We start from the raw sequence: 144,179 nt of genomic DNA, 5'->3' as shown, positions 1-144,179 counted from the left end.
GGTTTTCAGAATGCAGAGAAGCGGGATGGTGATGCTAATTATGGCATCATTGCTGCTAACCATCTTGGTGGACTCCTCAAAGTTTTGGAGGATGTTACATATGTCTGACATCCATGTCCACTCCTGAGGTCTTATGTGTGGAGTCAAACCTGAATAACGATGGTCTTGTTGATGCTGGTATTCAACAACTGCCCTCTTCTGCTCACAGATCCTTTCCAACATATGCAGTGTAGAGTTCCAATGCATGGGGACATCACACACCGGTCGGTGAGCCGGAATCTGCAATTGCTGCTGAAGCATGGCAAGGGTGGCTGAAGCTGTAGCACACAGGCGGCGTACTTTCACAAGCAGATCCGGCAGCTCAGGGTAGCTTTTTTGAAAATGTTGAACAAGGTTTAGTACATGGGCCAGGCATGGTACGTGAGTCAGTTCGACTCGCCTCAGAGTCGCCACCAGGCTCCTGCCGTTGTCACACACAACCATGCCTGGCTGGAGATTCAGCGGTGTCAGCAACACATCTGCCTGCGCTTTCAGAGCTGTCAACAACTCTTCAGCATTTTGCGGTTTGTCACCTAAGCAAATTAGCTTCAACACAGCCTGTAGCCATTTGGCTTTGGTAGTGCTGCAGTGCTTCCAGCTTGTAACTGATGTGCTCATTTCAGAGATGGGGCTGAAGAGGAGGAGGAGGTGGTGGTGTAGGAGCTGTACACTGTGAGGGCAACCCTGACTGACATAGGGCCCGCAATCCTTGGCGTCGGGAGGACGTGTTCCATCCCAAGGTCTGAATGGGTCCTGGCTTCCATTATGTTAACCCAGTGTGCTGTCAGTGAGTTGCACCATCCCTGGCCACAAGCACTTGTTCAAGTATCCGTAGTTAGGTGTACTTTCCCAGTAACTGCATTGTTGAGGGTATGGGTAATGTTGTAGGACACGTGCTTGTGTGATGCCGGGACGGCACAGTGGGAGAAATAGTGGCGTCTGGGGACCGAGTACCTTTTTATATCTTGCAAGTGCACTTGCTAATGCTCTGAGTCACGCCGACACCTGTGTGCGGCGTCTCCCAGGCATTTCTAATCTAAGTGAAAGCAAAACTGCAGGGATCAGACTGGGCATGTGCTGAATGCAGTTCACCCTGTCTAGAGATGGCGCTGATGTGCTCCACTGACAGGAAACATCAAACTCCTAAGATCAGACTGCGCATATACCAGATGCAATTCACTTCATCAAGGAGTAGCGCTGATGCGCCCCACTGGGAGAAAGTAGTAGTTATATAATGCACTCCACACATAACAGAAAACAGCCGTCTCGCTGTCTGGGATATCAGTCCTACTATATGTAAGGGGAATATGTGCATATATGAGGAAGGAGGTAGTAGATGATTAGTACATTTCACACTTATCAAAAATAAACCATTATATGAGTCTAAGATATCAATGCACCAATGTGCAAACTAGGTTCCACCCCTAGCTCCTCATTTCTCTACAAGTTCTTCTTACAGTTGTTATATCACCAATATGCTGCAAATCACTCACAGACACAGATGAAACTGCAATGGGGAGAAAAAAAAAGCGGTTTATTTAGTCTAGAAATAGCACTAACGCACTCCACTACGAGGAGATGATAGTTGTAAAATATATTCTATAATGCACATATATCAAAGAATAAGCTGACGTTAGCCTATGGTGTCAATAACCCTTGGCACAAAGATATTAAATAGAGCCTTATTAAGATCCACCCTTTACTGCCCATTTTTGTACAAACTTCATGCGATAATTATAACACCAATATGTTACCGATCGCTTCCAAACTAAAGATAAAAAATTGACATATTCCTACGGACTATGTCTGCAAGGCTATATAGTGCCATATGTATTTGGTGCAATCTAACTTATTTTTTCACTCCTTTGATAACAAGGCATAATAACACTAGCGGGTAATATACTCACAAATGGTAAGCATTAATTATTGAACAGTGACTAACATTTGCTATCCTTGTTCACAAATGTGTTATATACAAAATCTAGATAAAAATAATAATAAAACCACAAATGCCAATTATTCCAGAGAAATGGTGATAACACCAGTCACAAAAGGATACACAGCCATTTTATATTTATTTGTTAATTTTTTTCCTTTGTCTAATATATATGCACACCATGGATGAATTAATATGCCCGCCGTAATAGTGCATACACATAATACTTCCATTTCTATAGACCATAAGGAGATCTCTCTTTCCCCTACACTTATATACCCCTGAACCAAAGAGACCCCTGGACTTCCCACCTAACCCATTAGGAACCCCGTGAAGCAAAGCTCTTCATTCATGCCATTGGGTCTGACTGAATTAAGCTTATAAATCCATCTCGATTCTAGCCTTAGCAATTCGCCTAGCCGATCTGTTTTCCTGATATTTGTCTTGACTTTTTGTAGGCCATGATTTATGTGTCAGTTGCTTACTGATTCTTTATCCTTTACTATACCCTGATTAAATATTGCTTTACCAGTCTACCTTGTCAGGTTTGAATTGTCCATGCTTTTTGTGATTTTTTTATGGTGTTTTTAACTTGTATTTTCTGTCTGTCAGGCATTGGTGTCTAATAAAGCCTTTTTATATACATATTTCAGCTGTGTGTGCACTGTTTCTTGTGGTTCTGTTCTCGTCTCCTTTTTCATAGTATTTAGACGCATAGTAGCACCCGACTAATTTATAGTCATATATTAAGTGTGGTGCCCACCTTTCATTCTATTTCACTCGTTTTTTTCACACAGTCCTTGGGTTTTCTGGGTGGTGGCACACAGGAGGCTATATTAAGAGCATGCTATATTGGATATCAATTTATTTGGTATTTATTCTTTTATTTCTTTTTTGATTATTTGCATGTTCAATTTCTTATAATCACATATATTTTGTTCAGAGTATAGTGATTTTCAACGGCTTTTGACCTCAATGCCAGAGAGGCGGCCTGGAACAGTCAAAGTGGCCAGTTCCTATTTGATACGTCTGGCACCTTCCCTTCTGCTTTCAAGCATGCCACAATCATGCCTATCCTTAAAAAGCCAACCCTCGACCCAACCGCTATGTCCAGCTATCGCCCAATATCATTGCTTCCATTCGCTTCCAAACTCCTGGAATAGCACGTCCACGCTGAACTTTCCTCCCACCTATCATCTAACTTGCTCTTTGACAATCTACAATCTGGTTTCTGTCCCATCACTCCACTGAGACAGCCCTGACCAAATTACTAACGACCTATTTACAGCCAAATCAAATGGACAATACTCTATACTCCTGCTTCTAGACCTGTCCTCTGCATTTGACACAGTTGACCACTGCCTCCTACTACAGATCCTCTCCTCCTTCAGCATCAAAGGCCATGCCCTATCCTGGATCTCCTCATACCTTTCCAACCGCACATTCAGCATCTCCCACTCCCACACCACCTCCTCATCCCACCCTCTCTCTGTTGGAGTCCCCCAAGGCTCTATTTTAGGACCCCTACTCTTCTCAATCTATACACTTGGTCTGGGGCAACTCATAAAGTCCCATGGATTCCACTACCACCTTTATGCTGATGACACTCAGATCTACCTCTCTGGCCCAGACATCACTTCTCTGCTGTCCAGAATCCCAGAGTGTCTATCAGCCATATCCTCCTTCTTCTCCACTCGCTTCCTCAAACTCAATGTGGACAAATCTGAACTCATCATCTTTCCTCATCTCACAGATCTTCCTTACCCGGACCTAGCTATAACAATTAATGACATCACACTTTCCCCAGTACCAGAAGTCCGCTGCCTCAGAGTAACCTTTGACTCTGCCCTGTCCTTCAAACCGCACATCCAAGCTCTTTCTACCTCCTGTCGCCTCCAGCTCAAAAATATTTCCAGAATCCGTCCTTTCCTCAACCCTCAATCTACTAAAATGCTTGTGCATGCCCTCATCATCTTCCATCTCGACTACTGCAGCATCCTTTTCTGTGGTCTCCCTGTGAACACCCTCGCACCTCTCCAGTCCATCCTTAACTCAGCCGCCCAACTAATTCATCTCTCTCCTCGCTACTCCTCCGCTTCTCCCCTCTGCAAATCTCTTCACTGGCTCCCATTCCCTCAGCGTATCCAGTTCAAATTACTAATACTGACCTACAAGGCCATCTATAACCTGTCTCCCCCATATGTCTCAGAACTAATCTCCCGATACCTTTCCTCATGTAATCTCCGGTCCTCCCAAGACCTCCTTCTCTCCTCCACACTTATTCGCTCCCCACCCAACCGCCTCCAAAACTTCTCCCGAATAGCCCCTATTCTCTGGAATTCTTTTCCCCAACAAGTCCGACTATCAACCACATTTGGATCCTTCAGACAGAACCTGAAAACCCACCTCTTCAAGAAAGCCTACAGCCTGCAATGACCCCGCTACCTCCTTCTCTCTCGCCACTACCGGTGATATCACCTCAACCAACACCGGAACTGCTGCAACCCACCAACCTACTGTCTCCTTCCCCACCATCCTGTAGCATGTAAGCCCGAAAGGGCAGGGTCCTCTCTCCCCTCTGTATCAGTCTGTCATTGTTAGTTTGTTTACTGTAAGTGAGGCCGGTTTCACACTTGCACTTTATAGCGCAGCGACGGCCTGCGCACGGCCGCCGATAAGCCCCGCCCCCTCCTGGCTCCCTGTAAAAATGTACAAAAATACTTGCCACTCAAAAATGAAGAAGCAGTGTATTCTTTATTTAGCATCCAGACAAAAATAGAGGACCTCACACAGCGGCACCCTGGATTTCTCCTGCAGGCACTAAGCGCTGTATCTGTTTGCAGAGCCTGCACTCCTAGCGCTGTTAACCCATTCCTGTAGCCCTGCTTTATCCAGTCACATTTATCTAATTCCAACCAGTTTGACTCTTGTTCCAGCCTCTATATAATACCAGCAGCATAGACTTTGCTACCACCTAAGGATATCTATTACCCTATCGGTATCTTTTGCAGTTTTCTACCAAAAGAAACCAAAAAACCGTTCTGATGAAGGTCCGTTGTTGGACCGAAAACGTTCATACGATATGAGTCTATTTTTGTCTGGATGCTAAATAAAAAATACACTGCTTCTTCATTTTTGAGTGCCAAGTATTTTTGTACATATTTACGGGTTGGAAACCATACTTGAGCACCGAACAACCTTCCTTTTTTTCTCTGGAGTGCCGCGTTTTTTTGCCCTCGTGGCTCCCTGCCCACCCCATCCAGTCATCGCCGCCTACTAGCGCACATGGACGCTTGCGATCTGCGCACCCTATCTTTAGCATAGGGTGCGCAGATCGTGCGCGTTGTCCGTGCGCTAGCAGGATTTTGCCGTGCGCTGCGCACTTTTGAAGGTGTGCCCGTGTGTGCCGAACGCAGCATGTTGCATTTCGGCACGCACGGCGCACCTTGAAAAGTGCGCAGCGCACAGCAAAATCCTGCTAGCGCACGACCAGCGCACGATCTGCGCACCCTATGCTAAAGATAGGGTGCGCAGATCACAAGAGTCCATGTGCGCTAGTAGGCGGCGATGACCGGATGGGGCTGGCAGGGAGCCGGGAGGGGGCAGGGCTTAGCGGCGGCGTCGCTGCGCTATAAAGCGCAAATGTGAAACCGGCCTGATATCTGTAATTTGTATGTAACCCTTTCTCATGTACAGCACCATGGAATCAATGCTGCTGTATAAATAAATAATAATAGTAATAATAATTTGATACAGTGGAAACGGAAAATTCAGATTTTAATAAACTAAGCAGGGAATTAATAGAAAAGCACAAATTCATCACACGGGTCTGGTGGAATATTCGTTCCCTTGAAGAATATTTTAAGCTTGGTATTTTTCCTCGAGGTCTGCGGGTTCAAATATTTCCTGCATGGGAAGTTTCTTCACAATTTAGGACGACTTGGGAAACAGGCCTGGCACAATGTTCAAAAATCCTCATTAATTTACTTATTCAACATGATAAAGATCTGATAAATTCATTGAAATTAAAAATTAAAAGCTTGGAGACACAATTACAAAGCTTTGATTTGGTGTCTCAAGTTCAACCATTCCACATCAAATTAAAGGATATTATAACTAAATTTGAGAAAGAAATTAATGAGGGTAAGAGACATAAGCTGACACGAGATAAACAAGATTACGCTAACCAGTCAGCATACAGGTGGAAACAAACAGGAAATAAAAGACATAACCCATTTGGAGCCCAGGAATCGAACCTAGCCCAGTCAGATCAGAGTCTAAGTGATTTTTTAGCCTCAGACAACAGCGACCTAGACGGAAGGTCTGTAGGGGGAGAAGGAAGAAGAAACACCAGACAGCGGAACTTCCCTCAGGTACAACTGAAGAAATACAAGCGATAGAGCCAGAAAATCCAGAACTGCAGATTATTAATCTGTCTACAGTACATACAAAGTGACAGCAACCGAGAGGTCAGTCTTACAGAGGGGTCTTACCTTCTCACCCATGCATCAAACTGACAAGTTCACTTTGATTAAAGATCCCTTTTTATTTTGCAGAAAAATTGTTTTACAGGCACTTCATTCTAAACCGGATTTACTACCTGAGTCCTCAACTGAACTTGACAGAAGGGTCTTTTTGGATTTATTAGACCTACTTAATGAAAATGAGACGTTTACAGGTACTGTAGGAGACGCTTTACTGGGAGACTTCCATCAGTAACCTCATCCCCACTATCATTGATACATCTGTAAAAATATTCTTTGATGTTATGAAGAAGGAAATACAGTGCCTTCCTTCTAATACTTTTCAAGGACAAAATCTGTCTGTTGCGGACAGAAGGGCAGTTGTGAGTTTAAAGAATAATACCTCATTTGTTATTAAAATGGCTGACAAAGGGGGTAACATAGTGCTGTGGCCTACAGATTTATATGTCAAAGAGGCTAATAGACAGCTAAACAATCTGAAAAACTATGTCAGACTACCCTCTGACCCAATGTAGATATTTAATGGTAAGTTGGAACGGCTACTATTGGGTGCCCTTGCTGAGGGCATCATTAGTAAACAAGAAAAAGAATACATCTTTGTGAAAAAAACGGTAATCCCTACTTTTTATTTGACACCAAAAGTCCACAAAGATATGACATGTCCGCCTGGGAGACCAATTGTGGCGGGTATTGGTGGCCTTGGAGAAAGAGCCTGCATGTATTTGGACTTTTTTTTTTTACAGCCGTTGGTGCTTACACTACCATCTTTTTTAAGAGACTCTTTAGATCTTATTCACAAATTGGAAACCATGCAGATACCTGAGAAGGCTCTGCTAGTTGTAACCGATGTTGAGTCACTGTATAAAAGTATAGCACACCAACATGATCTAGCGGCGGTACAATATTTTTTGGACCGTCAGCCAAATTGTGATCAACGACATAATCAGTTTCTTCTCGGTTTACTTAATTTTGTGTTGACACATAATTATTTTATTTTTGATTTAACGTTTTTTTGCCAAACATCAGGCACAGCTATGGGTGCACGGTGTGCTCCGTCTTTTGCCATTCTGTTTTTGGGTTGGTGGGAAGCGGAGCACGTGTACCCATCTCAGGAATTTTAGGATTTTGTTTTTGCATGGTTTCATTTCATAGATGACGTCCTTTTTGCTTTTTATTTGGACGGGGACAGAGGAGAGAGGTAAGGAATTCATTCTAGGGTTAAATAAGAATGTTTTCAATATTCATTTGACTCATTCTATTTCCTCCTCTGTCGCAGAATTTTTGGATTCGAGGCTCTCTCTTGAAGGTGTCCAGTTATGTACAGAATTGTTTCGAAAGAAGACAGCCACCAATGGATTATTAAACTACCAGAGTTTTCACCCAGATCATTTAAAACGGGGGTTGCCATATGGACAGTTTGCCTGACTGCTTCGGAACTGTACTAAAGTACAAGACTTTCAGAACCAAACCAGAGAATTAACAAAATGATTGAGAAACAGAGGGTATCCTAAATCAGTCATTTCTAAGGCATTTTTGAAGACAATGTCAACAACACGTGAAGAGCTTCTTAAACCTAGCCTGCATATTACAGATATGGGGATTAGATTCATTACCACGTACCACAATCAGTGGGAGAGGGTACGGGGTCTGTTCCTACATACAACATTACATTGTACATGTACATTCATACAACACTGCCCTTCACCTCTCCAAACAAGCCTATTTCAACACCCTCATCACCTCACTGTCCAATAACCCAAAACGTCTCTTTGACACTTTTCATTCTCTACTTAATCCAAGAGTACAGGCCCCAACCACGGAGCTCCGAGCTGACGATCTGGCCAATTACTTCAAAGAAAAAATTGACCAGATTCGACAGGAAATTATCTCCCAATCACCTCATACCATGCGCTGTCCTCCCTCCCCCACTGCATCTAGCTCACTCTCTGATTTTGAACCAGTCACAGAAGAAGTAAGCAGGCTCCTTGCATCTTCTCGCCCAACTACTTGCACCAGTGACCCATTTCCGTCAAATCTCCTCCAGTCCCTTTCCCCTGCTGTCACCCCTCACCTAACTAAAATATTTAACCTCTCTCTCTCTTCTGGTATTTTTCCCTCCTGATTTAAGCATGCCATCATACATACACTACTTAAAAAACCATCCCTCGACCGAAACTGTGCCGCTAACTATAGACCTGTCTCTAATCTTCCCTTCATCTCTAAACTCCTGGAACGCCTGGTCCACTCCCGTCTTATCCGCTATCTCTCAGAAAACTCTGTTCTCGACCCTCTCCAATCCGGTTTCCGCTCTTTACACTCCACTGAAACTGCCCTCACTAAAGTCTCTAATGATCTGCTAACAGCTAAATCAAATGGTCATTACTCCATGCTAATTCTCTTGGATCTCTCTGCAGCATTCGACACTGTGGATCATCAGCTCCTCCTCACTATGCTCTGTTCCATTGGCCTCAAGGACACCGTTCTCTCCTGGTTCTCCTCCTATCTCTCTGACCGCTCCTTTACTGTATCTTTTGCCGGTTCCTCCTCCTCTCACCTTCCCCTTACTGTTGGTGTCCCCCAAGGATCGGTTCTAGGCCCCCTCCTCTTCTCCTTGTACACTGCCCCTATTGGTCAAACAATCAGTAGATTTGGTTTCCAGTACCATCTCTATGCTGATGACACCCAATTATACGCTTCTTCTCCTGACATCACGGCAGCCTTTCTAGAAAACACCGGCGATTGTCTAAACGCTGTGTCTAATATCATGTCCTCACTATATCTGAAACTGAACTTGTCAAAGACTGAGCTCCTGGTGTTTCCTCCCTCTACTAATGTACCTATACCCGACATTGCTATTTCTGTGTGTGGTTCCACTATTACTCCCCAGCAACAGGCCCTCTGTCTTGGGGTCATACTTGATTCCGAGCTTTCCTTTGCCCCCCACATTCGATCACTGGCTCGCTCTTGTCATCTGCACCTCAAAAACATTTCTAGAATTCGACCTTTTCTTACTTTTGACTCTGCAAAAACTCTTACTGTTTCTCTTATTCATTCTCGTCTCGACTATTGTAACTCTCTTCTAATCGGTCTCCCTCTTACCAAAACTCTCCCCTCTCCAATCTGTCTTGAACGCTGCAGCCAGGATCATATTCCTCACCAATCGTTACACCGATGCCTCTACCTTGTGCCAGTCATTACACTGGCTACCCATCCACTCCAGAATTCAGTATAAACTTATTACCCTCACCCACAAAGCCCTCCATGGCTCAGCACCACCCTACATCTCCTCCCTTGTTTCAGTATACCACCCTACCCGCGCCCTCCGTTCTGCTGATGACCTGAGGTTAGCATCCTCAATAGTCAGAACCTCCCACTCCCGTCTCCAAGACTTTACACGTGCCGCGCCAATTCTTTGGAATACACTTCCCAGGTCAATACGATTAGTCCCCAATCCCCACAATTTTAAGCGTGCCCTGAAAACGCATTTATTCAGACTGGCCTATTGCCTCAACACATTAACCTAATCTATCCCTATGTGGCACAGCCAAAAGTTTTACCATAACCAGATTTCCCGCATCATGTTCCCACATGCTTTATGCATCCATTAGCCCTCTGTGTCTGTACTGTTACACAATTAACATTATGCCTGGTCCATACAATCAGGGCAACTGTTACCACCCACCTTTCGTGTCTACCTCTTTCCTCATAGACTGTAAGCTTGCAAGCAGGGCCCTCTTTCCTCTTGGTATTTGTTATAATCTACTGTATGTGATTATTGTTATGCTGTAATGTCTATTGTCTGTACAAATCCCCTCTGAAATGTAAAGTGCTGCGGAATATGTCGGCGCTATAAAAATAAAATTTATTATTATTATTATTATTATTCCTAAAACATTGGCAAATCTTGAAAACAGATGTGAGGATTACAGAGTTTTTATCAGAAAGGCCAATGCTTACGGCACGTAGAGCACCTAATCTGGGTGACTCTTTGATGAATAGCCATTTTGTTCGACCGACAGTGAGGACTCAGGGGGGAATCCGGCTACGGGGTTCATATCCCTGTGGGGAATGTAATATCTGTGTGCTAATGAATCGGACAGATTCATTCACCAGTCCACAAGATCGCCAGCTTTATAAGCTGAGCGATTATATCAATTGTAAAACGCAAAATGTTGTGTATGCTCTGATTTGTTCTTATCCTTTGGTGTATATAGGACAGACCTCACAAGAGTTAAGGAAGCGTATATAAAAACATACGTCTAATATAAATCTGGCTAAGATGGATTTGGCAAAGGGGAAGACTTTGTCATCTGTGGCACAGCACTTCTTGGACTGCCATAATGGCAAGATCCATGGGCTACATATAGTGGGCCTACAAAAAGTCAAGACAAATATCAGGAAAACAGATCGGCTAGGCGAATTGCTAAGGCTAGAATAGAGATGGATTTATAAGCTTAATTCAGTCAGACCCAGTGGCATGAATGAAGAGCTTTGCTTCACGGGGTTCCTAATGGGTTATGTGAGAAGTTCAGGGGTCTCTTTGGTTCAGGGGTATATAAGTGTAGGGGAAAGGGAGATCTCCTTATGGTCTATAGAAATGGAAGTATGATGTGTATGCACTATTACGGCGGACATATTAATTAACTAATTCATCCATGGTGTGCATATATATTGGACAAAGGAAAAAAATAAATAAATAAATATAAAATGGCTATGTATCCTTTTGTGACTGGTGTTATTGCTATTTCACTGGAATAATTGGCATTTGTGGTTTTATTATTATTTTTATCTAGATTTTGTATATAACACATTTGAGAACAAGGATAGCAAATGTTAGTCACTGTTCAATAATTAATGCTTACCATTTGTGAGTATATTACCCGCTAGTGTTATTATGCCTTGTTATCAAAGGAGTGAAAAAATAAGTTAGATTGCACCAAATACATATGGCACTATATAGCCTTGCAGACATAGTCCGTAGGAATATGCCAATTTTTTATCTTTAGTTTGGAAGCGATCGGTAACATATTGGTGTTATAATTATCGCATGAAGTTTGTACAAAAATGGGCAGTAAAGGGTGGATCTTAATAAGGCTCTATTTAATATCTTTGTGCCAAGGGTTATTGACACCATAGGCTAACGTCAGCTTATTCTTTGATATATGTGCATTATAGAATATATTTTACAACTATCATCTCCTCGTAGTGGAGTGCGTTAGTGCTATTTCTAGACTAAATAAACCGCTTTTTTTTTCTCCCCATTGCAGTTTCATCTGTGTCTGTGAGTGATTTGCAGCATATTGGTGATATAACAACTGTAAGAAGAACTTGTAGAGAAATGAGGAGCTAGGGGTGGAACCTAGTTTGCACATTGGTGCATTGATATCTTAGACTCATATAATGGTTTATTTTTGATAAGTGTGAAATGTACTAATCATCTACTACCTCCTTCCTCATATATGCACATATTCCCCTTACATATAGTAGGACTGATATCCCAGACAGCGAGACGGCTGTTTTCTGTTATGTGTGGAGTGCATTATATAACTACTACTTTCTCCCAGTGGGGCGCATCAGCGCTACTCCTTGATGAAGTGAATTGCATCTGGTATATGCGCAGTCTGATCTTAGGAGTTTGATGTTTCCTGTCAGTGGAGCACATCAGCGCCATCTCTAGACAGGGTGAACTGCATTCAGCACATGCCCAGTCTGATCCCTGCAGTTTCGCTTTCACTTTGATTAGAAATGCCTGGGAGACGCCGCACACAGGTGTCGGCGTGACTCAGAGCATTAGCAAGTGCACTTGCAAGGTATAAAAAGGGACTGAGCACACTTAAGGGCCTCTTTCACACTTCCGTTTTTTACAATCAGTCACAATCCGCCAGGTTTTGAAAAAAACGGATCCTCAATTTTCTTTTGAGGATCCGTTTTTTTCCCCATTGACTTCCATTATTGGCGGATTGTGACGGATTGCTGTCCGTTGCATCCGTTTTTTTTGCGAATCCGCCAAAAGTTCCTGTCCGTCACCATCCTCAAAGATTTCAAAACGGAGCTTGCAACGTTTTTTTCTGTGGCGGATCCTCCAGACACTCATTTAACCCGAAATTCTTTCTGGGTGCCGGACAAAAAAAAAAATATATCTCTCTCTCTCTCTCTCTCTCTCCTGCGATTCCTTTAAAATTCTTCATTTGTCGGATCCGTCAAAAAACGGACGGGTGCCATCCGTTGTCATCAGTACTAAAACGGATCCGCCATCCGTCCCTTTGGCGGATCTTGACTGATGCAAAAAACTGAAGTGTGAAAGAGGCCTATGCGATATCGCTAGCAATATCGCTGTGTCTGATACTTACCTCCGACCGCTCCCCCGCTGGTTATCGCTGATTGCGCGAGAACGTCCTGAGCCGTTTCTCATCGTCAGCTTCCTGCGGTGCTTCCTGCTATGACGACGAGCGACGTGTGGACGCGGGCAGGAGGACATCAGGATCGCCTCGTCTGACAGGTAAGTAGCGACCCCCGACCCCTGCCACACCCCTGTGGGGCAGCTCACTAGCGACCACTTAACGATGTACCAGCGATCCTGACCGCGTCATATCGCTGGTCGGGATCGCTGGTACGTCGCTAAGTGTGACAGTGCCTTTAGAGACTACTACCCTGACGAAGCTGTCGTGGGGACAGTGACACGCGTAGGACTGGACAAACCTGACGGTATGACTGGGGTGATGGGTTATATTGCTGCATTAGTATGCATTCATTTGTATCTGCTATTGAATATGCTTGTCAATTAACACAGGGCCATTGCTGAGGACATCTATGGACATAATTAAACTATTGAGCTGGACTTAGTTCCAGATAATGTTATTTATAAACTATTGATATTAGATTTCTGTGGTACAGATGTATCTATAAAACACTGGTAGTATATACAAATTATTTTTCATAAGCTGCCCTAGCTATGAGCCATGTGTTTTTCATGTTTTAGCATCTATTCACTATTGTTCATGGTGTGTTTATTTGTAAATCTATGATGCATGCATATGCCATTGAAGACAGAATCGCTGCTGAGGGCGCTGCTTTCTGGGCTTAGAATTTCAATTATATTGGAGAGATCCTCCAGGAGAAATAGATTAAGGCTAGTTTCACACTTGCTTTTTTTTGCAGCGCGTTTTTCCCGCAAAAAAACGCATTAAAAAAACGCATACAAATGCATACAAACGCTGCGTTTTTTTCCAGCATTTTAATGCGCATGCAGGAAAAAAACGCAGCGTTTTTGCGCGTTTGTATGCGTTTTTTGTGCGTTTGCGTTTTTTTACAGATTTTGGAAAAACCCCACAAAAAAGAAAAAACAACCATTCAACAACACACAAGACCAATGGGACTTCATTGTGGGTGTGGTATGTTAATATATATACACCCTGTCTACAGTATTCTTCACATTTGCTTGATTCTTCTCGTGACCATGGATCTGCGCTGGAAGAGTTTTCACTTCAACTTGGATTTGGACATCGCGATGGCTCAGGCGTATGCAGTTGCTTGCCATGAACAAAGGAAGAGAGAGAGGCAGCGAAGACGGCGGCGTTTGTGGATACATCCGATTGTTGAACTCCGGGAGAGCCGTGGGGCATACCACACCCTCTACAGCGAGCTACGTGCAAACCCGGAGAAATTTACTGATTATATCCGGATGTCCCACGAAAGTTTCATGGATTTGCTTGCTCGTGTCCAACAATCCATCCGGAGACAGGACACACAGCTCCGTCGTGCGATTCCTCCTGAGGAACGGCTACTGGTGACATTACGGTATGTTTTAAAAACAAAGGGGTGTGGTCTGATGTTTTTTTTTGTAAATTTAGTATTCAAAACCTTGGGTAATTAGTTTTCGTGAATGTACTAATATTTTTTTTATAGTTTTTAAAAATAATATACATAAATATTAATTTTACTTCTTTGTCTGTTCACAGATTCCTGGCGACTGGAGAAACCCTATCCTCACTACACTTCCAGTACCGTATTGGAATCTCTACCTTGTCTGGAATTGTTGCTGACACCTGCCGGGCTCTCTGGAATGTTCTTTGCCCAGAATTTATGCCCCTGCCCACCGCTGAAAAGTGGATGGAAATTGCTGACAAATTCTGGACAGTATGCAATTTTCCCAACTGTTTGGGAGCTGTTGATGGGAAACACATACGGATCATCAAACCCCAAAGAACGGGATCTGAGTACTATAATTACAAAAAGTACTTTTCAATAGTACTCATTGCAATTGCGGATGCCGGATGTATGTTTGTAGCAGTGGACATTGGAGCATTTGGCCGTGGTAATGACTCGCAGGCTTTTAAAAACTCAGACATGGGCCGGAGGTTGTATGGCAACCAATTTAATTTCCCTATGCCACGGCCTCTTCCTCACACCGAAGCTCCGCCACTGCCCTTTGTAATGGTTGGCGATGAGGCTTTTCAAATGTGCGGAAACTTACTGAAACCCTACTCCAGCCGGGACTTGGACCACACCAAAAAAATTTTTAATTACAGGCTGACCAGGGCCAGAAGAACTGTCGAGTGTGCTTTTGGGATTCTTGTTTCCAGATGGCGAATTCTGGGCACGGCCATTAATCTTAAACTTGAAACAGTCGATGAGGTGGTGAAGGCCTGTGTGGTTCTACATAACTTTGTGATGGCTAAAGAGCACCCGACCTTTGAACTGGACGATGATGCTCCTAACCCATTGCCTGAATTCACTCAGCACACTCTCAGGTCATCCGTTGAAGTTGGCCAAATGAGGGACAAATTTGCGGCCTACTTTATTTCTGATGTAGGACGGGTGCACTGGCAAGATGAAATGGTGTAATGTTGTTGTTTATGGTAATAAAAATCCTTATTTGATACCATTACTGAGTGCACTATATTTTTTAAACTCCGATTAATTAAAAAACTTCCCATGTATAACTGAATTTTGTTATGTTCACACACCTGGGCAGGTAAATACACATACGAGTTAAAATGCAGCATTGCTAGTCTGCGTTAAATATATTGGAATGAGCAAAGCTGCAGGCCATGAATCAGGAAACCATTTTTTTTCAAGATAAAATTGTGCAAATAGTTTAAAACAAAGTATGTGATTTTCTCAAAACACAACACTCAAAACCCAACCCCAATGAAAGTCCATGGGGAATACAAGTCAGCATTGAGTGGATGAATGTAATCTGCTCCATTAAAAGTTATTACACTAGGCCTTTGAATGACTATACTAGGCCGTGGTATTTCAAATATGAGTATACTAGGCCTTGGGGCTAGTAGTATAGTAATATGTGAAATACCACGGCCTAGTATAGTCATACCAAGGCCTACTGTAATAACTCGATTTTTAACAACTAGCATCTTGTTTCACCAAAAACAAACTGGTGAAACTAGAAAGAAACTTATTTTTTAGACAAGTTTCAACAGTTTGTTTTTCATGAAACCAGATTCTATTTTGTAAAACTAGAGTTATTACACTAGGCCTTGGAATGACTATACTAGGCCGTGGTATTTCAAATATGAGTATACTAGGCCTTGGGGCTAGTAGTATATGTGAAATACCACGGCCTAGTATAGTCATACCAAGGCCTACTGTAATAACTCGATTTTTAACAACTAGCATTTTAAACAACTAGCATCTTGTTTCACCAAAAACAAAGTGGTGAAACTAGAAAGAAACTTTATTTTTTAGACAAGTTTCAACAATTTGTTTTTCATGAAACCAGATTCTATTTGGTAAAACTAGAGTTATTACACTAGGCCTTTGAATGACTATACTAGTCCATGTTATTTCACATATGACTATACTAGCCCTTGGGTTGGTTTTTAACATGTATTTACCCATCAGTGTGTGTGAGCGGCGCAAACAACATTAATGAAACTCATTAATGGTGAACCACAAATGTAAATTTATTTTTTATCACAAAAAAAAAATTTAAAAATTATTTTTTACGGCGTTTGGGGGCAGATGGTTTCAATTTGGGGGTGTGCAGGGAATATGCAACACTTGCAGTTGAAGACGGTGTTTGAGGGGAAGGGGCAACAAAACTTGTGGGGGAAGGTAGTCCAGTTAAGGGAATTAAACTTGGAACACTTGTAGGAGAGGAAATCTGTTCAGTTACATTAGTTGTAATGGCATGTCGCCGTAGGCTTGTGTGCCTGGACCGACTTTGGCCCAATGCCCGCCTTGATTGATTTCGCCTTGAAGTAGGGGCAAATATGGAATGTAGGTCCCCCGTCTGCTGGTATGGCTGCTGCTGCTGAGGTGGCGGCTGCTGCTGCAGAGGTTGCGGCTGCTGCTGAGGTGGCGGCTGCTGCTGAGGTGGCGGCTGCTGCTGAGGTGGCAGCTGCTGCTGAGGTGGTTGCTGCTGCTGAGGTGGTTGCTGCTGCTGAGGTGGCGGCTGCTGCTGAGGTGGTTGCTGCTGCTGCTGAGGTGGCGGCTGCTGCTGAGGTGGCTGCTGCTGCTGAGGTGGCGGCTGCTGAGTTGGCTGCTGCTGCTGAGGTGGCTGATGCTGCTCTTCTTGGTCAGTGCTCGTCCTTGCAGGAGGACTGGTGGCGGCAGTGATGGCCCAGGTTTGCAGAGTGGTGGTGGCTGGGCTACTACATGTTGTTGTAGCGGCAGGGCTGTTCCATGTTTGCCTAGTGGTGGCTGAGCTCCACGCATGCATGGGATTGGCGGTGGTGCTCCAGACAGGAGCAGCGCTTGCCATGGTGGTGTCGGTGAAGTGACCAGCTGCACTCAGACTTGTGGTGGTGTAACGGTGGGTGTCCAGCCTTTGAAGAGAGGTGTCCGTGCAGTGGTATGCAGCACAAGTCGGTAGTGAGGTGAAGCGAGTCAATGGTGGCACAGGTGGAAAGGACACCACTGACTGCTGACCGTACCGATTATGCTGCATAGCCTGCAAGAAAGCATTGTTGCAGGCCTGCAGCACATTCAGCTGTTGATCAGGACTAAGGTGTTCCGCCATGCCCTTTTCAATCTTACTAAAAAAATGGTGTGCTGGTCTGTTGAGGTCGGCCTCCAGACGGTCAAGGCGCTGTTCTACAGAATTGAAGCGGTGTTCAAAGTGGTTAAAACCACGTTCCATCAGTGCAAAACCGCTTTCAACTCTGTCGGACAGTGACTTGAGGCTGGAATTAAATGTCTCGCTCAAATGCATAAACTCGGGCAAGACATTCCTGTCCAAGGCCCTCTGCCGCTGGCGGGTAGTGCCCGCATAACCAGTGGCAGAGACCTGGGACAGGGGAACACCTGATGGCCCAGCTTCCTGGTCACCAGCTGTGTGTGTGTGGGACCTGCAAGGTGCTTCCTGGCTGTCGGATGGCTGGGACGGGTCAGAGGACGTCCGACGAAGGACCGCTCCAGGGCCAGGTTGCAGGGTGCTGCTCCAGGTGCTGTGGAAGAAAGGAAAATCATTACTACCATGCCTTTACAAGAAGCATCAGCTGTGGATTAGAAAAACACAGATTAATAAAAATAAAAACCCAAAATGTATAATACTTACGATCTTGTGGCAAGGACCGGTCTTAGGAACTGCAACGCGTGATAGTGACGGTATCTAGTTCTGGTCCTTGACGCAGATCCACTGCGAACCTGGCCCTCAGCACGAACATCACTGTTGAAGCGGTCCTTGATCGAACGCCAACGTGTTCGGACTTTGTCCACTGTTGATAAAAAAAAACAGTGCCGTCAAGTACAACAGTCACTGCTTCACAATTTAGCAATACAATACTCAAAGCAGTCACTGTACACCCCGATGACACTGTTGGGTTTCCTGCTAGAATACACCTAGCACGAAACCCAACAGTGCCGTCAAGGACAACAGTCACTGCGGCACAATGTAGCAATACAATACTCAAAGCAGTCACTGTAGACCACGATGACACTGTTGGGTTTCCTGCTAGAATACGCCTAGCACGAAACCCAACAGTGCCGTCAAGGACAACAGTCACTGCGGCACAATGTAGCAATACAATACTCAAAGCAGTCACTGTAGACCACGATGACACTGTTGGGTTTCCTGCTAGAATACGCCTAGCACGAAACCCAACAGTGCCGTCAAGGACAACAGTCACTGCGGCACAATGTAGCAATACAATACTCAAAGCAGTCACTGTAGACCACGATGACACTGTTGGGTTTCCTGCTAGAATACGCCTAGCACGAAACCCAACAGTGCCGTCAAGGACAACAGTCACTGCGGCACAATGTAGCAATACAATACTCAAAGCAGTCACTGTAGACCCCGATGACACTGTTGGGTTTCCTGCTAGAATACGCCTAGCACGAAACCCAACAGTGCCGTCAAGGACAACAGTCACTGCGGCACAATGTAGCAATACAATACTCAAAGCAGTCACTGTAGACCACGATGACACTGTTGGGTTTCCTGCTAGAATACGCCTAGCACGAAACCCAACAGTGCCGTCAAGGACAACAGTCACTGCGGCACAATACAGAGCAGGGAAATACTCACTAAACGCCTTTTTGGCGGATGCTGTGGCGCTGTCCCAGCCATCCATCAACGCTGCGGCCACCTCATTCCATAGCCGCCGTGTCACCACATTGTCCTTGTACAGCCGGTCACGGCTGTCCCACAACGGCGAACGCTCCTGGACCAGGCTGATGAGCTGCTCATTATCCAGGTAGACGTCTTCATCCCGTTGTGGAACCTAGACAAAACACATTCATTAGAATAATCAAATTTAAATTGACTAAAAAGTTACAAAAAAAGAAAAAAAAAAAAGAGTAAAAATAGAAGATAAAAAAAAAAAAAAAACATTACAAATCATTTGATACTTACATTACGTATCACCACCGGGACTTGGCTTCGCTGCTCCTGCTGTTCGCCCTCACTATTCCCGTCCGCAGATGATGATGACGATGTCTGAAAGTTGAAAAAAACGTAAGAGATTTGGAGAAGCAGCAGATATACTTACCAGATGCACGAAAATAATCACCTCACGGTCTGCTTGCGCCAATTCCTGCCGCGATGGGGAATACTCCGATTCTGAAGACATACTGCATGTAAAAATAATAAAAATCATTAGTACATACATAATTTAAAAGGACAGGCATATAATGTAATATACTCACATTCTTCGCTGATATAATGGGTTCTTGGTTGAATGTCTGCTCTTCAATCTGTCTAGTGTAGTAGTGGCAGAGTTTTGGCAGGCACCTCCTTTATATAGCCTTTTTTTTTGGACTTTAGAAGATTCTAACTAGGATAAAAAGTGGACACCACCCAAAAAACGCTGCGCTAAAAAAGCGCATACCTGCGCATGCCAGTGCGCACGTATGCGCATCCATAGGCTATAATGGCCATTTTTAGCGCAAAACGTGCGCATACGTGCGCATGCGATTTTTTCAAGGGCCAAAAAATGCAACATGCAGCGTCTGGAAAATACCAACGCACACCCCAAAAAAACGCAGCGCATGAAAATCGCATACATGCGCTTACAAGTGCGCAGGTATGCGCACCCATGTTAAATATAGGGGAAAAATCGCATGCGCACGTATGCGTTTTTTTCCAGCGCTAAAAAACGCAAATGTGAAACCAGCCTAAATCCTATTTTTTTTTTTGAGATTTATAAGGGGAATGTGAATGCTGTCATTAGCTTCACCATGCTATAGCTTGGATCTACATGATTATAAGTCCTGCATATAAAACTAAACATTCATGCTACCTCAGCCATGATTTATGTGTCAGTTGCTTACTGATTCTTTATCCTTTACTATACCCTGATTAAATATTGCTTTACCAGTCTACCTTGTCAGGTTTCAATTGTCCATGCTTTCTGTAATTTTTTATGGTGTTTTTAACTTGTATTTTCTGTCTGTCAGGCATTGGTGTCTAATAAAGCCTTTTTATATACATATTTCAGCTGTGTGTGCACTGTTTCTTGCGTTTCTGTCCTCGTCTCCTTTTTATTTATGATGGTGAAAACAGGCTTGGGGGGGGTGAAGGGTTTGGAAGAGGCCAGGACTGTAGTCGTGACCAGAGACACTGAAGCATCTGTGTCCCAACCTTCCCTCCCAGAATACTGCATTTCTCTTCTCAGTGTACCTGCATCTCCAGGTTCTGGTCTCCCCAGGCACTTCTCAGGTGGTAATGGTCCCTCTTCCAGGCAACCTCCAGTAAAGGAGACACAGTCCAGGATAACTTGAACATTCTCTTTACTCAATACTTCACATGTTACATCCACAGTTGGCACATCATGATATTCACTTGTTTTCTCATATTTTCCTGCTTTGCTGTCGCTTCTGTGCAGCACACGTCTGGATTGGACTGTCTCAGACTGCTCCCCAGTTCCATCCTGGCCTAACCTCGCCATGATGACAATTCCTTCTGCCTGTTTCGCCCCAGACCCAAAATCATTAGCCACCGGTTTGGTTGCCTCTGGTAAAGCATCTGGCCTGTCTGTACCGATCTCGTCGAAGCTCCAACTTCCTCCGACTCCACAGTCCAACTGACTCCTGCCCTAAAGGCGTCTGCCCAGGCGATGAGTCGCCACATCTTTCCTTTCCTGTTCTGGCCCTCTGCTATCATGCACAGTGGCTGTGGATAACGTGGGCTGCAGCGATTTAATGTTACATGGCTGCCAATCTGTCCGGGCCTATAGCCCATGTGGACACTTTGGGCACCCTGGCACCATCTGAACTAACTTCCTACAAAACTCCTGTCTTTCTACCCAGCAGCCCCTCCTACACTTAACCCTCTACAACCATACTATGAACTATGCTTACAGTACACACTAGTATGCCCCCATCTAGTGGTTCCTGCAAGCACTACAGTTACCCTTAGTAATAAAGAACTGCAAACACTATAATGCCCCCCTCTATTGTCCGAAGGGTACACTTCACTTTCCCTAAACTGTACATGAGTGTTAGTAAACATTATTACATTATATTAAATACAATATTACACTATAGGAACACAACAAAATATAGTTCTACAAAGAATGGTAACACATGTATAAATGTGGCAGTACCACAAATGTGAGCGGTAATACATATTACCATGTAGCAGTACCTCAAATATTACCATAGACATTACCAACATTAGCATCTATAATATAACGCTGGGGGCATTACTCTGTGCGAAGCCTATATAGACTGCGTAAGCGCGACGCACCTGCACAGTCTGGCTCCAGACAGAATGAGGCATCCAGCGTTACAGGTAATAGGTATGGCGCCAGAGATGGCGGTACGCGTAGATACTGCATACCGTGATATCCGGCGCCATACTTACATACTTACCTCACTGGGAGGAGCGCTACCGCGGCGCTTCTCTTCTTCCAGAAACCGGGGCAGGAGTGCACGTGAGAATCGCGCATGCACATAGCTCTATTCGGTGCCATTTTACAGAAGACACATTTGCAGTGTGTCTTCAGCAATATGGCCCCAGACAGCACGGTATGGGCATGCGCGTACTCCGGCGCCACACTCCTCCCCCAGCCTCCGACAGAATGGGACAGCGCTGGAACACAGGAAAGAAGGGTGAGTATAAATGTTTTTTTTTATATGTGTGCAGTTTAATAGGTGTAAGGGGGACCATGCATACCAGGATAAGGGGGTGAGAGGTAGCATGCATACGAGGAAAGGGGGGTGAAGGGACCATGCATACCAGGAAAATGGGGTGAGGGGGACCATGCATTCCAGGATTTGGGGGTGAAAGGACCATGCATACCAGGAAAGGGGGATGAGAGGACCATGCAAACCAGGATAGGGGGTGAGAGGACCATATATACCATGATTGGGGAGTGAGAGGACCATGCATACCAGGATTGGGGGTGAAGGGTAGCATGCATACCAGGATTAGGGGTGAGAGGACCATGCATACCAGGATTGGGGGGTGAGAGGACCATGCATACCAGGATTGGGGGTGAATGGTAGCATGCATACCAGGATTAGGGGTGAGAGGACCATGCATACCAGGATAGGGGGGTGAGAGGACCATGCATACCAGGATAGGGGGGTGAGAGGACCATGCATACCTGGATTGAGGGGTGAGAGAACCATGCATACCAGGATTGGGGGGGTGAGAGGACCAAGCATACCAGGATTGGGGGGTAAGGGGTAGCATGCATACCAGGATTAGATGTGAGAGGACCATGCATACCAGGATTGGGGGGTGAGAGGACCATGCATGCCAGGATTGGGGGGTAAAGGGTAGCATGCATACCAGGATTGGGGGGTAAGGGGTAGCATGCATTCCAGGACTGGGAGCTGAGAGAACCATGCATACCAGGATTGGGGGTGAGAGGACCATGCATACCAGGATTGGGGGGTGAGAGAACCATGCATACCAGGATTGGGGGAGTGAGAGGACCAAGCATACCAGGATTGGGGGGTAAGGGGTAGCATGCATACCAGGATTAGATGTGAGAGGACCATGCATACCAGGATTGGGGGATAAAGGGTAGCATGCATTCCAGGATTGGGGGGTAAGGGGTAGCATGCATTCCAGGATTGGGAGCTGAGAGAACCATGCATACCAGAATTGGGGGGTGAGAGGACCATGCATACCAGGATTGGGGGGTGAGAGGACCATGCATACCAGAATTGGGGGGTGGGGGCGACCATGCATTCCAGGATTGGGAGGGTGAGAGGACCATGCATACCAGGAAAGGGGGATGAGAGGACCATGCATACCAGGATAGGGGGTGAGAGGACCATGTATACCACTTTTGGGGCATGAGGGAACCATGCATACCAGGATTGGGGGGTGAGAGGACCATGCTTACCAGGATTGGGGGGTGAGAGGACCATGCTTACCAGAATAGGGGGGTGAGGGGACCATGCATACCAGAATTGGGGGGTGAGGGGACCATGCATACCAGAATTAGGGGGTGAGGGGACCATGCATACCAGGATTGGGGGATGAGGAGACCATGCATACCAGGATTGGGGGGTAAGGGGTAACATGCATACCAGGATTGGGTGGTAAGGGGTAGCATGCATACCAGGATTGGGAGCTGAGAGGATCATGCATACCAGGATTGGGGGTGAGAGGACCATGCTTACCAGAATTGGGGGGTGAGGGGACCATGCATTCCAAGATTGGGGGATGAGGGGACCATGCATAGCAGGATTGGGGGGTGAGAGGACCATGCATACCAGAATTGGGGGGTGAGGGGACCATGCATACAAGAACTGGGGGGTGAGGGGACCATGCATACCAGGATTGGGGAATGAGGAGACCATGCATACCAGGATTGGGGGGTAAGGGGTAACATGCATACCAGGATTGGGGGGTAAGGGGTAGCATGCATACCAGGATTGGGAGCTGAGAGGATCATGCATACCAGGATTGGGGGTGAGAGGACCATGCTTACCAGAATTGGGGGGTGAGGGGACCATGCATTCCAAGATTGGGGGATGAGGGGACCATGCATAGCAGGATTGGGGGGTGAGAGGACCATGCATACCAGGATAAGGGGGTGAGAGGACCATGCATATCATCATAGGGGGGTGAGAAATCCATGCATACCAGGATTGGGGGTGAGAGGACCATGCATACCAGGATTGGGGGTGAGGGGTAGCATGCATACCAGGATTAGGGGTGAGAGGACCATGCATACCAGGATTGGGGGGTGAGAGGACCATGCTTACCAGAATTGGGGGGTGAGGGGACCATGCATTCCAAGATTGGGGGATGAGGGGACCATGCATAGCAGGATTGGGGGGTGAGAGGACCATGCATACCAGAATTGGGGGGTGAGGGGACCATGCATACAAGAACTGGGGGGTGAGGGGACCATGCATACCAGGATTGGGGGATGAGGAGACCATGCATACCAGGATTGGGGGGTAAGGGGTAACATGCATACCAGGATTGGGGGGTAAGGGGTAGCATGCATACCAGGATTGGGAGCTGAGAGGATCATGCATACCAGGATTGGGGGTGAGAGGACCATGCTTACCAGAATTGGGGGGTGAGGGGACCATGCATTCCAAGATTGGGGGATGAGGGGACCATGCATAGCAGGATTGGGGGGTGAGAGGACCATGCATACCAGGATAAGGGGGTGAGAGGACCATGCATATCATCATAGGGGGGTGAGAAATCCATGCATACCAGGATTGGGGGTGAGAGGACCATGCATACCAGGATTGGGGGTGAGGGGTAGCATGCATACCAGGATTAGGGGTGAGAGGACCATGCATACCAGGATTGGGGGGTGAGAGGACCATGCTTACCAGAATTGGGGGGTGAGGGGACCATGCATTCCAAGATTGGGGGATGAGGGGACCATGCATAGCAGGATTGGGGGGTGAGAGGACCATGCATACCAGAATTGGGGGGTGAGGGGACCATGCATACAAGAACTGGGGGGTGAGGGGACCATGCATACCAGGATTGGGGGATGAGGAGACCATGCATACCAGGATTGGGGGGTAAGGGGTAACATGCATACCAGGATTGGGGGGTAAGGGGTAGCATGCATACCAGGATTGGGAGCTGAGAGGATCATGCATACCAGGATTGGGGGTTAGAGGACCATGCTTACCAGAATTGGGGGGTGAGGGGACCATGCATTCCAAGATTGGGGGATGAGGGGACCATGCATAGCAGGATTGGGGGGTGAGAGGACCATGCATACCAGGATAAGGGGGTGAGAGGACCATGCATATCATCATAGGGGGGTGAGAAATCCATGCATACCAGGATTGGGGGTGAGAGGACCATGCATACCAGGATTGGGGGTGAGGGGTAGCATGCATACCAGGATTAGGGGTGAGAGGACCATGCATACCAGGATTGGGGGGTGAGAGGACCATGCATACCAGGATTGGGGGGTAAGGGGTAGCATGCATACCAGGATTGGGGGTAAGGGGTAGCATGCATACCAGGATTGGGAGCTGAGAGAACCATGCATACCAGAATTGGGGGTGAGAGGACCATGCATACCAGGATTGAGGGGTGAGAGGACTATGCTTACCTGAATTGGGGGGTGAGGGGACCTGCATACCAGGATTGAGGGATGAGGGGACCATGCTTACCAGGATTGGGGGGTTGAGAGGACCATGCATACCAGGATTGAGGGGTAAGGGGTAGCATGCATACCAGGATTGGGGGGTAAGGGGTAGCATGCATACCAGGATTGGGAGCTGAGAGGATCATGCATACCAGGATTGGGGGATGAGGGGACCATGCATACCAGGATTGGTGGGTGAGAGGACCATGCATACCAGGATAAGGGGGTGAGAGGACAATGCATATCAGGATAGGGGGCGAGAAAACCATGCACACCAGGATTGGGGGTGAGAGGACCATGCATACCAGGATTGGGGTGAGGGGTAGCATGCATTCCAGGATTGGGAGCTGAGCGAACCATGCATACCAGGATTGGGGGGTGAGATGACCATGCTTACCAGAATTGGGGGGTGAGGGGACCATGCATACCAGGATTGGGGGATGAGGGGACCATCCATACCAGGATTGGGGTGAGGGGAATATGTATACCAGGATTGGGGGTGAGAGGACCATGCATACCAGAATTGGGGGGTGAGAGCGACCATGCATTCCACGATTGGGAGGGTGAGAGGACCATGCATACCAGGAAAGGGGGATGAGAGGACCATGCATACCAGGATAGGGGGTGAGAGGACCATGCATACCACTTTTGGGGCGTGAGGGAACCATGCATACCAGGATTGGGAGATGAGAGGACCATGCATACCAGGATTGGGGGGTGAGAGAACCATGCATACCAGGATTGGGGGGTGAGGGGTAGCATGCATACCAGGATTGGGGGGGAGAGGGGTAGCATGCATACCAAGATTGGGGGTTGAGAGGACCATGCATACCAGGATTGGCGGGTGAGAGGACCATGCATACCAGTATTGGGGGGTAAGGGGTAGCATGCATACCAGGATTGGGGGTAAGGGGTAGCATGCATACCAGGATTGGGAGCTGAGAGAACTATGCATACCAGGATTGGGGGGTGAGAGGGCCATGCATACCAGGATTGGGGGATGAGGAGACCATGCATACCAGGATTGGGGGGTAAGGGGTAGCATGCATACCAGGATTGGGGGGTAAGGGGTAGCATGCATACCAGGATTGGGAGCTGAGAGGATCATGCATACCAGGATAGGGGGTGAGGGGACCATGCTTACTAGAATTGGGGGGTGAGGGGACCATGCATTCCAGGATTGGGGGATGAGGGGACCATGCATACCAGGATAAGGGGGTGAGAGGACCATGCATATCATCATAGGGGGGTGAGAAATCCATGCATACCAGGATTGGGGGGTGAGAGGACCATGCATACCAGGATTGGGGGTGAGGGGTAGCATGCATACCAGGATTAGGGGTGAGAGGACCATGCATACCAGGATTGGGGGGTGAGAGGACCATGCATACCAGGAAAGGGGGTGAGAGGACCATGAATACCAGGATTGGGGGGTGAGAGGACCATGCATACCAGAATTGGGGGGTGAGGGGACCATGCATACCAGAATTAGGGGGTGAGGGGACCATGCATACCAGGATTGGGGGATGAGGAGACCATGCATACCAGGATTGGGGGTAAGGGGTAGCATGCATACCAGGATTGGGGGGTAAGGGGTAGCATGCATACCAGGATTGGGAGCTGAGAGGATCATGCATACCAGGATTGGGGGATGAGGGGACCATGCATAGCAGGATTGGGGGGTGAGAGGACCATGCATACCAGGATAAGGGGGTGAGAGGACCATGCATATCATCATAGGTGTGAGAAATCCATGCATACCAGGATTGGGGGGTGAGAGGACCATGCATACCAGGATTGGGGGTGAGGGGTAGCATGCATACCAGGATTAGGGGTGAGAGGACCATGCATACCAGGATTGGGGGGTGAGAGGACCATGCATACCAGGAAAGGGGGTGAGAGGACCATGCATACCAGGATTGGGGGGTGAGAGGACCATGCATACCAGGATTGGGGGTAAGGGGCAGCATGCATACCAGGATTAGGGGTGAGAGGACCATGCATACCAGGATTGGGGGGTGAGAGGACCATGCATACCAGGAAAGGGGGTGAGAGGACCATGCATACCAGGATTGGGGGGTGAGAGGACCATGCATACCAGGATTGGGGGGTAAGGGGTAGCATGCATACCAGGATTGGGGGTAAGGGGTAGCATGCATACCAGGATTGGGAGCTGAGAGAACCATGCATACCAGAATTGGGGGTGAGAGGACCATGCATACCAGGATTGGGTGGTGAGAGGACTATGCTTACCTGAATTGGGGGGTGAGGGGACCTGCATACCAGGATTGAGGGATGAGGGGACCATGCTTACCAGGATTGGGGGGGTGAAAGGACCATGCATACCAGGATTTCGGGGAGAGAGGACCATGCATACCAGGATTGAGGGGTAAGGGGTAGCATGCATACCAGGATTGGGGGGTAAGGGGTAGCATGCATACCAGGATTGGGAGCTGAGAGGATCATGCATACCAGGATTGGGAGGTGAGAGGACCATGCTTACCAGAATTGGGGGGTGAGGGGACCATGCATGCCAGGATTGGGGGATGGGGGGACCATGCATACCAGGATTGGGGGGTTAGAGGACCATGCTTTCCAGGATAAGGGGGTAAGAGGACCATGCATATCAGGATAGGGGGGTGAGAAAACCATGCACACCAGAATTGGGGGGTGAGAGGACCATGCATACCAGGATTGGGGGTGGGGGTAGCATGCATACCAGGATTAGGGGTGAGAGGACCATGCATACCAGGATTGGGGGGGTGAGAGGACCATGCATACCAGCATTGGGGGTGAGAGGACCATGCATACCAGGATTGGGGGGGTAAGGGGTAGCATGCATACCAGGATTGGGAGCTGAGAGAACCATGCATACCAGGATTGGGGGTGAGAGGACCATGCATACCAGGATTGAGGGGTGAGAGGACCGTGCTTATGAGAATTGGAGGGTGAGGGGACCAAGCATACCAGGATTGGGGGATGAGGGGACCATGCATGCTAGGATTGGGGGGTGAGAGGACCATGCATACCAGGAAAGGGGGTGAGAGGACCATGCATATCAGGATAGCGGGGTGAGGGGCCATGCATACCAGGATTGGTGGGTGAGGGGACCAAGCATACCAGGATTGGGAGTGAGGGGTAGCATGCATACCAGGATAGGGGTGTGAGAGGGCCATGCATACCAGGATTGGGGGTGAGGGAACCATGCACATCAGGATAGGGCGGTGAGCGGTAGCATGCATACCAGGATAGGGGTGTGGGGACCATGCATACCAGGAAAGGAGGGTGAGAGGACCATGCATACCAGGATAGGGTGAGAGGACCATGCATACCAGGATAGAAGGGTGAGGGGACCATGCATACCAGGATAGGGGGGTGAGGGGACCATGCATTCCAGGATTGGGGGGTGAGGGTGCCATGCATACCAGGATTGGGAGATGAGGGATACTATGCATACCAGGACAGGGGGGTAAGGGGTACCATGCATACCAAGATTGGGGGTGAGGGGGTGCCATGTATATCAGGATTAGGGATGAGGGGACCATGCATACCAGGATTGGGGGTGAGGGAGTGAGGGAGTGCCATACATCCTACGATAGGGATGAGGGGATACCATGCATACCAGGATTGGGGGGTGAGGGGACCATGCATACCAGGATTTGGGTTTGAAGGGACCATGCATACCAGGATTGGGGGTGAGGGGACCATGCATAACTGGATTGGGGGATGAGGAGATCATTATACCAGGATTGGGAGGTGATGCAACCATGCATACCAGGATTGGGGGGTGAGGGGACCATACATACCAGCACAGGGATGAGGGGGTACCATGCATACCAGGATAGCGATAAGGGGGTACCATGCATACCAGGATTGGGGGGTGAGGGGACCTTGTATACCAGGATGTGGAATGATGTGCCATGCATATCAGGATTTGGGGGGGTGAGGGGACCATACATACCGGAATAGGGATGAGAGGGCCATGCATACCATTATAGGGATGACGGGGCCATGCATAGCAAGATAGGGATGAGGGGACCATGCATACCAGTATAGGGATGAGGGGTGCCATGTATACCAGGATAGGGATGACGGGTGCCATGCATACCAGTATAGGAGACCATATACCAGTAAAAATGCTCGCCACTCGGGCGTAGAACCAGTTCATAGCTAGTATATATATATATATATATTTATATATATCTACACACTGAGAACAATTAGAGGAAGGGAAGCAAGGAGGTAATTCTATCTCACCCCCTTACAGGTTTAATCTTCTTAAACTTGACAAACTCTTTAAAAGTAAGTTCAGTATTAACTAGTGTTTCTCAAAATCCAAGAATTTGAGTAGATTTCTTTGTACTACAATCCATGTGCTCATCTTTGAAGACAATGATTGACAGTGTACCCTCTCTAGCTAATATTTTCATCTTATAGATGATGACACAGTCCCTGGCAAATCTACGCTGTTTACTTACATGCTGCCAAGTGACAATTCCGGAACAAACTTTATGATCTACGTGTGTTCCATCATAAGGTCAGTGCAAACGAATATAAACTGAGATCCTTTTTCCTTCAAGTCTTTAAGGACTGAACAGATTTAGGATCCAGTCATGATGAAGGTCGCTGTTGCGTTTTTAGTGCTGGCTGTCAGCAGCTGCAGTGATGCTCTTGGTGTAGTTGGAGTAGGTGGTAATCTCAGAGACCTTGGAGAAATCGGTGGTAATTACACTAAACTAAAATCCTTTAAAAATGTATTGCAAAAATGAAGTTCAGTTTTATTATATGATATAACGTTACAGATTATTGTTCAGCTGTGTCCTTCCTTGTGTCTTCATATTTCCTCTGCTTTTCACTGCAGATCTCCCAAATATTGCAGATCTATTGAATACCTGTCTAATCGAGGCTCTGACGGTTCAGTATCATTTTGGTTTTATATGAAATATGTTACATATTTGTGCTCAATCAGCTACTATGTTTATCTGTCATATTAGTAGCATAAGTAACTGAAACTACGATAAAACCTATGCAAACACTGACTATAGTATTGTAATATATTATATACTAGCTGAAGAGCCGGGCGCTACCCGGGCATAGTAAGTAACTACTGTTAGTTATAACAAATTATAATGATTATATATATAGATATATATATATATATATATATATATAAAGGTGAGTCTATAGCCCCGCCAACTCCACATAGCCACATTCACTATAATATCCCACATCATGCCGTCAGCCAGAGCCACCGGACTACTACCCCTAATATCCCACAACATCCCGTCAGCCAGAGCTACCGGACTACTACCCCTAATATCCACATCGTCCTGTCAGCCAGAGCCACCGGACAACTACCCCTAATATCCCACATCATCCCATCAAAGCCAGTAAAAGTAGAATAGTGAAATTGCACAGAAACATGGTTCACTAAGATCCCAGGTTTTCTACTGATCAGGCTGATTTTCTCACTTATCTGCCACCATAAATATCACAGTCATGCTTTTCACCAATGGACAGGCACAAACCTTATACATTAGTACACTAGAGAAACCTTCACACACATTTTCATGCACCGTCAACTTGTAATTTGTCCGGCTGAGTTGCTCATGGATGTACAGCATCTGTATGCAGTATAGTATCATATTTAATGAATTGTTATGGGAAAAGCATTACGTGATATATGGGTATATTCAGGTGAATTATGGGGAAAGTAGCACTTTAAAAAAAACTCACAGCATCAGAGCACAGTAACACATCAATAATGCATAAAAGTATCTGTGAGAAAATATTAAATCCACATGACATTTAATATGTGCACTTTCCTACATTCATGTGTGTCACTTAATGATACCACATGGGAGGGGGGGATTCATTTCTGTTATGTGCTCTGTGCTCCTTTCTGGGGGCAGACGATGGCTGGGAGCGTATGTTCTTGGGGATGCTAGATTTCTCCCACCATGTCAGTGTCTGCTGAGGTGTCCTCGAGTGGGAAAACTTGCTCATAGCAACCAATCACAGCTCAGCTACTTTTAACCAGCTCTGGTGAAATGAGAGATGCTTAGTGATTGGTTGCAAGGAAAACTGTTGATCATAGCAACCAATCACAGCTGAGCTTCTTTTGAACAGCTCTGGTGAAATGAAAGATGCTTTGTGATTGGTTGGTGAAACACACATACATACATACATTCATTTTTATATATAGAGATTAGTGAAAGAACATGTGCTTTATGAATGCTAGAGGTAGGCACTATGGAGAGAAAATACAGAAATGTCAAATTTAATGTCATTTATATTTCTCTGGTAATTTCTATAACATGTATCCCACTGACATGAACCTTTTATTTTAAAGCTAGTTTCACACTAGCATATGGAGGAGCTGCGGACGGCTGTGGACTTCCTCCGTGAAGCTCCGCCCACTTCTGCGCCTCCTCCGGTCAGCTCCGCCTCCGTCAGCATGCGGCCTGCGTACCCTATATTTAGCATTGGGTATGCAGGCCATGCCGATGTATGCGGATGCCTCCACATGCATCTTTTTGAGGGTGCGGCGACCGCAACAAAATGCAACACGTTGCGTTCGGCGCAGATCACTGCACCATCAAAAAGACACAGGCGGAGGCATCCACATACATCGACACGGCCTGCATAACCAATGCTAAAGATAGGGTACGCAGGCGGAGCTGACCGGAGGAGGTGGGCCATGGGCGGAGCTTCACTGAGGAAGTCCGCAGCCCTCCGCAGCTCCTCCATACGCTATTGTGAAACTAGCTTAAGGGTTCGGTCACATGGCCAACAATTCTCTCATGCGAGAGAGTTGGGGCCAGTTATGCAAATGACACTGAAGTTTCAGTGCATTGTAATCCCATTCTATGGCATGAATAAGCAATTTTTCCATCTTCTCCATTGCCGGTGTCTGTGGCAACCAGACTGCACTCAGATGACATTCGAATGCAGTCCAGTGTTTCACACGCATCCATAGACTTGTATGGGTGCATCCGATTCGATTCTCGGATGCACTCGCAGCATGCTGCATTTGTTTTCTTATGCCAAATTGGCATTAGAAAATATTCGTAGATCTGCACTGCCCCATAGTATAACATTGGGCCGAGAGCAAGCAGATAAAACAATACATAGCAATGTAAGAGAGCCGTAAATGTAATTATAATATAATTTCTACTTTTGGTGGATTCTACTTTTTTTTGTAGGTTACTTTACACTAATAGACTGTTTAATAGTAACAATGCAAAGGCTGCATTTGATTACTAATTTATTTTATTTTTATTTTTAAATAGAAGTCCCAGTTACTTCTTTTAAGATTGGCTATGATAATCTGCAAGCATGATATTCTACTGGCAAGTATATGCTTTCAATATATACATATATATGAGTCACAGAGACAAGGTTCTAACAGTATAATTTTTGCATTTATATAATTTTAAGGAAAAAAAACGTTCTCAGATCCCAACGGAAAGAGTAAAAGAATACTGTCATTTTTTTTGCATTTGTGGGGATACATTTCTGACTTTCTGCAGAAATATTGTCAGCAGCTACTTTGCAGTATTTGCAGTATTATCCTCCCTGCTTTGCAATAATACAGTAGTAATGGTTTCCCTCTTTGACAGCAAAAGTCAGTACTGCGATCTCATAAGAATTTGTTGTGCTGCCATAAAAAGTCTGTGCATGAGGTTTTGCAGCCATAGACTTCATGTCATTAACTAAATAAAGGAATTGTCCAAGATTTTCAAAAAGTTTCCTAACATCAGAAAAAGGGACGCCTTAAAAGGAATCTGTCAGCAGGATTTCACACCCCAAATTATTTGTATAAACATGTCTTTCAAAGACAAGTCCAGCAATACCTTTACATGGTCAGCCCGTTCCTCTGTTACTGAGAAATAGGCATTTATATGAATATGCAAATGAGACAGAAGAGCTATGGTAGATCTGAAGCCTTTGCCACTCCTGCTCTACTTCCCGCGCAGCGCCACCACCTTCTGCTTGACTGAAAACTCCATTGCCTGAAGTCACATCACACCATGTCTGTCAGGCAGAAGGAGGCAGCGCAGGAAGGGGAAAGGAACCAAAGTGACAGAGACTTCAAATATTTTATGTCTCTTCAGCAGCATTTGCATATATGTTCAAATGCTGATTTATCAGGAATGTAAAGGTATTGCTGGACTTGTCTGTGAAATAATTTTTTTCCCCAATGTGGAGCTTACTGTTTGCCACATGGGGTTTTTTTGCCTTCCTCTGGATCAACATGTTAGGGCAAGTTAGGGCAGGATATGGGTTGAACTAGATGGACTTAAAGTCTCCCTTCAACCTTAATAACTATGTTACAATGTTACATGTTTGGGGGCTAGTATGAAATCCTGCTGACAGATTCCTTTTAAAAGAAAGCATACAAAAGAGAAGAAATCATGTCTCTTACCATTCTTCCTAATTTCAAACAAAAAGAGATCTATATGTGAAAAAAATCTTTAAAGAAGTCTCTTGAACAAAGTACATTGTAATAAATAGATCTTGGAATACAAATAAGTTCCACAATGTGAAGTAAAACAATTCCCTGTCTGTTAAAAACAATGTTTTACCTCACACAAAAAAGTCTTACCTCACAGAAAGAATCAGCTGTGATCCTGTGCTGTAATATCTGTGTACTATTTCACTTCCCTCCTGCCCAGGAGATGTGGCATCATCAGACCATGTTCTTGTATGGTCAGACACAGCCATTACACAGTAAACAGCAGGGGCACATGTATAAGATTATCTCAGCACAGGAACAATATTAAACACATCCAATTGTGTAAATTATTATTATTCCATGATCTATTAAAATGTAGTTTGTTTGTGGGGAAAACCCTTTAAACTTAAATATAATAACCAGGAGCATAACTACCACGGTTGCAGGAGTCGCCACTGTGACCAGGCCTGGGGGGATCAGGGGCCCAGGAGGCATATCTCCCAATCGTCCCAATTCTCGTGGGACAGTCTCATTTTTGACCCCCTCACCCACGTCCCACACTGCACTGAGCCATCATGCCCCCCCATGCACCCCATCCTCGCCCTCCCGCAGAGACCCACAGCACTGACAGCAGTCCATCGCTAGGCTGTTTTCTCCAATGTGCACATAGGACCTGTGATGAGGTCACAGGAGGGGAGGAGTCAGGGGTCACATGATCAGGGGCCTCCATGTCTGCAGGACTCTGCTGTGCTGGTTGTCATGGTGCTGGATGAAGTAAAGTTTATGTGTGGGGTTAGGAGGAGTTTACAGTGTGGATATAGCAGAGATGTGTGTGTACAATTTTGGACAGAGCGGAGCTGTGTGTGTAGGAGGTGTACGGAGTGGAGCCGTATGTGTACGATGTGTATGGAGCGGAGCTGCCGTGTGTCACGGGGCAGTAGTGGAAAACAGGGGACGGGGAACCAGGGCCCCTGAACTGCTCCTCAGGCTAAAGGGGGTGCCCTGACTTTTCTTAACTTGGGGGTACACTTAATGGTAGTGAGGCCCAAGTCTCCGACATGTCCCTATCTCCTGTTTAGCCCTGAGCTAAACCCCCCACCCCCTCCCCAGAAGGTGAGACAGGGAAAAAGTGTATTGCATCAATAACACACAAGGAAAGATACGAGTGACACCTAAGGGTTAAATAAACTAAAGAGCAAACTTAGCTTTCTCTGCTCCGAGCAGCAGAGTAAGGTATCAGATGGAGGTTATAGCTGAAGTTCACCGCACACAGCCAGCTCCTGACTCCAGCTTGGTTGGTCTCCAAAGAGGAAAGACCCTCATCAACAGAGAACTGCAGCACCAGGTGGCCTTTTAAAGGGAGGTGGGAGTGGCACCTGTTATGAATGGGTCACCGAGGAGGAAAAAACCTAAACATTTTAAGCCCAGAAAAATAGTTGGTAACTATGCAGATTCCAGATCCCTGATCCTACCACACAACTAGCAGCAGCCGTGGAGCGTGCCTACAATGAACCTAGACGCCTCATCATGGCTGGAGGACTAAATAAGCCTAAAGCAAGAAAAGGGAGAACTAACTGCCCCAGAGCAGACCCCAAAGGAATAGACAGCCCCCACACATGTATTGACAGTGAAACAAGATGAAAACACAAACACAGGTAGGAAAATAGGCTGAGCAAACGATGGGGCCCAAACTAACTAGAAAGGAGAGGAAAGGACAGACACTGTCTGCAATCTGCCCAAAACCCTACAAAATAATGTCCAACACTTCTGATAACAAAATTAACCCTGAAGTCACTAGACTTCTCCCACTAAATCAGCACTCTGAAATATTCTGAGACAGAGCAAAAAGAGGCCAATCTAATAAGGGTAAAAAAGCAAATTGGCAAACAGATAAATAAGAGTGGAAATTCAGCACAGCCCAAGCTGGTGCTGGCTGACCACACAAAAAACTGAATAGAACAACAAAATCAAGTGTGAACATTAACAGAGAAACTTAGCTTGAGCTGACTGGAACAGAGCTGAGAACCAAGACCTGACAAGCAGAAGGAATCACCAGCAACTGAATAGGGCGTCGGCTGTCTTAAATCCAATCTGAGACTCCTGAGATCCAATCGTCATCCTCATTCTCAGGAGGCAGATCTCCACCGATCAAATCAGCCTCACTACCTCCCGTTACCACCAGAGGGAGTCTGGAAGGAGAACTCACAACTGGTGAACCAGAGAATGAACTCACAACAGTACCCCCCCCTTGAGGAGGGGTCACTGAACCCTCATCCATGCTACTAGGCCAATCAGGATGGGCCCGGTAAAAAGCACAAACCAATCTATTGGCATGAATATCGGAGGCAGAGACCCAAGAATTATCCTCCTGACCATAACCCTTCCATTTGACCAAATACTGGAGTCTCCGTCTAACCAAACGAGAATCTAATATTTTCTCTACCTCATATTCCACATTGCCTTCAACCAACACAGGGTCAGGAGGTGCTGCCATAGGAACCACTGGCTCAGCAAACCTCTTCAACAGAGATTTGTGAAATACGTTATGGATCTTGAACGTAACTGGAAGAGTCAATCGAAACAAAACAGGATTAAGAATTTCCAAAATCTTATAAGGACCAATAAATCTCGGCTTAAATTTAGGAGATACAACCATCATAGGAATATTCTTAGTCGACAATCAAACCATATCACCCACTTTAAACCGGGGACCAATGGTCCTGTGCCGGTTGGAAAATCGCTGGGCCTTTTCCTGAGAGAGTGACAACTTATCCACTACTTAGTCCCATATCTGCTGCCTTCTCTTAACCACAGTGTCCACACCTGGGCAGGACGAAGATTCCACTTGCCTTGAAGAGAATCGAGGATGAAACCCAAAATTACAGAAAAAGGGTGACATCAAAATGGCAAAACTAGCTCTATTGTTCAGTGCAAATTCGGCCAAGGGCAAAAATGAGACCCAATCATCCTGATCAGCAGATATAAAACATCTCAAATAAGACTCCAAGGTCTGGTTTGTTCTCTCAGTCTATCCATTGGTCTGGGGATGAAACGCGGAGGAGAAGGATAACTGAATTCCCAGATTGGAACAAAAGGCTCTCCAGAATCTGGAAACAAACTGGACTCCTCTGTCGGACACAATGTTTTCAGGAATCCCATGTAACCGAACCACCTGTTGTAAAAACAAGGGCACTAACTCAGCGGAAGATGGCAACATTGGGAGTGGTACAAGATGGACCATCTTCAAAAATCTATCACAAATCACCCAGATAACAGTCATTTTCTGAGAGACAGGAAGATCAGAAATAAAACCCATCGAGATATGGGTCCATGGCCTCTTGGGCACCGGCAGGGGCATCAGCAACCCACTAGAACGAGAACAGGGTTTAGACCGAGAACAAGTCCCACAGGACTGTACAAAATTCCTGACGTCACGAGATAAGGCAGGCCACCAAAAGGACCGACTCACCAAATCTCTGGTACCAAAAATACCTGGATGACCAGCCAATGTGGAGCAATGAATTTCAGACATCACTCTCTTTCTCCATTGGTCAGGAACATACAATTTTCCCATAGGGCAACGCTCAGGTTTATCCTCCTGAAATTCCTACAGGGCACGTCTCAAATCGGGCGAAATGGCAGAAAGAACTACCCCCTCACCTAGGATGGTAGTAGGCTCGGTCACACTAAGAGAATCGGCAAAGAAACTCCTAGAAAGGGCGTCTGCCTTAACATTCTTAGTGCCCGGAAGAAAAGAGACCACAAAATTAAAATGCGTGAAAAACAAGGCCCATCTAGCCTGTCTAGGATTCAAGCGTTTGGCTGACTCCAGATAAATCAAATTCTTGTGATCGGTGAGGACCACAACTTGACGTCTAGCTTCCTCCAACCAATGTCTCCACTCCTCAAATGCCCACTTCATGGCCAACAATTCCCGATTCCCCACGTCATAGTTGCGTTCAGAAGGGGAGAAATTGCGAGAAAAGAAGGCACAGGGATTCATCTTAGAAGTCAAAGGGTCTTTTTGGGACAAAACAGCTCCTGCACCAATCTCAGAAGCATCTACCTCCACCTGAAATGGAAGGGAGACATCAGGTTGCCGTAAAACTGGAGCTGAAGTAAATCTCTGCTTAAGCTCCTGAAATGCTGAGATAGCCTCAGGAGACCAATTCAGCACATCAGCGCCCTTCTTGGTCAGATCAGTCAGTGGTTTGACAATACCAGAAAAATTACCTATAAATTTACGATAAAAATTAGCAAAACCCAAAAACTTCTGGAGGGCCGTCAAAGAAGTAGGCTGAACCCAATCATAAATGGCTTTTACCTTGGCCGGGTCCATTTCAATAGTCGATGGAGATAAGATAAATCCCAAAAATGAATTCCTCTGTACACCAAAGAGGCATTTCGATCCCTTAACAAACAGGGAATTCTCCCTCAAAATCCGGAACACAGTCCGGACATGTTCCACATGAGAATCCCAATCATTAGAAAAGATCAAAATATCATCCAGATAGATGATCAAAAACTTATCCACAAGGTCGTGGAAAATATCATTCATAATGGACTGGAAGACAGAAGGGGCATTAGTGAGCCCAAAAGGCATCACCAGGTACTCGAAATGTCCCTCTGGAGTATTAAACGCCGTCTTCCATTCATCCCCGTGCTTGATGAGAATAAGATTATACGCCCCCTGAGGTCAAGCTTAGTAAACCAGCAGGCACTCTTAACTCTGGAGAATAAATCAGACATCAGAGGTAATGGGTACTGATATTTAACCGTCATCTTGTTAAGGGAACGATAATCAATACACGGTCTTAATGAACCATCTTTCTTGGCCACAAAAAAAACCCCAGCACCTAAAGGTGACGAGGATGGTCTAATATGACCCTTCTCCAATGACTCCTTAATCTAGGATCGCATAGCATCATGTTCGGGTACTGATAAGTTGAAAAGCCGACCCTTGGGAAATTTACACCCAGGCATCAACTCAATTGCACAGTCATAACTCCTATGAGGAGGCAAAGACGCAGACTTGCTCTCACTAAATACATCAGAAAAATAGGCTAGATAATCAGGAATATCATGAGACTGAGGAGAGGTGGAGAAAACAGGAGCGTCCCTAAGAACACACTGACAACCCCAACTCACCACAGACCCAGATTTCCAATCCAAAACTGGATTATGAGTTTGCAACCAAGGAAAACCCAGAACAATAGTATCATGCAAATTATGCAGCACCAAAAATTTACAATTTTCTTGGTGGTCTGGGGCAACTCGCATTGTCACCTGGGTCCAAAACTGAGGTTTATTCTCCGCCAAAGGAGTAGCATCAATACCCCTCAAAGGAATAGGCGTCCGCAGAGGTGTCATGAAAAAACCACAACGTTTAGCAAAGTCCAAATCCATCAGATTTAACGCTGCTCCTGAATCCACAAAAGCCTTAGTGGAAAACGTGGATAAGGAGCAGATCAGAGTAATTGCCAAAAGGAACTTAGGTTGTACGCTGCCCACAGCAAATGTGTGTGCAAAATGTATCTCTCGTTTAGGGCAGACAGAAATAGTATGAGAGGCATCTCCACAGAAACAACACAGCTTATTACGCCTTCTAAACTCCCATCACATTGCATAGGTTCAGACGCTTGTTCAAAAGGTGGCAGCGCCTCCCGTGTAGTTTTGCGTTCACATAAACACCGATCAACTTGAATGGCTAATGACATAGAATCATCCAGACCAGAGGGAACAGGAAATCCCACCATAACATCTTTTACGGTCTCTGATAAACCCTTCCGAAAGAGAGCTGCCAATGCACTATCATTCCATGTAGTAAGGACCGCCCACTTTCGGAATTTTTGACAGTATATCTCTGCAGAATCCTGACCCTGGTTTAATGCCAACAGGGTTCTCTCAGCTTGATCAACAGCATTAGGTTCATCATACAACAACCCCAAGGCTTGAAAAAATGCATCCACATTAGTCAGAATAGGATTTTCACGTGTCAGAGAAAAAGTCCAATCCTGGGGATCACCACGCAGCAAGGAGATGACAATTTTAACCTGCTGCACAGAGCTCCCTGATGAGTTAGGTTTCAAGGCCAGAAATAATTTACAATTATTCTTAAAATTGAGAAATTTAGACCGATCCCCAGAAAACACATCAGGAGTTGGGATCTTAGGTTCAGCAGCATGTGACTGAATGAGGTAGGTGGAAATTCCCTGCGTTCAGCAGCCAGCTGCTCCACACGATCAGACAATTGCTTAATCTCCATTAGGAAAATGAAAAAAAAATCCTCCTACATCCTCAGAGAAAAAAAGAGGAAAAAATATATATATATATAAAAAAAATTCTGACACTTTTTTTAACAACTTTTTCCTGCTTTTGAGTACCCTAGAATCTGCGGTATGGCTGGTGATTCTGTTATGAATGGGTCACCAAGGAGGAAAAAACCTAAACATGCTAAGCCCAGAAAAACCAGGGAGGTTGGTAACTATGCAGATTGAAGATCCCTGATCCTACCACACAACTAGCAGCAGCCGTGGAGCGTGCCTACGATGAACCTAGACGCCTCATCATGGCCGGAGGACTAAATAAGCCTAAAGCAAGAAAAGGGAAAACTAACTGCCCCAGAGCAGACCCCAAAGGAATAGACAGCCCCCACACATGTATTGACAGTGAAACAAGATGAAAACACAAACACAGGTAGGAAAATAGGCTGAGCAAACGATGGGGCCCAAACTAACTAGAAAGGAGAGGAAAGGACAGACACTGTCTGCAATCTGCCCAAAACCCTACAAAATAATGTCCAACACTTCTGATAACAAAATTAACCCTGAAGTCACTAGACTTCTCCCACTATATCGGCACTCTGAAATATTCTGAGACAGAGCAAAAAGAGGCCAATCTAATAAGGGACAAAAAGCAAATTGGCAAACACAGATAAATAAGAGTGGAAATTCAGCACAGCCCAAGCCGGGGCTGGCTGACCACACAAAAAACTGAATAGAACAACAAAATCAAGTGTGAACATTAACAGAGAAACTTAGCTTGAGCTGACTGGAACAGAGCTGAGAACCAAGACCTGACAAGCAGAAGGAATCACCAGCAACTGAATAGGGTGTCGGCTGTCTTAAATCCAATCTGAGACTCCTGAGATCCAATCGTCATCCTCATTCTCAGGTGGCAGATCTCCACCAATCAAATCAGCCTCACTACCTCCCGTTACCACCAGAGGGAGTCTGGAAGGAGAACTCAAAACTGGTGAACCAGAGAATGAACTCACAACAGGCACCCACCTGCATAGATAATTAATCATAATGCAGTAACACCAGCGGCCACCGGGGGCAAAAACTGATATTAACCCCCAAAGGCCTGAAAGGAAAAAAGTTTATATCAGAGCAGCCCAAACTGACACAGATCCAAAAATGGATCGTGACAGCGTGTGTGCGAGGTGTACGGAGCGGAGCCGCGTGTACGAGGTGTACAGAGCAGAGCCGTGTGTGTACCAGGTGTACAGAGTGGAGCCGTGTGTGTACGAGGTGAACGGAGAGGAGCGTGTGTGTACGAGGTGAACGGAGAGGAGCCGTGTGTGTACAAGGTGTACGGAGCGGAAGCATGTGTGTATGAGGCGTACGGAGCGGAGCCGTGTGTGTAAGAGGTGTATGGAGCAGAGCTGTGTGTGTACAAGGTGTACGAAGTGGAGCTGTGTGTGTACAAGGTGTACGGAGCGGAGCCGCATGTGTACGAGGTGTGCGAAGTGGAGCCATGTGTGTACGAGGTGTACAGAGCTGAGCCGTGTGTGTAAGAGGTGTACGGAGTGGAGATGTGTGTGTATTTTGGCGTGGGGGGGCCATTTGAAAGTTTGCACCGGGGCCCATAACTTTGTAGTTACGCCACTGATAACAAAAATTCTCGTCATCAATGCCCAAAACAACCAACCTCAGTCTTCAGAGAGTAAAGACTATTCCAATGTATAACTTTTAGAGCATTATTACAGAATTGTATTCATAGTCCAGGTACTACAAACAGAAATAATATTTCTTGCAATCTTTATCTTGTGTTCCAGCAAGAACTGAATAATGATCAGATTGATAACCTGAATGATGAAAATTGGAAAGCTCTTTATCAGGAATTAAAAGAAGTTTTGGTAAATTATTCAACAGTAAAAAAAATGTGATATACTATATATTCACAACTTTTCAAAACTTTTTTTTATATTTCCTAGACCAATTTTTGTAATGCAATGCATTGTTTTTGTATAACTTCCTTACACTATAAACATATTTTTTTTTATGAACACTTTACAGGAAAAAATTACTTGTGCAGCGTCTAATATCCTGGACATTGATGCCTTGGTAAATATGTCTCTATTAGTCAAATATTTGCTAGTTAAGTAGTCAGCAAAATAAAGATTGTATTTTCATCATTTGAAGTTGAAATTGATGGAAGAGATGTACATGATTCAATAACTGCATTTATGAATGAGAGGGACAATTCCTTCTTAAATGCAAAATTTCCCATCCTCAAATAATAAAAAAAAACTATTCCTCCAAAGTCAGCCCTGTGTCTCGAAGCCCCTTTAAGGATATGGAATATGCTGGGTTCCATGATCTTTCCACCAATGTTGATAAAAAGCCAGCTGGGGTAAGATGCTGATACATGGCCAAAAAATCAAATCTAGAGATTTACATAACTGTCACAAACTTTACCACGAGATTGTGACCAAAGTAAAAAAAGAATTACATTAAGTTCAAGAATAAAAATATTTTATTAATAATAATGTTAAAAATGTATTTTCATAACAGAACACAATAACAAAGAAAGGTGCAGGGCTAAAAAAGAGGGACTCTATTCACAGTATCTCATGGGGATCAAACATACAGTAAATAAATTCTGCAAATCATGAATTGGCTGTAAAACAAAATTACATGAAAAAGTGAATAACATTATTTTGAAAGTATGTCACAAGACCGCAACAGCATGCCAGGTTAGAAAAGGATCTGGTCCAAAAACTACAATTGATGCCAAAAAATAAATAAGAAGGCGAGAATGGAGTCACTTTGTAAGGTGCAAATACTTTTTGTAAACTCCTATATGTCTCCAGTCAAAAATTAGGAATCAGTGTAAGCATACTACTAGGAGGATCAGTGCATCAGCCTATGGGCAGGGACTCACTGGCGTATTTCTCCTGCGATAATTGCATCGCACTGCACGGACTGGCCGGCACCTCTCCTGACCTGAGCATGACAGCATGATGGATTACTATGCAGCTGTCAAGCTCAGGTCAGGAGAGCCAACGGCCAGTGCGAGTTTTACAGTGCGATTCTCGGACAAAAAATACCGCAGTGTGTCTCTGTCCTATTAGTACGATCAGGATTGAGCTCCTGTCAGACACAACCATGGGTGCAATACCCCGGTCAAACAAGGAAAAGGTATAATAACGCTAAAATTAAACTATACTTGTATTGCACATGCCTGGTGAATGAAGTGAGGTCCCTCTGCCCCAACGTGCGTTTTGCTCTTCTTCGGGAGGTGTCAAACTTATGCCAATTTCTGGTGTAAATTATAGTAAATCTGTTGGAAAGGGTATGACGACTCCTTTTAGAAAAATACTATGAGTGACGAATAAATTCTAAATTATTGTACACTGGAGTGGCACAATCGGAGGAAAAGTATAATAGAAACACGTCACCTCTTCTGGAGTTATCACCCACTCCTGGTTTTGGCTTACAAATACTGATGTAAAATACTGAATGTGTGAACGTGGCCTGACAAGCATAATACAGATGTTTTTTATGGTCTAGAGTACCGGTTTCAGTTTTGCTGTGTATGTAAATGAGTGTCCATTAATTGACTCGCTGCAAACTAACATATTGGAAATGTGTAGGAACTAACATTATAGAAATCTATTTCATTTAGGAAAAGTCATATTTTTTTTTTATGTATGCAGTAAGTATTTAACTAAAACCAGAAAATCCCTTTAAAAAAAGTGATAATTTTTTGGCAAAAATTAAAAATTAAAAAAAGCAATACCCACCTCTACTGATCCCTTGACACAAAATGTGAATGAAATAGACCTTATTCTTATAATTTTCTGCAAATCAAACAAAGCTATTAATAATGTGGTTTTAGGAAAATCTTGCAGAGCCTGTTGCAATTACAGTTTCCAATCTTCTTGAGACCTTACGTCTTATCTTGGTAAGTCATTACATGATATATAAATTATGTGCACACATACATTTGTAACACTGCTCTGACCATCACTAGTATTTGTTGTAGTTTTTAGGATTAAAGAAAAAACAATTTATTTGCCAGTAAAATCTTGAAATAAGCTACATGAAGATGACCTTTACAATCTGCCGGGCACTAAGCCGTGCAGAAGGCTAGTTGGACAGGTGGGCAGCTTCTCCCCGCCCGCTGCCCCAGAGTGATAGGTCTCCTACATGCATGTACAGGTGGAAACCTGTTAATCCAAGGTAGTGAGTGTAGAGAGAATGCCGGGGACCCGTCTGTTTGACAAGTTTCCAAAACAGCTGGGTCCACAGCGATTTTTGAAGTACATTTCCTATGAAATGCTGCAACGTTACAGTCATACAGCAAGAGCCTGATACATGCTGCACACAGATCAGGCAGCATTTATCAGCTATCAGGTTCTCTTTAAGTAATGCACCATATTTTATATCTTTCTTTCTGCCAGTGTGTGCACTTCAACAGTAATTACTGGCACAAAAAATTGCTTTCAAGAGCTTCTTTACATGAAAAACATCAAAATATTGCAATATAAAGACACAATATAGGCAAACTCCATCACCAACCTGACTGAAGTGAAGTCAGTCCATAAAGATGAGGTGTTCACTTTCGTCAGAGAAATAGGTGACCAGTCAAAGACTTTCTATTAGGCCTCACTCACATCTGTGTATAAAAAAAGATGTTCATCCTGAAAAGTTGGATGAGTGTTATGTGAGTGTCCTGCGTATGCCACTCTCTATGTCATGCGAGTGTGTGATTTTTTTTTGTCAACTAGCTTGCATATGATATCTGTCTGGGTTGCTCACCCCCTATTTTTGATAACCAGAAAAGGTAAAGGAGACAGCTGTGAACTTATACTATCAGGCTGGGAAGGTCCCTGGTTTTTGGGCTCTTCCCAGTCTAAAAATACAAGCCCGCAGCTGCCCACATTAGAGGCGCCAATTCTGGCACTTTTCCCAGTTCTTCCAGATTGCCTTGGTGGAGAGCAATATGGGTAATGGTAGTTGCAGTTGATGTCATCTGTGATTAATCAAAAATCAAAGCTGCCATCAAGCACTGAGGTTAGTACTGGAGAGGTGTCCATCAGACAACCTCATTACTAACTTAGTAATCAAAAATAAAAACACGCACAAAAAATACTTTATTTGAAAAAACATGCCCCAACACTTTCCCTAGAACAAAGCTCCATAGGCTCTATCAGCAGCTACTCTGGGTCCTGCTGTGCTGCACGAGGCCTGGCGGCTCTGAACAACAGTTATGTCATACCAATACAACACAGGGCGAACATACAAACTCCTTGCAGATGTTGTCTTTGGTGGGACTTAGGGTACCATAACACTTAGCGACGCTCCAGCAATCCCGACAGCGATACGACCTGGTAAGGATCGCTGGTGCGTCGCTACATGGTTGCTAGTAAGCCATCAAACAGACAGATCTCTTCAACGACGCAGCAACGATCCGGCGATCCGTATAACGACCTCGGCGGTTGTTGGGACCTTGTCACACAGCAGCTATTCTGACGACTCACGCATGCGTCCATGAGTTCTGCGTCGCCAATGAGGTCGCTCATCGGCATCAAACACAGCGATGGATGCTGGCCAGCGGGACACCAGCGAACAAAAAATGGCCTAGGACATTCAAGCACGATCAGCGATATCCAGCGGGGGGGCGGTCGCCGCTATGTGTCACACGAGATTGCTGGTGAGGTCGCTGTTGCGTCACAAAATCGGTGATGTTTCAGCGATCTCGCTAACGATCTTGTTATGTGAGACGAGGCCTTTACATTGGCGAGTCTCATCCGATTACAGCTGAGGAAAAACTCGCAGATAAACACTGACTCATTTAATAACATCGGTAAAAGTGCAATGCGATTTTTTTATCACATTTTACTTGCCGATTTTATACACAAGTAAAAGAGAGGCCTTAACCTGTATTAAGCCAACTCTTCTCTCTGTGTAAAGTTGGACAATCCTATTAGAAATGAAGGACCACAGCATCCAGCTAAGTGCTTTGATTGTTTTATCAATTGTTGGTGATTACATAGTCCACCTTCGATCAAAACTCCTGTCATATAGTTATATGAAGTTTTGATATTTTGTTAGTTAATCCCTTCACAACCTTAATGTATATGTACATCCAAGATCGTGTCCTTCATTTGATACAGGCTCCGATGCTGAGCTTGCATCTTTCCTTGTACATGACAACTGATCTTATAAGCTGTCATGTACCTCTAACAGCCACGGGTGGATCTTGGCTGTTAACTTAAATGCTGCTATGAATCTATGACAGTGGCTTTTAACATGCGCCAGGCAGAAGCCCATTGGCTCCCATGTCATGTGATCATGGGGCACCGATGTGTTATTATGACAGCTGGAGGGCTACGAAAGACCCCTGTGCCTGCCATTGTAAATTTCCTGTGGTTGGCGTTCATAGGAGATCATGATTTATACTACACATAAGAGGGATTCAGTTCAAGGGGAGGGACTATTGAAGCCAGTAAAAAGTTGAAAAGAGTTTTAAAAAATATTTAAAAAATTAAAAAACACAAAAGTTCAAAACACCTTTTTGCCCTATTCAAAATAAAACAATTTAAAAAAAATTAAAAATACACATATTTGTATCTGTTATAATAATTGTAATAAAGTTCTTTCTTTTATGTGCATGTGTATATGTATATATATATATGTATGTATCTATATATCTATATACATATGTGTATGTGTGTGTATATACACAGTATATACCGTACATGATTCTGCCATTATTATCCCTAGTCACTCTTTTCAGCTGATGTAATACATGGGTGTAGTGCTTAGGTTGCAAAACTTATCTAACGTACAAAATAAAAGTCAAACCTTTGCTTCTCTGGTAACAGAGATAAGGATAGCCCAATGCTAAGCAAATTGTATTTACTATTCTGCAAACGCAATATGTTTCAACACCCTTTGGGTTTTGCTATTTAAACTCTTAAGAATATGTATTGAGTTAGACAGAGGACGGCCCACACTTGGTGTGACTGTCACTCTCTCTCCATGCCGGCATGTCCAATAAAGAAGCATCTTAGTTATTCAGGTCTGGACGATTTCTAATTGGAAGACTGAAACTCCCTTGACAGTATCGCCATGTTCAGACATGTCCTATATATCAAAATATAAAGTAAATTACTTCCAGCGTTAAATGACATAGCGAGAAAAAAATTGAAAAGCCAGAATTAACGTTTTTTTGGCCACCATAACATTGCAATAAAAAGTACGGTAATAACAGACGATCAAGACTACCCCAAAATTGTGTCAATAAAATTTCAGCTAAGAGTGCAAAAAATATGCCATCCCCTAGCCCAAGATCCCCAAAAATGAAAATGCATCCTTTAATTGAAATAAACACTCCCCAACCCTCTTTTACCCATTTCAGATTAAAGTAATATCCACTTTTCTGTTCCATTAATGCCCATCTCCCATGATGATCCAAATTCTTTGGTGAGCGGTGAAGTCAGTGATGTGAAAGCTCATCAAGCCAGCCGGAACAAACAAAGCTGAGCGTGAGAATGCAGCTACCAGGGACTGGTGATGACTTGCTAACTGAAAGAAATGTTTTGTGTTTATCAATTATAAGAGTTTCTGATTATTGTGTGGCATAATTTCGTATCTTTGTAACTTTTTCTTTTAACATGTAGGAGAAGTCTGGATTCGATGAACCTGCTCTCAAAGCACTATGTGCATTGGTATGAAATTACATTAATTTCTCCATATTATTTTACTTTTTCAATAGTGTCCACAACATCTAAATGGTTACACAAAGAGGGGTGGCTCCTTTACATTCCATCGGTCCACTTGCAGTGTGATTACAGAGAGGCGATGGATTGTCATAGCAGCCAGGGTTACTCACATGCAAGGCTTTTTACAAGAGCAAAGGATAAAACACTGAAATATAAAAGTATAGTATTGTCATAAATATAAAATGCTACAAAGTAATATATTTTAAATAAATAAGTAATGAAAAAAAGCAAAATAAAATTACAATAGGGGCGCAGTCAGACGGCTGAATAAATCGGATCGAGATCAGAACATAATGCATGGACTGTCCGGCGGCTTTCCTGACCTGAGCATGATAGTTGCATATAAATACACTCTGTTTCACTCGGGTCGGGAGAGCCGCCAGCCAGTCCATGCATTGGGTTCCAATCTTTGTTCGATTTAAATGGCCATCTGACTGCATCCTAATTGGTATTGCCATGTCTGTAAAAGTCCAAACTAGTTAAATATAGTTTTTTGTGATCTGCCCAAAAAATGAAATAAAAACCTATAAAAAAATTGCATTTATCAAAGCGGTATCAATAAAACCTGCACCTCACCTCTTAAAGAGAAAAAGACACTGTCATGCACCCTGCACAGCACTTACAGACTGGTCCGTGCGGATGTCCTGAGCTGGGGTGACAGAACACAAGGCCAAGCAATCAGGAATCCCGGAGGAGTGGTGAGGTTGTGGCAAAGAGAACTATTCAAACATACAGGACCTTAAACATGTGACTCCCGGGGAGTGTCAGGGGCGGAGCCAAACCCCAGAGCCCCAGAGAGTTATGCACTGCTGGGAGAAGCAGGAGATGAGATAGACAAAGGAGAGTCAGAGAGAATGCTCTGGTCAAGGGACAATGAAAGATTCAAAAACCAAGCAAGATAGTACACGGTACCAAGACAGCAGACAAACTCACAATGAAGAGACGGACCGGGTCAAAACCAAACAAGCAACAAGATATCAGGCAAAAGGCACAGGCACACAAGGGGTCAACTAACTCAGCTGAGGGCAGGAGTATAACTGACACCAGAGCTAGGTGGATTGGCAACTAAATAACCGCCCTCTGCCAGAGAGAGGCAGAAGCAATTAACCCCTGTCTGATCAGGATGAGACAAAGACAAAACCCCATCCTGGATCATGACAGACGCAAGCAATTGCATAGATCAATCAACATTTAGCTCAGGCACTAGGGCATTTACCCTCATTCACAATCGGCATATTTTTGGAGCTTTTCTCACACATGCGGTTTAAAGAGCTGAATTTATTTTTTCTGATTTGGGTATTGAAATAATTTTTATTCTATTTTTTCCATGATATGGGGGAAGTCTAATTTCTGATCTTCTCATTCTCTTTTTTATTTTGTGACATAACCCGGCAAATATCAGTGGGAAAGTAAAGGAATACGTGTCTGTTTTTCACATTACTTCACATCTTTCGTTTTTCTTTTGCCACAAAGGACCACTAAAATAAAAGTTAAAATTTTTGTCCCTTTCTGTAACATTTATTTTAACATATCTGCATGTTTTTCTTTGAGGATGGGGCTAGTAACAACAATTTGTATTGACAGTGACTTTTCTTTGTATTAATTTGTTTTGTTCCTGCATTTTATTTATTAACTTTTCATTCATTTCATATTTCATGCCCCCATAAAGTTACCTGATTTTTCCTGTAACTAGGGTTGGCACATTTACCCCATTTACAGTGGAAATAAATTCAGTTTCCTGGCTCTATAGCAGAACGGAATAATTTCCAAGGACCCAGCAGCTCATGCTTCCTTTCTTCATCCAGCAAACAAATGGCATAGTGAACCATCTCTGCCTTCTCTAGGGGTAGTCCGTCTGTGATTGACAGCTGGCTCTTGTAGCTGCATGACATAATGTAGTTGTTCTACTATGCCATTTAGGAATGGAACAGAATGTGGACCGCCTGGATTTCCATCGTCTGCGCCTCTGCAGGCGGTTCAGAAGTAGATATAAAAATGTAAATGGCAACAAGAAATAGTGGCAGATTTTCTTTTTTTTTTTTTTTTAGCTCAACCCGAAATATTTTTTTTTCAATAAATTATATGATAAAGTGTGACACAAGATTGTTGCACATCCTAAGGCTGAGATCACACGTGGCATTTTTTCGCGTTTCCGCGGCGGTTTTAACCGCGCGATTTTGCCGCGAAAACGCGAAAAATAAGCATCCCATACATTCCTATGGGATTCCGCAATGCTGTGCTAATGCTGCGGTTTTTACCGCGGCGGAATCGCTTTGCGGTAAAAAACGCAGCATGCTCATTAATTTTGCGGAATCGCAGCGATCCTGCACCCATAGGAATGCATTGTTCTGCTTACTTTCCGCATGTGGGTGTGCACACCATGCGGAAAGTAAGCAGAACATTGGCGGATGGTACCCACGGTCCGGAGGAGAGGAGACTGTCCTCCGGGCTTTGGGTACCATATCCCTGTAAAAAATAGAATTAAAATAAAAAATATTGTTATTCTCACCTTCCGGCGTCCCGCGCAGCCTTCCCGCCTCTCTCCACGCTCTCGTTCCCATTAATCCTTTGCGAAAATGCCCGCGATGGCTTCCGTTCTCGCGGGATCGCGAAGTCTCGCGGTCATTCGCGCGACGTCATCGCGAATGACCGCGAGACGTCGCGGTCCCGCGAGAACGTACGTCATCGTGGGCATTTTCACAAAGGATTACTGGGAACGGCTGCGCGGGACATCGGAAGGTAAGAATAACACCATTTTTTATTTTTTTTTACATTTTATTTTCACTACTGAGGCAGCATAGGCGGCCTCAGTAGTAAAAAGTTGGTCACACTTGTCAAACACTGTTTGACGAGTGTGACCAACCTGTCAATCAGTTCTCCAAGCGATGCTACAGATCGCTTGGAAAACGCTACCATTTTGCAAGCTAATTACGCTTGCAAAATGCTAGTTTTTCCGCGGGAAAATCGCGGGAATTTAAAATGCGATTTTCCCGCAGAATGGAATGCCGGAACTCTCGCGGTAATTTCCGCGAGAGTTCCGCTACGTGTGAACTCAGCCTAAAGGGCAACACTGTGTATAGCTATTAAGCAAGACCAAGCCAGTTTTGATTTCACAAGAAGTTTTCTGGCTCTGCTAACTTTTGCATGTTTATCTTGAAAGAAGGATCGTGGGGTAGAAAATGCAAAAGCGAATATTATATGCAGCCACAAAGGTTAAATAGATTTTTTTCATTATTTCATTTAAAGACCATATAATATTTCTATTTTCTAGTGATAGAGTCATGTTGGGCTAGTTTTTACTAGTATCATTTTCAGGTACATAGGACGTTTTATTCTTACTTTTTTTTTTTTAGTCTGGACAATCAAAAACAGCCATGCTGACGTTTTTTTTTACACGTTCATTATGTGAGTTAAATAAATAGCGCAATAATTTTAAAGGTTGGGTGGTTACAGACAATACCAATGATCCAAGTTTTTCTTTTTATATTTTAATACAATAAAACATTTTTATAAGGGGAAATAGATTTGCACATTTTTTTGAAATATATTTTAAAACACATATTTTTTTTTAAATTATGAACATTAGTTTCTGATAGGTGTACTAGGATGGCAGCCATGAAGGCAATTACTAGTCCCCCAGGTGGCAATAGTGGAGCGCCCCACAGGGCCTTAGGATACTTGGTACCGGGCCGGTCTGGTTCTTTAAAAGGGGATGTCACTGTGGCAGTGACCCGGTCCGTGGCCCTGGGAGTCCAGTAAGAAAATATAGAGGAAAGTTATGTGGTGTTTAATTGTGACGCCACCTGTGGTGTTCGGCAAGGGGTGGCCTACGCTGCGGTTTTGGTCCACTGGGGCTGATGGTGACGCAGCAAAGATGGTTCAGCTCCCCATGGGTAGAGCAGGGCCCCAGGGCAAATATGTTTGAGTGTTCAGATAGTGGTCAACTTTGGGGTGCAGATGAAAAGTGAAGAACACAGAGAGGTGCAGTTTTCTTTACCTTTTATTTGAACAGAAATGCAATCTGGGGTACCACATACATATGATGGATTGAATCCAGCTTGCCTGGAGGCATTCAGAGGATCCATCCTGCCAGGTGTGGTTGAGGACCTTCCTTCTGCGCTCTGTTTTCGGGTCCCTACCGCTTGTAGCTAAGCTGCGGCCCTCTCCTGCGTGATGATCGCTAACCTGTATGGCAGACAGTGTGAGCTTATATCACGGGCACTGTCCTTTTCACTGTCAGCCCCGGGCTCTTAATCTGCTGTCGTGCCTTCAGGTGTTCAGTGTGGCCAAGGAACTTACAGTCCCCTGCACTCCAGATTCGGCTGTCAGGGCGTAAGCTCCTGCCCAGCCAAGGACTCTGGCGTCCTGTTTTATCAGCGTTTCGCTCTGGGGTCCGCTTTATGCAATTTTAGTTCCCCAGAGCCCCTTGTCTCTGCTCCTCTCCCTTCCCTCTCCACAGACTAACTTCAACTGTCTTGTCATGAGCTTCAACTGCTCCCGTTTCCATGATAACTCTCTCAGCTGTCTTCTTACTGACTCACTAACCCCACCTGCTGGCCAGAATTTATAAGGATGCTCCCCTTTCTGGCCGGCAGCAGGAATTGTCATGTACACTGTTACCAGGCATGGGGACCCCCCTGCCTCCAGGCATGACATCACCCCTTAGAGGGAGGCAATGTCACTGTGGTAACCTGACACTGGGGTACCACAATAGCAATCCATCAGTATCTCACAAAAGTGTTGCAAAGGGGCCTATGGTGAGAGGATACCCAATCCTGTCAAACAACTTAGATGACATTGTGAGTAGTCAAAGGCTTGAACTGACAGGATCAATTTACCAGCATATCTTTTGTGCATTAACCAGAGATTTAATATGATCAAGAGGCATGGATGCCAAGTATTGGTGACACTGAAATCATGCCCTGATTAATGAGGCCCTAGTTGTAAAAGTTGGCAAAGCTCTGTATTTTAAAATCTAGTCATGACGCATATATCTACAACCGTTGATAAAATGTAAAGACAATCCACATGTAATGTAAGAGGGAAATATTGGTAACCCTTTTTTATTTTCCAGACAAAGAAATTCCTTGCACCTAATTGTTTGCCATCTCTTGTAGGGGTATGTATGATTAATGCTTTATTTTTTGGTTTGCATAACGAAATGTACAACTTATATGCAGTTATATGTATCATCTTAAAATGGAAATTATAACGAAATAAGTTTTTCTTTTTCTTATGATTTGAAGGGAAACTGTCACAGGTTTTTTTACACCTATTATGAGAGCAGCATAATGTAGAGACCCTTATTCCAGTTATGTCACTTACTGGGCTGCTTGCTGTAGTTTTGATAAAATCAGCATTTTATCACCAGGAGATTATCATTAGAGGACTAGGAAACCTGCTGTCTGGTAGTCACGCATATTCATGAGCTGTGTATAACCCCGCCCCACCACTGATTGGCAGCTTTATATGTACACTGTACATGGGCTGAAAGCTGCCAATCAGTGGTGTGGGTGGGGTTATACAGAGCTCAGCATTCAGATAACATCTAGGTCTGCAGCAGATAAAACAGTGATTTTATCAAAATGACAGGAAACAGCCCATTAAGTGACACATATCTGGAATCAGAGTCTCTGCTCCTACATTACACTTTTCTCAAATAGTGACAGATTTCTTTTAAATGGGTTATGCAACAGTAAATGAAAAAAATATGTAAATTGTTTTAAAATATTAAACAGAATCACACTCGCCTTCCATCGCTACTGTGGATCTAGCTCATTACCGCTCTGGAGGTCTACACTGGGTCCAGAAACTCTATCTGTCCCTTTCAGAAGACCCATCAGCTTGTAATTGGCTACAGCAGTCAGGTGACTAGTAGAGCCTGTCGAGAAAATGGCTGCGCAGCGCTCCTCTGAAGGTGTGTGCACGAATAGGATTCCACTCCACAATAATGTAAAAAATAAATTCGGCACTCCAAAATAGATGCAAAGAATAAAGGAATATTTTATTAGTACAGGTTCATCCACTGTAGAAATTAATTGACATTTCGGCCAATCACATGGCCTTCATCAGAGCTATAAAGGTATAAGTAACAAAAAAAGATTTGTCAGTATTAGAGTTGAGCGACTTTTGGTTTTTTAGGGTCGAGTTTCGTTTCGTGAAACCCGACTTTTCCAAAAGTCGGGTCGAGCAAGATCGGACGATTATAGGGAAAAGTCGGGGTTGTCCCGAAACATGAAACCCAATGTAAGTCAATGGGGAATAAAAGTCGGCAGTGAGAGGAGGACAGGAAACACACCTACAGTGCCCATTTGAATGCCAAAAGCATCAATTCTTCTTACTTAGGCTTGTCAACCTTAATTAACTTCATAATACAAGTTACGCACTGAAAAATGGGGGTTATTTGGCTAAAGTTGTGGGGGGGTAGGGCTGGCTCCAGGTTTTCATGTACCCTGGGCGAAAGAGCGCCCCTTTAACACATACCACAACTCATCATGCTCCGATACGGCAGAGAAATAGCGGTATAGTACAATGAAAAATACTTCACTTTTTACATCTCATGACGAGGCCCATCTATTTCTCCATACAGAATCATTGGTCCCATATAATGTTTGAAACAGTATATGATGAGCACCACATAATGCTACAGTATATGTTGGTCCCCATGGATGAAGCTCCACTGTCTTATGGGCCCAAATAATGCTCCAAACATAATGGGCCCCATTTCTAATGCTCTAGTGTATAATGGGCCCTGTAAATGCTGCTCCAGTGTCTGATGTCCACCTTTGGAATGTTCCAGTGTATGGTGGGCCCCATCTATCATTCTCCAGAGTATAGTGCTCCCCAAAAATTGCTGTCCCAACATTGAAAACAATCAAATAAGTCTTCTCGCTAGGGAATCCCTGTACTAGTCTGGACTCCTCGTCGTCCCCATCTTCCATCTCACTGCACAGTATTTCAACCTTGCAAGTGCTGTGATCCTGAGCAAGCAGGGGGGGCCCACTCGTTGGCGACGGCACTGGCACAGGGCCCCTGATAGTACGGTGGTGTGTCTGATGGCGGGTGGGCCGAACCTGCACTTTCATCTGCAGCTTCCTCTTTGTCACCGTGTAAGATGGAACTGTATATGGGAAGGGTAACCTGAGTTTCATCAGGGTCAGATTCAGGCCGTGTAGCGTGCGAGGGGAATGTAGTGGTCTGGGTCAATGTACCAGCAGATTCATCGAGCAGTGGCTGGGCATCAGTGCACTTGTGTCGCCCCCAGGAGTACGGTCGCCACAGTGGCATTACCTTCCTCCTAGGGAGTGTGATGTCATGCTTGGGAGCAACGAAGGATCTCTCTAGCAGGTTAACTGATTGGGCGGCGTTATTCCCACGAGTCATGACTGTTGTGAGTTCATTTTCCCCTCCGTCACTGAGGCCTGGTGAACTCCCTATTCTAGTGAAGGAAGGTAGTGAGCCTGATTATCAGACACCTGGGACTAATGAAGACGATTGGCTGAGTGGAGTCACTGACTGGATTTAAGGCAGCCTACGCCCTTTCTGCTCTGCGGGTGATTTCTCTGTGGACTCTTGGACACCAGTCTGATTCCTGCTCTCCTAAAGCTAAGTTTTCTGTTTGCCTTTTTGCATCTAAGATTTGTTTTTGTTTTTCTTGCTTTTTGGATTCTGCCACTCCCTGCTGGAGTGTGCAGTGTTCCGTGAGCTCTGTCTTCTGAAGGTACCTGAGTGCTGATTTAGTTTTTGAAGCTTAGTTGCTTCAGGGCCATTTTTATATCAGCTTGTTGGCTTTTGTCTCTGATAGGGTTTTGGCAGAATGCAGACAGCAGCCTTCCTATCCGTTCCTATCTAGGTAGTGTTTGGGCCCCGTCTTTGCTCAGCCTGTCTTTCTGTCTGTGTAAGTATTTTCATCTTGCTTCACCGTCATTATATGTGGGGGGTTGCCTATTGCTTTGGGGTCTGCTCTGGGGCAGTTAGATTTCCCCTTTCCTTCTTTAGGCCTATGTATCTCTCCGGCTGTGATCGAGGGGTCTAGGTCATCGTAGGAACGCCCCACGGCTACTGCTAGTTGTGTTGATAGGTTCAGGGGTCTGCAATCTGATAGTTGCCAACTTCTCTGGTTTTCAGGACTTAGCTAGCATTTCTGTTTTTGCCTCCTACGGTGACTCAATCATAACACATGACCCTCCAAACAGCGTTCATGAAGGCAAAGTGTTTGTTTTACGTGGGCAGTATGGTTGCAAAGCTGAACCTTAAAGGAATGTCCAGAAGGGCACCACCAGGAGTGGAGCCTACGGATAAATTCGACTCCACCTGGGAAACCTCAACCATGCCAGCTACAGAAAAGATGCACATATTGCAAGCTTAATTCCGTTAACGAACGAGACTCCGTCATGCCCCGCGGTCCGAGTCCGGCTTACTAGAGGGACACGTGAGGCTCTGGCACATGAGATTGGCCAATAACTGGTGTGTCATGCCCATACATGTCCATGGCTGCATGTGCGCTACAGTGAAAAGGCCAGCGTTTGTCGCTTACAGGTGCAAATAACCCGCTGAACAACGTTAGTGATGGGGATCACTGATTACAATTATTACCCGCGAACGAAGATTTCCCAGTAAGTGCAGGTCAACCGCAGTTCCGGAATTAGGCCGAACCGTCATTCCTGAAAAAATGAAAAACTTACGTGTGCAAACCACAGGTGCTGTAGCTTGCTTAACAGCTCGCCAGCCGTTCTCACGACCAGTATGGATTACACGTGATTGCACAAAGGTGAGAAAGGGTACCGTATCCCCGGATAACATGTATGGATAGCGTACACATTCAAAATATATGTCAATACATGAGGAGGCAGGCTCAGACGGTGTTAGGCCCAGTATGGCTTGCACGTGATTGCACAAAGGTGAGAAAGGGTACCGTATCCCCGGATAACATGTATGGATAGCGTACACATTCAAAATATATGTCTATACATCAGGAGGCAGGCTCAGACGGTGTTAGGCCCAGTATGGATTGCACGTGATTGCACAAAGGTGAGAAAGGGTACCGTATCCCCAGATAACATGTATGGATAGCGTACACATTCAAAATATATGTCTATACATCAGGAGGCAGGCTCAGACGGTGTTAGGCCCAGTATGGATTGCACGTGATTGCACAAAGGTGAGAAAGGGTACCGTATCCCCGGATAACATGTATGGATAGCGTACACATTCAAAATATATGTCTATACATCAGGAGGCAGGCTCAGACGGTGTTAGGCCAAGTATGGCTTGCACGTGATTGCACAAAGGTGAGAAAGGGTACCGTATCCCCGGATAACATGTATGGATAGCGTACACATTCAAAATATATGTCTATACATCAGGAGGCAGGCTCAGACGGTGTTAGGCCCAGTATGGATTGCACGTGATTGCACAAAGGTGAGAAAGGGTACCGTATCCCCGGATAACATGTATGGATAGCGTACACATTCAAAATATATGTTTATACATCAGGAGACAGGCTCAGACGGTGTCAGGCACAGTATGGATTTGACGGCCCAGACTACACAGCGGAGGAGCAGGGGGAGGTAAAGATTGCAAATGCTGGGGCCCTTCCCAAGCAAGGGGGGCCCACTCGTGGGCGTCGGTACTGGCACTGGGCCCCTCATAGTATGGCGGTGTGTCTGACGGCGGGTGTGCACCACCACCGTCAGAGACACTTGATTGCACTATGAGGGACCCTGTGCCAGTGCCCGTGCCCAAGAGTCGGCCTACCCACCTGTCCAGGGCAACGGCACTCGCACGGTGTCGTGCGCTAGGTGGTTACCCCGGCCATGGGGGGGGGAGGCAGCACAGTTAGGGAGTTTTAGAAAGTGGCATATGTTGATGTTGGACATTCAGCTGATGCAAAAGGCGAAATAAGTCAAGTCCCAGGAAGAGGTGGACCAAAGCAAGCCATTTTTCTGTCACCCTATGTGTCATCAGGGGAAGGTGGGACAAAATCCTTGGAACCCATGCATGGTTCATTTTAATGAAGGTTAGATCATCCACATTTTGGGTTGACAGACGGGTCCTTTTTTCTGTCAGGATTGATCCAGCTGCACTGAAGACTCTTTCCGATAGCACACTTGCAGCTGGGCAAGCGAGCTCTTGTAAGGCATATTGTGCCAATTCAGGCCAGGTGTCCAGTTTAGCGGCCCAATAGTCAAAGGGGAATGACCTGTGTGGAAGAACATCGATATGGGAGGAAAAGTAGTTTGTAACCATAGTTGACAACTGCTGTCTCCTGTCACTTTCCACCGATGCAGTATTACCAGTTGTGTGAGCGGTACTTGAAAAATCAGTCCACAACATTGTCATGAAACCCCTGTCTCCAACGCCACTTCTGCTGTGTGCACCATGAACACCTCTACCAAGCTGCCCCCGGCCCGTACGGCTCGTGTGAGAACCATCACCGCTGCTGTGTGCTGGGAATGCCTCAAGCAACCGATTTACCAGAGTTGCTTGTTTATTAGCCAATATTAGGTCAAGGTTCTCCTGTGGCATGATGTTTTGTAATTTGCCTTTATAGCGTGGATCCAGGATGCTGGCCAAACAGTAGTCGTTATCGTTCATCATTTTGGCAATGCGGGGGTCCCTTTTTAGGATCTGCAAGGCATAATCTGACATGTGGGCCAATGTTCCCGGTGTCAATGATGCACTGCGAGTGCTGGTTGGAGGAGCACTTTCTGGCAAATCCACATCCCTCTAGTCACGCACAAACTCTGTACCAGATCTTGCCACGCCAACATTTTCACTTGCCCCACGAGATGCATCCTCCTCCCCTAAGTAATCATCCCCATCATCATCCTCCTCCTCCTCTTCTTCCTCCACCTCGTCCAGGAGAGGTCCCTGAGCAGACAATGGCTGAATGTCATCAAGGATTCCCTCCTCCTCTTCCTCCTCATCAACATTGGCTGCAGACGCCTGCTCCTTAAGGTGCGTCAAAGTTTGCATGAGCAGACGCATAAGTGGGATGCTCATGCTTAGGATGGCGTCGTCTGCGCTTACCAGCCGTGTGCACTCCTCAAAACACTGAAGGACTTTACAGAGGTCTTTCAGCTTCGACCACTGCACACCTGTCAACTCCAAGTCTGCTCTCAAAGTGCCTGGCCGTGTATCCTCCCACAAATGCATTATGGCCTGCCTCTGCTCGCACAGCCGCTCCACCATGTGCAGGGTGGAGTTCCACCTTGTTGCAATGTCGATAATGAGGCGTGGTTGGGAAGGTGGAGCAATCGCTGCAGCTTCTGCATACGAACGGAGTGTACAGGCGACCGGCGGATGTGCGTGCACAGTCTTCGCACCTTCTGGAGCAGGGCTGTTAACTCCGGATAATTTTTGAGGAAGCACTGCACCACCAGGTTCAAGGTGTGAGCCAAGCAAGGTATGTGGCTGAGTTTTGAAAGGGCTATGGCTGCCACAAAATTACGGCCGTTATCACTAACTACCTTGCCTGCCTCAAGATGTACACTGCCCAGCCATGACTCAGTTTGTCGCTTCAAGTACTCGGCCAGCACCTCGGCTGTGTGTCTGTCGCCCAAACACATCATCTGCAACACAGCCTGCTGACGCTTTCCACTAGCTGCTCGATAGGGGGACACCTCGTGTGCAACAGTGGCAGCTGCAGATGGAGTGCTCGTACGACTGCGCTCTGTGGACGAGCTTTCGCTTCTGGAGGAGGAGGAGGAGGGTCGAACGCCTACAGCCAACTGTTTCCTATACCGTGGGCTAGGCAGCACTGTCCCACCACCGCTGTCCCCTGTGGACCCTGCATCCACCACATTAACCCAGTGCGCACTGATGGACACGTAACGGCCCTGGCCATGCCGACTGGACCATGCATCAGTTGTGAGGTGCACCTTTCCACTCACTGACTGCTTGAGTGCATGGACAATGCGGTCTTTTACATAATGGTGGAGGGCTGGGATGGCTTTGCGAGAGAAGAAGTGGCGACTGGGTAGGTCATAGCGTGGTACTGCATAGGCCATGAGTTCGCGGAAAGCTGCGCTTTCCATCAACCGATAGGGCATCATCTCAAACGAGATTAGTTTGGCAATGTGGGCGTTCAAACCCAGTGTACGCGGATGAGAGACTGAGTACTTTCTTGACCTACTCATAGTGTCTGGGAGGGTGAGCTGGACTTGAGAGCTGCATATGGTGTAAGTAGAGGTGGACAGGGCGGACTGAGAGAGGGCTGATGATGGTGATGGAGTTGGTGTTCTTTCTGATGGCCTAGATTCAGTATTTCGTTGATATAACAGTGGGATTCCCTGACTGCTGTGGCCTTGCAACGACACCTCAACATTTGCTGCTGTGCTAACCGGTGGGCTTACAGTGGGGGAAACAATGTAGCGTTGCTGAATACCTTCTTTGTGATCAGTTGCACATGTGGCACTTGAGGTTTGGTGTTGTGTCCACGCTTGCAAGTGCATGGTGGTTAAATGTCTAAGCATGCAACTGGTATTCAAATTTTTCAGATTTTTCCCTCGGCTAAAGGTCTTTGCTCACTTCTTACAGATAACCTTGGCCTGATCATGAGGATTTTGTTCAAAAAAGTGCCACACTGCACTCGTCCTACTTTGGCAGACATTTTGCGGCCTAGCACGCTGTGATCTTTTGACCCTCTGGACAAGCTGTCCAGCAACTCTTTTGATTTTTGGAACCTGTCTTTGGAGTGCTCCGGGCCTGCCAGATAACAGCTGTTGCGATGTCGATGTCTGCTGTGGATGCCCCTCATCTGAGCTATTGGAAGCAGCACCCTTTTCCCCCAATGGATGCCAATCTGGGTCAACAACTGGGTCATCCATCACCTCCTCTTCAATGTCATGTGCACCTTCCTCTGTGTCACCGTGTATGGTGGTATAGTGTGCGGGAAGGGGCACCTGAGTCTCATCAGGGTCAGAATCTGGCTTTGTACACAGCGAGGACAATGTAGTGCTCTGAGTGAATGTACCTGCAGAATCATCTATCAGCGGCTGTGCATCAGTGCACTCCATGTCAGATTCATCTTGGCCTGGGTAATTCACCATTTCACTTGATAATCCAGGCATGGTATGTGAAAACAGCTCCATGGAGTAATCAGTAGTATGGCCTGCGTCATCCTTCAATCTTGGTTGGTGTGAAGGACACAAGGAAAGGTGTGGTTCATGAACATGAGCCTCCAATGACGACTCAGTGCTTTTACTTTTTACAACTTCAGAAGAGGAGGCGATAGAGCTGGAGGCTGAGTCAGCAATGTAAGACAAAACTTTTTCCTGATGCTCTGGCTTTAAAAGCGGTTTGCCAACTCCTAGAAAACTAAGCCTTCGAAGCCTTATGGAGCCAGACGATGACGCAGGCTCAACACCTCCTGCATTCGGTCCTATTTTGCTCTTGCCACTACCATCAGATCCACCACCAACACCATCATTACCAGCTGCCAACCCCCGCCCAATTCCACAGCCTCTTCCACCAGCCTTCCTCATTTTTGGTAGAAATGTAGACAACATCCAACAAACTATATAGTAATGTAAAACAAGGTACAAGGTGTCTATAGGACAGGGGAGATTTTGAATTTCTGCACACACTTGTGGACACTGGACACTTATGGATTGTGTGAGGCCCACTGAATATCAGAGCGCTATGTCACAGGCTCGATGGCACAGGTGTGAAAAAAGTGACTACAGGATAAGGGAGATTTTGAATTTCTGCACACACTAGTGGACACTGGACACTTTTGGATTGTGTGAGGCCCACTGAATATCAGAGCGCTATGTCACAGGCTCGATGGCACAGGTGTGAAAAAAGTGACTACAGGATCACAGAGATTTTGAATTTCTGCACACACTTGTGGACACTGGACACTTATGGATTGTGTGAGGCCCACTGAATATCAGAGCGCTATGTCACAGGCTCGATGGCACAGGTGTGAAAAAAGTGACTACAGGATAAGGGAGATTTTGAATTTCTTTACACACTAGTGGACACTGGACACTTTTGGATTGTGTGAGGCCCACTGAATATCAGAGCGCTAAGTCACAGGCTCGATGGCACAGGTGTGAAAAAAGTGACTACAGGATCACAGAGATTTTGAATTTCTGCACACACTAGTGGACACTGGACACTTTTGGATTGTGTGAGGCCCACTGAATATCAGAGTGCTATGTCACAGGCTCGATGGCACAGGTGTGAAAAAAGTGACTACAGGATCACAGAGATTTTGAATTTCTGCACACACTAGTGGACACTGGACACTTTTGGATTGTATGAGGCCCACTGAATATCAGAGCACTATGTCACAGGCTAGATGGCACAGGTGTGAAAAAAGTGACTACAGGATAAGGGAGATTTTGAATTTCTGCACACACTAGTGGACACTGGACACTTTTGGATTGTGTGAGGCCCACTGAATATCAGAGCGCTATGTCACAGGCTCGATGGCACAGGTGTGAAAAAAGTGACTACAGGATCACAGAGATTTTGAATTTCTGCACACACTTGTGGACACTGGACACTTTTGGATTGTGTGAGGCCCACTGAATATCAGAGCGCTATGTCACAGGCAGAAATTGGCTAGTGTATCACAAACTACAAGGTGTATGTAGAATTGGGCAGAATAGGAATCTCCCTAGAGTGTAGGTCTGTAAGAACGGAACAAGTCCTCCACTTATCCTTCCACAGTGACACACAGATAGCTTCACTGTGGCCGTGATAACAGCCGTTACACGGTACTGAGAGGAGCGTGCACGTACACGGCTGTCCGGTGTACGTAAAATTGTCAAGCTCCGTGTTTTTTAAGTATACGGACTGACACACGCTGTCTCTCTATAGTTTTGAATGTGATCAAACAGCAAATATATTTAACTGTTTGAAAGCTAGACAAAACTAGTAGGTGCAGGTCTGTACGAACGGAACATGTCCTCGACTTATTCTCACAGAGTGACACACAGATAGCTTCACTGTGGCTGTGATAACAGCCGTTACACGGTACTGTGTGAGGAGCGTACACCGCTGTATGGGGTGAAAAAATGCACGCTCAGTACCTCAGCAGGACAAAAAAAAAATTGGGATTGCTTTTAAAAAAGCAGTTTGCAGAGCAGTAGGTAAACAGCAATGCAGCTGTCAGGAAGCCTTAGAAGGCAGCCTAACAACCAACACCGCTGATCCACCACAATATAGCCTCCCCTTGCACTGCACACACAGTGACTGGTGTGTTGTACAGGCAAAATCGCTAGCAGCAGAAGCAGTTTTTTTTTCTTCTTCCCTGCCTAACGCTCTCCCTACAGAATCAGCAGCAGCAACCTCTCCCTATGCTAAGATCGGCAGAAGTAAGATGGCAGTCGGCGTGCACGCCCTTTTATAACCCCTGTGACCCACCAAAGCAAGCCAATCACTTGCATGCCCTCCTGAAAGATGGTGGTGACCCCTGCCTATGTCATCACATTGCCCAGTGTCCGTGGATCCTGATTGGCTGAAAAAGAGCGCAAAACAAACTTTTGAAACGCGACTTTGGCGCGTAAGTCGCCGACCTCGTGGCCGACCTCATCCTAGGATCGGGTTTCGTTTCATGAAACCCGACTTTGCCAACTCTAGTCAGTATATAATCCGTACCCAATCCATGGATAAACTCTATATTAAGTGGGGATATACAAAAATCTATATACAAATACATATTAATATGTCAGGTACATTTTTAAGAGAATATTTGGGATGAAGCAGAAAAAGAGACTCCAATGTGCAACAAAAACGAGGCAAAAATATGTCAGTAAAGAAACAGGAAAAGAATAGTCATTATCACAAAATTGAAAAAATCACAAATCAAATAATAAGGCGACATAATCAATCGTCCTCTCCTTCAGAAGATAAATGGATCAAATGCAATGATATGGGGGAACCACTGTGTAAGTGCAGGCACATGTGCCTGTGGAAGAGAGGAGCAGGTAAGTATACATTACATTTGTGCACTGTCAGTGTCATGTCTTATAGCAGAGAGAACTTGGCACAGTAAAATGGGTAAACAAAAAACCCTATGTTACACTTACCAGTGGGACGTTTTAGGAAGGACTGTCTCATAGCACTGCTGAAATGCACTGCCATGCAGGGGATATGGCGCTAAATGAGCAGTGTCCTTGATGCCTTAAATAAGCTTGAGGACTCGTCATAATTGCTGTGCTGCACTCGTGTGTGGCGGCAAACCGGAAGTGACATTGCCGGTTGGAGGGAGAAAGTCCCTCCCCTGTACATGGCCTCAATGCAAGTGTTACCATTGTGGAATGCGGAGGAATGTATTTGTGGTGCCCCTGAGGGTTTAGTTGCCACAGAGGTACTGCACCTCCTTCTGAGGTGTAGTATCCCACTTCCAGATAAGATGGGGACACCTGACCAGAGTCCAACACCTACACCCAGCACAGACACCTTAGAACAGCAGGGCACCCTATATGACCCCAGCTTGGTTCATGAAGGGTGCTAGGAGGTGGGTGGAGTTTAGTTCTTGACAACGGGACAACTGGAGGAAGTCAGAGGGGGATGCAGTGAGAGGACGCATATGCAGCAGCCTCCTGTAAGCTGGAGCTACTGGGAAGGAAAGGAGGAGAAGGATCAGTTCTCCAGAAGAAAGATAGAAAAGGACGGGACATGTGGAGGAGAGCTGGGGACTGGGGCTAGAGTAGAGCCCTTCCCTAAGCTTAAGGGGCCAAAGGCCGGGCGCCGGTGTCCAAGGCTGTGTGGATGCTAATGAGCATAAACCGGAGGAATAAAAGTTGTAACTGCTTTATTCCCAACTAAGACTCGACGACACAGTAGCAACAGGTGTGAGCCGAGACATGATTGTAAGGAGTGCCTGAAATAGGCTACAGCTACATGTCATGCGAGTGGAGTTTTAAGTAACAGCAAGAAAGAGGAACTTGAGTGTAATTCAGAACTACAAGTACTTCAAATTAGCGCTAGTAAGGAGACGTCCAGTAAAGGCACATACGGGAGGGAATACTTCAAAGGGGTTCTCCATCTACCTGGGAATTGGCTGTGCCCCTCACCTGGAGGACACGGCACTGAAGCGGGCACCTGTGTATGCCAGAAATGTGGGTAAAGCTTTGGAACTGCATTCAGCTGTGTCTCTGCCTTCTTCCTGGGTTACCTACTCGGCACTGCTACATCTCTGTGCCTAAACACTACACCAACTATCTACACTGCCATGGGACTACAGCTCTGCCTGTGGAGAGCTATTACACCTCTGCTGCATCCCACCATCTGTCCCAGAGGATCTGCACTGCAACGCTGGTCGCCTCTGACCAGGTACCACAGGTGGCTTCACGACTCATCTACCTATAAACTTTATTCAACACCAATCTCCTCACTTTTACATGGACACCCAGGGCCACGGACCTAGTCACTGCCACAGCGACACATCCCTTTGAGACCCCAGCCCGGTACCGAATCACCTCACATGCCCTGGGGGTTGCTCCATTTTGGCCTCACGAACAGGATTACGAAGCCCGGTATCACCGGGTCCTGTGTGCCAGAGACTGTATGCCCAAACGTTGTATTGGAGTGATAAACCATGTGACAGAATGTGCAAATTAACTGATTTATTGAATTGTGAATTGGACTGTGATTTTGATTGCAAAGATGGCTGCCATGGTGGTGCAGTGAGGCGTGCCATTGTGGGTAGCACCCAAGAATGAGGCCAAACAACATGAATCTCCCCTGCCTCTATTTCTATGCAACGGTGTCATGGCCGACGCCCAGAGGGGTCTGGATCCTGGCCTGGTATGGTGGCAAAGGAAAAAGACACCGCCCCCATGGGGTGGAGAGAAGCTCCACAGCAGGAAAGGGAGCCAAGAAGAAGATACAACACCAGGAGGCCATGATGGAAGATGGAAGGAGGCATGTGGAGCACGGTGGAGAGATACCAGCTTCTCCCAGCTCTGTGGAATCAGGCTCCGGCCCCTCAGCAGACCTCAACCTGGTGAAGCTAGAGAAGGAGGTCAAGGTGCTGAGCAGGGGTTTGCAGCAGCGACAGGCTCTGCTCACGCAGAAAAGACAACTGGCCCAGAAAGAGTCTGCCATCTTGGTACCCCCATCACCGGTAACCGCTGCCAATACCCAGGTACCATCATCACCAGTACCTGCCGCTGCACTAGTCTCCCTGTCACCGGAGGCTGAGGAGGATCATCGCGGCCCTGAAGGAACAGGTACAGCCATCACCCCTGGGACATGGGAGGCCCTGTTAGGTCCCATCGGGTTACCACCAACCCCGAAGTCTGGCCAAGTGATAATGGATGTAGCTTGGGACTGGAAAATAGCACCCAGGAGAGGGATACTAGAGCCTGTCCCCATACTGCGGTCACCTCCAGCGCGCAGCAAGCCCGGATTCCCCAGTGGGAAGGAGCAGGGAGCAAATGTGCAGGGGTTCCGTATTTCCACAGAGGAGCTCTGCCATAGGCAGATCCTAAAATGTGAACAAGAAGAGAGGGAGCGGCAGCAGCGGAGACTGGCCCTGGCAGAGCAAGACCTCAGTAGCAAGAGGCAGGTCCGTAGGGAGCATCTGGATGATCAAAACCCAATGGGATGGGGCAGCTAAGTTTTGGTGTGGATCATGGGTTTGGGTTCATCCAGGACTCCCAGAAGGCATCGGATCTCTTTGTCAACAGGCGGGATGTGGAGGCGCATCTCATCAGGGGACACCCAGAATGCGACCTGTTCCCTGGGGAGTTTGTTTCATTCACGTGCCATCTGGAGGACCGCGGGTAGTACGCGCTCCATGTCAGGAGGATCCCTGCAGAGCTGATAGCCCCACAGGAACACCAGGGGGTGCCAATACCAACAACGGCTCCATCAGTCTCTGTTGGGGCAAAAGCACCAGCGCCACGTACTGCAGCGATGACATCAGCTGCAATCAAGCAACAGGCTGCAATTATACTGCAACCAGCAGCCGTTCCACCACCAGCCTTACCAGATGAGGTTCCACAGGCAGTCTACACTCAGGCTGCTACTGCCATAATTATGCATCCTGACCGCAGTAATCCGGAAGTTCTACCATGGAAACAAAGAAACCAGAGAGCTTCCACTGCACCAGGAGGTAATATGCCTCAGTAAAGCAAAGAACAGAATCATCAGCAAGTCCATTTGTAAATAGTTAACCCCAGGAAGGGTTTGGCAAAATAGTTATTTTTATTAACTTTGATAATTAGGATAAGTGATCAGAACTGTAGAGATCATGGACACTGAATGATCCAGACATTATACCTGGAAATATTTCAGCACCTTTTTAGGTGCTCCTTCTTGGTTTTACATATGCCTTTTAGGATTATAAGATGCCATCATTGCATAGCAACAACAGACTGGAAGAAAAACCCACTGAAGCGGGCACCTGTGCATGCCAGAAACGTGAGTAAAGCTTTGGAACTGCATTCAGCTGTGTCTCTACCTTCTTCCTGCGTTACCTACTCGCCACTGCTACATCTCTGTGCCTAAACACTACACCATCTATCTACACTGCCCTGGGACTACAGCTCTGCCTGTGGAGAGCTATTACACCTCTGCTGCATCCCACCATCTGTCCCAGAGGATCTGCACTGCAGCCCTGGTCGTCTCTGACCAAGTACCACAGGTGGCGTCACGACTCATCTACCTATAAACTTTATTCAACACCAATCTCCTCACTTTTACATGGACACCCAGGGCCACGGACCGGGTCACAGTCACCGCAACACATCCCTTTGAGACCCCGGCCCGGTACCAAGTCACCTCACATGCCAAGGGGGTGCTCCATATTCCCCCTGCTGGTCGCCCCCGGAAATGATGTATCTGGGAGGGAAGTGTCTTCTCTATGGAAACTAGCGTTCTCATAGAGAAAAAGACTATATAGAGAAAAGGAATATCTTTGAGCTCTGAGAGGGTGTTAGTATAAATGAGTGAATGGTGATGTGTTGGTAGGTTGGAAATATGCCTCAACACGTCCGATTATCCACCACCCTCGGATCCTTCAGACGGAACCTGAAAACCCATCTCTTCAGGAAAGCTTACAGCCTGCCTTACATTCTGCCACCTCACCACCACCCGAGCGGCCGCACCCCTGACCTTTTGTCTCTTCCCCATTATCCCGTAGAATGTAAGTCCACAAGGACAGGGTCCTCTCCCCCCTGTATGAGTCTGTCATTGCAAATTTTTTACTGTAAACGATAGCTATAACTTTGTATGTAACCCATTCTCATGTACAGCACCATGGAATTAATGGCGCTATATAAATAAACAATAATAATAATAAATATGAAATAGGGTGACAGTATTGTGATCCAGGTTACCTATAGCACTAAGCAGGCCATGTAAAGTAAAAACCTCTACATAAGGAAAGGGTAGAAAATTAAAATGAAACAAGGGATAAAATGTTTACATTATAGTAGAGCCTGTCGTGTTTTTTGAGAAAATTCCATTGACGAGCTCAGCCAGTCACCTAACCCTAAAAAAAAATTGGAGAGTAGAATAATATTCATATGCAGAGCCTCTCCTCAAAAAAAATATTCATGCTTATATAAGGATACAGTGGCATATAAAAGTTTGGGCACCGCTGGTCAAAATTACTGTTATTGTGAATGGTTAAGCAAGTTGAACATGAAATGATCTCTTAAAGGCACAAAGTAAAAGATGACACAATTCCTTTGTATTTTAGGTAAAATATATACAGTACATATTGCCATTTTTTACATTTTAAAAAAATTACAAAAAGGAAATGGGCAGAAGCATAAGATTGAGCACCCAGGGAGATTTGTGTGCTCAGATAACTTTGACCAAGGTTTCAGACCTTAATTATCCTATTAGGGTTATGGCTTGCTCCCTTCATCGTTAGGAAAGGTTAGGTGATGCAAATTTCCCACCTTTGTAAAACCCAGCCTCCTCTAACCTTGTGCCAAAAAATAGCAGCCAAGGGTTCTTCTAAGTAGCTGCATAGCACTCTGAAAATGAAAATGGTGGAGGCCCAGAAAATAGGATAAGGTTATACGAAAATAGCAAAGCATTTTCAAATTGCTTTTCCTAAGTTGGAAATGCAATTAAGAAGTAGCAGTTAAAAAGAACAGTGGAGGCCAAGATAAGGTATGGAAGACCAAGCAAAATTTCATTGGTGAGTCCCCAAATTACATTACTGTCTGACAATCAAATTGTCACACACTCTCTCAAAGGCTATGGATTCATTGGAGAATGCATTAATCCAACTTATTAAATATTTTAAGCTTTGATGTAAAAATATAGTGCTTACAGCAAAATATATAGAAATGTAAATATAAAACAACACACAAATATGCAAAACAGTTATAAAATAAAAAGGAAGAAATAACAGAAATAACTCAACATTTCCGTCTACAGTTATTTTCTGTTTCCTTGAGGAAGGATAAATTAATTATGCATCACATCAGCCTCCTAGGCAGCCCCTCACATGTAAAAAGCTTCTTTTTGTGCTACCCAGCTTTTTATAGTCATGACCATAGGCTCATTATTTGAGGATGACCTGGATTGGCCCATTTAAAAGTTGCTGTCTGTGAATGGACGATGAGCTATGTTGCAGCATTTCAAATATCCTGTCTCCACCCCTCCACTCCATACAGTCAGTAGGAAATATTCTACCGTTACAAACCATCTGCTAGCTCAGTTAAAGCTCAGGATCTCGAGAGTATTCTGGTCATGGACTAAAGATGTTAATGTTTTGTTCACAGAGTTAATTAAAGGGAATCTATCAGACGGCTTTGCTATTGAATCTGAGTGGTGCATGATGCAGAGGCAGAGCCAGATAGCAGCCATGTATCATTTGCAGGGCTGCTTGGTGAAGCTTTGATAAAATCCCTGTTTTCTCTGCTGTAAATGTAGCAGTGCTCACAATGCTGTGCTGTGAAAAACCACACCCACATCTCTTGTTTGGCCATTTTCTGCATAAACTGTAATGAGCTTATGTAAATTAGCTGGTCTGCCTAGTATGCACACTTAAGGCTCCTTTACATTTAGCGATGCACCAGCGATCCCGACCACGGTATGACCCGGTCAGGATCGCTGGTGCATCGCTAAATGGTCGCTAGTGATCTGCCAAACAGGCAGATCTCACTAGAGATGTAGCGGCGCAGCAGCGGTCGTTACTTACCTTTCAGACGCGGCGATGATGACGTCCTCCTGCTCACTTCAACGCGTCGCTCGTCGGCGCCAGCAGGAAGCCGAGCAGGAAGCGCCCAACGAAAAATGGAGCTGCACGATCTCGCGCGATCAGCGACAGACAGCGGGGGAGCCGGTCGGAGGTAAGTATCACACATAGCTATATCGCTAGCAATATCGCTGCTGTGTCACAAAATCGGTGATGCTTTAGCGATATTGCTAGCAATATCGCTATGTGTAAAGGCCTCTTTAGTCCTGAAGTGATAATCTCCTGCTGATAAAATGCTGATTGTATTGAAACAACAGCAGGCTGCTGAGCAAGTGACACATCCCATGAATTAGGATCTCTGCCCCTACATTATGCCACAGTTAGACTACCAAACATCTGCTGACACATAATGTTTAAATATCAATATTGCATTGTGATGTGATGCTTGAACATACTGGAAAAAGCATTGTTCATCACCAAATTGCTCCTGGATTGTTGGGAGACGTTGCTAAGGGAGGATTATTAGATATCATTCTTTATTCATGACAGGAATCTAAGGGTCCCGTTACATTTAGCGATGCATCAGCGATCCCGACAACGATACAACCTGGTCAGGATCGCTGGTGCATCGCTAAATGGTCGCTAGTGAGCTGCCAAACAGGCAGATCTCACCAGCGACGCAGCAGCGAGAAGCGATCCGTCGGCGGTCGCTCTTACCTGTCATACCGCAGCGATGATGACGACTTCCGCCTGCGTCCATGCGTCGCTAGTCGGCGCCAGCGGGACGCCAACGACGAAAGAATGGCCCAGGACATTCGAGCACGATCAGCGATATCCCCCGGGGGGGCTGGTCGCAGGTACGTGTCACACAAAGCGAGATCACTAGCGATATCGCTGTTGCATCACAAAATCGGTGGCGCTTTAGCTATATCGCTAGCGATCTCGCTATGTGTGGATGGCCCTTAAGGCAAAATTGTGAGTGAGCCACCTCCTTTGGAAGAAAAGCCACCCCACACATGAATGATTTCATCAGATGTACTGTTGGCATGACACATGATGACTCCTAGTAGTGCTCACTTTTTTCTCTAATCATTCTTACAGTCTGCTGCAGTGTAATCCCTGTGCTTCCTATAGACTGAGATTATGCAGAAAGTACAAGGATTGGATTACAGAGGACTGGTGTTAAGTTATTTTCTCTTATGACGTCTCCTTCAGACTATTTGGAACTTCTGATGGATTGTTTGGAGAAGAAATGGTGAGCACAACTATGAGTCCTAAGTGATCAGGAGTCCTTTCATGCGAGGTTGTTTCCAGGCTCTGTTCACACCTGCATTTTTCAAATAAGCAGGATTAATGCTGAGGACAGATCACTAATTCCATTACGGTTTTTATTTTGTATTCTACTCTAAATTTGAAATTTGTTACTATGGATTGCAAATAAGTTTTCCTTTCACACCATTTTCTTAGGAAACTGTGATACCTACAAATGAACAGGAATTAACCCCTTCCTGACATCCGACGTACTATCCCGTCCATGGGACCCGGGCCCCTATGCCCATAGACGGGATAGTACGTCTACCGCGATCAGCGGCGCCCACGTGGTGAGCGCCGCTGATCGCGGCCGGGTGTCACCTGATTATCACAGCTGACACCCGGCACAATGTGTCAGGGGCGGTCACGGACCGCCCCCGACACGTTAACCCCTTGCACACCGCGATCAAACATGAGCGCGGTGTACCGGGAGTTAAAGGGAAGCATCGGCAGGGAGGGGGCTCCCTCCGTGCTTCCCTGAGCCCCCCACGGCAGCGCAATGTGCAGCGCTGCTGCGGGGGGCTCCTTTCCTGCAGGCCCCCGAATCCAAGATGGCGACGGGGGCCTTCGGGGGCCTGGAGGAAGCTGGCTTCCTCAGTGCCTGCAAAGCGCAGGCAAGAGGAAGTCTTCTTCAATGCCTGTGACAGATTGCTGATCTGTCACAGTGATCTGTGATGTGACAGATCAGCGATCTGTCACAGGACAGTGATGTCCCACCTGGGACTATGTAATAAACTAAAAAAAATTTAAAAAAAGTGTAAAAATAATTTTAAAAAAACGCCAAATAAATTAGTAAAAAAAAAAAAATATTCCCCAATAAATTCATTTTTTGAAAATAAAAAAAAACAAAAACAATAAAAGTACACATATTAGGTATCGCCACGTCCGTAACGACCCGCCCTATAAAACTGTCCCATTAGTTAACCCCTTTAGCAAACCCCTTATAAAATAAAAATAAAAAACGAAGCAAAAAATAATGATTTATTATCATACTGCCAAACAAAAAGTGTAATAACGCGCGATCAAAAAGACGCATATAAATATCCATGGTACCGCTGAAAACGTCATCTTGTCCCGCAAAAAACGAGCCACCACACAGCATCATCAGCAAAAAAATAAAAAGTTATAGCTCGCAGAATAAAGCGATGCAAAAATAATTATTTTTTATATAAAATAGTTTTCATTGCATAAAACCGACAAAACATAAAAAAACGACCTAAATGAGGTATCGCTGTAACCGTACTGACCCGAAGAATAAAACCGCTTTATCAATTTTACCGCACGCGGAACGGTGTAAACGCACCCCCCCCAAAAGAAATTCATGAAACGCTGGTTTTTGTTCATTCTGCGTCTCAAAAATCGGAATAAAAAGCGATCAAAAAATGTCACGTGCCCGAAAATGGTACCAATAAAAACGTCAACTCGTCCCGCAAAAAATAAGACCTCACATGACTCGGTGGGTCAAAATACGGAAAAATTATAGCTCTCAATATGTGGTGATGCAAAAACTATTTTTACAATAAAAAGCGTCTTTTAGCGTGTGACAGCTGCCAAAAATAAAAACCGCCATAAATAGTAAATCAAACCCCCCGTTATCACCCCCTTAGTTAGGGAAAAATAATAAAATTAAAAAAATGTATTTATTTCCATTTTTCCATTAGGGTTAGGGTTAGGGTAGGGTTAGGGCTATGGTTAGGGTTAGGGCTAGGGTTAGGGTTAGGGCTAGGGTTAGGGCTGAGATTAGGGTTAGGGGTGTGTTGGGGTTCGGGTTGGAGTTAGAATTGGGGGTTTCCACTGTTTGGGCACATCAGGGGCTCTCCAAATGCAACATTGCGTCTGATCTCAATTCCAGCCAATTCTGAGTTGAAAAAGTCATATGGTGCTCTTTCCCTTCCAAGCTCTGCCATGCGCCCAAACAGTGTTTTACCCCCACATGTAGGGTATCAGCCTACTCAGGACAAATTGCAAAACAATTTTTAGGGTCCAATTTCTCCTGTTACCCTTAGAAAAATAAAAAATTGGGGGGCAAAAATATCATTTTTGTGGAAAAAAATGATTTTTTTATTTTCACGTCCGAGCGTTATAAACTTCTGTGAAGCACTTGGGGGTTCAAAGTGCTCACCACACATCTAGATAAGTTCCGTGGGGTCACTTGTGGGGAGTTTCAATAGTTTAGATACATCAGGGGCTCTCCAAAGGCAACATGACACCCGCAGACCATTCCATCAAAGTCTGCATTCCAAAACGTCACTACTTCCCTTCCGAGCCCTGACGTGTGTCCATACAGTAGTTTTCTCCCACATATGGGGTGTCAGCGTACTCAGGACAAATTGGACAACAACTTTTGGGGTTCAATTTCTCCTGTTACCCTTGGGAAAATAAAAAAATTGGGGACTAATTGATCATGTTTGTGCAAAAAATACGATTTTTTTATTTTCATGCCCTGGCATTATAAACTTCTGTGAAGCCCTTGGGGGTTCAAAGTGCTCACCTCACATCTAGATAAGTTCCTTAGGGGGTCTAGTTTTCAAAATGGGGTCATTTGTGGGGGGTTTCCACTGTTTAGGTACATTAGGGGCTCTCCAAAGGCAACATGACACCCGCAGACCATTCCATCAATGTCTGCATTACAAAACGTCACTACTTCCCTTCCGATTCCCGACGTGTGCCCATACAGTAGTTTTCTCCCACATATGGGGTATCGGCATACTCAGGACAAATTGGACAACAACTTTTGGGGTCCAATTTCTCCTGTTACCCTTGGGAAGATAAAAAAAATGGTGACTAAAAGATCATGTTTGTGGAAAAAATACGAATTTTTTATTTTCACGCCCGGGCGTTATAAACTTCTGTGAAGCACTGGGGGGTTCAAAGTGCTCACCACACATCTAGATAAGTTCCTTGGGGGGTCTAGTTTACAAAATGGTGTCATTTGTGGGGGTTTCCACTGTTTAGGTACATCAGGGGTTTTCCAATCGCGACATGGTGTCCAATCTCAATTCCAGCCAAAAACGTCAAATGGCGCTGCTTCCCTTCCGAGCTGTGCCATGCGCCCAAATAGTGGTTTACCCCCACATGTGGGGTATCACCGTACTCAGGACAAATTGCACAATAACTTTTAGGGTGCTGTTACCCTTGGAAAAATAAGAATTGAGGGTGAAAAGATCATTTTTGTGGAAAAAATATGATTTTTTAATTGTACGGCTTTATGTTATAAACTTCTGTGAAGCCCTTGGGGGTTCAAAGTTCTCACCACACATCTAGATAAGTTCCTTAAGGGGTCTAGTTTCCAAAATGGTGTCATTTGTGGGGGGTTTCCACTGTTTTGGTACATCAGGGGTTTTCCAATCGCGACATGATGTCCGATCTCAATTCCAGCCAAAAACGTCAAATGGCGCTGCTTCCCTTCCGAGCTCTGCCATGCGCCCAAATAGTGGTTTACCCCCACATGTGGGGTATCAGCATACTCAGGACAAATTGCACAATAACTTTTAGGGTCCTGTTACCCTTGGGAAAATAAAAATTGGGGTGAAAAGATCATTTTTGTGGAAAACATATGATTTTTTAATTGTACCGCTGTACGTTATAAACTTCTGTAAAGCCCTTGTGGGTTCAAAGTTCTCACCACATATCTAGATAAGTTCCATGGGGGGTCTAGTTTCCAAAATGGGGTCACTTGTAGGGGTTTCCACTGTTTAGGTACATCAGGGACTCTCCAAACGTGTCATGGCGTCCGATCTGAATTCCAGCCAATTTTGTATTGAAAAAGTCAAACGGCGCTCCTTCCATTCTGAGCTCTGCCATGCGCTGAAACAGTCGTTCCCCCCCACAAATCAGGTATCAGCGTACTCAGGTCAAATTGCACAATAACTTTTGCAGTCCAATTTCTCCTGTTACCCTTGGTAAAATAAAAAAAATTGAACCTGAAGTATTTTTTTTGTGAAAAAAAGTTAGATGTTAATTTTTTTTTAAATATTCAAAAAAATTCCTGTGATGCACCTAAAGGGTTAATAAACTTCTTGAATGTGGTTTTGAGCACCTTATGGGCTGCAGTTTTTAGAATGGTGTCACTTTTGGGTATTTTCTATCATATAGACCCCTCAAAGTGGCTTCAAATGTGATGTGGTCCTAAAAATAAAATGGTGTTGTAAAAATGAGAAATCGCTGGTCAACTTTTAACCCTTATAACTTCCTAACAAAAAAAAATTTTGGTTCCAAAATTGTGCTGATGTAAAGTAAACATGTGGGAAATGTTAGTTATCAAGTTTTTTGTGTGCCGTATCTCTGTGATTTAAGGGCATAAAAATTCAAAGTTGGAAAATTGAGAAATTTTCAAAATTTTTGCCAAATTTCCGTTTTTTTTCACAAATAAACGCAAGTTATTTGAATGAAATTTTACCACTAACATGAAGTACAATATGTCACGAGAAAAAAATGTCAGAATCACCGGGATCCATAGTGTTCCAGAGTTATGACCTCATAAAGGTATAGTGGTCAGAATTGTAAAAATTGGCCCGGTCATGAACGTGCAAACCACCCTTGGGGGTGAAGGGGTTAATGTCTTATTTTATTTTATTTCCAGGGAGATATTCCGAAACTTATTATTGACTTGAAAACACAGGCATGCCCGGTAAGGAATAAAATTACAAAATGCGAATTGTCAATATTTCAATGTCAGAAATGTCCACAATATTACTCAGAGATGGTTTCATTAAGGCCTCTTTCACACTTCCGTTTTTTACAATCAGTCACAATCCGCCAGGTTTTGAAAAAAAACGGATCCTCAAATTTTTTTTGAGGATCCGTTTTTTTCCCATTGACTTGCATTAATGGCGGATTGTGACGGATTGCTGTCCGTTGCATCCGTTTTTTGTGAGGATCCGCCAAAAGTTGCTGTCCGTCACCATCCTCAAAAATTTCAAAACGGAGCTTGTAACGTTTTTTTCTCTGGCGGATCCTGCAAACACTGATTTAACCCGAATTTCTTTCTGGGTGCCGGACAAAAAAAAAAATTCTCTCTCTCTCTCTCTCTCTCTCTCTCTCTCTCTCTCTCTCTCTCTCTCTCTCTCTCTCTCTCTCTCTCTCTCTCTCTCTCTCTCTCTCTCTCTCTCTCTCTCTCTCTCTCTCTTCCTTTAAATTTCTTCATTTTCAGGATCCGTCTAAAAACGGATCCTGTGCCATCCGTTCACATCAGTTGACAACGGATCCGCTTGTCCGCCTTTTTGGCGGATTATAACTGATGCGAAAAACTGAAGTGTGAAAGAGGCCTAAGATATTCACTGTGTCATGACTCCTGTTGGAACTTCAGTTTCTGAAATTTCTATTATTTAGGTATGGGAAAACCTTTGGTACATGTTGAATAGATTGATAGGTTGATGATAAATATAGGATTACCCATTTGGAGATAAAACCTGCTAAAAAGGGGTTTTTCCTGTCTTAGATATTAATGGCTTATGTCCAGAACTCCATGACCTGCATCAATCTCTAAAAAAGGTGTTCTCAACTGGGTGCCGCTATGAATTAAGAGGTGGCCCCACAAGCTCAACTCTTCCCATTTATTACCCAGAGGTGGGATCCACATCTATAAGACATACATGACATACATAGCTGAATGCTTAATATACATAAGTCACCATTATTTCTAAGAAATAATATTTTTATTATGATACCTTTTCAAGGGATATAACAAAGATATTGTTCTTGAGGATCTGAAAAATATTGTGGTAAGATAATTTTCCTTAAAATATTTAACTGTATAATGTCCTACATAATATTTGGCAGAAAATTAAATATTTAGCGCTTTAGAAGCCTTAGGCAAATTTGCTACTAATTAAAGATTGGTGGGAAATATATTATTATTAGCAACAATATTGTTGAATGTTTACTACTAAGATAGTGGTTTTTGGCTTAGAAGTCCATTTTTACTTGACTGCTCTATCATATGCATAGTTTAATTCTTATCGTTTTTTTAGGAAAGAGTTTCTTGTTTACTTGCAGATGGACCTCTGAAAGGTGCTGCCCTTGATGAGGTAAGTAATCTTAAAATCTCCAACTTCTAAAAGCCAAATTATGGATTTGTGCATTATGAGCAAGAATACGAGCCCATTTATGGAGGACACATCTGTCATATACTGCAACTTTCAGAATGTTATACAGTAACAAAACTGTGACGACATGTCACAGTTGGGAAACTGTCAAAGCTAGCCATCTGGTGAATTATCACAGTCGTCCGTGTTCGGCAATTATTCAAATTGGACTTCTAAATCCATTGACCGTTCACAGCATCTGAAGGTTTGGTGGGAGGTCCAAATGCAGAAGCAAAGATCTGTTCTCCTTTTTGTTCATGTGAGCATAGAGAAATTTGCAGCTGTGTGCCCTGTCATCAGCTCAGAGTACCAGAGAATCCAAATACCGCTCCTGTTGTTACCCCTTGTTACACCAGTAACACGTCCCACCAAAAAAAAATGGAAATAACGATAAGGCAGTCATTTATTGTGTCTCATTCATTTCATAGTTAAAACAAATTGTCTGCCTTTAGGAGACCCCAGCTTTATAAATTTTGACCCCTATTTGAAAATGATGATTTGACTTTTTTTTTAAACCCTTGAACAACGAGCCACTTGTGGCTTTAAGGTCTAGACCACATTTTTCAAATGTGATGTCATTGTATGTGCTGAGATCTGGTTGGGATAGAAGCGCACAATAGGAGACTACTGCAAGATACGTATGAAAGGGTGAGAGTGAGGGTGGTATTCAGCTGGTGTGGTTGTGTAAGAACACAACACCTATAGGAGCCTTAGGATCCATGGCTCCAGCCCTGTGGCTGGAGAAAAAAAATCTCCACTTCAGAGGCGATATCACGGTAACTGGGCTGCAATGAAAAATCCTCAGTGGTATACAATTAAGGTTTTTATTATTCCAATGTGCTCCAGTGAAACACTGCCTCCTTTATAAAGGTAAACAATCAAGTGTCATTGTGGCATTGACTCTGGAATGCTTCTACAGTGTCTTGAAAAATTGGTTTTATTGGAAATGTATTTAATACTAGCTGAAGAGCCCGGCGCTGCCAGGGCATAGTAACTAACTGTGGATAGTTATAACAAATTATAATTATCCTCCATCCCATAGTCCCGTGCCCATATACCCATCATACATACCCACCATCCCATAGTCCCATGCCCATATACCCATCATACATATCCTCCACCCCATAGGCCCGTGCCCATATACCCATCATACATATCCAACATCCTATAGGCCTGTGCCCATATACCCATCATGCATATCCTCCATCCCATAGTCCCATGCCCATATACCCATCATACATATTCTCCATCCCATAGTCCCATGCCTATATACCCATCAGACATATTCTCCATCCCATAGTCCCATGCCCATATACCCATCATACATATTCGCCATCCTATAGTCGAGTGCCCATATACCCATCACACATCCCTCATCTCATAGTCCCGTGCCCATATACCCATCATACATATCCTCCATCCCATAGTCCCATGCCCATATACCCATCATACATATCCTCCATCCCATAGTCCAGTGCCCATATACCCATCACACATCCTCCATCCCATAGTCCCATGCCCATATACCCGTTATACATATCCTCCATCCCATAGTCCAGTGCACATATACCCATCATACATATCCGCCACCCCATAGGCCCGTGCCCATATACCCGTCATACATATCCTCCATCCCATAGTCCAGTGCCCATATACCCATCACACATCCTTCATCTCATAGTCCCATGCCCATATACCCATCATACATATCCTCCATCCCATAGTCCCGTGCCCATATACCCGTCATACATATCCTCCATCCCATAATCCCATGCCCATATACCCGTCTTACATATCCTCCATCCCATAGTCCAGTGCCCATATACCCATCACACATCCTCCATCCCATACTCCCGTGCCCATATACCCGTCATACACATCCTCCATCCCATAGTCCAGTGCCCATATACCCGTCATACATATCCTCCATCCCATAGTCCAGTGACCATATACCCATCACACATCCTCCATCCCATAGTCAACCATTATGACATCATAATGAGCGGCGGGGCTTGCAACCTATGATGTCATCAGCGTCGCCATGGCAACCATTATGACATCATAATGAGGGGCGGGGCTTGATACGCACACACTTTTTCCCCATTATGTAGATAGGGGCAAAATTGTTTGGTAAATTGGAACGCGCGGGGTTAAAATTTCACCTCACAACATAGCTTAGGATGCTCTTGGGGTCCAGATGTGTGACTGTGCCAAATTTTGTGGCTGTAGCTGCGACGGTGCGGATGCCTATCCCGGACATACACACACACACACACATACACACACATACATACACACACACACACATACATACACACATACATACATACATACACACTTTGCGCTTACCAACACAAAGTAGCAAGTATTTGTAGTCGATGAAATGATGCATGGTTTTCTAATTATTTTAAAAATATAAATCTGAAAATTGTGATGTGCATTTGTATTCAGCACCCCTGAGTCAATGTTGCTGCAAGTCTTTTGGAGTATGTCTCTACCAGCTTTGCACATGTAGAGGTTGACATTTTTGCCCATTCTTCTTTGCCAACTAAGTCTGGCTCAGTGAGATTGGACAGAGAGCATCTGTGAATTGCAATTTTAAAGTGTAGCCACAGATTCTCATTGAGATTTAAGTCTGGATTTTGACTAGGCCATTCAAAAACATGATTGTTTTGATCTAAATCATTCCATTGTAGCCCTAGCAGTATGTTTAGGTTCGTTGTTCTGCTGGAAGTTGAACCTATGCCCTGGTCTCAAGTCTTTTACAAACTCTGACAGGTTTTCCTGTAAGATTGCCCTATATTTAGCTCAATCCATTTTCCCATTAATTCTAACCAGGTTTCATGTCCCTGATGAAGAAAAGCATACAAACAGTATGATGCTGCCACTACCATGTTTAATGATGGGGATGGTGTTTTCAGGGTAATGGGCAGAGTTATTTTTCTACCACACATGGAGTTTTTTTAGTCTAAAAAGTTTTACTTTGGTAGTATCTGACCAGAGCACCTTCTTCCACATGACAGCTGTATCCCCTAAATTAAACTTTTTATGACTTGCTTTCAAAAATGGCTTTTTTCTTGCCACACTTCCATAAAGGCCAGATTTGTAGATATGGATAAGGACTTGCTCACATGAGCATATAGAATTTGTCCATGAAAAATTTCGCAGCATTCTACGATTTCACTTTTTATTCAGCTGAGAGAAAAAAATTGGATGATGAACACACAATCAGTATGGCATCCGATTTTTACAGATATTTTGCAATTCTGTAAGATGGGAAACTGTACAGTAAATGGTCCTGTAAAAGAATAATAGCTGCTGAGTTAAAAAAAAATGGATTGCATATAGACTGCATGCGGATGGCATACTGATGCCAAGTGAGAAAAACATCATCCCACTCTCCTGGATGAGAACGGGACAGATTTTTTTATAGCTCATGTGACCCCAGCCTAATAATTGACTGGGGAGCAGATGCTCCCACCTGACCTGTGGATTTCTGCAGTTCCTCTCCAGTGACCATGGGCCTCTTCACTGTTTTTCTCTTTAATGCTCTCCTTGAGATGTTAATTTAGGTGGAGCACAATGTTTTCGTAGGTTTGCGTTGTGCCATACTCATTCGACTTTTGGATGATGGATTGAACACTGCTCTATGAGACATTACATGACTTCTGAAGGCAATTAGTAACTCGAGATTTTATTAAGAGTATCATACTACAGGAGGCTGAATACAAATGCTAGTCACAATGTTCAGATTTATATTTTTAAAATACTTAGAAAAGCCTGTATCATTCGATTGTACTTCATAACTACTAGCTATTTGGTATATCACATAAAATCCCCAAAAAATACATTTAAGTTTGTGGGTGTAATGTGAAAAAATGTGTAAAAGTTCACGTGCTGTTAATACTTTTTAAAGGTACTGCGTATATTCCTGTGATTCTGAATTTTTTTTATGTTAGTGGTAAATTTAGTAAATTTCAAAATCCATTTTTTTTATTAACTTTGTCAGTGGCAAAGTGACTTAGAGGGGCCTATATATTTGAAGACCCATCAAAGTGATAACATTTTTAAAAACTGCATCCCTCAAAATATTGAAAAACTGTAGTCTGAAAATTTGTTAGTCTTGACATTGGTATTGTCGTTGCTCACGTGGGGTGTCCTTACAAACTTCATAACCTCAAATATTAACATTAAATAAATAACAGTAAATAATTATCCTGGGGTGGGTCCTTGAAGCTTGAAAATCTGGTAATTAACCATACTGAAAACTGTGGACAAAAACAGACCATAACTTACTCCCAGCCGATACCCCACTGGCTTGGGAGCACCAAATAAACCCCGAAGGGTACCAATGTCCACTCAACCCCAAGGATCCGGCCAAACGTAGCCAAAATCCCCCCCAAATCACCAGAACAGAGAACCAAAATATCACCAACTGAGGAATCCATATACCCACGGACCCGCAGACCAATTTATCACCAACTTAAAGGACCACCCCAACCGCCACAATGAGGGTATTTAACTACCTCAAATGCCCAAGACCCCCACACCTGACCGCTATGACCCTCTCGATACCTCTCTGCAAGCCAAGTGGAAAAGAATGGAAATTAGCTAACAATATGACAGCTGCCTTCATAAACCTACCACTTTTAAAGGCAGTTTAATTATTGAGACTGACACTAGAACTTCCACTACAAATGGAGAAAAATGGGTGTAGTGTACAAGGAAAAAACACACTCTCCTGAGTGGCAACAAGTGGTGTAAGTGTATCTGCATATTCAAATAGGTAAGCCAAATAGTAAAAGTATAACCGACATTGGATACAGTGTAACCTAAAACAGCGGGATATGAAGGACCCAGAACCCACCACTGGAGGAAATATGTAAGAGACATAATCTTTATTATTAATATTAAAAGTTCAATACATCCAGTAGCAAAAACATAAATCAAAAATTTCCTCCATTGGTGTGTTCTGGGTACTTCCTGTTCGCTGTTTTAAGTTGTATAGTTATAACACACCCTTTCCTTCTCATCATGATGAGAACAGTGTTTTTCCTTATATAAGGTTCCTTATAGACTAGTAATATGTTTATTGAAATTATGTTTATTGGATACAGTGTAGTTGCACATAATAGAGTATATTAAAAACAATCAGGTGTAGAAGCAATGGTATAGTCAACATGTAGTAGGTAACAGACGTTATAGGTGCAGGGCACTATATACTCCACCCAAGGATATGTGATAGACTTACCTGCTGTGGAGCGTGGACTGTGCTTGGTGAATAGTTTAACTGATCAGTCAGTATGGTGAAATGGTCTGAAGATGGTGATGGTAATAGTCCATAGACTAGGTGTGTGTCCAAATAATGGAGTAAGATGGGCGGGGCATGGAGAGCGTCCCAGCTGGTTGCACATCTTCAAACAAAAAAATCACACTGCCATATTAGATTCGTTGAGAAAAATATATCACTTAAAATCCATCATTTCAGAGGATAAACAATATGTTGTCCGTATGGAAACTAAATTGCTAGAAGAATAACAAAAGGGAGGGAAGAAAAAACTTCCTAGACAACAATTAAAGGTCAAAAATAAAATTGCTGTATTGGACACAGGGCAAGAAACACTACAACATGTTAAAATAACTGATGACTTGTCAAGAAGACAACAGGACACCAATGCCCACACATTCTGCTTCAATAAACCTCAAAGAGGGGACACAGAGGGTAAGGGACCATCTTATGTGTCAAATAGACAGATAATGCTCAAAAGGTTTGTGCTGATATCACAAGAATCATTAATACAGATATCACTATCCTCAAAACCATATGTCCTACATTACCTTGTATATGCAAGTGCGCGCAGACAGGTGAGGGATTCCACAGTAGATACGTATGGGGTAATACATATTGTCTGTACCTTTTACAAATTTCCCATATGACATTGATACTGTTGTGTGCTACCTTTTGCCTCTATTGCTAGAAGAATACATACACGTATCTGTTAGTTGCGTACATTTACATGGTAGGAAGGGAAAAGCTTATATAAGAGAATAGAATAAAAAAAAAGAAAAAGAAAAAATGTAAATATAAATAAATTTCTAAATACCTTTAATAATTAAATCATATTCCTTTATCTAAAAAGGTAAAGGTAAAAAGACAGGGTTGACAGCAGTGTGAGCAGTCTCTTCTTACCTCAGCACTTCTGGTGTCTCCAGTATTAGATCAGAAATAGGGATGAGTGAATAGCTTCGGTTAACTCCTTATCCAAATAGCTATAGTGCTTACCGAATAGCTGCATCGGAAACCTGATAATCAGCTGAACGGCACTGCAGCTGCATGTGTTGTGGCTGTGTGACAGTAACAACACATGCATGCAGAGTCTGACTGTCACACAGCTATTCGGTAAGTGCTATAGCTATTTGGATAAGGAGTTATCTGAAGCTATTTGCTCATCCCTAATCTGAAAGACAAGGTGGACAGCAGTGTGAGCAATCTTTCCTTACCTCAGCAGTCAAGATATATCCAGTATTAGATCAGAAAGACAGGGTGGATAGCAGTGTGAGCAGCCTCTTCTTACATCAGCACTCCTGATATTCCCTGTATTAGTGTCATGATCCATGCGGGATCATGTCAGATAAGAGCACTGGTAACCTTTTTTTTACTGTCATGATCCATGCGGGATCATGTCACATAAGAGCACTGGTAACCTTTTTTTTTCCTCTCTCTAAGCTTTGTACTTAGAGATAGTTTTGCCCCCGGTGGCCAGTATGGTCATTGCACTGGTGTGCTAGAGATAGTTTTGCCCCGGTGGCCAGTATGGTCATTGCACTGGTGTTTTTAGAGATAGTTTTGCCCCCGGTGGTGGTTAGTGTAATTGCACAGGAATCACTAACAGGTGTGTTTACTAAATAAAGGTGTGTCAGTTGTGCTCACTCACGTTGGTGATATTGTTGGTCTTTTCCAACCATGCTGGGTGAAGGAAGGAGCTGAGGAGAGTCCAGGACAGCTCAGTCAGAGTCCTTGAGTGGCAGCTATGGTGTCAGCGAGGAGTTCATGTAAAGCATGGTGGAGTGGCAGCTATGGTGTCAGTGAAGAATTCTTGCAAAGCTTTGTGGAGTGGCAGCTATGGTGTAGAGCTGCACTCAGTTGCTGGACTCTTTTGCTGGAAGCCGCACTCAGGTGCTGGACTCCGTTGCTGGACAGCTGCACTCAGGTTCAGGACTCCGTTGCTGGACAGCTGCACCCAGGTGTTGGACACGGTGGGAGGAAGATGCACTCAGGTGTTGGACTCTGTTGCCTGGAGCAAGTGCATCAGAGCAAAGCTAAGTGTTTCCCTGTTTGTCACTTTTCCTCATGTTTGTGTTAGTACAGCGGTGGGGCCAGTGCCTGCACCACCCAGCTCCCTAGTAAGGAATAGGTGTAGGGTGTGCTAGGGTGACAGGTATCCTGATCGGCGACAGGTGAGGAGCCTGTATAGGGAACGTTAGGAGTGTTAGGGACACTGACTCAGGGGAGTGCAGGAGGTCTCCACATCCCCCGTTCCCTATTGCAGGGCCCACCGTTGTAAATGTTTCCCTATCCCCTGTGTCTTGTTGTATTAGTTACCAGCCTGCAGGCCTCGTCACACTGTACAATTACACGTGCCATGTCCTGTTGTATTAGTTACCGGCCTGCTGGCCGTGTCACACAGGACGGGGCACGTGACAATTAGATTAGAAAGACAGGGTGGACAGCAGTGTGAGCAGTCTCTTCTTACATCAGCACTCCTGATATTCCCAGTATTAGATTAGAAAGACAGGGTGGACAGCAGTGTGAGCAGTCTCCTCTTACATCAGCACTCCTGATATTCCCAGTATTAGATTAGAAAGACAGGGTGGCAATTTTTTCAGGATCTGTATAGAAAACTATAGGGAAAACACAAAAAACACAGTTCACAGACAGCAGATTTTCCCATAAAAAATGCTTTAAAAACTTTTGTAGCGCAACTGTTAAATACAGAACAAAATAAAATTTTTGACAAAATTCGCAAAATTCATGAACCTCGTGCACCATTTTGATGAATGGGGTGAAAAAATTTCAGCAAATGCAACAACAAAAATTACTTTAAAAAATCTTCAAATGCTAAATTGTACCCAAAATGTTTACATGGATTCTTTTTTATTTATGTTGCCATAGCTAGAAAATTGTAATTTTCAACAGAGAACTAGAACATCTGGAAATGAGCTCTGTTTTCTACTGATCCATCATTTTATAGCCCAAAAAAACATGCAGCATGAGGTTTCTTTCAAATGTTTACTTTAAGATGAAGCTTTCTCATCATTTACTTTTCTCTAGGTGGTCCAAAGTATAACTCAAGATACGATTGGACTTGTGGCTGATAGCAAGGTAAATTAAGCTTTTTTTCCCTTTTGCCCCTTCTTTCACTTCTATACATAGATATCCCTGTTTATTAATCAATTTAATTCTGATGCTTATACAGCTCTGAAGCTCCCCTAGCAGAATAGTTATTTGTCAGGTGAATGAGGGTTTGACCTACAGGTCTCTATCTCTCCTGACTCACCTTCACACGGCAGTACTCAGCACCTGTGTTCTCTATGAGAGAGCTACAGTCAGACTCTGGTGGATTAATACATGGAGAACAAAATGAGCGGCAGTCCAAAATTTTTCTCTCCCCAACATCATCTGTCAGGGGAGAGTTAGGAGGCCTCCCTGCTTATTAGACTATTGATCGATCCTGCTCATGTAGGGGCTTCGACCAACAATCTATATATATAAAATTGAATGTATGTGTGCATGTATGTGTTTATCACCAATCAATCACAAACCAATCACAGCTTTCTACAGAGCTGTTTAAGAGAAGCTGAGCTGTGATTGGTTGCTATGAGCAACAGTTCTCCTTGCAACCAATCACTAAGCATCTTTTATTTCACCAGAGCTGTTTAAAAGAAGCTGAGCTGTGATTGGTTGCTATGAGCAGCAGTTTTCCCACTCCACGACAACACCTCTGCAGACACTGACTGAGCGGGAGAAATCTAGCATCCTCGGGAACATAACCTCCCAGCCATTGTCTGCCCTCCAGAAAGGAGCAGAGAGCACATGACAGAAATGAATCCCCCCCTCCTGTGCCCATATACCAATCACACATCCTTCATCCCATAGGCATATCTTCCCTCTTAGCGGGATCTCCGGTATGAAAGTTAGGGCAAATCCCTCAGCACTCTGATTCTGACCCCAGGCTTCTATTAAAGGGATCATTGGTATGGAAGTCAGGGCAAATCTATCCAGCGCTTTGGTTTTGACCCAAGGCCTCTCTTAAAGGGATCACTGGTATGGAAGTTAGGACCATTCCACTTAGCGCTCTGGTTCTGACCCCAGGCTGACGGGATGATGTGGGATATTAGGGGGTAGTAGTCCGGTGGCTCTGACTGATGGGATGATGTGGGATATTAGGGGTAGTAGTCCGGTGGCTCTGACTGACGAGATGATGTGGGATATTAGTGGTAGTAGTCTGGCGGCTGTGATGGGATGATGTGAAATATTAGGGGTAGTAGTCCGATGGCTTTGATGGAATGATGTGGGATATTAGTGGTAGTAGTCCGGTGGCTCTGGCTGACGGGATGATGTGGGATATTAGGGGTAGTAGTCCGGTGGCTCTGGCTGACAGGATGATGTGGGATATTAGGGGTAGTAGTCCGGTAGCCCTGGCTGACGGAATGATGTGGGATATTATAGTGAATGTGGCTATGCGGAGTGGGCTGGGCTATACACTCAGCTTTATATATATAGATGTAATCATTATAATTTTTTATAACTAACCATAGTTAGTTACTATGCCCGGACATTGCCGGGCTCTTCAGCTATTAGTCTAATATATATAGAGGCCTTAACATTCTCTGCAGAGCTGTACAGAGATTGGTATCACTCACATCAGACCATGTCCTGAACAGGGCATACTATCCAAATTACCTATCACAGACAAACAATCGAGCAAACGTCATGAGCACTTGAAGAATAAGGACTTGTTGGCCTTCTTCCATTTCTGTTTTCAGAAATACTTGTAGTCTACATAATAGACCATCATTTAGAGTCTTAGAACTTTAAGGCTACTTTCCCAGGTGAGTTTTTGATGTAGCATGATTTGGGTCGGCTTTTACCGTCTCCAATGCTGCGATCACCATTATTCACCGAATAACAGTGACTGCAAAAAAACCCCTCAACATCTTCTTCTGGGAAAAAAATGGCAGGCACACGCGCAGTGCGCCCACTAAGATCTGCGAGCCGGCACCCGGCAACAGGACATTTTTTCTATTGGTTCATTTTAACCACTGTGATAGACCTTATCACAGTGATCAAAAATAAAACAATAGTAAATCAAACCTCCCTTTATCACCACCTTAGTTAGGCAAAAATAATAAAATAAAAGATGTATTTTTTTCCATTTTTCTATTAGGGTTAGGGTTGGGGCTAGGGTTAGGGGTATGGTTGGGGTTATACCTAGGGTCATGGTTGGGGCTAGGGTTAGGGTTGGGGCTAGGGTAAGGGTTAGGGTTTGGCTTAGAGCTAGGGTTAGGGTTGGGATAGGGTTTGGGTAGGGATAGGGTTAGAGCTAGGGTTATGGTTGGGCTATGGTTAAGGTTGGGGCTATGGTTAGGATTGGGGCTACGGTTAAGGTTGGGATTAGAGCTATGGTGGGGGTGGGTCTAGGGTTAAGGTTGGGGCTATGGTTAGGGTTGGGGCTAGGGTTAGGTTTGGGAATAGAGCTAGGATTAGGGTTGGGCTAGTGTTAGAGTTAGGGTTAGAGCTAGGGATAGAGTTGGTCTAGGGTTAGTTTTGAGGCTATGGTTAGGGTTGGGGTTAGAGCTAGGGTTACGGTTGGGGTTAGAGCTAGGGTTAGGGTTGGGCTAGGGTTAGGGTTGGGGCTAGGGTTAGAGCTAGGGTTAGAGTTGGGCTAGGGTTAGGGATGGGGTTAGGGTTGGGGTTATAGTTGTGTTGGGGTTAGGGTAGTGTTGGGGGTTAGGGTTGTGGTGTTGGGGTTAAGGTGGTGTTGAGGTAAGGGTTGTGGTTAGGGTTATGGCTAGGGTTGGGATTAGGGGTGTGTTGGGGTTAGGGTTGAGGTTAGGGCTGTGTTAGGGTTGGATTTAGAATTGGGGGTGTCTACTTTTTAGGTACATCAGGGGGTCTCCAAATGTGACATGGCGCCCCCACTGATTCCAGCCAATTTTGAGTTCAAAACGTCAAATGGTGCTTTCTCCATTCTGAACCGTGCCAAGCGCCCAGTGGCTTTCCCCCACATATGGGGTATCGGCGTACTTAGGAGAAATTGCACAACAAATTTTGTGGTTTATTTTCTCTTGATACCCTTGTGAAAATAAAAAAATTTGGTTCCAAAATAAAAAATTTTGTGAAAAAGTTTATTGTTCATTTTTTCCTTCCACATTGCTTTAGTTGTCATGAAGCACCTGAAGGGTTAATAAACTTCTTGAATGTGATGTTGAGCTCCTTGAGGGGTGCAATTTTAAGAATGGTGTCACTTTTGGGTATTTTCTGTTATATTGACCTCCCAAACTGACTTCATATGTGAGGTGGTCCTTAAAAAAATGGTTTTGCAAATTTTGTTGGAAAAATTAGAAATTGCTGATCAAATTTTAATCCTTATAACGTCCTAACAATAAAAAAAGTTTCCAAAGTTTTGCTGATGTAAAGTAGACATGTAGGAAATGTTATGTATTAATTATTTTGTGCAATATGACTCTGATTTAACCTCTTAGTGACAGAGCCAATTTGAAGCTTAATGACCAAGCCAATTTTTACAATTCTGACCACTGTCAATTTATCTGGTTATAAGGCTTTGTGCACACGTAGCGGAACTCCCGCGGTGACTTCCGCGGGAATTCCGGAATTCCATTCCGCTGGAAAATCGCATTTTAAATTCCCGCGATTTTCCAGTGGAAAAACTAGCGATTTGCAAGCGTTATTAGCTTGCAGAATGCTAGCGTTTTCCAAGCGATCTGTAGCATCGCTTGGAGAACTGATTGACAGGTTGGTCACACTCGTCAAACATAGTGTTTGACGAGTGTGACCAACTTTTTACTATTGAGGCTGCCTATGCAGCATCAGTAGTAAAAAGATCTAATGTTAAAAATAATAAAAAAAATAATAAAATTGGGTTATATTCACCATCCGGCGTCCCACGCAGCCTTCCTGGGCCTCAGCGATGCTCCCGTTCCTAGTAATGCCTTGCGAGACCTTTGATGACGTTGCTGTCTCGCAATACTGTAGCGATCTCGTGAGGAATAGGGACCGCTACAGTATTGCGAGACCGCGACGTTATCAAAGGTCTCGCAAGGCATTACTGGGAACACGAGCATCGCTGAGGCCCGGGAAGGCTGCACGGGACATTGGAAGGTGAATATAACCCGATTTTTTATTTTTTATTCTATTTTTACAGGTTTATGGTGCCCACAGCCTGGAGACAGTCTCCTCTCCTCCGAACCGTGGGTACCATCCGCAAATGTTCTGCTTACTTTTCGCATGGTGGGCACAGCCAGATGCGGAAAGTAAGCAGAACAATACATTTCTATGTGGGCGGAATCCCCACGATTCCGCAAAATTAGTGAGCATGCCGCAGATTTTTCCGCGATGCGATTCCGCCACGGGAAAATCCGCAGCATTAGCACAGCATTGCGGAATCCCATAGGAATGCATGGGATGCTGTTTTTTTGCGTTTTTGCGGCAAAAACGCTCGTTAAAAACCACTGCAAAAATGCAAAAAAACTATGACATGTGAACGCAGCATAACTCTGGAAAATTTCTCCCATATGACTTGCGTTTATTTATGAAAACAACGGAAATATGGCGAAAATTTTGAAAATTTTGCAATTTTCAAGCTTTGAATTTTTTTGCCCTTAAATCACAAAGGTATGTCACACAAAATACATAATAAATAACATTTCCCACATGTCTACTTTGCATCAGCAAATTTTGGTAACAAATTTTTTTTGGTTAAGAAGTTATACAAGTTAAAATTGGACAAGCAATTTCTCATCTTGACAACAAAATTTACAAAACCATTCTTTTTTAGGAACCACATCACATTTGAAGTTACTTTGAGGGGTGTACATGATGGAAAATTCCCAAAATTGACACCATTCTAAAAAGTTCACCCCTCAATGTGCGCAAAACCACATTCAAGAAGTTTATTAACCCTTTACAGGAACTGAAGCAAAGTGGAAGGAAAAAATGAACATTTAACTGTTTTTCACAATTGTTTTATTTCAGAACCAATTTTTTTTATTTTCACAAGTGTAAAAAGAGAAAATGAACCACAAAAGTTGTTGTGCAATTTCTCCTGAATGCGCCGATATCCAATATGTGGAGGTAAACAACTATTTGGGCGCTCGGCAGAGCTCAGAATTAAAGGAGCACCATTTGACTTTTTTAACGCAAAATTGGCTGGAATTGAGATCAGACGTCATGTCGCATTTGCAAAGTCCCTGATGTGCCTAAACAGGGAAACCCCCCACAAGTGACACCATTTTGGAAACTTGACCCCCAAAGTAACTTATCTAGATGTGTGGTGAGCACTTTGAACCCCCAAGTGCTTCACAGAAGTTTATAACATAGAGCTGTGAAATCATTTTTTTTTTTTTATAAAATATTTTTGCCCTCAAATTTTTATTTTCCCAAGGGTAACAGGAGAAATTGGACCCAAAAGTTGTGTAATTTGTCCTGAGTACATTGATACCCCATTTGTGGGGTGCATGTCAGGGCTCAGGAGGGAGGGAGCACCTTTTGACTTTTTGAACCCAAAATTGGATGGAATCAATGGTGGTGCCATGTCGCTTTGGGAGACCCCCTGATGTACCGAAACAGTGGAAACCCCCCAATTCTAACTCCAACCCTAACCTGAACACACCCATAACCCTAATCCCAACCCTAAAAAGCATTAAAAAGCGGCACTGTGGTTTAAGTACTGGTTTAAGTACCCTTAACTGCCACTGTTAAAAGGCGTATCAGCGATCGTTAAAGGGTTAGGGGCACAAAAATTAAATTTTGAAAATTGCAAAATTTTCAAATTTTTTGACAAATTTCCGTTTTTTTCATAAATAAACGCAAGTCATATCAAAGAAATTTTACCACTAACATGTAGTACAATATGTTATGGAAAAACAATCTTAATCAGTGGAATCCGTTGAAGTGTTCCAGAGTTATAACCTTATAAAGTGACAGTGGTCAGAATTGTAAAAATTGGCTTGGTTATTAAGTACAAAATTGGTTCTGTCGCTAGGGGTTTAAATATTGTTGCTTTGTGTTTGATACGTCTCTGTATTTGGCTTTGACAAAACTTTATTTATACAGTCATGAGTGGATTATATGCATTTTTAGTGTGTTTCAACAGTGGAAATGTATTAAAATATTAAAAGGGCATATAATTTATTTATCTGTGTATTGATTCACTATGTACAGACAAAGTGTTAGAAACGGCGGAACGCACTATATAAAATAATAATAAAGTGCGTTCGCCGCTCGGGATCCACAATGCAGTAGATGATATGACCGCCGCTAAGTGGTGGCAGGCAAGCAATATGGCGGAAATACGCACGTGGGTTAAACGTCACCCAGGTGAGCAGAGCAATCTCTGTTAAGTCACAGAGGTGCCAACAAAGACAAATACAATAAGGCTGAGCCTGTTGGAGTCACAGTACTCAGAGTAAATGCACACACGGTATCAGGTCACAGGAGCAGAGCCAAAGACAGAGGAGCTGCATCCGTCTAAACCTACCGTGCATCCGACGTCGCAACTGCGGACGCCAAGGAGGGCTGCAACTGCAGTTCAGCGTAGGACACTGCCGCTAGACAACAAAGCTAGTACGCAAGCACAATGTCAGACGCTAGCAACTGTGGATGATGTAGTAGTGGCACGCTGGCGCTGACTCTAAGCTTAGTCCCTGTCCACATACGTAATATCAGAGGGAAGGGGTTTCAAATGAGTCATTCACCAGAATCATACATCCATTATCATTCACACAGTAGCAACTAGAGACTATACTAGCGCATGGCGGAACGGCTATGCGCGCTTTTTATAGCTGCCGGGACCTTCCGGAAGATTCCAGATCTCCGAGATGGACCAATGAGATCTGGAGCAGGACCTGAGCACATGACTCCCAATCTCCAATGGGAAATCGTCTCATGAGCATGCTCAGTAGGAGGACAGAGGGACTTAGCCCCTGGAGAGATTTGCTGCAAGGCAATCTCCTCTGCGGTAGATAAACAGCAAGAGACCGCAGAATGTAAGGGTCTGGATTCCTCCAGAGCAAACGCGGAAACCTGACGCCTAACTCAAAGGCAGCATATAGTCAATAATTTAACAAACTACCCAGTGTATTAATAGATAGTAGCATGAGTAAATTTGTGAATAAGGGTAATGTGATATTTGCAATGAACTGAACAGTGAGCCCTCAAAGTCAATGTTACTGGTGGGCCCCAGGCACCAAAGTCGGATTCTGCATACAGAGACATCTTAGCTACAGACACTACATTAGTAACTTATCTTTTTGCATGTAAACTATTTTTAGATATTTTTCTAAAAAACGCCTTAATTCCTATTATGTCATCAGTGTAGTTTCAAGAAATATTTTATGTAATTGCTGTGTATTATGGTATTCATTTCTGCCTCTGCAGGCGGCTGAACCAGTTGTTAATATTATAGTAGACGTTTTGTGTGGTTTGGTAAGTATATTGACCAATTATAATTAATGCAATACAATATAGATACTGTACATGGTATTTGGATTTGTAATACGGTTTTCTCTCTTTTAGGTGGACCTTATTCTTCCAACACTTTGTAAGTAATTCCTGGATAATTGAAATGTAAAATTAATGTAAGCTTTAATTAATCCCTTTCAGTTGTGGACTATGTTTGTTGTTGCATTTTCATTCCTTCCTCCTTCATCCAAATGCCATAACTTTTTTTATATCCATATTAGAGCTTTCTTTTACTATATTTTTATTTTTCTGTTACTGGAGCTCTGTAATGACTTATTCTTGCCCAGTGTGCTGTAGTATTAATTGGTATAATTTTTGGGTAAATAATGTGTTCATTGCTTTTATTGCATTTTTTAAGGAGGACAACGAAACATTTACAATTCTGGAGATTGAATAATTTTTAAGCTTTATGTCATTTGCCATATTGGTTAATTTCATATTTTAATAGATCAGATTTGTGTGAATGTGGCAATTGCAAATATTGTTATGTTTTAATGTTTTCTGAATTTCTATAATTTTGTATTGAGGAAAAAGGGGAAGACTTTTTTTGAAATCTTTTAATCTTTTTACTGCACTTTTATTTTTAGTCTTCATAGGGGACTTGAAGCTGTGATTGTTTTACTAGTTGTTCTATTATTCTGCATTATTGCAGCACAGAAATGAAATGACAATCTTTTATGAAGCCCAGTCATGGGTTGGACTTTATACGAGCACAAAGATGACAACCCAAGGGAATTCATTAGGGTGCATTGGCTCCCGAATCCGTGTATCAACAGGATTGTGCCAAGTAAATGCTTCTGTCAGTGATTGACAGTAACATGGTGGCTCAGTGGACAGCATGATGGCTCAGTGTTTAACACTATTGTTTTACAGCATGTAGCTTATGGGCCCATGATGTGTGGCCCGCTACTGTTTGCCAACTTGGTGCATTAGCACCAGGTCTAGGAAACAAGTATGAAGTGTGAGGAGCAAGTCTCCAGATGGTGACTTTTGTAAAATCTGCACCGAAAAGCAGATCTGGATGCTCACATACTGGATGAGGAAGATAAATATGGTAAGCAGAAGATATGATGAAACTGCTAGTTTGATGGTTGTTTGAACCTGGGTGAAACAGTTCTGTAAGTATGCTTGAATGGAGGTTAAGTAGGCACCCCTGGATGTACTGTAAGTATCCTGCCTATAAAGAAATGGGCACAAGGTCACAGTGTGCTATTTGTGTGGGAAGCTTTGGCTGTCTATATACCAGCGTCTGAGTGTTACTACTGTGGTCGGACGTTGAATGTGGCTTTCAGCTGTCTCTCAGAGCTGAATGCAGTCCTCTCGGTAAGAAAGGATGGCGAAACCTGATGTAGGGTCTTTTGAGAAACATAAAATCACAAATTATTCGCAAGGTACAACCACGGATTCCCACATGTGGCAATCACAGTCCTGGTCATGTTATACAAAAATGTAATCTTAGCCTTTTTGAAAAGGACCACTGTGTGATAGCTAGAGAAAAGGGACAAAGCATATCCAAATCAGCAGATCGTTGGGGATATTCCCAGTAAAAAGTCATAAGTACCAAAATTAACCTAATAGAGCACTATAAGGTGATCTGGCAAACAGAGTTAGGGGGACCCAAAGATTATTGATGTATATAGGAATAAAGGTCAGCCTTCTAACAATGTAAATAGTAACAGCATTTTTAAAACCTCAAGTATTTTTAATGTCTTTTCTAGGATCCTGAATTAAACCACAACATAAGAGTTGTCTCACAGACTCTAAACAAATATGGAATCATAACTGCAATATCTTCTCTTCTTTGCATCTTCGATACTAAATCGCCAAAAAGCTCATTCATGATGTATGATTCAATGTGAAAACTACAAGAATCACAAGTGATAACAAGTTCCAGGAACTTTTGCCACCATTTTCATGACTTTTCTAACTTTAAGTTATCTAATAAAATTCATAGCAATTTAATTTTTTTCGTGCTTATTTGCTTTACCATAAAAAACTAGTATCAATATTAAATTAATGTAATTTTGTACAAGTTTATACACATGATTTTCCAGAGAAGGGAAACCTAGCGCAAAGGGATTATTCAGTCCACGACTGCATAAATTTAAAAAAGTATTGATTGAGCACTTATTTGTTAAAAACTTCCAATAATTCATTTGCAACTTCTTAAAAAACATATTGTAATGCAAGCTCTAAAGAACATGTGATCAACATCCAATGCATTTTGAGCTGAACATATTTCTTATCCACATCATTAGTGAAAGTAAGGCATCATTCAGACTTCCGAGAGGCATGTACGTGTTTTGCGTTTTTCATGGAAAGAACATGCACCACTATGTTCTTACCAACAGGGAGGAAATGGTTGAGGAAGTAAAGGTGGCTGTGAATTTATGAGGCAGAGGTCATGCTATCCTCGAATTTTAGATTGCAACAGGAATATAACTGGGAAGAAAAAAGCACAATAGGGTCTTATCCAATGACAATAGGGAGTAGGGAAAAAGTGAGATACACTCACCTTCCAGAGTTACTTAATGGCAACACATGAATGGCATGTAACAGCTACTGCAGAGATACTGGTCGAGAGGACGACCACAGGTAGAAGGAAAATGACGGAAGGTATCACTCATGCGCTGTTGAGATAGAATCCTTAAAATCAAATCGTTTATTGGAACAGGTTTACAAGTCAACACGTTTCAAGGTCACGCCAGACCTCTTCATCAGGACAAACCTGATTACAAGAGGAGGAAGACCAGTGTGCGGAGGAGGGCCCCCGCAGAGTGTCTCGGACGGAACCAAGGGGACCGCCATCTAGGTTCCTAAGAGAACTGTACCCGGGGGTGGAGGAGGAAGGTGGACGACTGAGAGTGACAGGACAGCAAGGGGAGGGGTGAGTATAAAAGGGGCAGGGAACATGCAAGGGGGTCAGTTAGCAGAATGGCAGACACGGAGCAAGAGACTGTGGGGGCGTGAGAGAGCCAGAGCGACAAACAGTGACCAGAGAGGAGGCCAGCAGCACAGGTGAGATTTACAGTGGCATTCAGGGAGGAGGCGCCGAGCTTACTGACAAGAGACTGCCGCTTCACTCCAATCCGGAGTCACGACCTGCCCACGGTCGTCCTCAAACGTTGCCGCTGTGCTCCAGCCCGTTGCAGCCTGCCCGCTGCCACACGCAGATGCTGCTGCTCCACTTCAACCCGTGGCTGCGGCCTGTCCATCACCGCCTGCAGCTGCCATCACCCCGCTGCAGTTAGCAGTTGGGGCCTACTCCTCGCTAACAGAGAGACTCTTTGCACAGCCCCAGGCCGTGCACGTGGCCTACCAACAGCCACTTCTCGTAACTGCGATACACCCCTGCTTGGGGACTGGAGTCTCCCTTAACTCACTAACTAGTGGAACCCCGCTGCTTTCACAGGGGGTTACCTCATCAAAGGACTCCCTCAGAGCCTGTTGTGCCCCTACTCCTCTTGGGCACTGGAGCGCCCAAAGACTACGCCAGATCTTCAGCAGCTGGGCCCAGCGGTTGCGACACCAAAGCAGCTTCATCAGAGACGCCGAGGGACGTCAGGACGGATAAGTGACACTATAGGAAATAAGGACCCGTAGTCGGCCATACCGCGGCCCTATAGTAACCGGCCTTTGCACGGTTAGTTGTGTTCTCTTTAATAGTGTTTGGTTGTACTGAGTCCCTGCGAGGACAATTGCTGTTACTTTGTTTTGGTTGCTTAGGATAGCCCTAGCGGCTTCAATTTATAAAAGTTACTTCCCAAAGTACAACTCAGTCTCGCGTCTTGTCACTGCATCCTGCGTACCTGCTATTAATACACCAGCAAGTACTCAGACTTTAAGGCTGGATTTCAGAAAAGCAGATTTTATTAGACTCAGAAAGAGGGTAGGAAAGGTCCAATGGCTCGATGTTCTAAAGGACAGAAATGTCCAAGAAGTACGGAAGATTTTGCTAAATGATTTTCTCACTGCACAATCTGTAACAATCCTGAAAAGAAGGAAGAATTGGAAGCATTTAAATAGACCAGGATGGATGAACACAGAACTTATTCACTTATTATAAAGGAAAAAAGAAATGTATATCAAATGGAAAGAGGGAGCCATATCTAAATAAAAATACAACACTGTTGGCAGGGAATGCAGGGCAAGAGTTAGAAGCGCTAAAGCCAGTAATGAAGTGAAGCTTGCAAGGGATGTCATGATCTCAGTGCGGGTTTGACTCGCACATGTGGGGTTAATGTTTGGAACCAGTGCTGATGACTGGCATTTCTGGGGTTAAAGGTTGTGATCCCGATGCAGGCTTACCTGCACACCTGGGGCTATGATTGTGGCCTCTCCCTGGTTCTGGGGGAGGCTTCTTATAGCCTCAGGACGCTCCCATCCCTGTCAGTTATACTCTTGCCCTTGGCATTGTGTGGTGATCCCTGAGTGTGTTAGTGCTGTGTTCTGGTTGCTTGATTCTCTGTGTATGACTCGGTCTGTTCCCTGGATATCGCTTTGGATTCTGCCTGGTACCTCCTATGTCTGTTTGGTTTTGATCTCTGCTTGGCCCTGATTATCCGCTCTGTCTCCTCCCTGGTACTGTACTGATATCTTGTGTATGACCTTTTGCTTTGTCTGACCTCCCATCTGTTTATCCCTCCTGTACCTCGCTGGTCTGTACCGTGCATGAATTCTGCTTTGCCATAATCTGAGTTCTCTGGCTTCTCTGACACTATTAGTTGAAGCACGCTTTGTCACCTCTGCTGCCCTGCTCCCCAGGTAACTCTTAGCACTGCTTCTGTTCTCAGGACACGTGCACTGGCTCTATGAGCAAGTGTAGTGCGGTGTCTCTGACTTTATAACTGACCTATTCAGTTTTTTTGTTTTTTTTTTCTGAAAAAAAAAAAAAAAAGTGTGTGTTATCCTCATGGATCCCATACAAGCCTTGGCTGATCAGGTCAAGCACCTGACCCAAATGTTCCATAAGCTCAATGTGGAACAACGCACGATGGCCCAGTCGCAGGCCTCGGCGGCCGAGCCGGAGGGGAAGTTGTTTGTCCCAGAGCAACTTCGCCTGAAACTCTTGCAGGAGTTCCATGAATCCAAGCTGAGTGCTCACCCTGGTATTTCAGCCACACGTCTGGCGGTGGCTAGGATCTTTTGGTGGCCTACCCTTGGTTCGGACATAAAAAAATTAATTGCTGGTTGTGGGGTCTGCGCTCGTTCTAAAAGCTCTCATAGCCGGCCGGCAGGGGAGCTGATACCCTTGGCAGTGCCCGAAAGGCCATGGACTCACTTATCCATGGATTTTGTTACCAATCTCCCTCCATCTAAGGGTAATACAGTGGTATGGGTAGTGGTGGACAGGTTTTCTAAGCAGGCTCATTTCGTACCCCTGTCCGCACTACCGTCAGCTGAGACGTTGTCCAGGTTGTTTGTGCAGCATGTGATCCGGTTGCATGGGGTACCCCTGAATGTGGTGTCTGATCGTGGTGTGCAGTTTGTGGCTAAGTTTTGGCGTGCTTTCTGCAAAAAATTAGGTATGTCTCTGTCCTTTTCGTCTGCATACCATCCTGAGAGCAATGGGCAGACGGAGCGCACTAACCAGTCCCTGGAACAGATCCTCAGGTGTCTAACCTCTGCTAGACAGAGTGACTGGTGTGATGCACTGCCGTTGGCTGAATTTGCCTTCAATAGTCGGGTGAGTCAATCCACTGGTAGGTCCCCTTTCTTGATTAACTATGGGTTCAGTCCTCATTTTGGTGAGTTTTCTCATCTGGATTCGGGGTGCCCGGGGGCTGAGGACTCTGTTCAGCGGTTAAAAGATACATGGGAAGAAGTCCAGCGGCGTATATCCAGGTCTCAAGGCAGGTATAAGTTTTTCGCGGACAGGAAACGAACACCTGGTCCCATGTTTCGGGTGGGAGAGAAAGTTTGGCTCTCCACGCGAAACATTAAGTTAAAGATTCCGTCAGCCAAGTTAGGACCCAAATTCATTGGCCCGTAAAAGATTGTGGAAAAAATCAATCCAGTGGCGTATAGGCTGTGCTTTCCACCCTCTTTCAAGATCCCTAACGTCTTCCACAAATCTCTACTGAAACCTTTTGAAGCAGTCCGGGGAGACACCGAGTCTGCTGCTTCTCCTGTTTTGGTCGAGGGGCAGGTGGAGTACGAGGTTGGTCATATCGTAGATTCCAGGTTGGTAAGGCGGTCGGTACAGTACCTGGTCCATTGGAAGGGGTATGGACCGGAGGACAGGTCCTGGGTACCGGCCCGGTTGATGCATGTTGATCGCCTGGTACGGGCTTTCCATGCTAAGTACCCGGGCAAGCCTGGGGGTCCAGAGGCCCCCCGTTGAGAGGGGGGTACTGTCATGATCTCAGTGCGGGTTTGACTCGCACACGTGGGGTTAATGTTTGGAACCAGTGCTGATGACTGGCATTTCTGGGGTTAAAGGTTGTGATCCCGATGCAGGCTTACCTGCACACCTGGGGCTATGATTGTGGCCTTTCCCTGGTTCTGGGGGAGGCTTCTTATAGCCTCAGGACGCTCCCATCCCTGTCAGTTATACTCTTGCCCTTGGCATTGTGTGGTGATCCCTGAGTGTGTTAGTGCTGTGTTCTGGTTGCTTGATTCTCTGTGTATGACTCGGTCTGTTCCCTGGATATCGCTTTGGATTCTGCCTGGTACCTCCTATGTCTGTTTGGTTTTGATCTCTGCTTGGCCCTGATTATCCGCTCTGTCTCCTCCCTGGTACTGTACTGATATCTTGTGTATGACCTTTTGCTTTGTCTGACCTCCCATCTGTTTATCCCTCCTGTACCTCGCTGGTCTGTACCGTGCATGACTTCTGCTTTGCCATAATCTGAGTTCTCTGGCTTCTCTGACACTATTAGTTGAAGCACGCTTTGTCACCTCTGCTGCCCTGCTCCCCAGGTAACTCTTAGCACTGCTTCTGTTCTCAGGACACGTGCACTGGCTCTATGAGCAAGTGTAGTGCAGTGTCTCTGACAAGGGAGACCAAAAGTTGCAAAATAGGATTTTGGGAGTATATCGAAAGCAAAATAAAAGTAAAAGATGCTATAGAATGCTTACAGGATGAAAAAGGTGAAGTGGTCAAAAATGATGTTGAGAGGGCCAAACTTGTAAATTCCAATTTTGCATCTGTGTTCTCCATGAAAGCAAATGCAACATCAACTGATCTTCATGATGCCATTGAAGGAATAAAAGAATCCACACTATCCATAAATAGAGAGAAGGTGAGGGAACATTTAGCTAATTTAAATTAATTTAAACCTCCTGGTCCAGATGAATTACATCCTAGGGTACTGAAAGAGGTAGCAGAGGAAATTGCAAAACCACTAGCCAGAGTCTTTGAAAAATCCTGGAAAATAGAAGACCCAGAAGATTGGAGAAGGGCAAATGTTGTCTCTATTTTCAAAAAAAGCAAAAAAGCCAGGAAATTACAGTCCAGTAAACCTTACTTCTATCCCAGGAAAGATCTTTGAACAAATTATTAATCAGTATGTATGTAAGTACTTGGATAAGAATATAGTAATTAACCAGTGCCAGCATGGGTTTATAGCAGACAACTCATGCCAGACTAATCTAATTTCCATCTATGCTGGAATCACTGACTACGTGGGTCAATGACCATTTGCATCCTCTAATCTCCAGAATTCCTGGTTATTTAAAGGATTCTTCCTCTGTTCTTATGTCTTTGGAAAATGTATATTGGGATAATAATTTGAATTTTTTACATGTGATGTAGTCCTTCTTTTTTCTTCCATCCCCCATTCTTTGGCAATTAAAGCTGTTAACCATCATTTAAATTCTTATAGCAATTATTCTGATGAACTGAAGCAGTTTATTATCAGGTCACTCACGTATCTACTCAAACATAATTTTTTTATGTTTGATAATTCAGATTTTTTACAGGTGCTTGGAGCACCGATGGGTTCCAATTTTTCTCCGTCTCTCGCCATCCTATACATGGCCTGGTGGGAGGAATTATTTATTTTTTCTGATGCCAAACCTTTTTCAAAGGACATTTTTTGGTTTGGTAGATACGTGGATGACCTGATATTTATTTGGCAGGGTTCCCCTTTAAAATTGCAGGACTTTCAAAATTTTTTGAATTTTAATGATTTAAATTTATCTTTTACCACCAGTAAATTTGGTACTCAAATTTCCTTCCTAGATATTCTATTGACTGGTGATGGTACTACACATAAATTTCATACTACAGTTAACAGAAAAAATATTGCTGGTAATTCTTTGTTATTGTCATCTTCTTCTCTTGCCAAACACACCATTATGTTGAGTTTAACCCCTTAGCGACCACCGATACGCCTTTTAATGGCAGTAATTAAGTGTACATAAACCACAGCGCCGCTAATTCACAACGCTGTGGAGAAAGTGAATAGCGCCCCCCAGTGTCGGATTTTCTCTGGGGTCTCGGCAGCCGGGGGTGGCCGAGACCCCAGAGAGCATGAATCGGTCAGTTTTTACTGACCCCGCTTTTGCGATCGCCGTTATTAACCCTATAACGGCGACCGGAAAAAAAAAGTCGCGATTTTGCATTAAATTTCTCTTTCCTCTGATGTGATCGCACATCAGAGGAGAGAGAACTAGGGTTCCCAATTCCCCCCAGTACCTCTCTGTGGTCCAGGGTCCCCTCCCGGTGGTCCCGCGTCCCGTCGGCATCCTCCGGTGGGCGCCACCATCTTGGATCCGGAAGAAAATGGCGGGCGCATGCGCAGTGCGCCCGCCGGGAATCTGCCGGCTCCGGCTGGCAAATTCCATTCATTCATTTTGATCACTATGATAAACTATCATAGTGATCAAAATAAAAAAAATAGTACATAACCCCCCCGTTTATCACCCCCTTAGTTAGGCCAACATAACAAAATAAAGAAAATATTTTTTTTCAGTTTTCCGTTAGGGTTAGGGTTGGGGCTAGGGCTAGGGTTAGGGTTAGGGTTAGGGCTAGGGTTAGGGCTAGGGTTAGGGTTAGGGCTAGGGCTAGGGCTAGGGTTAGGGTTAAGGTTAGGGTTACGGCTAGGGTTAGGGTTAAGGTTAGGGTTAGGGCTAGGGTTAAGATTAGGGTTAGGGTTAGGGCTAGGGCTAGGGTTAGGGTAAGGGCTAGGGTTAGGGCTAGGGTTAGAATTAGGGTTAGGGCGAACTAGGATTAGGGTTAGAATTATGATTAGGGATTAGGGTTGGGATTAGGGTTAGGGTTAGGGATGTGTTGGGGTTAGGGTAGGAGCAAGAATTGAGGGGTTTCCACTATTTACCAACTTTTGGGGTCTAAAAAAATCACTTTTGTGGAAATAAAAAAGACTTTTTATTCTCACACTCTGCGTTTATAAACTTCTGTGAAGCGCTTGGGGGTTCAAAGTGCTCACCACACATCTAGATAAGCTCCTTGGGGGGTCTAATTTCCAAAATGGGGTCACTTGTGGGGGGTTTCCACTGTTTAGGCCCATTAGGGGCTCTGCAAATGCAACATGACGTCCGCAGACCATTCCATCAAAGTCTGCTTTCCAAAATGGCACTCCTTACCTTCCAAGCTCTCCCATACACCCAAACAGTGCTTCCTCCCCACATATATGGGGTATCAGCGTAATCAGGACAAATCGCACAACATCTGTGGGGGTATGATTTCTCCTGTTACCCTTGTAAAAAATAAAAATTTGGGGGCGAAAAGATCATTTTTGAGGAAAAAAAATGGATTTTTTATTTTCATGGCTCTACGTTATAAACGTCTGTGAAGCACTTGAAGGTTCAAAGTGCTCACCACACATCTACATAAGTTCCTTAATGGGTCTAGTTTCCAAAATGGGGTCACTTATTGGGGGTTTCCACTGTTTAGGGCCATCAGGGGCTCTCCGAACGCAACATGGCATCCGATGTCAATTCCAGCCATTTCTGCGTTGAAAAAGTCAAACGGCGCTCCATCCCTTGCGAGCTCTGCCGTGTGCTGAAAAAGTGGTTTACCCCCACATATGGGGTATCAGCATTTTCAGGAGAAATTGTACAACAAATTTTGTGGTTGAATTTCTCTTTTAACACTTGTGAAAATAAAAAAAATTGGTTCTGAAGTAAATTTTTTGCAAAAAAAAGTTAAATGTTAATTTTTTCCTTCCATATTGCTTTAGTTTCTGTGATGCACATAAAGGGTTAATAAACTTCTTGAATGTAGTTTTGAGCACCTTGAGGGGTCTAGTTTTTAGAATGGTGCCACTTTTGGGTATTTTCTGTCATGTACACCCCTCAAAATGACTTTAAATATGATGTGGTCCCTAAAAAAATGGTTTGGTAAATTTTTTTGTAAAAATGAGAAATCGCTGGTCAACTTTTAACCCTTATAACTTCCAAACGAAAAAAATTTTGCTTCCAAAATTGTGCTGATGTAAAGTAGACATGTGGGAAATGTTATTTATTAAGAAATTTGTGTGACACATCTCTCTGATTTAAGGGCATAAAATGTAAAGTTTTAAAATTGCAAAATTTTCAAAATTTTCACCATATTTCTGTTTTTTTCATAAATAAACACAAGACTTATCGAAGAAAATTTACCACTAACATGAAGTACAATATGTCATGAAAAAACATTCTCAGAATCAGCAGGATCCATTAATGCATTCCAGAGTTATAACCTTATAAAATGACAGTGGTCAGAATTGTAAAAATTGGCCTGGTCATTAAGCTGCAAACTGGCTCTGTCACTAAGAGGTTAATAGAATAAATAAATTATGCTCTGATCGTGGTACTTTTATGAAGGAAAGCATAATTGTTCGTCAACGCCATTTTGGATAGAAGCTATAATCAATATGATATTCACATATTCACATTGCCCTTAATAAGGTTCAAAAACAGTCACGATTTAGGTTTTCTGGGAACAAATCTTTATTGTCTAATATGCATTCCCCTTTAGTGTTTTCGACTCCATATAGCCCTCAGTTTAATTGTAATAAAAATATAGTTAAAAAATATCTTCCTATTGTTAATCAGGATGAGAAACTGGGCAAAACTGTGCAAAATTGTTGCTGATGGTTGTAATTTTGTAGCCAGAAGGGGCTATAGTTTGGGCAATGCTTTGTCACCGAGTCTTTTGAAACATGAGTCTCCTTCTGCAACGTAGTTGTCTGCAAATGTTTCTTTTAAATGAGCTAGTAATCGGTGTAATGTCGTTACTTTTGCAGTTGACAAGACTAAAGCCCCCGTCACACATAGCGATCTCGCTAGCGAGATCGCTGCTGAGTCACAAGTTTTGTGATACAACAGCGATCTCACCAGCGAAATCGCTGTTTGTGACAGCGACCAGCGACCAGCCTCCTGCTGGGTATCGCTGATCGCTGTGGAAATGTCTGGATTTTTTTTGATCGCTGGTCTCCCGCTGCCCAGCACGCATCGCTGCGTGTGACAGGCGGGAGACCAGCGATCTGCCAGCTGGCGCTGGTAACTAAGGTAAATGTCGGGTTTCTAAGTGCAGCGCGGCACTTAGATACCCGATGTGTACCTTAGTTACCAGCGCGCTGGTGCAGGGAGCTGGTAACCAAGGTACACATCGGGTTTCTAAGTGCTGCGCGCCCCTTAGAAACCTGATGTGTACCTTGGTTACCAGCTCCCTGCATCAGCGCGCTGGTAACTAAGATACACTGCGGGTAACTAAGCGACGTGCGTCGCTTGTTACACGCCTGTCGCTGGTGCTGATCGCTGATGAAGCTGCCTGTTTGGCAGCTCACCAGCGATCCTGTAGCAATGCACCAGCGATCCTGACAAGGTCATATCGTTGTTGGGATCGCTGGTGCGTCGCTATGTGTGACGGGGCCCTAAGTTCATTTGTTCTTTTTCAGGATTTTCCTTAGCTATTACGTCATTTGTGAATTGTGATACACAGTACATAATATATTGCATCTGTTGTGTTCCATGTCAGATGCAGTAAATTGGCTGTACAACAAGAAAAATGAAAAAAAAACGCATAGCTGAACATATTACCAACATACAAAAGGCACCTCAAAGCATTTTGTGAATGTTCATCATGGAGATGTTACTAATTTTTCCTTCTATGATTTTGAGAAAATTTGCAGTCCCATATGGGGTGGAAATAAACAGAAAATGTTAACTACAAGAGAGGCATACTGGATTCTGAAATTGGACACCAGGTTTCCAAGAGGAATGAATTCAAGAAACGATTTCTTTTATATTTATTGAATGGGTTTCTCAGTTTTGTGTTTGCACATGTTCCTGCATAATTTAGTAATTGTTAATCAATTTTGATTGGCTGTTTGTTACTATTTACTGTGACCATTGTTCTATGAGTGAATCCTATGAGTAAGGGTGCATTTATACACCTGAAACGCGTCAGGTTTCCTCATGTTTTTTAATGATGACTTGATTGCCGAATAAAGGTTTTTCATTTTATATTTTTGTGGTGTGCTTTATCCCTATTCCATTTCATTTGATGTCAAATGTAATCTTCTAAAAAAGGAATATAGATCTCATTCGAGTACAAACCAGTCAGGTGAATTTGAGGGGCAGAATGAAAGCTCTCTTGACAAAGCGTCATGTTCAGTATCCAATAATTGTAATGATGATATATTTACCACCAGTTCTCTATTAACTACTTGTTCTTCCACTTCTCCTCCATGTTCTGTTTCCTCATCGTTGTATTGTGTACCATTCTCTGATCGCGTGCTGTATGTTTTCCTCCTGTGTTTCCAGCCGCCTCTCCGGCCCCTCCTTTTGGTGTTGTTTTGTCTATCTTGTCTCTTAACAAAAAGTTAGTCAATGTTGTACCTCCAATACTGGATTTATCTGGAGAGTCAGACTCGGCCGTTGTAAAGCCGAATCTCTGCTGATTCACATCTTGGGGTTTAATCCATCTCTGGGACTGAGTAAATTTCCTTCTCCTATTATTAGAAAGAGATTGAAAACCAGTATATCAAGAAAAAATATGACCAGTTTTATAATCTTCAGCATCCCGAAACCATTTAGTCCTTTTCGTCATTTTGATGTCACCTCTGAATTTCACAAGGTTCTCATCCAATTGGGTTTTACACGAGTTCATTTCCTGTGCTGTCAGCTGTGTTGTCAATTGGTGCTCCAGATCCACAATATTCTTCCTGATCGTCTCCATCTCCATGTGTAGGAACGCGATGTTAAGGAGCATAAGATCAAATGAAAACTTATTTGCTTCAAACCTGGTACAAAATTGTGCATTGTCAGCTAGCAATGTTGGTTGCCTGGAGTCCTGGGTGCTCGGTCACATGACATCATCATGTGGTCTTGCCCCAGTGATGCAGAGTGGCTGAGCATGTGCGATCGGGCACCTAATGGCCGGGGACATTTCTCCCATCCATATTAATACTGGGTATTGGCTCTGGGGCATAACCTTTTTTGGAGCAATCTGATGAGATGGACCTTATTGGCCTATGCTAATATTTCTATGTATCATGAGTCGGGGACACAGGTTGGTCTGTGGTTTCCTTGATATGATTATGCCTTACAATGATTGGTGCAGCACTGTAGTGGGGTTTATAGTTTCCAATATTATTTTGTTTGTTTTTGTTAATTATAATGACTATGTTATATAGATTGCACTATATATAAGCATTGTAAGGATTATGTTTGATAATGCTTTGTAAAATATGTATGTAATAGAAGTGGGCAGTACCTTATTGGTGATTGGTGTGAATGTATGTCCACACTATATAAGGCTGCCATTTCAGATAGCATGTATACTTGATAAAGAACACCACTGGTTGAAACGTTGCATTATGGCAGATTAAAGATTTTTTCAACTTTTCACTCAAATTGGATCCTGTTCCTTTTTGCACTTGAATGTAACACGAGGGTCACGGGAAAGGCAGCAGTACATAAAGTTGGCCATATGTGTCAAGCTCCATACAGCAAAAACTTCCTTGTCTCCTCCATGATGACAACTCTCTATCTCCTCCTCCTCCTCCCTCTCTTCATACTCATTCCTATCCTCAGCCAATCCACATAGGAAAGATGGGATGAAGGTTATGTGGTTACTAGCCTCTGTTGCACTTGCCACCAGCTCCTGTTCCTCCTCTTCCTCTTCCTCTGCGTCCACTTTCTCTTTGTTACCCAATTTGTGCTGAGCAGTTGAGATGAGTCTGGGCTGGCTACAATCTCTCTGTGCTATGTCCTCCTGCATCCCCAGCTGATCCGCATGCAAATCTTCATGTTTAATTGTGTGCAGCGACTGTTTAAGTAGGCACGCAAGCGGGATAGTTGCACTAACTATGGCGTCATCGCCACTCACCATCTTCTTGGAGTCCTCAAACTCTGGCAGAACCAAGCAAATGTCAGAGATCCATGCCCACTCTTCAGTTGTTATGTGCAGAGGCTGACAAGAATACCGACGGGCGTGTTGGAGCTGGTATTCTATGTCAGGAAAATATTAATTATTTTCCATTGTTCTGGGGACACAACCAGAGTAAATAGTCAGTTTGGAATGCTGAGTTTTATTGCCTGCCAGCACTAGCAGAGCTGAATTTGTTTTCTTCCAAAAACCTCTTTGTCTTCTAAGCATAACACTCAAAGTCAAATTCAATAACACACATTAATCCCAGAAACATGAATATTAGATTTCCAGGATCTGTGCACTTGGGGTTACGCATGGCAGCATTTTGCAGCATTTAGGGCTATCAGAAACCTGAGAAATGAATTTCTGCTAACCAGCAAATCACAGACATACTGTGTGTGGACTCTAAAAAACGGTAAAATCAAAAGGGAAAAAATAATGCCAATATCGCTGGCCTGTGAGCTTCCAGGCCAAAGACATGAAGAAAAGGAGTTATTGATAACATTCAAAGATATGTGTACCTCACAGAAAACAGCCGGGCAGCAAAGTGGGAGTTCCTAGTTTTATGGCTGAAGCATAAAACAAGAAAGTCCAACTGTGGCATTCATTCAGAACCAGGAAAGACAGCTGAACACAATGTTGTGGTACTGGATCATTTCTTTGGGATCTCTCCTCCCCTTTAGCGACACATCATACCTGTGACTGAGATTTATTAAGCTTCGTATTTTTATCCAGTTTATTTCAAAACTGTTAGGCTATGTGCCCACGCTAGCATTTTTAAACGCTCAGGAAAAGGATCCCCTTCCCAGAAATCGCGCGTCTTTTTCCGCTCGTTTTTTGCGCGATTTTTGACGCGATTTTGACGCGTTTTTTGACACGCGATTTCTGGGATCATTGGGGATGGCTAAAAACGCTCAGCAATGCGGGAATTAATGAGCATGCTGCGTTTTTAGCCGCTAAGCGATTCCTGAGCGGTTAAAAACGCATGCATTGGCACAAAAAGCCAAAAACGCATGCTAATTAATTGGATGCATCTTTTAAGCGTTTCTGCAGCGTCTGATCCGGCTCAAACGCTGCGGAAACGCTTACAAAAACGCATCGTGGGCACACAGCCTAATACATTTTTGTATTTTGTCTCTTTTTGTATTTATCATTCTTTTTGTTTTTGTAAACACTGCTGATTCTTCCAGAGTAAAATTATAATTTTGCTAACTACGTTCTTCTTGGTCTCTGAGCGATCCGCCACGTACTCCGCATAAATTCATGTTACCAAACAAGTGTGCAATCCACCTATAAGAGGTTGGTGGTGGCAGCATAGTGTTCATATTTATGTGGTGTTAGGGACTTGATGGTGACTGGATCGTGGTATATATATGCTCCTATCAGGAACTGATGGTATATATACATCCAGGGTCGGACTGGGGTGTCTGGGGCCCACCAGGGGAATGGACTCTAGGTGCCCACCCTACAGCTATATGCAAATATCTGTCAGTCGTTATCCCCATTATAGTGGAGCATCGACTGTAAAACACAGGCTGCTCCTGCACATCTACTGTGCACCACTATAACTAGGATGCATAATAATTAGGGTAGTTTACATTAATAGGATTCTTTGGTTAAAACAAGTTATCACCGATCCATGGGCTCCACAGGATAGGTGATCGCTTTGGTCCGACCATTAGAAACTACACTGATCGGAAGAATGAGGAAGTTTTATAGTTGATAGGACACTTATCCTCATTTTAAAATGGAGAGGCAGGTGGGATATCTGACCGCAGCTCCATTCATTCTCTTTGGGGCTTCTAGAAAAAAACAAGTGCAGCCACTGAGGGAATGAATAGATCAGTGGTGAAGTCAGACATGCCACTCCAGTCTAATGGGGATAAAAAGTTCCACATTTTACTGAATGGGTCAAATCACTCAGACCCGTACCAATCAATATGTTATCACTTATCCTGTGGATAGGTGATTACTTTTTTCAACAGGAAACCCCTGTAAGTGCATCTCTGCCACTGTGTACAAAGTGTTTAATCTCTAATGGAAATAAAGAATCTTCTCCTAATTAATATCAGAGAGAATAAATGACCGCCATACAAAACACAATCCCCTATACAAAGACAATACCACTACATACAGGAAGAAATACAACCACACCATGACCATACCACATAGTGACCGAATAATACTACATAAAAGGGGCAAATACCGCCACACCATGACATGACCACATATTACCATCACAAAGTGACCGAATAATATGACATATTACCCACATATAGGGACCAAGTAATTCCACATACAAGGAGAAATACTGCCACACCGTTACCAGACTACAAATTACCACCACATAGTGACCGAATACTACAATACTGATTATGAATACAAATCAAAATACTAACAACACTGTTATTACCACCAGTGACATTATATACAGCAGCTCTGTATATAGTGTCAGTGTACAGGTAATACAGTGATCACAGGTGACATTATACACAAAAGCTCTGTATATAGTGCCAGTGTACAAGTACTAAAGTGATCACCAGTGTTATTATACACAGGAGCTCTGTAAATAGTGTCAGTGCATTGGTAATATAGTGATCACTAGTGACATTATACACAGGAGCTCTGTATATAGTGTCAGTGTACAGGTAATACAGTCACCACCAGTGATATTATACACAGGAGCTCTGTATATAGTGTCAGTGTAGAGGTAATACAGTGATCACTAGTGACATTATATACAGGAGCTCTGTATATAGTGTTAGTGTACAGGTAATACAGTGACCACCATTGACATTATATACAGGAGCTCTGTATATAGTCTCAGTGTACAGATAATACAGTGATCACCAGTGGCATTATACACAGGAGCTCTGTATATAGTGTTAATGTACAGGTAATACAAGGATCACCAGTGACATTATACACATGAGCTCTGTATATAGTGTCAGTGCATAGGTAATGCAGTGATCACCAGTGACATTATACAAAGGAGCTCTGTATATAGTGTCAGTTTACATGTAATACAGTGATCACAGGTGACATTATACACAAGAGCTATGCATATAGTGTAAGTGTACAGGTAATACAGTGATCATCAGCGACAATATACACAGGAGCTCTGTATATAGTGTCAGTGTACAGGTAATACAGTGACCAAAAGTGACATTATACACAGATCTGTACATAATGTCAGTGTTCAGGTAATACAGTGATCACTAGTGACATTATACACAGGAGATGTGTTTATAGTGTCAGTGTAGAGGTAATACAGTGATCACCATTGACATTATACACAGGAGCACTGTACACAGTATACAGTGTGCATGTACATGTAATGCACTGACTCACCAGTGATGTCTGTAGTTGAAATCTTTCATCTTCGCTTTTCTTCTTCAACCAGCACAGACCGCCATCACGTCTTCCAGCCAGGACTCGTCTCTACAAAAAATAACAGTCATCAATAGCTGATCACTTCCAGAGCACTTTCCCTACTTTTTCCCTGACTTGTACTCTACATCAGATGAAGAAGAAAATTATATTACAGTAGTAATAATGTCCCTCATTGGACCCTAAGGAAATTATGTTCCCCACTTGTCACCATAAACTAATATAGTATGTTCCTCATTCTGGCCCTCTAACAGTAATTAAGTCCCTCATCATGGCCCCCTTTATTTAATAATCTCACCCAGCCTGGCCTCTATATTTTATAATATGCCGCAGCCTGATCCCCTATGTCCCTTGTCCAGTCTGGCCCCCAGATATCCATCCTGATACCCCAGCTATACAGCTATGTCCCTTGTCCTGCCCCACTATATATCTCTCCTGGACCCCCATATAGCCTTCCTGGTCCCTTGTCCTGCCCCTCAAATATATGCTTCCTGGTCTCTTCTACTCCCCCCTATAAATCCATCCTGGCCCCACATATTTGCAACCTGGCCCCCCATAAATATCCATCCTGGCCCCTTCCCATATATCCATCCTGCCCCCATATATATGCATCCTGGTCCTTTTCCTGCCCCACTCCCGCATAAATCCATCTTGAACCCCATATATATCCATCCTGGCTGTACCATATATATCCATCCTGGTCCCTCCCCATATAGCCATCATCCCCTCCATATACAGTCACGGCCAAATGTTTAAAGAATGACACAAATATTATATTTTCACATGATCTGCTGCCCTCTGGTTTTTATGTGTGTTTGTCAGATGTTTTTATCACATACAGAAATATAATTGCAATCATATTATGAGTAACAAAAGGTTATATTGACAGTTAGAATGAGTTAATGCAGCAAGTCAATATTTGCAGTGTTGACCCTTCTTCTTCAGGACCTCAGCAATTCTCCCTGGCATGCTCTCAATCAACTTCTGGATCAAATCCTGACTGATAGCAGTCCATTCTTGCAAAATCAATGCTTTTATTTTGTCTGAATTTGAAGGTTTTTGCTTGTCCACCCGTCTCTTGATGATTTACCACAAGTTCTCAATGGGATTAAGATCTGGGGAGTTTCCAGGCCATGGTCCTAAAATCTCTATGTTTTGTTCCCTGAGCCATTTAGTTATCACCTTTGCTTTATGGCAAGGTGCTCCATCATGTTGAAAAAGGCATTGTTGATCGCCAAACTGCTCTTGGACGGTTGGGAGAAGTTGCTCTTGGAGGACATTCTGTTACCATTCTTTATTCATGGCTGTGTTTTTAGGCAAGACTGAGAGAGAGCCCATTCCCTTGGCTGAGAAGCCACCCCACACATGAATGGTTTCAGGATGCTTGACAGTTGGCATGAGACAAGACTGGTGGTAGCGCTCACCTGGTCTTCTCCGAATAAGCCGTTTTCCAGATGTCCCAAACAATCGAAAAGGGGATTCATCAGAGAAAATTACTTTACCCCAGTCCTCAGCAGTCCACTCCCTGTACCTCTTGCAGAATATCAGTCTGTCCATGATGTTTTTTCTGGAGAGAAGGAGAAGTGGCTTCTTTGCTGCCCTCCTTGAGACCAGGCCTTGCTCCAAAAGTCTCCGCCTCACAGTGCATGCAGATGCACTCACACCTGCCTGCTGCCATTCCTGAGCAAGCTCTGCACTGTTGGTAGCCCGATCCCACAGCTGAAACACTTTCAAGAGACGGTCCTGGTGCTTGCTGGTCTTTCTTGGGCGCCCTGGAGCCTTTTTGGCAACAAGGGAACCTCTCTCCTTGAAGTTCTTGATGATGCGATAGATTGTTGACTAAGGTGCAATCTTTCTAGCTGCGATACTCTTCCCTGTTAGGCCATTTTTGTGCAGTGCAATGATGACTGCACGTGTTTCTTTAGAGATAACCATGGTTAACAGAAGAGAAACAATGATGCCAAGCACCAGCCTCCTTTTAAAGTGTCCAGTGGTGTCATTCTTACTTAATCATGACAGATTGATCTCCAGCCCTGTCCTCATCAACACCCACACCTGTGTTAATGGAGCAATCACTGAAACGATGTTAGCTGGTCCTTTTAAGGCAGGGCTGCAATGATGTTGAAATGTGTTTTGGGGGATAAAGTTAATTTTCTAGGCAAATATTGACTTTGCAAGTAATTGCTGTTAAGCTGATCACTCTTTATAACATTCTGGAGTATATGCAAATTGCCATTAGAAAAAATGAAGCAGTAGACTTTGTAAAAATTAATATTTGTGTCATTCTCTAAACTTTTGGCCATGACTGTATATGCATCCTGGTCCCTTGTCCTGCCCCCTCTCCTATAAATGCATCTTGACCCCCCCATATACTGTATATCCATCCTGGCTGTACCATATATATGCATCCTGGCACCCCATATATCCATCCTGGTCCCTTGTTTTGCCCCCCATATATCATAGAATCATAGAATCGTAGAGTTGGAAGGGACCTCCTGGGCCATCTGGTCCAACCCCCTGCTCAAAGCAGGATTCGCTAAATCATCCCAGTCAGATGTCTGTCCAGCCTCTGTTTGAAGACTTCCATTGAAGGAGAACTCACCACTTCTCGTGGCAGCTTGTTCCACTCATTGATCACTCTAACTGTCAAAAAGTTTTTTCTAATATCTAATCTGTGTCTCCTCCCATTCAGTTTCATCCCATTGCTTCTAGTCTTTCCTTGTGCAAATGAGAATAAAGTTGATCCTTCTACAATGTGACAGCCCTTTAGATATTTGTAGTCAGCTATTAAGTCTCCTCTCAGTCTTCTCTTTTGCAAACTAAACAATCCCAAATCCTGCAACCTTTCCTCATAAGACAGGGTTTGCAGACCGGTCACCATTCTGGTCGCTCTTTTCTGAACTTGCTCCAGTTTGTTGATGTCTTTTTTAAAATGTGGTGCCCAAAACTGGACACAATATTCCAGATGAGGTTTGACGAAAGAGGAGTAAGGGAAATAATGACTTTGCGTGATCTAGACTGTATGCTTCTGTTAATACATCCTAGAATTGCATTTGCCTTTTTTGCTGCTGCATCACACTGTTGACTCATATTCAGTCTGTGATCTATTAGTATACTCAAGTCTTTTTCACATGTGCTGTTGCTTAGGCCTATTCCTCCCATTCTGTATATGCTCTTTTCATTTTTATTGCCCAGATGTAGTACTTTGCATTTTTCCCTGTTAAAAACCATTCTGTTAGTTGCTGCCCACTTCTCCAGTTTATTTATATCTTTTTGAATCCTCTCTCTCTTCTCTAGTATTAGCTATCCCTCCTAGCTTTGTGTCATCAGCAAATTTAATCAGTTTACCCTCAATTCCTTCATCTAAATCGTTGATAAAGATGTTGAACAATACAGGGCCCAGGACAGAGCCCTGTGGTACCCCAGTTGAGACATTCTTCCAACTGGATGTGCAGCCATTTACGACCACTCTTTGGGTCCGATCACTAAGCCAGTTATGAATCCACCTAACAGTTGCCTTGTCCATTCCATACTTAGTCATTTTTTCAATAAGGATTGTATGAGATACTTTGTCAAATGCTTTGCTGAAGTCAAGATATACTATATCTACAGCATTTCCTTGATCCACCCAATCAGTGATTCCGTCATAGAAGGAAATTAAGTTAGTCTGACATGATTTATTAGTTACAAACCCATGCTGACTCTGTTTAATCACTTCATTCTTATCCAGGTACTGACACACATGTTGTTTAATAATTTGTTCAAAGATCTTTCCTGGTATAGAAGTCAGACTCACCGGCCTATAGTTGCCTGGGTCCACCTTCTTCCCCTTTTTGAAGATAGGAACAACATCCTGGCACCCCATATCTCCATCCTGGCCCCCCATATGTATACATCCTGGTCCCTGTCCTGCCCCTATATATCCATCCTGGCCTCCAATATCTCCATCCTGGCCCCCATATGTATCCATCTGGCCCCTTGTCCTGCCCTTCCATATGTATCCATCAGACCCCTTGTCCTGCCCCCATATGTATCATTCCTGGCCCCACATGTGTATCCATCCGGGTCTCTTGTCCTGCCCCTAACTCCCCCACATGTGTATCCATCCTGGCCCCCTTTCCCCATATGTGTATCCATCCTGGCCCCCTCCCCCCATATGTGTATTCATCCTGGCCCCCTTCCCCCCGTATGTTTATCCATCCAGGCCCCCTTCACCCATATGTGTATTAATCCTGCCCCCCCACACGAGAGAGAGAGAAGAAAAAAACATTCCTCTTACCTGCCTGCGCTCCCAGGGGTATCCTCCTCCTCTGCAGGTTGGAGCGCTCATGGTAAAATGGCCTTCGACATAGAAGAAGCTGGTGGTGAATGTGTGCGCCTGTCGCATGCGGTGCATGACACTGACGTCATACGCCAGTGACAACAGGCGCACATTTGCCAGTATCGATCGGTACGTGCGCCGCAGCGGTTCAGGAAATTAACGCTGTGTTCGCGCGCCCCTGCGCTTATGCAGCCTGTGCTTTTAAAGGGCCTGTACCCGTAAAAACAGCAGACTTCTTTTTTTTTTCCATCTCTTTCTCCTCTCCTTCCCACAGCCAAGGACCCACCGGGGATTTCTCTGATACCCCGCCTGGCCAGACCAACCCTGTATACATCCCGTCACATCACGTGCAGCAAGATTCAACATAAAGTAGAGCAGCTGCACTCATTTTCTTATCCTCTGTCGATACCCTTATTGGTTAGCAGGGTAAGGGGGAGCCAGAGACTGCACGTTCTTGATTAAACTTTTCCTGACACTCAACCACTTGTCTCTTTTACTCACGAAGCCTTGCCAGCATGTGCAGTGTGGAGTTCCAGCACGTGGTGGCGTCACACACCACTCAGTGAACTTGCCCTTGTATGCACTGCTGCAGCACTGCCAGAGCAGAAGCAGCTGTGAGCAACTTGCAGAAATGAGTCATGACACGGCATACCTTGACCAGAAACTCTGGCAAATCTGGGTATGTTTTCAGAAACCGCTGAACTAGCGGCATGGTGGCTCAGTGATCAGTAATGCAGCCTTGCAGCACTGGGGTGCTGGGTTCAAATCCCACCAATGATAACATCTGCATGGAGTTTGCATGTTCTCCCTGTGTTTGCGTGGGATTACTCCGGGTACTCCGGTTTCCTCCCACATTCCAAAGACATACTGATAATAGGGAATTTAGATTGTGAGCCCCATCGGGGACAGTGCCAATAATGTCTGTAAAGCGTTGTGGAAATAATGGCGCTATATATAAATGACTAAAATAAATAAATAAAATAAACTACCAAGTTGATTGAAGGTTCAGTGACGAAAACCACAGACCTGTCTGGTCTCTTATTCTTTTAAGTAACTCGGCCGCAGTGTGCGGTTTGTCTCCTAGACACATTAGCTTCTGCAGAGCCTGTTGCCGCTTTCTTACCCTCAGCTTCCAGCTTATGTGGATGAGGTGCTCTGAGATACCACATCAGAGATGAGGAATGAGCAGGAGCAAGAGGCGGTGCAGGAACTGCTGTAGGAGATGGAGGAAACCAAGATAGAAGTAGGTCCAGTAATACTCGGCGTCTGGGGCACATGCAGCATGCCAGGGTGTGACTCGGCCCCAGCCTACATAATGTTTACCCAGTGTGCAGTCAGAGGAATGTATCGTCCCTGCCCAAAAATGTTTGTCCATGTGTCTGTGGTTAGGCTTTTTAGTGTAAAATGCCAGTAGGTGTGTTAGTATGTGGACGAGTGATGCTCCTGGATTCTTTATGGTACAAGACGGGGACGCCACACCAGGAGAAAAAGTGGCAGTTGGTGACCGAGTGCCGAGGGACAGCTGCCACCATGAGTCAGCAGAAATAAACCATTACTACCGACTAAATGGCAACATTTCCACGGCAATCAGCCTGGAAATGTGCCTGTTTAGCGTTTGGGCCTGTGGGTGGGAACTTTCTTTTTCGTTCCAAGGCCTGTGGTAGGGACAGCTGAATGCTGGGCTGGGACAAGGATTTTGAAGTGCCTGATGATGGTAAGTCAGAATGTGCAAGGATAGATGCAGGGCAAGAGGCATCTGCGCCTGTGTTTTAGATACTGAATTGGGAAGCACCTAGCACAGGTGAAGAGGCAGTAGTGTCACCTGATGGCACCAATCGTGGACCCAGGCTTTCAGCCCACCAAGTTAGGTGCTTAGATGACATATGGCTGATCATGCTGGTGGTGGTAAGATTCTTAGTGGTCATGCCCCTGTTGATCTTTGCATGGCACAGGTTGCAAAAGGCTACTTTGTTTGTCTCAGAACTATCTTTAAATAAGTCGAGACTGGGGAACACCTAACTCTTTCACAGAGAAATTCAGGAATGTCAGTGCTCTGCAGAACAGGTGCTCGCCTTCTCACTCTGGTCTCCCCATTGCCTCTTCCTGTTTGTTTCAGTGCTGCCGATCTCTCCCCCTCTGCACTGCTGGCCTCGTTTTGCAACCCAGCTTCTCAGGTTGGGTCGGTGACTTCGTCATCCACCACCTCATCTTCCACCACCGCACTCTTATCCTCCTGACTGTGTGACTTATCAACAACAAGACTTAGCGTCAACTGTGTCTCATCATCATCTTCCACCTTATCTCAAATTTGCTGTTCCTCACTGTCATATTCTTGTGGTGGGGCTGCTCTAAAGTTTGGGCAACACCAAACAGCATGTCCTCTTGTCCCTCTTGGAGCACAATCAAGAAATGATGTTGCAAAGAGATACTCGGAGTGTCCTAGTGTGGGATCACTAGTCTCCTGGGACTCAACATGGTGGATGGAAGGAGGATCAGGGTAAGGATTAAGTGATCTAAATTTTAGGCAGGTGAGACTGGACCATGTGGAAGGACTGTGTGGTGCTGCCGAGCCTGCTGGAAGCATTATCTGCTATCCAACTGACTAAATGTTTACACTGCTCTGGTTTCAGATATGGTGTCCCGTGCCTCCCTGCAATGTGGGGCAGGAACCTATGTTTCATGGATGGTCGGGTTTCTTGTACTCCAGTTACTCCTTCCTACCCAGGGACAGCTCTATTATACTCTGACCACTGGACACATTGCAGTCCGTGCTCACAACATTTAAACATAATAGTCCTTGACCTCATCAAAGGGTCACATCCCACATACATGACAAAACAACCATATCCAGAATGGATATCAAGAATGTGTGACAAATTATCGTATCATTAAAATCAATTTATTTAGCCAAAATTAAAACAATACATATTATGAGTGCTCACAGATCATGCAGAAACGGTTGGGAACCGACACAGTAACCCCAGAAAAAATTTTTTTGGTATGTTTACAGCATGAGATAGTATGGAAGGAGTTCACATATATTTCTCAAATGAATGCTCACAATGATCCTATGCTAGATATTGCACTAATACGAACAAAGTCATTTTGAAGCAGCAAAGAAAGACAACCCCTAAGCACTGCTTATGACTGCAATGTCTATGTGCAGTGAAAATGCATCATGGTGCCTAGCTGCCATTTGCAAACAAGTATCAATGTGCAAACTACAAGGACACAAGTGCGTAATAAATAATGAGCCACCACACTACAAGGGCTAAATGTGCTACATGTAAGACATCACCTGATCTGCTGTGTCCAGACCCACACCGCGTCCCCTGAAGCACGTTTCGACGTTCCTTTTTTTGAAAAAGGAACGCCGAAACGCGCGTCAGGGGACGCGGTGTGGGTCTCGACACAGCAGCTCAGGTGATGTCTTATATGTAGCACATTCAGCCCATGTAGTGTGAGGGCTCATTATTTATTACGCACTTGTGTCCTTGTAGTTTGCACATTGATACTTGTTTACAAATGGCAGCTAGGCACCATGATGCATTTTCACTGCACATAGACATTGCAGTCATAAGCACTGGTTAGGGGTTGTCTTTCTTTGCTACTTCAAATTGACTTTGTTTGTATTAGTGCAATAGCTAACATAGGATCATTGTGAGCATTCATTTGAGATATATATGTGAACTCCTTCCATACTACCTAGTGCTGTATACATACCAAAAAAAATTTTTTCTGGGGTTACTGTGTCGGTTCCCAACCGTTTCTGCATGATCTGTAAGCACTCATAATATGTATTGTTTTAATTTTGGCTAAATAAATTGATTTTAATGATACGATAATTTGTCACACATTCTTGATATCCATTCTGGATATGGTTGTTTTGTCGTGCTCACAACATGTTGCAAAGACATCTGCATGAGCCCTTCCAATTACATATAGGCCATTAAAGGCAACCATAATTTGTATGTGGTCCTTGGTGAAAATGAGTTTGACACCCCTGAACTAATTAGAGTCAAATGAAGATTGTGTAATGAAAGTTATGTTAGGGTACCGTTACACCTAGCGACTCACCAGCGATCCCGACCAGCGATATGACGCGGTCAGGATCACTGGTGAATCGCTGGGTGGTCGCTAGTGAGCTGCCACTCAGGCAGATCTCACCAGCGACATCGCTGGGGACGGGGATCGCTACTTACCTGGCAGACGCGGCGATCCTGCGTCCTCCCGCCCGGCTCCACGCGTCGCTCGTCGTCACAGCAGGAAGCGCCGCAGGAAGTGGACGACGAGGAATGGTCCAGCAGCTTCTCGCGCAATCAGCGATAACCAGCGGGGGAGGCGGTCGGAGTTAAGTATCACATGCAGCGATATCGCTAGCAATATCGCTGTAACGTCACAAAATCGGTGACTTTACAGCGATATTGTTAGCGATATCACAGTGTGTAACGGGGGCTTTATGAACCTTACTTTAATTTTATATGTTAAAAAATGTACTATAAAACAAAGTCTTGTCACAATTCTGGAAATTGTTCTTGTGTTCAGTGAGATATTGATAATATTCTTACATTTGAAAGGGCTATAGTCATTTATGTTGAGCCCAGTATCCACATTGAAGCAGTACACTGCTAATATTGCAAATCTTATCTTTGTATGATACCCCATTCCCATGTTATTACACCTACATTTCTGTTGTTTAACTAGTAATCCACACTGGTAGATTATTTCCAATCATCCAAAACAATTGATCATTGTATAACTTCATTATTTGCATTTCTACTTATCTAAGACTATCCTGACAAATAATCTTAGGTCGGGATCACACACAGCGAGATACGGCCGAGTCTCGCAGGTTAAAACCAAGCTCTGGCACCGGCACTCTGGAGTGGAGCATGCAGCCACACAGCAATACATGGAGCTGCACGCTCCGCTCCGGAGTGCCGGTGCCAGAGCTTGGTTTTAACCTGCGAGACTCGGCCGTATCTCGTTGTAGTGTGACTCTGGCCTTAGTCTTTTAATTGCACCTATATTATTTGCCTATTAATGTCAAAAAATGAAAATTATATCAGCATGAAATGCATCAGCTATATGTGATAAAATTTATACCACATACTATAGAACAATATAGAAAATGTCACTAAAAGAAGCACCATTTACTGTTATTTAATCCCTTAAGGACAGGTCAATTTTTAGTTTTTGCGCATTCGTTTTTTCCTCCCTTTATTCCAAGAGCCATAACTTTTTTTTATGTTACCATCAACATAGTGATGTGAGAGCTTGTTTTTTGCAGGACAATTTTATTTTTAAATGACATCAACCATTTTATCATGTGATTTACTGAAAAGCTGAACAACATTCCCAGTGTGGAAAAATGGCATGTAAAGCGCAATTACACAATTGTTTTTGGGAGTTTTATTTACAGAATTCAGTTTACAGTAAAAATGACTTGGAAATATGCATCTCCATGATTCTTCAATGTTAGGTATATTTGGCTGTGTAAAGACTTCTTTTTTGCTCACAACCCAACACCGTGCAGGACGCTTGACATTTGCCACAGAACACCAGGACTGGCAAATTCGCCACTGGCGCCCTGTGCTCTTCACAGATGAAAGCAGGTTCACACTGAGCACATGTGACAGACGTGACAGAGTCTGGAGAGCGATCTGCTGCCTGCAACATTCTTCAGCATGATCGCTTTGGCATTGGGTCAGTAATGGTGTGGGGTCGCATTTCTTTGGAGGGCCATATGGTGTTGGGCTGTGAGCACAACCCCCATCTGTGAACGTCGGGCACTCAGACCATTCTCATGGAGTCGGTTTCTAACCATTTGTGCAGACACATGCATATTTGTGGCCTGCTGGAGGTCATTTTGCAGGGCTCTGGCAGTGCTCCTCCTGTTCCTCCTTGCACAAATGCTGAGTTAACGGTCCTGCTGCTGGGTGGTTGCCCTCCTACAGCCCCCTCCATGTCTCCTGGTATACTGGCCTGTCTCCTGGTAGCGCCTCCAGCCTCTGGACACTACGCTGACAGACACAGCAAACTTTCTTGCCACAGCTCGCATTGATGTGCCATCCTGGATGAGCTGCACTACCTGAGCCACATGTGTGGGTTGTATAGTCCGTCTCTTGATACCACGAGTGTGAAAGCACAACTAACATTCAAAAGTGACCAAAACATCAGCCAGAAAGCATTGGTACTGGCATGTGGTCTGTGGTCCCCACCTGCAGAACCACTCCTTTATTGAGGGTGTCTGGATAATTGCCAATAATTTCCATCTGTTGTCTATTCCATTTGTACAACAGCATGTGAAATTGATTGTCAATCAGTGTTGCTTCCTAAGTGGACAGTTTGATTTCACAGGAGTTTGATTTACTTGGGGTTATATTCAGTTGTTTAAGTGTTCCTTTTATTTTTTTGAGCAGTGTATATATAGTGGTGGGCAGCCCACCTAACCTCATAGTGTGGGCATCACTAATAGGCTGTAAGCCAGACACTCTGCACTAGAGATTAGTAAATTATTTATACTCTATATGTAAGATTTATAGCCCAAACACTAGATTTGCGGTGTGAGCAGAAACACTACAAATTATTGCTTCCTCTATTTCTAGAGAGGTATTGCTCATAAATACTTGTGTGCAAGTATGACTTACCATGATTTTTTTAAGGGATTATCTGAGCATTATCTTATACATGAAATTTTTATTGACATATTTATCATTGCACGTCTTTTTTTCTCCACGTCTGTCCACTAGCTGTTTAGTGCGACAGTATCCAATTTGTATTTTATCATCTTTCTCCATGGGTTTGCCACACAGGAGCCGTTTTCTGTCAGCAGCTTTCAGCAGTACTTATTGCCTTGGGCGCTAGTGTCTTTACTTTACTTTTTTCATTTGCATTTTACTGGAATGCTGCACTCTAGCTACAAAAAAGTTAGAACAAACACATAGCTCCACACTGGCAAGAACTGTGTCTAAAAGTGATTCACATTTTTGCAATTTGGTAAACTGGCTATCAAATAGAGATAAGATTATTGAAACATTAGTGACTATTTAATGACAGGAGACCAAACCACAGCAGCACAGAAGATGTCAGGAGACTCGGCTACTGTAGCACAGAGGATGTTAAGAGACCTAGGCATTAGTGATGAGCGAACATGCTTGCCACTACTCGGTACTCGCCCGAGTATCGCTATACTTGCGGTACTCGGTGAGCACCGAGCATTTCCGGGATTATTCGGTGGGAGCCTCCATCTGTGCCTCCATTCTGCTCCCCGTGTCTCCATTCTGCCCCATGTCTCCATTCTCCTCCATGTCTCCATTATGCACCATGTGTCTCCCATCCTGCCCCCGTTTCTCCCATCCTGCCCCTGTGTCTCGATTCTGCCCCATGTCTCACACCCTGCCCCCATGAATCCCATCCTACCCCCGTGCCTCCATTCTGCCCCGTGTCCCCATTCTGCCCCGTGTCTCCATCCTGCCTCCTTGTCTTAATTCTGCCCCATGTCTCTATTCTGCCCCTGTGTCTCCATCCTGCCCCATTTCTCCCATCCTGCCCCGTGTCTCCCATCCTGCCCCCGTGTCTCCATCCTGCCCACGTGTCTCCTTTCTGCCCCATGTCTCCATTCTGCCCCAGGCAGGATGGAGACACATGGGCCATGTGTCTTCATCCTGCCGTTTAAACATATTGCGGCTTGCCACTTTCAATAAAAACAAAAGAAAAACTTTTTCCTTACCTGGCCAAGTTTCTGCAGCTATGCTCCCTCCAGGCATTTCACGCGTGGACTCGCCAGCGAATGACAATGATGCCATATGCCGACAACGTGCGCACTGACGTCAGTTACCAGCCTCCGATTAGCTGGCGGCTTTTAAAGCGAACCTGTGAACTGTTTTGGCCGCTATAAGATGCGGTCACTTCCTTTCAGGGCTTAACTACAACATTCTATAAAGCTGTAGATCGCGCACCTATGCAGACGTAATTCTCTGCCCTGTTGAGAGCAGAGCAAAGTACTGAAGTTTGCAGGTGCCTGGAAAGGTCAGAGAGACCCAGCACCTGCGCTCTGCAGGAATTTGCTCTGCCCTCAACAGGGCAGAGAAGTATGCCTGTGCAGGAGTGCGATGCCGGGGAGCCATGAAGCAAGCAGGAGGGTGGCATCGCAAGAAGATGTGAGGCACCTGACCCGGACCTGTGACACCCATCGGACCGGACCACACCGGACCGCCCCCCGGATGAGTATAAAGCATATTTTTCTTATCATGCAGGTCAGATCGGGGGCTTAACTACAGCATTATAAAATGCTGTGATAATGCTGTGGATAAGCCCTGAAAGGCGGTGGTTGCATCTTATAGCGGTCAAAAAAGCTGACAGGTTCCCTTTAACATTTGCCCGCACGGCAATAGAGTTTAACTGAACTTGCCTCTCGGATGTAGGTTCAGTTTCTGCATTGGCAGAATCCTGCTGCTAGGGTCCGGTGAGCAGAAGAGACAGGGCATGATGCAGGCCCCCCTCTGCTCATCGGGCCCCATACGCCAGTCAGGGCAGTAATGCACTGATGGCGGCCCTGCTGTCTAGACCTATATCCATAATAGTCATCGACTCAGCACCCTTGAGACAGGGATTCTTTACTCAAGTCATCCGAGGGTTACATCTACAGGTAGGGGCCATGAACTCTGTTCTTGGACTACCTTGGCTCACTCTTCACAACCCTGTAGCAGATTAGCAGACTCAAGAGGTGATAAAATTGAGTGAGTATTGTCAAGGACACTTAATGGGCACCCGGCTTGTAAGGGTGGACACCCAGTCTGTGCCTAAATACCTGTCTGACTTTAGGAATGTGTTTTCAGGGAAGAGATTCCAAGAAATTCCTCCTCCTTATGACTGCATCAGTAATCTTGTACCTGGGGCCAAGCTTCCAAAGAGCAGACTATACGTATAATATCTCTGATCCAAAGAGGCAGGCCATGAAGGACTATATCGTGGAAAGTTTAGCAAAGGGTCATATCAGACCATCCTCATTCACCATTGCTGTGGGGTTTTTCTTTGTAAAGAAGAAAGATGAGGGGTTATGCCCCTGCCTAGATTTACGCAAATTCTATCGGATCATGGTCATGACAAGAGATGCAAAAACTGTCTGTCCACGAGAAGCAGAAGTGGATAAATGCCACTAATGAGGAGATGGAGTCCATTCACCACTCCCTCTCATCCCACACCTGTTTAATCAAATTGTAGGAGCAAAATGGTTTTCTAAACTGGATCTCAGGGGGGGTGTATAATCTCATTCATATTAAAAAGAGGGATGAGTAGAAAACAGCCTTTAATATGCCTGTGGGACACTATGAGATCCTTGTGATGCCATTTGGGTTGACTAATGCTCCTGTCATCTTACAGCACTTTGTAAATTACATTGTTATCTCCTGGTAGGTAGATTGGTTGTAAACTATCTTAGTGATATATTAATTTATTCACCTGATCTTGAGTCACATCAAGTACATGTTTGGCAGGTCTTACAGATACTCAGAGACAATAAATTACTACTATCAAACCATAGAAATGTATGTTCTCGGTTGACGAGATCCCTTTTCTAGGGTTTTATCATCCACTGGTTTTCGCATGGATCCAGCAAAAGTATGGGCGATACTAGATTGGGTTCATCCTGAAAATTTGAAGGTGTAACAAAGGTTTTTGGTTTTCGCCAACTACTATAGTAAGGTCTTCAAAAAATTTTCGTTAGTGGCCAAACCTCTGACTGTCACGATTCATTTTGGGATTCGTGACAACTCTAGCTCTGCTTTAGACATTTAATTTAAATGTTGTTTTTTGCTTTTGTGCTAGCAAGGGTTAATGTTAGTTTCCTTGCTGGAAATTGCTTTGTTGCTAGGTCAACTGAGGTGGGTGGTGACTACTCCCACCATCCATTAAATAGTCACAAGACACATCAGCTAACTGCTGGTAATAGAGTCATTCTATGAAGACCAGCCTAGGAGTTTAGAGCTTTCTGGTGCCAATGGTTTATCTGCTACTTCTGTGAAGTTCGGTTTCCTGATTTCATGTCCCCGGCTCTGTGGATGGCTGGAACTAAGTTTCGTGTTCCCCTTTTCCTTGTCTGTCTTGTGCTTGTCTCTGACCCCGGTGTTTACACCATCTGCAGTGGTTAGGCTAGCATCCTTGCTAGCCAGTGCATTAGCCAGTGCCAGCTAACCAACTGGTGTGTGACATGACAACAAATTGGAACTCCACACTGCACATGAGCGTAAGGCTTTGTGAGCAGCAGAGGCCAGCTGTGGAATACCAGCTCCAACATGCCCATCAGTAGTCTAGTCAGCCTCCACACATACAGTAACAACTTAAGAGTGGGCATGGATGTCTGTTATGATTGAGTCACCGTAGGAGGCAAAAATAGAAATGCTAGCTAAGTCCAGAAAACCAGAGAAGTTGGCAGCTATCGGATTGCAGACCCCTGAACCTATCAACACAACTAGCAGTAGCCGTGGGGGGCTCCTACGATGTCCTAGGCCCCTCGATCACAGCCGGAGGACTACATAGCCTAAAGACAGAAAGGGAAATCTAAACTGCCCCAGAGCAGACCGCAAAGCAAAAGGCAGCCCCCCACATATAATGACGGTGAAGCAAGAAGAAAGAACAAAACACAGACAGAAAGATAGACTGAGCAAAGATGGGGCCCACGCTAGCTTAGATAGGAAAGGACAGGAAGGCTGCTGTCTGCAATCCGTGAAAAACCCTATGAAAATAAGAGCCAACAAACTGACAGTAAAAAAGGCCCTGAAGACGCTAGGCTTCAAAAAGCTATGTCAGTACTCAGGAATATTCTGAAGACAGAGCAACAGGCAAAAGGAGATTCAGCTCACCCCGGCAGGGAATGGCAGAATCCAGAAAAGCAAGGAAAACAAAACACTAATGCAAAAAGGCAAAGCAGAAATCTTAGCTTTAGATGAGCAGGAATCAGACTGGTTTCCTAGAAGTCCACAGAGAAATCACCCGCAGGCCAGAAGGGCGTCGGCAGCCTTATATCCAGTCATTAACTCCACTCAGCCAGTCATCATCATCAGCCCCAGGTGTTTGACAATCAGGCTCACTACCTTTCTTCACCAGAAGAGGGAGTTCCTCGGGCCTCAGTAGTGAAGGGGAAAATGAACTCACAACAGATGTCTAACATTTGTGCAGTTCTCCAAAACTTTGAGGACTCCACAAAGATGGTGAGCGGCAATGATACCATCATCAGCGCAACTATCCCACTTGTGTGCCTACTTAAATAGCTGCTGCTGGCAATTAAACAGGAAAATTTGCATGGGAACCAGGTGGAGACAGAGGAAGACATGAGACAGGGAGATACTACCCAGCCTCATCTCGTCTGCTCAATGCAGATTGGGTAACAATGAGGAGGTGTATGCTGAGGAGGAGGAAGAACAGGAGCTGCCTGACAGCAGAAAAGTGGCTAGTACACACACAAACTTCGTCCAGTCTCTTCTACATGAACGAGCTGAGGAGGGGAATGAGAAGGAAGAGATGGAGGAGGAGATGGAGAGTAGTCATCATGGTGGAGACAGAAAAGTGTCGGTTGTAGGGACCTTGGGATGTATGGCACACTTTATGTACCGCTGCTTTTCCTGTAACTCTCTCATTACCTTCATCTTGGTCAAAAAAGAGTACTGTTTTTTCACCTTGATAGACTCAAGCTACAAGGAGAACTTTACATCTCTTCTTCCTGAATCAGTGAGGTCTTGTAAAATGGGGCTATACCAGAAGGCCATTGGGGAAAATAAGTTGAAAAAAATCCCATCAGGCAACGCTAGCAGCAGGGAGCAAGCTTCCTTGCTAAACCTAGAAGGAGAAGCAAGGGAGACATGTACCAGGTACAGCAGAGGCAGGGGTACACTGTCAAAGGCCTGGGCCAATTTCATGACACCCTCCAAGCATCCATTCCCTGATGACCAGGTATTTTTGGCAAGGAGGGAAAAGTTTTTATAGATGGTCAAGCAATACCTGGCCAACAAATCCAGCATACTCCCTAGTTCCTCTGCAACCTTCAGTTATTGGGTCTCAAAGCTAGACACCTGGCATGAGCAGTCTCTATGCTTTGGAGGCGTTGTGCTGCCCTACCGATAGCATCTTGTATGAGTGGGTTTTTAGTGCCACTGGGGAGGTAATATCAGACTGGTGCTTTTGCCTGTCCACAGAAAGTGCTGACAGGCTCACTCCGATAAAAATGAACAAAACCTGGATTAGACCTGACTTTTCCACACCAAAAGATGTCAGCAGCACATAAAGTACTTTTAATGTTCAATATTTGAACAAGGGGCACCAGTTGTGGCCTTCTAGGGTCTAGGGATGATTGGATGACCCTACTTATATTTTTTCCGGGCTTTGCACTTTGTGCAAAGCCTATATGAGTGTAGAGGTACCACAACTACACTTGGTGCCTTCAGGGTTGTATGGATGACCCTGCTTGTAATTATTGGCAGGTTTTCCACTGTGTGCAAACATTTATAAGTGCAGGAGTAACACAACTACACTTTGTTTACAATATTTGAATGAGACACTATAGTTGGTGCCTTCAAGGATGTATGGATGACCCTGCTTGTAATTTTTGGCAGGATTTGCACTTTTGAATACTGAGAGACCGTAGACAAAAAAAGTCTGTTTAAGTACTATACAAAAAGTATTTTTATGGAAATATCATTTACCAATATTTAGTAACAAGAATCAATAAAAACAATGATGACATAACAGACAAGATCAGTCATAAAGGACTCGGGTAAAAAAGTCTGGAGTCACTACTTAATAGTATATAGATTGGGGGAATCATGTTCCTGAAAAAACATAACATTTCTATCTAGAGTTACGGATATGGTCAATTGTCAATAGAAGGTCAGAACAATACTATACAATGACAAGTGTCAAACTAAGTATGGCCATAAATATATAGTGAGAAACTAAACTGACCCTAAAAAGTGACAACTGAACCTTAACCATGAAGGATTGATTCTTACCCATATGGATCTTAGTAGGACTCCAGACAGACAGCCCCTGAGTCTATGAGTTTATGAGTCTAGAAGCACCACTACATGACAATTTGAACAGAATGTGTATGAGGCACTCCTTTATATCTAATACAGGGTGTATCTGAGTTACTCTGAGGCTCTACTATTTTGGCACTTATTGCTTCCTTCTTAATTACACTGAAAATTCCAATTTTTTAATATAAAATATAATTTTTGGTTTACTTAAATTATAATTTTTTAAAATACTTTTTAAATTTTGCCTTATATACAAGTCAACATACAGGAAAAAAATTTTTAACTTTTTTTCCTGTAAATTGCAACTTCTCATCGATTTTTAATGTTTTTTTGTCAAACCTTAAAGTGGAGTAAAAGGGTGACACCATTGCTCTCAGCAACGATCTCAAAGTTTGATATGCTTCTCAATCCTGTTCTCCTTCCATTCAGCACATTTTCTATCCAGTTCAAGATTTTCACTGCCCTCGACCTCCTCATAGGGTCTTCTGGAAAAATGCTATGATTTCTCATTGACTCCCATTATACTCATTGCTCAAAACAAGCACCCGAGCATTAGAAATTGCTTGGTTCAAGTAACAAACAAACAAGCATGCAAGCATTTTAGTGCTCGTTCATCTCTAGTGGTCAATACAAAAGACTGACAGATGACTTATTCCTTCGAAAGACCTTTCTGATGGCCAGGGGGCACTCATTACAGATGGAAAAAAGATTATTCCAGCAGCTAAATAGGAGCAATTTTTTGTTATAATTAGTGCTGTCAGACTGTAGAATGCCATATTGCAAGAGGTAGTAATAGTTGTTTCTACTGTATATCATAGAATTTAAAAAAAGCCTGGATACTTTTCTCACAACAAATATTGTGGGTAATAAATAATCTATCAATAGAGAATGTATAACTGATGAAGAAAGGTTGAACTTGAAGGACAGGTGTCTTTTTTCAACCTGAATAACTATGTATCTACAGGGTGCTTCTCACAAAATTAGAATATCATCAAAAAGTTAATTTATTTCAGTTCTTCAATACGAAAAGTGAAGATCATTTATTATATACAGTCATTACAAATAGAGTGATCTATTTCAAGTGTTTACGTCTGTTAATGTTGATGATTATGGCTTACAGACAATGAAATCCCAAAAGTCATTATCTCAGTAAAGTAGAATAATTTAGAGCACTAACTTAAAAAATGATTTTAAAAGCTGAAATGTTGGCTACTGAAATGTATGTGCAATAAATGCATTCAATACTTGGTCGGAGCTCCTTTTGCTTCAATTACTGCATCAATGCGGTGTGACATGGAGGCGATCAGCCTGTGGCGCTGATGAGGTGTTATGGAAGCCCAGGGTGCTTTGATAGCAGCCTTCAGCTTTTCTGCATTGTGAAACAAATATATGGGAACTACGGAATCTGATTGCATGGGATAATACAAAACTGAGACCAAAGTTGATGCATATGAGTATATTAAGAAGAGAAACAAATCTAACAGAGCACTTTCTGCAACAGTAACAAAAACACAGCACAATATGGAAATGTCCAGTGTAACCGAAGAGCAGGGCGCGAGCGCTAATATGAACCAGTACAACTGTCATGTCCTCACTAAATGAACGGGATTCATATAGCTTAACAAGCAGCTAAACTGCTATACCGGGGTCCAATAAGGGAGACTGTAGTTGAATCTGTGGTTTATTGAATGTAGGTATATAGATGTGTGGTAAAACTACAACAGAAACAGATACATAGGATCAGTATGGGTTCATAGAAATATACAATATACATAGTATACAATCTGAACTAGTAGCTGAGCGGGGGTGTAACTAAGCTAGTTAATATAAGACAGAAATTATATACAGAGAAGGTGATTACATACCACCGATGCTGTCAAGGTGGGATAGAGCGATGAGGTGCTTCCAATATGCAGACTTGAAAGAAATGGGGGACTGAAGAGAGAAAGGGGGCTGGGATAGACCATGGTACCTTGCAAAGTTACCCAGGATACATCAGGAATTGGAGGGAAATAATACAGGAAATACAATGCCCAATATAATGCAGTTATAACTTTTGGCCACGAGATGGAGCTGGAAGCAATAAACATTAAATGTGTGGTAAACTGAGCATTATACTGAATTTATGTTATGTACAGTTAAGAGTCATTAATTGTGTCGGAGACAGAACAACAACAGTAATATGACACAAGTGTGCACAAGGCACTAAACATAGAGGTCCAGCAGTAAGTAAGTGAGTAAGCACACCGCGTTTAATAAGGAAGTCCAGCTATATTATGAATGAGCATGTGCACAGCACTAAAGTGTAGAAGTCCAACAATCATATGGGTGGAAATGCACACGGCATTTAAACATAGAAGACCAGCATTATATGGGAGAGGCATTAACAGGAGAAGGTCACTATATGTATGTTTTTGGGCTGAAAATCCCACACAAGTTCAGCACCGCAGCCCAACAAACACAGGACTAGAGGAAATGGTGATGTCAGGATTCTTTACAGACCACAGCAGATCCAGAGGCGAATAGTTTCACATTAGAAGTCTAGACAGTAGTTAAGCACAGACAGCATCAGGGAGACGCACAGAGGACAGTAGGCAGCATAACATGGAGAGGCAGATCACCGAGTAATGAGCAGCAGCAGGGAGTCCACCAGTAGTCAGGCAGGAACTCAGGAGCCAACAGCAACAAAATACTCAGGCAAAGAGGAACACATGGCCCAGACTTAAATATTCAGAACAAAGAGGAAGTTCCATGACAGGGCGAGATACAAGACTCCATCTTGGAAAAGGGTGAACAGGCACAAAGGAAAGTCTGGAATCCTTACACATTGCTTGGTCTGGTGTCTCTCATCTTCCTCTTGGCAATACCCCATAGATTCTCTATGGAGTTAAGGTCAGACGAGTTTGCTGGCCAATCAAGCATAGTGATGCTGTTGTTTTTGTAACAGCGTGTCCCTCCCCCGACCTGTGTTCCTGGACTGTAATGTAATCAGCTCTTGGTCCACCTTACTTGTACTGCATCTAGTGGGGGATTCTGTCTTTGTTCTTCTCAGCATGGGACTCCTCCAATACAGAAATCCTGTAAGACAGAATGGAGCCAATAGCTTCTGGAAACTTGTCAATGTAGCCACATGTTAAAAGTTGGTGTCAACCTCCCTCATAGATGAGCTGATCCCAGGACACAGGACAATAGATTCAGAGTCAGTTATGTGGTGACCTGTAAAGGGCTGGGAGCTGAGGTGAGATCCCAGTTACTGTGCGTATTGTTAGAAGCTGTCACGTGGGACTGTGTTGTATCCCTCATCTGCTGGATCCATTGAACTCATCCTAGGACTATTTCTATATTTCCCAGGTGTCAGATTACCGGGTGGAGCCTGACTCATTACGAACACTGCAGCATTACCTTCATTTGTTTTGCCCCAGTTTCCTGTTCCAAAAAATCTTGTTTGATTGTTTATCAGCCTGGAGTCTCTTCCTGCTCTGTCACATACCTTGTCACAAACTTGTTGGCAGCAGAGGGATCAGAGTAGAAGGAATGAAGGATAGCGACCCATCAATGTCTGGAACCAGAACCTCAGGATACAGTAACTGGACTGTGGGGAGCCTACAAACAAAGGCCTGTGAATTAGGAGTCTGCTACCAAGGACTGACCAAGTACCCACTAATTAAGGCTTTGGAAGGAGCTTGCCTGCAAGATGGCACTGAAGATGGATTCCCACAGCAAAGGGAGGAAAGACAGGAGCTACAGGTAAATACCCAAAAAAGTCAGTGGGTTGTGTGGTACGAGGAAGAGATAGCATTGCTTGGAGAGGAGGTCACCATAAAATATAAGATGGAGGCCATTCGTAGAGCTCAAGAAGGGGCATTGCTGGAGAGACAGATCGCTGTGGAAGCAGCTGGAAGCCCCAGACAAACTGTATCCACAGCATCCACCTTGAGAGAATTCTCCAGAGTGTCCCTCAAGGACTTTAAGCCATTTAATGAGGCTGCAGGCGACATTGAGGGCTTCTTCCAGGACTTCGAACATCAATGTTGATTAATGGAAGTCCCGGAATGGGAGCGAGTCAGACATCTGATGGGGCTTTTAGAGGGTGGAGCTGCTGAAGCTTATAGAGCTATGGACCCCAGGTGGAACTGTGAGTATAGGGAGGTAAAAGTGACCGTTCTAGAACATTATGCCGTAACCCCAGACACTTACAAGTCTTAGTTCCACTCCTTAGCCTGTTATGGGGAAGTGTCTTTCAAGATGTATGCCCACAGGCTCAAACAAGTATGTCATTGCTGACTGGTGGGAGAGGGAGCCTTAATTTGGGATACTTTCCTCCAGGTCATCCTAAAAGAGCTGTTCTATGCCTAATGCCCTGCTGAGATCTGGGAATGGGTGTGTGAAAAGAAACCAGTGACAGTGGAACAAGCTGCTGCTCTAGCTGATGAGTCTCTCACCATCAAGCCTCAGTGGAAAACACTACTAGTCGGTGAGAAAAATACTACCAGCTTCCCAACCCTGGTGGTCCCTTGTCTTTCGGCCTCCAATGTTCACTGTCCCACTAGATTACCAACTCATGGCGAACCCTGTGTGAATGTGCCTCCCATTACTCCTGCCTCATCTTTGGGAATACGACGTGGAGGAAAAATCATAGAATACAGGTGTTATGGATGTGGGCAGCCTGGTCATCTGCAAGGCCACTGCCCACTGGTACTGTCTAGGTGTTCGGAGGTAGAACAGCTACATACCACCTTTGCCTATCCATTATCTACAGACACCCGCAACAGAAGAAGAGCTGGATTCACTCCCTGGTGATTTACCAAGTGACTCTGATGTACTGGCTCCCCTACCATGAGTCTATGGGGTGCGAGCCACAGCCACCTGTTCTTCTGATCTTCAGCACAAACATTTACAGGAGGTTGTGTTGGATGGACATAAAGTTGTTGGCTTTCGTGACACTGGGGCTTTTCTCACCATAGCTGATCCCCAACTAATTCAACCAGAAGCAATTCAAAAGGGACCAGGAATTGCCATTGAATGGGCTGGAGGTACTCAGAGATATATTCCAAGAGCGACTGTGACCCTGGATTATGGCTTTGGGGCCAAACAATGCATGATCGGTGTGATGGGCGGCCTTCCTGAAGATGTTCTTCTAGGAAACTATGTGCAGAATCTTCAATGCCACTTTGTCGGTGCGGTAACCCGAAGTCAAACCAGGAGAGCAGCAGATATGGACGTGTTCAACCCGTCACTGCAAATAAGAAGAGCAGAACTGCCATCACAGCCGGTGAGTGATTCTTCTTGTGGGGATCATATGAGTATCTCTTGGGATAAATTTCAGTTTAGACAAGAGGTAGAGACAGATCCTACCCTAGCTAGATTTAGAACTTGGGGTGAAATAGGGCAGTGAGGGGAAAACGGGGAAAAAATTATCAGGCAAAATGGACTCCTATATTGGAATACCAACACGGCTCCCTAGATATGTAAGGGGGTGAAGTGCAGGAAGAGCCGGGGGAGGGTTGCCTCCTCTGCTCCGTGCCTGGAACCATTGAGCAGGACAGCAGTTTCCCTGGGGGACAGAAAAGGAGCCAGGGACAGGAAGAGAGGCAAGCTGAGAGCGGAAAAAGTGCACGGGTTTTCCTCAGAGCAGCCTGGGCAGCAGACAGGAGAGGATGCTGACACAAACAGAGAGAGAGATAGATCTCCCGTTCAAGTGGCAGAGACCAGGGGACCGCGCACAGAGACTGCAGACCATGAGTATGTGAGGCCGGGTACTGTAGTGGCAGCAAAGGTGCGTCCTCATCCTTGTGGAAAGACTGAGATCAGCGTAAAGGTGGAGGCTGGTATAGAGACAGAGGCCAGCGCCGAGATCATGGTCTTCCCTAAAGCCCCCGTTACACACTGCGATATCGCTAGCAATATCGCTGTAAAGTCACTGATTTTGTGACGTTGCAGCGATATTGCTAGCGATATCGCTGCATGTGATACTTACCTCCGACCGGCTCCCCCGCTGATTATCGCTGATCGCGCAAGAAGCTCCAGGACCATTCCTCGTCGGGCGCTTCCTGTGGCGCCGACGAGCGACGCGTGGAGCCGGGCGGGAGGACGCAGGATCGCCGCATCTGACAGGTAAGTAGCGATCCCCGTCCCCAGCGATGTCGCTGGTGAGATCTGCCTGTGTGGCAGCTCACTAGCGACCACCTAGCGATGCACCAGCGATCCTGACCGCATCATATCGCTGGTCGGGATCGCTGGTGAGTCGCTAGGTGTAACGGTACCCTAAGACTGTGCCCTGTGATAAGACTGTACCCTGTGATAAGACTGTGCCCTGTGAAGAGACTGCGCCCTGTGATAAGGCTGTGAACTGTTTAGAGAGACCTTCCCTCGTGCGAAGTCGCGGTAACCGCGGTGTTAGTGCAGAGCCCCTGATTCCTGTGAAAGAGTATCACTGTAGAGTTGGAGAGAAGGACTCAGAGCAGAGGGGACCTCATTTGCCCAGTACACCTCTGGCTCCCACAGTGACCCATCATACTTCGGCTGGACATTGCTAAAGACACAGAATACAGAGTGACTTCAGACGACAAGCGCTGCTGGTGATTCGGCGCCAATGTGGGAGAAGTTTGACCCTGCAATCAAGACCCCCTTCAGGCTGATAAGTTCTTTCATAGGAAAACTCCTTATAATACTGTTTAATACTGTTTATGCTTTCTTGACTGTTTTCAGAACTTGTTCTCACAATATTAATAATTGCACTGTTATTTTGTTAGTATTGTTCCCTGCAAATAAACCTCCCCTTATCTGTTGGTCCATCTGTTCCGTGGCGACATACTCAGCTCCTGCACTTTATTACTCTTGGCATAGTCGGCAGGATGTCACACGATAGCATGGAAGGGGAGGACCAAGCAGTCAGGGAAGGCCCCAAGACTAGCATTTCCCTGGGAGTCATGTTGAATAATTTGCCGAGGTTTACTGGAAACAATGTGATGTTGTGGAGTTGGATGGAGAGAATCCAGGGGCTGTTGCGAATACATCCCCTGGCACCAGCACTGGAGCAAGAGACAGCATTGATTGCCTTAGAGGGGGAGGCATGAGACTCTGTCATGCATAGGTCCCCCCGGGAAAGAAACACTCTGGACAAGGTGCTGCGCATACTTGAGGAGACACATGGGGACCCCACTGACATAGGGGAACTCCGTATGCGACTGTTTCACTGGGTGCAAAGAGAGGGGGAGACCATGACTCAGTTCATGAACGCCCTAAAAGAGCTCCATACTGCTATTAGACGGAAGGATGGTGTAGGCGTAGGGCCAGTAGACGTGGTGCTCAGGGATCACAAGGTAACGGGGCTGCGTGACGGAATGATGAAGCAGGCTATGCGAGAGCGCCTGCGGCTAAAGCCAGACATGACCCTCTCTGAAGTTGGTAGTGAGGCGCACACGCGTTTACAGGAACAGGACGTAACAGGGCCGGTGGGAAAGGTACGGAGCGGGGAAGCAACCACCGCAGACAAAGTCCCCCGATGGGTAGAAGACCTGAGATTGGAGATCAGTCAGTTCCGTTAAAAAATGGCGGCATCAAGGAGAACCCAGGCAGAGAGGCCTGGTCCTATGGTGCAAGACAGAGGAGCTGTTCCCTGAAGAGAAGTTGCAGTTACCCATAGGAGATGTTCCTTCACATGCTATACCTGTGGAGAGTCCGGCCACATTGCCCGGTGGTGTCCCCAGCAGAGACTACCATTCCCATGGCCGCCATTAAACTAGGTGGCTCCGAGCACGAGGGACACCGCCCGAAGCGTGAAGAGCAGAGAAGGAGTAATAAAAGTCCCACCAGCCTTGTTTCCACGTGCCCCCTGGTCTGGGCCAAAATCAATGTGAGAGCTATGCGGTGCCTGATAGACACCGGCTCGCAAGTGACCACCATGCCCGAAAATTTTTTCCTATCTATAATGGAGGAACCCTTTCAAAGTAGCATTCCCAAGTGAGATCCTATCAGACCGAGGCTCCCAGTTCATGTTGGAGCTGGTACAGTGTCTCTGGTGCACTTGTGGAGTATGAGCGATCCAAACGACACCATATCATCCTCAAACCAATAGACTTTATGAACGATATAATCCAATCCTCCCATCTTGATGTGTGTTCAATTACAAGATCAAAGCTGAACAAGGAAGCAAACAATAAATACCGGTAAATAGACAAAACATACTACACAACACAATATTTACAGAAATTAGCTAAAACTCAACTGCTCATTGAGTCCAGCCGGTGTCACTGTATCAAGAACTGTGATCCACCGGCATGATCTTGTAATTGGATACCGCATATTTCCATGACGTTTGAGTGAGGAAGATCTGGAGGGATCTATGGTGTTATTCCCTTGGTTCAAGAACACACATCAAGATGGGAGGATTGGATTATTTTAATATATTCACATATGGCATAATATTTAATGTGCATGTTATATATATTTTGTTTAATTAATTGTTTTTTTTAAAGTACTTTACATACACTGTGTAATAATGTTATAGCAGATAAATCAAACACGGAGGAGATTTTTACGATGTATCAATATTTATTTGATCATCAATATACTGTAATTACAGGTATTTGATAGATATTATTATATCGCTTTCAAGTTATATGTATTTTAACTGACATCACTTGAAACACACATTCACACTTAATAGTCACTGTTATAGGATATAGCCTTCCCATTGAAGTATTGCAGGAATTGAGGCTCTAGTGCGCATGTCTGCGGTATTCGCCCATGGAGCATTGCTGAGGCGCACCAGTGACGCTTGCGGTTCAGTGATGTCACAGCGACGTCCTCTGACACGCGGGGCCATGCTGTTGCCGGTGGTGATGCAACTTCCGTGGCAGGTGACCGGACACATGCGCCAATTAATGGGGCACCTGCTGACAGGGTATTTAAACCTGGTCCCTCACGCGACACATCACGGCACCTTGAGAAAGAGGCGAAACGTGCGTCGGTGGCGGCGCTGCACAGGTCCTGGTTGAACTCATTATGGGTAAGCACTAATGCATGGGATAGTGGGAGCTTTTTCAGGATGCGCACCTGATATGATCCCCGTTACTTTTGAGTCCCTAATATGTGGCCCATATCCACCACAGGCACTTAGCACTTTATATTGAGAATTGTAGGACCAAAGCAGCTGATATTACCTGATCCTTTCCATTTTCTGTATATATTTGTTATGTCAGTATTACTATATGTCTAATAAAATTTGATATTTTTCCATATATCGGACTTGTACTCCAATTGGTTTTGTGTAATACCTTGGATCTCAGTAAGGGATATTGGAAAATCCCTCTAACGGTGGGAGGAAGAGAAAGGTCGGCTTTCATAACCCCCTTTGGTCTGAATGAATTTCTAAACATGCCTTTCGGAATGAAGAATGCCCCTGCAACCTTTCAGAGAATGGTAGACCAGATCCTCCACGGATATGGCGATTTTGCTTGTGCCTATTTGGATGATATTGCCATTTTCAGCCAGACGTGGGAGGAACATGTGAACCACGTAGAGTTGTTCTTGACCATATTCTTGTAGCAGGCCTTACCATTCCACCTGATAAATGCCAATTGGGGATGGGTGAACTCCAGTACCTAGGGCATAGAGTAGGAGGAGAGAAGCTACATCCTGAACCTGCCAAAATCCAGGCTATTGGAGATTGGCCTGTACCCCAAACCAAGAAGCAAGTTATGGCTTTTTTGGGCACTGCCAGTTATTACCGAAACTTTGTTTCTCATTTCAGCACTGTGGTCAAGCCTCTTACAGACCTCACCAAGAAACAATGCCCCGGGTGGTGAATTGGACCCCAGCCTTTGATGAGGCTTTTAATCTGCTGAAGCACGACCTAGTCTGCGACCCTGTTCTGGCTTCTCCAGGCTACAAGAGGAGGTTTATTGTGCTGACCGATGCCTCTTTTTTTGGACTGGGGCCTGTACTCAGCCAGGTGAATGCAGCTGGGGAGGAGTATCCCATTGCCTATCTCAGCCAGAAACTGCGGGACCGAGAAGTGGCCTATGCAACCGTTGAAAAAGAATGCCTGGCTGTAGTATGGGCCCACAGGAAACTAATTCCAAATCTGTATGGACGAGAAGTCACTGTGATTACTGATCACAATCCACTCACTTGGTTGTACAGAGTCTCTGGGGACAATGGACGCTTACTACTATGGAGCCTGGCTCTTCAACCCTATATCTTTACAGTACAATATAGAAGAGGCAGCCAACACCAAAATGCAGATGGATTGTCCAGGCAGGAGGAACCCTGACTCCTGTCAGCCATGACCTCGTGTACTTGAGTAGTAACCTGTAGAGGTCACTAGTCCGTACACAAATTGAGGAAGGAAGGGGTTGTAGCAGCATATCGCTCCCCCGGTCTGTGTTCCTGGACTGTAACATAATCAGCTCTAGGTCCACCTCCCTTGTACTGCGTCTAGTGGGAGATTCTGTCTTTGTTCTCAGCATGGGACTCCTCCAATACACAAAACCTGTAAGACAGAATGGAGCCAATAGCTTCTGGAAACTTCTCAATGTAGCCACATGTTAAAAGTTGGTGTGAACCTCCCCCATAGATGGGCTGATCCAAGGACACAGGACAATAGACTCAGATAAAGGCCCCTTCACACATAGCGACGCACCAGCGATAACGATAACGATCCGACCTGGCAAAGATCGCTGGTGCATAGTTACATGATCGCAAGATAGCTTTCAAACAGTCCAATCTCATCAATGACGCAAGACAGATCAGCGATCTGCATAACGACCTCGTTGGTCGTTGAGTACCTTTCACACAACTTAATTGTAACCGATTCAGACCTGTATCGCTGAGCTCTGCGTCGCTAACGACGTCGCTCATCGGTTTTAAGCTTCAAACACAGCGATGAGTGCTGGCCAGCAGGACGCCAGCGATGGAAAAATGGACCTGCTCATTCTAGCTCGATCAGCGATAGCCAGCGGGGGGTCAGGTCGCCGCTACATTTCACACTTAGCAAGATCGCTAGCAATATCGCTGTTGCGTCACAATATCGGTGACGCTCGAGCAATATCGCTAGCGATCTCGCTATGTGTGAAACCCCCTTAAGTTTTGTGGTGACCTGTGAAGGGTTGAGATCTTATGCTGAGGCATGATCCCGGTGACCGTGCGTATTGTTAGAAGCTGTCACGTGGGACTGTGTTGTATCCCTCATCTGCTGGATCCATTGAACTCATCCAAGGACTATTTCTATATTTCCCTGGAGTCGGACTACCGGATTGCGCCCCCGGATCGGCTCCCTTTGAGTGGAGTCATTGTGGGCGCATTGTGAAATCATGGTGGACTCATTATGGACAATGCAGCATTACATTTATTTGTGTTGTGTTACCTGGTAGATGGCTGGTCTTGATAAAACACGGTGGACCTACACCAGCAGATGACATGGCTCCCCAAACCATCACTGTTTGTGGAAATTTCACACTAGACTTCATGCAGCTTGGATTGTCTGTCTCTCCACTCTTAAGGGGGTTTTACACATAGCGATATCGCTAGCAATATCGCTATAACATCACCGATTTTGTGGACGGGAGGACGTCAGGATCACCGCGTCTGAAAGGTAAGTATTGTCCGCTGTATCGCTGCTGCATCGCTGTGAGATCTGCCTGTGTGGCAGCTCACTAGCGACCATTTAGCGATGCACCAGCGATCCTGACCGGGTCGTATCATGGTCGGGATCGCTGGTGCATTGCTAAATGTCAAAGGGCATTTATTCCAGTCTCTGGGACCTTAATTTCGAAATGAAATGCTAAATTTACTTTAATTTGAAAACAACACCTTGGACCACTGAGCAATAGAGTTGAGCGAAACGGGTAGAACAATTTCAAAAGTCGCCGACTTTTGGCAAAGTCGGGTTTCATGAAACGAAACCCGACCCTAGGATGAGGTCGGCCACGAGGTCGGCGACTTACGCGGCAAAGTCGCGTTTCAAAAGTTTGTTTAGCGCTCTTTTTCAGCCAATCAGGATCCACGGACACTGTGGGCAACGTGATGACATAGGCAGGGGTCGCCACCATCTTTCAGAAGGGCATGCAAGTGATTGGCTTGCTTTGGTGGGCGTCACAGGGGTTATAAAAGGGCGTGCACGCCGACCGCCATCTTACTTCTGCCAATCTTAGCATAGGGAGAGGTTGCAGATTCTGTAGGGAGAGCGTTAGGCAGGGAAGAAGACAAAAAAACTGCTTCTGCTGCTAGCGATTTTGCCTGTGCAACACACCAGTCACTGTGTGTGCAGTGCAAGGGGAGGCTATATTGTGGTGGATCAGCGGTGTTGGTTGTTAGGCTGCCTTCTAAGGCTTCCTGACAGCTGCATTGCTGTTTCCCCACTGCTCTGCAAACTGCTTTTTTAAAAGCAATCCCAATTTTTTTTTTGTCCTGCTAAGGTACTGAGCGTGCATTTATTCACACCATACAGCGGTGTACGCTCCTCACACAGTACCGTGTAACGGCTGTTATCACAGCCACAGTGAAGCTATCTGTGTGTCACTGTGGAAGGATAAGTGGAGGACTTGTTCCGTTCTTACAGACCTACACTCTAGGGAGATTCCTATTCTGCCCAATTCTACAATTCACTTTTTTCACACCTGTGCCATCGAGCCTGTGACATAGCGCTCTGATATTCAGTGGGCCTCACACAATCCAAAAGTGTCCAGTGTCCACAAGTGTCTGCAGAAATTCAAAATCTCCCTTATCCTGTAGTCACTTTTTTCACACCTGCTGCATCGAGCCTGTGACATAGCGCTCTGATATTCATTGGGCCTCACACAATCCAAAAGTGTCCAGTGTCTGCAGAAATTCAAAATCTCCCTTATTCTGTAGTCACTTTTTTCACACCTACTGCATCGAGCCTGTGACATAGCGCTCTGATATTCATTGGGCCTCACACAATCCAAAAGTGTCCAGTGTCCACAAGTGTCTGCAGAAATTCAAAATCTCTCTTATCCTGTAGTCACTTTTTTCACACCTGTGCCATCGAGCCTGTGACATAGCGCTGTGATATTCAGTGGGCCTCACACAATCCAAGTGTCCAGTGTCCACAAGTGTCTGCAGAAATTTAAAATCTCCCTTATCCTGTAGTCACTTTTTTCACACCTGTGCCATCGAGCCTGTGACATAGCGCTGTGATATTCAGTGGGCCTCACACAATCCAAGTGTCCAGTGTCCACAAGTGTCTGCAGAAATTCAAAATCTCCCAGAAATTCAAAATCTCCCTTATCCTGTAGTCACTTTTTTCACACCTGTGCCATCGAGCCTGTGACATAGCACTGTGATATTCAGTGGGCCTCACACAATCCAAGTGTCCAGTGTCCACAAGTGTCTGCAGAAATTCAAAATCTCCCTTATCCTGTAGTCACTTTTTTCACACCTGTGCCATCGAGCCTGTGACTTAGCACTGTGATATTCAGTGGGCCTCACACAATCCAAGTGTCCAGTGTCCACAAGTGTCTGCAGAAATTCAAAATCTCCCTTATCCTGTAGTCACTTTTTTCACACCTGTGCCATCGAGCCTGTGACATAGTGCTGTGATATTCAGTGGGCCTCACACAATCCAAGTGTCCAGTGTCCACAAGTGTCTGCAGAAATTCAAAATCTCCCAGAAATTCAAAATCTCCTTTATCCTGTAGTCACTTTTTTCACACCTGTGCCATCGAGCCTGTGACATAGCACTGTGATATTCAGTGGGCCTCACACAATCCAAGTGTCCAGTGTCCACAAGTGTCTGCAGAAAATCTAAATCTCCCCTGTCCTATAGACACCTTGTACCTTGTTTTACATTACTATATAGTTTGTAGGATTTTGTCTACATTTCTACCAAAAATGAGGAAGGCTGGTGGAAGAGGCCGTGGAATTGGGCGGGGGTTGGCAGCTGGTAATGATGGTGTTGGTGGTGGATCTGATGGTAGTGGCAAAAGCAAAATAGGACCGAATGCAGGGGGTGTTGAGCCTGCGTCATCGTCTGGCTCAATAAGGCTTCGAAGGCTTAGTTTTCTAGGAGTTGGCAAACCGCTTTTAACGCCAGAGCATCAGGAAAAAGTTTTGTCTTACATTGCTGACTCAGCCTCCAGCTCTATCGCCTCCTCTTCTGAAGTTGTAAAAAGTAAAAGCACTGAGTCATCATTGGAGGCTCATGTTCATGAACCACACCTTTCCTTGTGTCCTTCACCACAACCAAGATTGAAGGATGACGCAGGCCATACTACTGATTACTCCATGGAGCTGTTTTCACATACCATGCCTGGATTATCAAGTGAAATGGTGAATTACCCAGGCCAAGATGAATCTGACATGGAGTGCACTGATGCACAGCCGCTGATAGATGATTCTGCTGGTACATTCACTCAGAGCACTACATTGTCCTCGCAGTGTACAGAGCCAGATTCTGACCCTGATGAGACTCAGGTGCCCCTTCCCGCACACTATACCACCATACACGGTGACACAGAGGAAGGTGTACATGACATTGAAGAGGAGGTGATGGATGACCCACTTGTTGACCCAGATTGGCATCCATTGGGGGAAGAGGGTGCTGCTTCCAATAGCTCAGATGAGGAACATCCACAGCAGACATCAACATCGCAACAGCTGTTATCTGGCAGGCCCGGAGCACTCCAAAGACAGGTTCCAAAAATCAAAAGAGTTGCTGGACAGCTTGTCCAGAGGGTCAAAACATCACAGCGTGCTAGGCCGCAAAATGTCTGCCAAAGTAGGAAGAGTGCAGTGTGGCACTTTTTTGAACAAAATCCTCATGACCAGGCCAAGGTTATCTGTAAGAAGTGCGCAAAGACCTTTAGCCGAGGGAAAAATCTGAAAAATTTGAATACCAGTTGCATGCTTAGACATTTAACCAGCATGCACTTGCAAGCGTGGACACAACACCAAACCTCAAGTGCCACATGTGCAACTGATCACAAAGAAGGTAGTCAGCAACGCTACATTGTTTCCCCCACTGTAAGCCCACCGGTTAGCACAGCAGCAAATGTTGAGGTGTCGTTGCAAGGCCACAGCAGTCAGGGAATCCCACTGTTATATCAACGAAATACTGAATCTAGGCCATCAGAAAGAACACCAACTCCATCACCATCATCAACCCTCTCTCAGTCCGCCCTGTCCACCGCTACTTCCACCATATGCAGCTCTCAAGTCCAGCTCACCCTCCCAGACACTATGAGTAGGTCAAGAAAGTACTCAGTCTCTCATCCGCGTACACTGGGTTTGAACGCCCACATTGCCAAACTAATCTCGTTTGAGATGATGCCCTATCGGTTGGTGGAAAGCGCAGCTTTCCGCGAACTCATGGCCTATGCAGTACCACGCTATGACCTACCCAGTCGCCACTTCTTCTCTCGCAAAGCCATCCCAGCCCTCCACCATCATGTGAAAGACCGCATTGTCCATGCACTCAAGCAGTCAGTGAGTGGAAAGGTGCACCTCACAACTGATGCATGGTCCAGTCGGCATGGCCAGGGCCGTTACGTGTCCATCACTGCGCACTGGGTTAATGTGGTGGATGCAGGGTCCACAGGGGACAGCGGTGGTGGGACAGTGCTGCCTAGCCCACGGTATAGGAAACAGTTGGCTGTAGGCGTTCCACCCTCCTCCTCCTCCTCCTCCTCCAGAAGCGAAAGCTCGCCCACAGAGCGCAGTCGTACGAGCACTCCATCTGCAGCTGCCACTGTTGCACACGAGGTGTCCCTCTATCGAGCAGCTAGTGGAAAGCGTCAGCAGGCTGTGTTGCAGATGATGTGTTTGGGCGACAGACACACCGCCGAGGTGCTGGCCGAGTACTTGAAGCGACAAACTGAGTCATGACTGGGCAGTGTACATCTTGAGGCAGGCAAGGTAGTTAGTGATAACGGCCGTAA

At 44.6% G+C, this 144,179-nt stretch overlaps 1 protein-coding gene across 2 annotated transcripts; it reads left to right on the top strand.

Moving 5' to 3' along the window:
• The first annotated feature begins 30,044 nt into the window (after positions 1-30,044).
• LOC141096970 (ranaspumin-like) lies at positions 30,045-105,629 on the top strand. 2 transcript variants are annotated; one of them, XM_073587513.1, is made up of 15 exons: positions 30,045-30,179; positions 30,319-30,371; positions 32,750-32,809; positions 41,975-42,055; positions 42,216-42,263; positions 44,041-44,106; positions 47,831-47,878; positions 53,007-53,051; positions 75,949-75,996; positions 77,045-77,089; positions 77,339-77,395; positions 85,785-85,835; positions 93,132-93,179; positions 93,270-93,294; positions 105,142-105,629. In XM_073587513.1, the coding sequence occupies exons 1-15, from the start codon at positions 30,071-30,073 to the stop codon at positions 105,192-105,194; spliced, it is 837 nt and encodes a 278-aa protein (XP_073443614.1). In that variant the 5' UTR covers positions 30,045-30,070; the 3' UTR covers positions 105,195-105,629. The 2 variants fall into 2 exon arrangements, with proteins under 2 accessions (XP_073443614.1, XP_073400799.1); XM_073544698.1 differs by lacking the exon at positions 105,142-105,629 and adding an exon at positions 94,934-95,177.
• Positions 105,630-144,179: the final 38,550 nt, after the last annotated feature.

The sequence above is a fragment of the Dendrobates tinctorius genome, unplaced genomic scaffold (genome assembly GCF_039654945.1).
Source record: "Dendrobates tinctorius isolate UK_male_01 unplaced genomic scaffold, ASM3965494v1 ptg000001l, whole genome shotgun sequence".
In the NCBI taxonomy this organism is placed as follows: domain Eukaryota; kingdom Metazoa; phylum Chordata; class Amphibia; order Anura; family Dendrobatidae; genus Dendrobates; species Dendrobates tinctorius.
This window is presented reverse-complemented; position numbering and strand designations above follow the sequence as displayed.

Excerpts from the sequence above, each read along its gene's own strand:
- LOC141096970 (XM_073587513.1), top strand. The coding sequence starts at position 30,071 with ATGATGAAGGTCGCTGTTGCGTTTTTAGTGCTGGCTGTCAGCAGCTGC. Across the intron at positions 30,180-30,318 it reads AGACCTTGGAGAAATCGGTG|ATCTCCCAAATATTGCAGAT; the intron begins GTAATTACACTA and ends TTTTCACTGCAG. Across the intron at positions 47,879-53,006 it reads TCAAAGCACTATGTGCATTG|ACAAAGAAATTCCTTGCACC; the intron begins GTATGAAATTAC and ends TTTATTTTCCAG.